Source organism: Trichosurus vulpecula, chromosome 2, assembly GCF_011100635.1.
Source record: "Trichosurus vulpecula isolate mTriVul1 chromosome 2, mTriVul1.pri, whole genome shotgun sequence".
NCBI lineage: Eukaryota > Metazoa > Chordata > Mammalia > Diprotodontia > Phalangeridae > Trichosurus > Trichosurus vulpecula.
In genome coordinates this window covers 139207166-139351344 of record NC_050574.1, presented here as the reverse complement: position 1 = coordinate 139351344, position 144179 = coordinate 139207166, and the positions used below count along the sequence as shown (strand labels likewise).

General features: G+C 37.2%; 1 protein-coding gene across 1 annotated transcript; it reads left to right on the top strand.

The window, feature by feature from the left end:
* The first annotated feature begins 44835 nt into the window (after positions 1-44835).
* CUL5 (cullin 5) lies at positions 44836-126681 on the top strand. Its single transcript, XM_036744572.1, has 19 exons — positions 44836-45354; positions 77886-77995; positions 79431-79530; positions 81632-81808; positions 86508-86649; positions 88841-88986; positions 89068-89148; positions 99313-99406; positions 101158-101288; positions 101546-101653; positions 105063-105127; positions 112462-112594; positions 113355-113486; positions 116495-116618; positions 117068-117243; positions 117358-117519; positions 119080-119198; positions 122097-122220; positions 122879-126681. The coding sequence occupies exons 1-19, from the start codon at positions 45331-45333 to the stop codon at positions 123071-123073; spliced, it is 2343 nt and encodes a 780-aa protein (XP_036600467.1). The 5' UTR covers positions 44836-45330; the 3' UTR covers positions 123074-126681.
* The last annotated feature ends 17498 nt before the right edge of the window (positions 126682-144179 follow it).

The following is a 144179-nucleotide window of genomic DNA, read 5'->3' as shown; positions in this document are numbered from 1 at the left end:
GCAGAGGGAAGCAGGGCTCCAGCCCAGGACAGCCTAGATGGTCTCTGGGTGAGGTTTATCCCACACGGAGCTAGGAGCAGAGGGGAGCCGTGGGGAGCCAAGCCCAGCCGAGCCCAGTGTGAGCTGCGTGAACCAACCAGACCAGAAGCTGGGCAGAAAGTGCCCTAGCGCCCTGAATCAGTGAGCTGTGGCAGTTACCAGACTTCTCAACCCACAAACACCAAAGACTTCGGAGAAGGTTAGTGGGAAAAGCTGCGGGAGTGGAAGGAGTTCGAGGTTGGCTACTAGCCCTGGGGGCAGCGGAGGCGGGGCAGCTACAGCTGTTGTTGCTTCCAGCCCCAGGCCCACCTGGTGGGAGGAATTAACTGGCGGATCAGAGCAGGAGTACACAGCCTGCTGAAGATCTAAGCCCAGTCTGGGTTGGGGGTTCTTGGGGAAGGAGCAGTGCTGGTGTGGCAGAGCTGGCACATTCCCCCCAAACGTGGAACATAGAACTCTTTAGTCTACAAGCAGTCATATCCTGCTGAAAAACTCAGGGGTCAAGTTAGTTGGTTGGGAATATGGCTAGGCCGAGAAAACACACCCAGATTCAGTCTCAGACTTTGGATTCTTTCTTTGGTGACAAAGAAGACCAAAACATACAGCCTGAAGAAGTCAACAAAGTGCAAGAGCCTACACCAAAAGCCTCCAAGAAAAACATGAACTGGTCCCAGGCCATGGAAGAGCTCAAAAAGGATTTGGAAAAGCAAGTTAGAGAAGTAGAGGAAAAATTGGGAAGAGAATTGAGAAGGATGCAAGAAAACCATGAAAAACAAGTCAATGACTTGCTAAAGGAGACCCAAAGAAATACTGAAAAATACACTGAAGAAAACAACACCTTAAAAAATAGACTAACTCAAATGGCAAAAGAGCTCCAAAAAGCCAATGAGGAGAACAATACCTTGAAAGGCAGAATTAGCCAAATGGAAAAGGAGGTCCAAAAGACCACTGAAGAAAATACTACTTTAAAAATTAGATTAGAGCAAGTGGAAGCTAGTGACTTGATGAGAAATCAAGATGTTATAAAACAGAACCAAAGGAATGAAAAAATGGAAGACAATGTGAAATATCTCATTGGAAAAACCACTGACCTGGAAAATAGATCCAGGAGAGATCATTTAAAAATTATTGGACCACCTGAAAGCCATGATCAAAAAAAGAGCCTAGATATCATCTTTCAAGAAATTATCAAGGAGAACTGCCCTGATATTCTAGAGCCACAGGGCAAAATAGAAATTGAAAGAATCCATCGATTGCCTCCTCAAATAGATCCCAAAAAGAAAGTAATATGGAACTGTGCCCCAGAAGTTACCAAGCTGTGACCCATTGATGCCACGGATAATAATAAAAGCTACCATTATATAGCACTTTAAGGTCTGCAGACTGTTCTACATAAACTATCTCATTTGATCTTCACAACAACAATGGGAGGTAGATGCGATTATTTTCTTCATTTTATAAATAAGGAAACTGAGGCAGATAGAGGTTGTGACTTGTCCTGGATCATACAACGAGTGTCTGAGGTGGATTTTAACCCAGAACCTCTTGACTATAAGTGAAATATTCCCAGTGCTACGAACTATTAGTGGGTGTGAGTGAACATAGAAAATAATGAAACACTGAATAAAAGTTTATATTAAGTATATAATTTAGTCCATTGATAATTCTTCCTGAGATCTCATTTTTTAAAAAATTGCAAAGTGAAATTTTATATGATCAGTAATCAAAATACCTTATATTTGTTTATAATTGAAGCATTTTCAAGGGCCTTTTATAGCCATTATGTAATTTGTGAGTTACCTATGTTATTATTTAATTTATTTGGAAACAAACAAAAATGGGCATACCATAGAGACTGGAAACTTGAAAGTCCAGTAGAGCATATTAGGGTTTTTAGGAGAGAAATTCTTTAGGTTCACCTTAGTTAAGAATGCCAATGATTATGAAGACAACTGAACCAAAAAAAGTTACACACACACACATATGCATATGTATACATATACCTCCAGTCTATTTTCTGTTCATACATCTTTCAGATGTCAACAGATCTAGAGCAGGAATTATTTTTAGATAGATATAGATATGTAAGTATGTATACACATATATTCACATGTATGTCTATTATGACCAAAGATTTTCTTCAGAAACTCATATATGCATATATGGTATTATACTCAGTGACAAAAGTAATACAAATAACAGCAGATATTTGATTCCAAGAATAAATTTTAAAAAAAAGTTAAAAGGGAAAAACAAATCTCACTACCTCCGGACAGCTACCGAAAAAGTATTAGCATGGGATTCCACCACAAACTCTTGTTATTTGAAGTCAAGAAGGATATAACAGAAGTCAGAGTCATTAAAAAAGATCTACTAATAGTTTTCATTAAGTAAAGCATTTGTGAACTAAAAAAGGTTTGATTAAAATGGACAGAGTTGCAATTAGCGAAATGAGTTTTTCATTAGTGTTGCAACCAAGATGTGGTCTATGGAAAAATACCCACCTAAATTCAGACTATGATCAGCCTGAGGTTTTTAGCGCCACCCCCCAATAAAAGTAAAGAATCAAGCATGTATTAAGCACAGACTATGTGCCAGACACCATGCTAAATATTTTATAAATATCTCATTTTTCCTCACAACCACCCTGGGAGGTAGGTGCTATTATTATCCCCATGATACAGTTGAGGAAACTGAGGCAGACAGAGGTTAAGTGATTTCTCTAGGGTCACACAGCTGGTTAATGTCTGAGACTGGATTTGAACTCACATCTTGTAGGCCCAGCACTTGATCCACTGTACCACCTAACTGCCTCACATGAGCTAGGAGGCTAGTAAGTCTATCTTTCCCCTGAGCAGCTGCCACATCTGAGGTTTAGATTCATTTGTAATGGTTAAAAAAAAAAACCCAACACACAGCCCTCACATACGGCCTACTGATCATGTGGTCCACTACTGAAAAATCTTAGTTTATTTCAGACTTAACCCTTTTGACTGCTTACTTGATTCATTAATTTCCTTTCCTCTCCTTGTTTTTTCCTCACTCCATTTTTGTTTTTTTTCCTTCCCCCTGTCTTCCTTCCCTGTTTCCTCTCACGTTTTCTCCAGACTAAAATCCAGTTTTATAATGAGATTGGAAAGGTAGTTCACATCGCCAAGAAGTGCCTTTATATCTTTCTCCTAAAGCCACCATCAGCTTTTGTCTTTCTGTCCCAATAACCCCTGAATTCTTCCTCTTCCTCACTAGTAAGCAGAGGAGATGCTCTTTAGCCTCTGCTTTCCCATTTCAGTTTCTTAGCCTCTAAAAGTAGAATAGGAGGGGGCAAGGTGAACCATTGATGGCCTTCCCAGCTTTCTTGCTCACATAAGTAATTGCTCTGCAGGTGCTTTCCATCTCTTATGCACAGGGTGAATTCTATGTACCTTTGATATCCATCCATCTATAATTTACCCAAGGAGATGGGTGAATAAACTGACACTAATGCTTAATTTGTTTAATGACAAAATACATATAAAATTGCCACTCGGTTAATACATTTTTGCTTTTCTGTTACTTTTTATTTACCTGTTAAATTCCCTTTTCAATGGAAAACTATAATTCTTAACCCTAAATTTGGGCATTTGATGATTTTTCAGAAAAGACTTTTTATTACAAACTACCAAACTACAAATCTGTTATTAGTACCATTAAAAGATATTTCATTTTAAGACACTTACCAATTAAAAGATCTAAAACCTCTGGATCCCATCATGCTCAATTCAATAAATAAAATTCAATTATTACAAGCAGGAAATCAGAGTCTCTGTAGTAGGTCCAAACATAAGTTATATGAGTATACTAACAAGGATCTGTATTCTAATTAATGTGGGAACTCTCTGTCCAATCATGCGTATCACAGCTCACTATGCCTTCTCATCCTGTGCAACTTCTATTCCATGCCCTTCTGGACATGGGCCCTTCTTCCTTGACAAAAGGCCCACACAAAATGCAATGTTCTTCCTTGAGATCAGAAGTTCCTAACCTTCTTTTGTATCATGAACCCCTTTGGTAATGAGGTGAAACCTCCAGATGCCTGCTCAGAATAATGTTTTTAAATGCTACCCCCAAATATATAGGCTCACAAAGGAAACTAATTATATACAAATACAGTTATCAAAATATATATTTTTAAAAGAGCTCACAGGCTCCATGTTAAGAACCCACTGCACTAAATCTCTTGATATCAGTAGGATGTATGACCAGAAAATAGGCTAGTCATGCAGTAAGAGCATGGGACAACTGATGGACCCGTCACTGCTCAATTGTCATTGATGAAATACAGTTGCCTCGAATAATAAAATAAAATGAAGTAAAAATACAATATATGTAATAGCCTTATCATAGTAACTGCTGGTTTTGTATAGCTGGTTTAATCATACCCTAGCCTGATAGATAGTACGCACACAATAAAAGTTTGTTGAATGAATAAATATGCTTAATGTTTATGATAATATTTAAGTTCTCTTATAAAAGTTGAAAGTCAAACTAAATTTCTATTATTCTACTGATAAAATCTAGAGCATCTTAATATACTACTGCCTATTTTTCTAAATTTTCGAATTTGAAATAATTTTACAATAAAATGGCTTAATTAGATAATTTATTCACTTATTTGGCTGCATATGAGGCCTCCAAATAATAGCTCAAATCAAAAGTTCTATTGCAAATGTCCAACAGCTGCTACTTTTCATTTCTTCTACTTGGTGCCAATTAGATGAGGTTAAAACGATCTGCTAATAGTGTCAGAGAAATGAATAATTATTTGCATAATTATTCAAGAGAAAATAAATTAGTAATCACAAATGCAGTTGTTAGGATAGAGGGAGTTCAAGGAGTAAAAATGTAAATATAAAAGGGCCAGGATGCAATTCTCTATCCAAATATAACTGGACCTGCTTAATTACAGTGTCCAGGGCAGAGAGAAAAACTTTAATTTCAAATTTAACCGGACAAGATATAGAGCTCAAACTAGTTAGACCAAAAACCCAAAACAGCTGGATTTAGGTGACAAAATCAATTCAGTGTTTTAATTGTGTCCCTCATTTCAATGTTGTTGCCCTATTTTTTAAAATAGTACAGTATTCAAGAAAATGAAGATAGAAAACTAAAAAACACTTTGAAATAGGAAAAAGATTCTAGATGTGTTTTCCTGTCTAACTCTAGCTGACATGTTGCCTGCAAGAGTTGTGGTTGTACAGGTAGTTTAGGTTATAACTTCTTTGTTTGGAAGGAATGTGTGGAAGAAGCTTTAAAAGAAGATAACAATTTTTTTTTAAATAGGCCCATAAATCTTTAAAAACACTCTACGTTCTGTCCAAACTGTTACTAATCCCATCATGCCCAATCCTGCATCCAAGCGTTCACAGAAGTAAAATGCATGGTCCTGTCGCAGGCTGGTCCCCTGTTAATTTAGGTTCAGTATTAGAATGAAATGAGAAACACTTATATGTCATTCAACAGTTATAACAAAGAGAGGCTCACTTAACTACAGCATTTTGCTTGAGTAGATGCTATTCCCCGAACCTTCAAATGAAAATGCATCTAGTTAGCAGAATAAGCCTTAGGACAGCTGTCAAGTCTGCAGACCCTCTTCTTTTCCATGTAGGTGAGCTTTTTTATGTCCTTAGGTGACCAGGAAGCCACATCAACATAGCCAGAAGTCACCAGAAAGCCAAGTCAAAGGAGCCAAGGCTTGAGCCCTAGCCAACATAGTCCTAGGGACAACTTCATAGTGACTCTAACCCATATAGGTCACTTCCATGACTAGAGTATTCCCTTGTTTCATCTCTGCCTATTGAAATATTTATCCTTGCTTGCAGAAATTTATGGCATTATAAACTAATTAGAGACTAAAATTGTAACTGAAATGTAATAGCTTTACTGTAAACTTCCAAATTATGATTTAAAGGTTTTTGTAAATGAGAAGATTCTGGGAAGATGGCAGAATAAGGCAGGAAATTACCTGGCTCTCCCAAATTCCCCCAAACAATTTAAAGTAATGCCTCAAAGTGAACTTTAGCACAGCAGAAGTAATTAAAAATTGGGGTAAAGTAGTCATCCAGCCAAAGGCAACTTAGAAGGACATTAATGCAAATACTGCTAAATCAACCAACAAGCCCTGGGGGTAGCTGTGTGGCAGCAGCCTCAGCTTCAAGAACTTTCACCCCATGAACAGTGTGGGAGTCTGCTGACTGATCAGAGGAATATTGCAAGGCCTTCTGCTGGCACTGGATACACGGCCCAGGTGAACTGACCAGACTTGGTCCCAGGCAGTTGCTAAGGGTAAGGAAGAGCAAGAACACTCTGATGAGTGTGGTGGCAAAGGTGCAGGGGCCCTGCTGGCTGTGGTCATGTGCAGGAGAGTGGGTATCTCTGGTTTTTATTCCAGGGCAGCCAGGGGAAGGACATCAGGGTGTAAAGCCATTTGCTGTAACAGCATTGCTAGTTGCCCTTGTCGAGGCTCAGAGGTAGAGAGGAGTACCTGAGGTTAGGCCTCCAGACAGAGTTCAGAAAATAAAAGCATAAAAAACCTATAGCTTGAGACATTATCCCAACATACCTCGGGACTAGAGCCCAACTCTAACACAAAGTTAACAGCCAGGAAATAATCTGCTTAAAAAAATGAGCAAGCAAAAGAGAAAGAACTCAACCATAGATAACTACTAAGGTGATAGAGACAATCTAGGTTCAAACTCAGAAGAAAATAGTGAAGTCAAAACAGCTACTTCTACTCCAAAGAAAAATGTAAAATGGTCACAAGTTCTTGGAAAAGTTTTAAAAGGTTTTTAAAAATCAAATAAGAGAGGTTGAGGAAAAATTAGGGGAAAAAAGAGTAATGCAAGAAAATCAAGAAAATTATGAAAAGAAAGTCAACCAATTAGAAAAAGAGATCTGAAAATTTATGGAAGAAAATAATGCTTTAAAAATTAGAATTGGGTAAGTATTATAGATGTGATGGTCAGTGAGCAAATTTCATCCCATCTCAAATATCAAATCAAATAATTTCATTTGGCAAACCTTTCCATTTCAGGACTTACTTGTTATAAACTTTTTATAATTGTTTTTTCCTATATTTTATGTCTCTGAATTTCCCCTGTGCTGCTATTGTAGTTAGTTCTCCTCATTAGTAAGGTTTTTCATTCACTCTACAACATTTCTGACATAGGAACTCAGGGTCCTTCAGTAATTGACACCAATGTAGACTCCCTGCCTCCCCCCTCCAGAAAAATAGGGAAAGAAGGACCCAGGAAGCGTTCTCAGGAAAGTTTACATGTGTTGGCCAAGGTAACTCAACATAGAGAATTGGGATTGAAATTCAGGTCCCCGACTTCAAACCCAAGGCTCTTTCTATCATATGCCTCATACATAGTCCCTTACCCTGATGAAACTTGTCTCAGTTCTTAGAGAGCTACCAAGTCTCCTTGAGCTTCTGAAAGAAGCCCAACACTTCTGTCATCTATGAGGTTGGGGGTAGCCCAAAGGGCAGCCTTGCTTCCATAGGTGAGACATGACAATGGCCACCTTAGCTCCATTCATACAAGCCTGGAAACAACTCACATTAATTTAGGAATCCAGGGAGATGGGAAAGAATTTTAGGCAGTCCATATCCCATCAGTGATCTGGGAAAGTGAAGCCAGCTGCTTCCTGAGTTTCAAATTTACTTCTGCCAACTTCAGACATGGCCAGTTTCTCAGAGCTGTGAGCCAGCTTCCTGATAACATTGCTCTGGAATCTCCGGAGGCCTTTTCTGGGGATCTTGCAGTACAGCAAGCAGCTCTGGGCCAGTTGGCCACCCCAAGTGTGTTTGGTCAGGGTTGGACAATGCCAGTGATTAGGTTCTCAGGGCGCTGGGGGCAAGAGATTGGGATCTGACTTGGGATCCCAGGGAGCATAAAGAAAAGGTTGGGTCAAGTTAGAAATCTGAGGTTCATTGGAGGAAAGAAACCCAAGGGGTCAGGATGCCAGTTGCAGTCAGGCAGTTTCATTATGGGTGCCTACAAGGCCCAGATGGGACCCAATAGGATCCCACTTCCTCTTCCTCCCATCCAGTTAGAGTATGAGTTCTTTTGAGTGCAGGGAATCCCAGCCTTGACACAGTGATTGGCACATGGCAAATGCTTAACAAATGCTTTTACATGAAAAAAAATTAGAATTGGGCAAGAGCAAGATAATGACTTTATGAGTCACTAAAAATAGTAAGACAAAATCAAAAGAATGAAAAAGTAGAAGAGAATATGAAACATCTCACTAGAAAAATAACTGACCTGGAAAAATATCAAGGACAGACAATATAAGAATTGTGGGACTACCTGAAAGTTATGATAAAAAAAGAGACTAGACACTATCCTTCAAGAAATCTTTAAGGAAAATTAACGCAAAGTTTTAGAATTGGAGGGTAAAATAGAAATGGAAAAAAAATCTACCTGATGGCCAAGAATCAGAAATTGAGGGGATGACCATCAATTGGGAAATGGCTGAACAAGTTGTGATATATGAATGTAATGGAATACTATTGTTCCATAAGAAATGGTGAGCAGGCAGACAACAGAAAAACCTGGAAAGACTTACATGAACTGGTACTGAGTGAAGTGAGCAGAACCAGGAGAACATTGTGCACAGTAACCACAACAGTGTGACCTGACTAACTTTGATAGACTTAGCTCTTCTCAGCAATGCAATGATATAAGACAATTCCAAAAGATTCATAATGGAAAATGCTATCCACATCCAGAAAAAGAACTATGGCGTCAATGCAGATCAAAGCATACTATTTGCTCTCTCCTTTTTCTTTGTTTCTTCTTTCTCATGGTTCCTCCCATTGGTTCTAATTCTTCTTTACAACATGACTAATGTGAAAATGTGTTTAATATGAATGTATATGTAGAGCCTATATCAGATTGCATGTTGCCTTGGGGAGGGGGGAGGGAAGGGAAGGGAGAAAATTTAAAACCCAAAATCTTGTGGAAGTGAATGGTGAAAACTAAAAATAAATAAATTTTTAAAAAAAGAAAGGAAAAAATCCACCTGAAAGAGATCACAAGATGGAAACTCACAGAAACATTATAGCTAAGTTTGAGTGCTCCCAGGTTAAAGAGAAAATACCATAAGCAACTAAAAACAAATAATTTAAATACTATAGCACTACAGTCAGGATAATGCAAGATTTAGCAGCTTCTACATTAAAAGACCAAAGGGCATGGAACAGGGTATTTCAAAGAACAAAGGAGCTGGATTTACAATCAAGAATAACTTAACCAGAAAAACTGGGTGTAATACCTATGGGGAAAAAGGAATTTTTAATGAATTAAATGACTTTAAACTATCTGTGAGGAAAAGACCAGAACTGAGTAGAAAATCTGACCTACAAGAATCAGGAGAGACATAAGAAGGTAAACATGAGAGACCAATGATAAGGGATTCAACAGAGTCAGACTGTTTACTCTTATATGGGAAAATGTTATTTGTAATGCTTTAGAATGTTATCATTACTAGGGTAGTTTGAAAGAGCATATATAGATAGAAGGCTTAGGGTTGAGTTGAGCATGCTGGGTTGATCCTAAAAAATAAAATTGGGCATGGAAAGGTCAAATGGAGTAATTGTCTCATCCAAACAAGGTGTGAATGGAAGAACTGTTACAGTGGAGGGCAGGAGGAGGTGGAGGACTGGTAGTGCTAGAACCTTATTCTCATTAAAAGTGAGTTAAAGAAGGAATAACATATACATTTAGAAAGGCATTCTCAACTTAGAAAGTATTCTCAACTTACAGAGAATGGGAGGTCAAGGGGAGAGGATAAGAGAAGGACTCTTGGAAGGCTGTGCAAATTAAGAAATACGAGGGCAAGGGGATAAGGGAGAGACTCATAGAAGGGTGGATAGATTAAGGAATAGGAGGGCAAAGGGAGAGAATAAAGGAAGGATTCTTAGAAGTAGTGTTGATGAGGGAGATGGTCGTTAGAAGTAAATTAGCAGTCTGAGGAGTGATGGGGTAAAAGGAGAGAGAGAGAAGAATAAAGAAGTGAGGAAAAATAGGATAGAGGGAAATACACAACTAGTAATTATAACTGAATGTGAACAAGACGAACTTACCCATAAAATGGAAATGGAGAGCTGAATGGACTAAAAACCATAATTCAACAATATGCTGTTTACAAGAAACATTTAAAATGTTATACAGTAATAGCAGTATTGTTTGAAGAATAGCTGTGAAGGACTACATTATTCTGAGTATTATAAATACTCAAATCAACTACAAAGGACCTATGAAGGAAGATCCTATCTACCTCCAGAGAAAGAGCTAAAAAAATAGAAGTATGTGTAGATATATATTTGTGTCTAATGGTAGACATGCAAAAAAGTAGCAATTAATTGATATTGTGTAAGGAGAGATTCAATGGAATATTAAACTAGAATATGATTTTTTAAAAAAGATGAGATTGACTTAAGAAAAGTAATGAAGATAAAATGAAATATTGAATCTGAGTGTAATAAGAAAGGTGCAGTTTTGAAGTTTGTAGGGCTTCAATCAAAGGCCACTGGAAAAGAAACAATTTGCAAAAGAGAAGGTTTAAACAACTTGAGATCAGAGGAGAATGGGTGGAACCTTAAAAAAAGTATGATCCCTTTTTTATAGACAGTGTTGATAAAGGGTTTGAAAGTAAAGGGTTAGGTTAAAATGGTTGAAGGAGAAAGTGACAAATGTTGGAGGAAATATGGAAAAATTAGTACATTAAGTCACTGTTGGTAAAACTGAACCAGTCCAACCATTTTGGAGAGCAATCTGGAATTTTGCCCAAAGAGTTATTAAACTGCTTATACCCTTTGACTCCGTAATACCACTACTAAGTCTATTTCCAAAAATGATTAGGGAAAAAGAAAAAGAACCTATGTGTTCTAAAATATTTGTAGCAGCAAAGAACTGGAAATTTTAGGGATGTCCATTAATTGGAGAATGGCTGAACAAGCTGTGGTATATGATTGTGATAGAACACAAAATGATTAGCTCATTGATTTTAGAAAAACATGGATACACTTGCACAAAATAAAGAAGAGTGAATGAGCAGAACCAAGAGAACACCGTATACAGTAACAGCAATACTGTTTTGAGAACAACTTTGAGCAACTAAGTTATGTTGAGTATTATAAATAACCAAATTAACTACAAAGGATCTATGAAGGAGAATGCTATCTGCATAAAGAGAAAGAACTGAAAAATGGAAGTATATATAGAATGATTTTACTGCATGCACACACACACACACCATGCATATATTTCTGTTTAATGGTAACCATTCCTAAGGGGTGGAGAGGGAGGGAAGAAAAAATGTAAAAAACATTACATAACTTTACTATAGATTTAAAAGGACTAGCAAGTTGTGCATAATAGAACTGCAGTTTCATGTTCAATCAAGTTTTTTATTCTACTATGTTATGGAAATGCTTGTTTTATTTCATAAATTAAAAATAAAATTTTTAAAAAGAAAATAAAGGATTTGGAGTTGGAAAGAGGTTTGAGATTTTTTATTTCATTGAGCTAAGAAAGATATGAGAAACTTTTTGGAGAAGTGCCTGATAATTTCAGATAGACAGTATTCCATCAAATTATAACATTTACCAAATGGAAACTACAGAAATAAATTTATAGCCTGTGATTATTTGAGTATAGCATACTAAAATTCTGCCTTTGAAGGACCTTTAGAAGGGATGTCTGTGTAGCCTCATAGGCTCCAAAACAGAGGGATGGGAATATGAGACTGCTGCCATAAATCTTTTAAAGTGAGCTAACTAAAAGCAGTGAGTGCTATAATTCGAGGTGCTGGCAATTAATGTCCTTTAGGAAAATTGAGATTTTGATTAATGCCATTTGTGATTGCATGTCCAGATTTGATTGGCTGAAATTTATCTTGAAACTAAATTATAACATGGTCTCATTCAGAGTTGCATTCTTCTATTAGGATAATTGTGGTACATGAGAACTTAATGCTCTTGCCATTTGGCATTAAGGTGATATGTTTGGAAACTGTATGGATAAGGAAGACCTGAGTTCAAATCCAATCTCAAATGCTTATTAGCTCTGTGACCCTGAGTAAGTTACTTCACCTCTGTTTGCCTCAGTTTCCTCATCTATAAAATGCAGATAATAATAGCACTTATCTCCCTGGGTTGTTATGAGAGGATCAAATGACATAATAATTATAAAATGCTTAGTGCATATTAAGTAGTGTATAAATGTTAACTATTATTGATTGCTTCAATACTCATTTTTTGAATGCAGTGAGTATAGCATACCAAATTGATGGATGGATAAGATAATTTTTTGTATCAGAGAATTTGGAAACATATTCAACTAAATTGGTGTTATTTACATATAGCTGAAAAGTTCTGTTATGTTTTTTAAGATCCATAATATTGTTTATGTTATTTTTCTCAAATTTTTTAATTTTTCTTGAATTGTGATTTTTTGGGGGAATAATTGTATAAAAATACTGTAAGTTTAAAAAATGATATCCAGAGACTGATACAACTACATCATTAGAAGATTAACTTTTTTAAAAATCTGGATGAGATTAGATTATGAAGTGAAGTGTTAACACATGTAGCTGCAAAGTTTAAAACTATCAAGTTATTTAATTGGGTATATTTACCTTAAAATTGATAAAGTTTTGGGGGAACTTTCTATTTGGGAAGAGTCATAAAATATTATCAGTCTTGTTGACAGATGTTGTGAAGTTCTAGTTCTAATTGGCTTGCTGAGAAGCTAAGATCTCTTCCATCACAAACACTCACAGATGAAATAAGGGAGTTTATAAGTTTCTGTTAAAAAGAGTGATTTTTATCTGGTAGATTATATGCCCATTGCTTATGAAAATTGTGAAATTGTGCCTGGAATTGTATGTATTGAAGTTACATCTTTGAGCCAACTTGATATCAACAAACCTTAGGTTTAAAGATTTTACTTTTTCCTTAAGGGTTAATGGGCTATATGGATATTTGTTCATCTGGAGGCTTACAGCAAGCAGTCAGCATTTTTTAAAAAATTCTGAGCAAACTATCATATATTCATTGTATGTGTGAAACTCCAGAATATGATTATTTGTAATTCCTAGTGGTTGACTTCTGTCTTAGGATAGATTTAAACTAGAAAGGATGAATAAGATAAGGCTTTATATGTGCTTATTGTTAACTGTTATTGTAACAACATGAAGAAAAAATAATAATAATCTAGACTAATGCTGTGATTGCTCAACCTCACTATTTGAGGTGAAATGCCCTAGGACTGTAATTTGATACTGTTTTGAGTTTTGATTTCAGGTATGATTGTCTGAATTTTATCAAGTCAATAATCCACTATTCAAGGGAAATGCCATGTATTTCCCAAATGGAATATGGTCTGAGAATTGCCATAGGTGGATGCCTGTGCCTGGGAAAGTTGAATAGTTTCCTCTTGCCTTTCCTTTCTGAAACAGGAAAATTTCCTACCTGGCTAATACTGAGCCTGGATATGATATTTTGTGAATAATGTGGAACTTTGCTATATAATTGGCTGTTACGAAATAAAGGTTAAGCATGACTCTTACTTGGAATCAAACAGAGATAAGGGAGTTCCCCCTGTTATGCTTATGCCAGGTCAGTCTGTGCCTTCGAAGGGACAGACTTGATATTATTATAACCATGTTCCTCCTTTTTCTTTACACAGCAAATTTCTATAACCCAGGCAGGTGAGATGAACCTTGTTTTGCAATACTAAAACATCTCTGAGTTACTATAATAGGATCCAAGAATGAAAGAGCTTACTGTTTCTGATCCGAATCTGTGGTCATCTTCCTATCCTAAGCAACTAGGTAAATGAATTCTTAGGTTTGCCATCTATCCCTTTGTTAATGATTATGCATTTGTGTAGCATCAAGTCTGCACAATAGTATGATCCCTTTTCTAGATGCTTCAATGACATCAAATATATATGAACATACATATGTATATGTTCATCTCATCAAAGAGGGGATAAAAGGATAAAGACACAAAAGTTTTGAATTTTAATGGAGTAGTAAATGTCACTTTGAAAAAACGACAAGATTAAGACTGTTTTCTCTAAGAACTAGGATATGACTATATCTATCTATCATTGGTTTCCAAATGTTTCTAATGAAACATATAGGCTTTGAGAATGTTTTAGTAATACATTCTCAAAATTGGATTAAGGATTTTATACATAAAATTGTGTTAGTAACTGTGTAAAGAAAACTTTAAATTGTGGGTTTTTTCCTGTTTTAAAGTCTTTGTCTGATAATATTAATTTTTTTCTTTTTGTACTAGTTTTATTATTTCTTTGGTTTAGGAGCTTGTTGTTCTGTTGTATCCAACTTTCCATGACTCTATTTGGTGTTTTGTTGGCAAAGATAGTGGAATGATTTGCCATTTCCTTATCCAGCTCATTTTACAGATGAGGAGACTGAGGCAGAGGGTTAAGTGACTTGCCCAAGGTCACATAGCCAGTAAGTGTCTGAGGTTGGATTTGAACTCAGGTCTTCCTGATTCCAGCCCCTACACTTTATCCCCTGAGCAATCTAGCTGCCTACATGACAATATAAGAGACAGGAGGGCTCGTTTCACAAGTCAGGCCCTCATAAATCCTATTTAAGTGTCTTCTTTCAGCCTAGAGATGACATTGTCCATGTCAAGTACAGGATTCAGGTAAAGGTAGAAAGAGCAAGTTTTATGTAAAAATTTAAAGTCTCTGAACTTTCAGGTGACTTATAGGTTCCTAAATTGATATTCTTATAGATCTGATGTTAATAGGATTAGCTTTATTGGGTTTGAACTCAGTTTTACCATATAAATTAGTTCCTGGAAAACCATATTTAGGAGGTTGTGTTGAGTCTGTCTGAATTATGTTAAATCCTTATCGCTAGCAGCTTTTACCAGAATTAACTAGGGAAGCTCTGCAAAGAACTTGAAACCAGGGAAGCGGATCTACTTGGCAAAGCAGCCTCCAGAGAATGAGGTCTTTCCAGAATTTGCAAGGGAAGATGTTTCCAGGGATCAGACAGCTACAGCTAATACCAAAGATGAAATATGCTGATTAAATGGACATTGGGAGTGGGTTACCAGGAATAAGGAGGCTTTATATTATTTAATATTGATGATTATTGTGATAATATTGTGTTGATGTTTCCTGGTGTTTATGTTTGCTTGCAAGAGAGGTATGCCCAAATTCCTTTTATTCATTGTTCGGGATTTGGGGCCATCCCTCCTGCAACTTTTCCTTAATAAAAAATCTGTCTACTTTTAATATTAACCTCATCTGACCAAAACCTGACTTATGAAATAATAATGTTAACTTTTTGGCATTCTTCAGGAAGAAGCCAAAGGGAAGTCTGAACTTCCCAAAGTGATTTAATTATTCCCCTAGCAGTGAAAGGGAGAATTTCCCTGATACTAACTTTTCTTGGTTACTTTAATGATATGTAAATATCCCTTCTCAATCAGTCCATTGTGAACTCTATAAATGTAGTTTAATCTGTAACTTTAGTTTACCTACAGTCTGTTTAACCAGGAGATGTATGAGATTATGACACTGCTTAACTAAATTTGTCCAACTTTTATGACATTGAAGGAAGCGGGGGATTATGATGTTTTTGTGATACGCTTGGCTATATATGTTCTCTGATGTTGCTTTCAATGCCTGGGAAATCTGCTTGAATTGTGTGGTGCACTTGTTTCCTGATGTAAGTCTAAGTCTCCTGACTCATAGCCCGTAGAGCTTACTCAAACTGATTCCTATGACCATAAGATTTAGGTAGAAGTTTGCCATCAATCTGGTCCTACCCTTCCTTAAAGGAATTCTATTAAGCTTCAGACAAGATAGGTGGTGAGGAGGATGCCAGTGACTCAGGGTTTTTTTTTTTTTGATGAATTTACTTTGAGACCTTAATCTAACTCTCTGTTTATGAGAATGTTGGGCTTTCCCCAAAAGAGTGGACTTGTAGGAAAATATTTTATTATCAATTATTTATCAATAATGTTTGAACCTAGCTTTATGTAGCTAGAAATTGTCTAACCCAAAACTTACTGTAGAGGCCAACCAACCTCAGAGATACTTTAGGAAAGCTGGATAGTTTCCAGGAATGCTTAGATCCCACCCAAGTCTTGTTTTAGGTTCACCCAAAACTTGTGTTTGGCATTGCCTAAAATATATTGAATGTTTATACTTAACCTATATATATGTGTATATATATATATATATGTGTATATATATATATATATATGCAGTTCGTGTGCTGATGTCCTTGTTTGAACTCCATATAATGTAAACTTCACAGAAACTCAACAAGGAAGCCACCACCTTTCCTGGTTCTCTCCTCTGCCAAATGATACAATAAAATTCTTTCTAAAACTTTTTCAGGTTTCAGGATTTGTTCTTGACCAACAATGGCAGAGTATCAGGAAGCAGTTCAGCAAGCTCCCCTCTTCTCCCCAACCCAAACTCCTTCACACAGATCTAGAAAATTCACTAGACTGAATCCTGATGAAGAAATCCAAGAAAAAGTCACAAAAAGTGACTATTTCAGCCCAGGTTAGTATAAGGAGACAGAGAGGTCCAAGGACACCAGGAATGGGGGCTGGCCAAGAGTAGCCATGCAGAGTATAGTAATGATTAGGGAAAGGCTGTGCACAAGTGTAGCCAGAATGGACTTTGTTTTCTTTGAATGACTCAGCTCGCCTCGTTGAGCTTCCCTGGACGCTGGGGCTTGCTCTTCCGGGACAGGACCAGAGCTTCCTGTGTGATGAGTCGTGGCGCTGGCTGAGGGGAGGTGTGTTAACGTGGTCTACGCTGGGGGAGGGGCCAAGTCAAGAACCAATCGGCCCTGGTCGTTCAGGTGGCGCTTGATGATGTCAAAAACTCTATAAGAGGGGAGAGGACAGCTTGAAGATCCTCCTTTCCTTTTCCGGTTGGAGCCAGAGACACCTACAGCCGAAGCTGAGCTGCCGGTAGCAGAGCTGACTAGAGGCTAGTGGGTAATCTTCTTACCATAGAGGGGAAGCATGTATACGATTTTGCCTTATGCCTTATACCATCTCGCTTCTCTGTGGCCTTTTGGTTACCCTTGTAAGGCAGACTTATTGGGCCTGGAAGCTTTTGATGAAAATATCAAAATGGGGACGCTGGTTTGTGGGCTTGTTATTGTGGAGTGTAAATACATGCTTTAGTTCTCCTGCCTTCTGCCTAGAGAATTCCTTATATCCTGCGGTTCCAGACCTTTTAGGCACATATGAGATTCTCTTTGAAATCATAAATTCTGCCTTCCTAATATAACAAGGGCAAGATGAGATCCCATACCCATACCAAGACTCCATGGTGTGAACAGGTGCCATATGGCAGCTTTATTTCCCACTACCAATTCCACATCACAAAGCCAGGGCAGATTGAGTATGGAACCTGTGCTCAGAAGTATTGTTCTGGGGTAAGGAGCAGTTCCAGAACTAAGATTGTGTACACAGCAAGAAGCAAACAGCAGCAGTCTGAAGTCCAGTCTGAAGCCTATACCTCTGTCATTCTGAATCATCAGAGCTCCCCAGCTAACTGCCAGGGGCTGAGTCTTGTAGCAATCTATGGCAGCTCAGAGCCAAACTCGGGTCAGGAGCTTGCAGAGCTCAGACTAGAAGTGCAGTGGCCAGACTCTATCCTGTATCAGACTACTTATGGAGTAGTAAAAGCTTTCAGGTTCCAGGTATAGGATCCCAGAATAACACAACACTCAATACACCAAAAAGACAGCAACAAGACTAGGCCAGACCTTCCCTTCAGAAGTGCATAGGGCCCAGCCATAAGATCAAGTCCAAGGTCAAGAAGCAGCATGGAAGAATGAACAAATAAAAATAATCCCACCATTAAAAACTATTAGAATGACAAGAATGTGTAAGACACAAATACAGAAGAACACAACAGCTCCAAAACGTCTAGCAAAGCATCAGAGTAAAACAACTTGGGCACAAATTCAACTATAATTCCTAAAAGAGGTGAAGCAAGAGTAAAATAAAAATTTTTTTTAACCAATGAAATGAGAGTGTTAGATGAAAACCCTCAGGAAAAAAATATCCAGAGCATCCAGGTGAAAGAAAAAATACTATAAGCAATCAGAAAGGAAGAACTCAAGTACCAATGAGCCACAGTCAGGATCACACATGATTTAGCAGCTTCCATCACAAAGGAACAGAGAGCTTGGAATATGATATTCAGAAGGTAAAGGATATAGGCTTACAGCCAAGAATAACTTATTCAGCGAAACAGTATAATCCTGTGAGGGGAAAAATGGATCTGTAGTGAAATAGAGTACTTCCAAGCATTCCTGATAAAAAGACCAGAAATATGTAAAAACTTTGAAGGACAAACACAAGAGTAAAGAGAAACATAAAAAGGTAAACATAAACAATGATAAAGGACTAAACCAGGAAAAACTGCTTACATTCAAGTATAAGAAGATGATATATGTACTCCCTTTGAACTCTGTCTTTATCAGGGATCATAGGGAGAGTTTCATTAGACAAAACCAGGCAATGGTTTTGTTATGAAGGTTAGGGAAAACTATCTCACATAATCTGGGTGTGCAAGTAGAAGTCTATACAAACAAGGAGAAGATGAGGGGAGGGGAAGTGACTGACACTTGAACCTCACCCTCATCTGAACTGGTGAAAGGAAGAAAGAATACAAGGACATACACATAGTTAAGTACAGAAATACATTTCATTCAACAGAAAATAAGAAAAAGGGGAGGAGAAGGGGAATTAGAAGAAGAGTAAATTAAGGGAGAGCTTAGTCCTAAGCAAAACAAACTCTAAAGATGTACAAAAATATTTGTAGCTTTTTTAGGTGACAAAGAATGGGAATCTGGATACTTGTCAACAAAGGAACTGATGAACAAGCTACTGTATATAAATTAAGGTGATGGAATACTATTATGCTGTAAGAAATAATGAAGAGGATGGTTTCAGAGAAAACTCATGAACTGATGCAGAGTGAAGTGAGCAGAACTAGAAGAACAATTTATACAATGATGATATTATAAAGTCAAACAACTTTGAAAGACATAGAAACTGATCAGCAAAATGTCCAACTAATGATGAAACCTGCTACCCACTTCCTGATAGAGGTGACAGACTTGAGATGCAAAATGAGGCGCTTTTTTTGACATGGTCAATGTAGAAATTTGTTTTGCTTGACCATACATGTTTACAATAGGGCTTTTATTTTTATTTTGTTCTCAATTGGGAGGGGGAAGTTATAGTGGGAGGGATTAAAAGTAATTTTGAATTTTTGAAAAAAAATTATTTAAAAAAATAAAAGTAGAACTGATACTGTCTGTAGGAAGCAGAGAAGAAGCTAATGATAGGAATACACTGAAAATTAGAAAGAGAGAATGACTGTGGGGGAAATCTGGAGGGGAGGGGAGGGGATGAAATCATGGGTATATGCAGAAGGGGTGACGTTGAGGAGAAGGGTTACTTCTTTTTTGTTAGAGACTGGAGGAAAGCAGGAGAGAATAGAAGATGATAGTGGGGGGTTTTGGGTGGAAGAGAAGGGTAGAAGAGGAACCTCACAGTGAATGGAAATATACCACAATGACAACACTGCTTCTATTTCTTGAGTGATCTTCACTCAAATATTCTCCATAATACTTCTCTCTGATCCCTGTGTCTCCTTAAATGAAAATATTTTATATAAACAGACATATGTAAACATTTATCTATTTGGAGGCAGCTAGATGGCTCAGTGGATAGAGCAGTGGGTCCAGAGACAGGGAGACCAGCATTCAAATGTGACCTTAGACATTCACTAGCTGTGTGACCCTGGGCAAGTAACTTAACCTCTGTTTGCCTAATCCATGAGAGAAAGAAATGGCAAACTACTCCAGTATCTTTACCAAGAAAACCCCATATGGGATCACAGTCAAATATGACTGAGCAACTGAACAACAACAAAAAAACTTTGAAGGACAAAGGACATTTTCTATCTATAATGATACTTTCCCATTCTTTTTACCTATCCTATTCCTTTTGATTAAAGTATTTCCTTCCAGTCATATAATGCTGATAGGATCATATTTTCCTCCATGCATTAGGACTTCTAATTTAATACTTTATTTTTTCCCAATTACATGTAGAAACAATTTTCACATTCACTTAAAAAATTTTTGAGTTGCAAATTCTCTCTCCTTCCCTTCCCTACCCGCTCCCTGAGAAGGCAAGCAACTTGATATAGACCATACATACATGTGCTGTCATACAAAAACTATTTCTATATTAGTCATGTTATTAAAGAAAACATAGACCAAAAACAAAAAGAAAAACAATAAAAATGAAGTTTTAAAAAGTATATTTTGATCTGCATTCAAGTTCATCACTTCATTCTCTGGAGGTGGATAGCATTTTTCATCATACATCCTTTGGAATTGTCTTAGATCAATGTATTGCTGAAATAGTTAAGTCACTCACAGTTGATCACTATGCAGTACTGTTGTTACTGTGTACAGTGTTCTGGTTCTGTTCACTTCGCTTCACATCAGTTCATGTAAATCTTTCAAGGATTTTCTGAGAGTATCCTGTTCAACATTTCTTACATAACAATAGTATTAAATAGTATTCTATCACAAACATATACCACAACTTGTTCAGCCATTCTGGGTATCCCCTCAATGCCCAATTCTTTGCCACCACAAAAATAGCTGCTATAAATGTTTTTGTACATAGAGGTGCTGCAACAATTCACCTAGCAGTTGCTGTGGGGGTGAAAAACCAACAAAAGCCCAACAACAAGAATGCTGCAAGCCCAAGTTCCTTTGATCTGCTTTACTAAGGAAAACAACATTAAGGGGTTAACAATCTTACTTTAATCTAACATACAAATATCATTCACTCAGCTCAAGGGGAAAAGCCAGCACCCTGAGCTTCAGAGTAGATATAAACAGAACAAATAAACACAAATCAACAGACAGATTTCTGTCTGACAAAATCACAATATACAGTTACCAGAGAAGCATCAACATCAAAGCCAGGGAGCTAATAACAATGGCTGGCCTGCTGGGACTCAGAGCTCCAAAAGAGAAAGCCAGCCTCTGAGTTTATATATCTTGTTCAGGGTCAAAGGTGAGTCACACATGGGACTCACCTACGTGATCTAAAATCGTCACAAAAATGTGACTTACACGTGGTCTAAAAGCCTCTGATGTCTAAAAACATGTCACTCAAACCGATGTAAACTAGGCTTTCCCTTGAGGCAAAGAGGTCATCAAGGACTCCTAATTTAATCAAGGAAACAAAGGCCAAACTCTTCAAGGGCATTTGGTTGAATAAGTGCTAAGAGCCCATCTTGATTCCCAATACAAGAGGTCCTTTTCTTTTTCTTTTTTTAATCTCTTTGGGATACAGAACTAGTCACGGTATTGCTGGGTCAAAGGGTATGCATGGTTTTATAGCCCTTTGGGCATAGTTCCAAATGGTTCTCCAGAATAGGTGAATCAATTCATAACTCTGCCACCAGGGCATTAGGGTCTCAATTTTCCCACATCCCCTCTAACATTTGTCATTTTCCTTTCCTGTCAGACTAGCCAATCTGATACATATGGGATGGTACCTCAGAGTTCTTTTAATTTGCATTTCTATAAGCAATAGTGATTTAGAATATTTTTCCATATAGCTTTTATTGCTTCCTCTGAAAACTGTCTGTTCATATCCTTTGACCATTTATCAATTGGGGAATGACTTGTATTCTTACAAATTTGACTCAGTTCTTTATGTATTTGAGAAATGAAGCCTTTATCAAAAAAGCCTGATGTAATTTTTTTCAGTTATGATTACTGTATTTCCTTCCATTCTATTTTCCCCATTTATCCTACTGTTTCTCTCCTGTCACCCTGTCCATCCTCAAAAGTGTTTTGTTTCTGACTACCACTTCTCCCAATCTATCAGCCTATCAATCTATCTCCCAATCTACCCCTCCCCTCTATCACTCCACCCCCCTTGTCTTATTCCCTTCCCCTCCTACTTTCCTGTAGGGCAAGATAAATTTCTATATCCAACTGGATGTGTATGTTATTCCCTCTTTGAGCTAGTTCTGATGAGAGTAAGGTTCAAGCACTGCCCCCCACTTCCCCTCCACTGTGAAAGCTCTTTTCATCTCTTTTATATGAGATAATTTACCCCATTCTACCTTTCTCTTCCCCTTTCTCTCAGTGCATCCCTCCTTCTCACCCCTTAACTTTATTTTTTTGGATATTCCATCATACTCATCCCTGTTTCTTACCCCTCAATTTTATTTCTTTAAATATCATCCCATCATAGTCAGCTCACATCCATGCCCTCTGTCTATGGATACTCCTTCTAATTTCCTAATAATGATAAAGTTCTTGGGAGTTACAAGTATCATCTTCCTATGTAGGAATATAAACAGTTTAACCTTATTGAATCCCTTACCATTTCTCTTTCCTGCTTACCTTTTTATGCTTCTCTTGTGTCTTGGAAACAAGAAAGTCAGATTTTCTATTCAGCTCTGGTCTTTCCATCAGGAATGCTTAAAAGTCCTCTATTTCACTATTTTTTCCCTGAAAGATTGTACTCAGTTTTGCTGGGCAGGTGATTCTTGGTTGTAATCTTAGCTCCTTTGCCCTCCAGAATATCATATTCCAAACACTCCAACACTTTAATGTAGAGGCTGTTAGATCTTGTGTTTTCCTGACTGTGGCTTTATGATATTTGAATTGTTTCTTTCTGGCTGCTTGCAATATTTTCTCCTTGACTTTGGAACTCTAGAATTTGGCTATAATATTCCTAGGAGTTTTCATTGTGGGATCCCTTTCAGGAGGTGTTTGGTGGATTCTTTAAATTTCTATTTTACTCTCTGTTTCTTGACTATCAGGGCATTAAAATATGATGTCCAGGCTCCTTTTTTATCATGGCTTTCAGGTAGTCCAATAACTTAAATTATTTCTCCTCAATCTGCTTTCCAGGTCTGTTGGTTCTCCAATGAGACATTTCACATTTTCTTCTATTTTTTTCTTTCTTTTGATTTTGTTTTATCATTTCTTAAAGCTTCTTGAAGTCTCATGGAGTCATTAGCTTCCACTTGCCCAATTCTAATTTTTAAGGAATTATTTTCTTCACTGAGCTTTTGTACCAACTTTCCCATGTGTCCAATTCTGCTTTTTAAAGAGTTGTTCTCTTCAGTGAATTTTTGTATGTCTTTTTCCATTTGGCCAATTCTACTTTTAAAGTTATTATTTTCTTCAGTTTTTTTGTGCCTCCTTTACCAAGCTGTTGACTCTTTTTTCATGATTTTCTTGTACCACTGTAATTTCTTTCCCCAATTCTTCCTCTCATTTGATTTTTAAAATCCTTCTTGAGCTCTTCCATGAATTATTTTTGGGCTTGAGACCAATTCACACATTTTTCTTTGAGGTTTTAAGTGTAATTGTTGTTTTCTTCTGAGTTTGTTTTGATCTTCTCTGTCACCATAGTAACTTTCTATGGTAAGGTTCTTTGTTTTGCTTGTTGTTTGTTCATTTTTTCTTGATTTTAAACTTTATGTTAAAAGTTGGGTTTTGCTCCTAGGGTGAAGATGGCATTCTCCTGAGTTCCAGGGTTTTTGTGTAGCTATTTTCAGAGCTAGTTCTGAAGACCTGTCAGTCTTCCATTTTCCCAAGGTGTTGTGATCTAAGGAGAGGTGTGTTTACTTCTCTCCTGGCCTGTGCTTTGGTCTGTGAATAACCACAAGCACTCTTTTCTGCCCTGGAACTGTGACTAGGGTCTCTGCTATCCTGCAACCACAAGCTCTGTGTGCTGGTGCTCATCCTCACCCTTTACTGAGACCCAGAACTACAACCCATATCTGCATATGGGCAGTACAAGAGTCCTGCACCTAGTGCTGGCAAAGGGACCCCTGTGATCTCCTTCTGATCAGAAATCTGACCCCCTTACTATGTGATGAGAGCTCCAGAAGCTGCTGCTGCCAAGTCAGTTGCCACTGAGGCCTGCTGCTGGCTTACCTGGGTGTTGCCTATGCTGCACTGAGTTCTACTCTTAACCTAGCAAGACAGACTTTTCCTGCCGATCTTCTAAGTTGTCTTGGGCTGGAATATTGTTTCACCCCATCCTTTTGTGGGTTCTACCACTCCAGAATTCATTTTGAGGTATTATTTTATAGTTGTTTAGAGGGGAATTTGGGAGAGCTCAGGTGAGTCTTTGCCTTTTCTCTGCCATCTTGGCTCTGTCCCCCTACATTAGGATTTCTAGTTCAACCTGTTTGCTAGCCATTATTTACTCATCTGGGGATAGACATTTAAATCCTTAGGCTTTATTGCTATCTCTTTTCCTGGAAACTGTCTTCTATGAATATCTATCACCATTCTTTCTCCTATATTATACCTACTCTCTATGGAATGTAACTTGCTAATTATATGTAGGTGGTATGCTTCTTCCCCTTCCTTTTTGATCAAAGAATTCTTGCTTAGATTTTCTAGGCCTTAGTTGGGTATACTCTACATCTAGTTAGCCTCCTATAATTCCTTATTTTCGTCTGTGGCTCAGAAATCCAAATCCTTCCTTAGATATCATCTTTATATCTGGCTACTTATTTCTCAAATCTTTGTTTCTTTTGTGAATCCTTCAACTTTGGTCAGCAACAATGATGAAAACACCTCTGTAACTCTATGGACTTTAGTTTCTTGCCCAAGACTTCTTAATCTTTAGCAATAAACAATTTAGCCAAGTGAGGAAGCATGTTATATGTACAACTCATTGTACAGTAAATTTTCAGAAATAAGGAGCTAGAGTGGCACACCTAACCCTAATTGCCAGACTTATACACTTGTGCCTATTACACATGCCAAACTAGATATCCAATAAACATCTTTTTGTTGTTGTTGAGGCAATCAGGATTAAGTGACTTGCCCAGGATCACACAGCTAGTAAGTATCAAGCATCTGAGGCTGGATTTGAACTCAGGTTCTCCTGACTCCAGGGATGGTGCTCTATCTATTGTGCCACCTAGCTGCTCCTCCAAGACATGTTAAATTCGACATGTCCAAAACTGAATTTATTATGTTTCTCCCAAACGTTTCCCTCCTTTCAAACTAGCCTATTACTGTCAAAAATACCACCATCTTCCCAGTCAGTCTGGGACCATATCATCCTCAACTCCTCACTCTCGCTCTCACATCCCCTCACCTGAATCCAATCTGTTGCCACGTCCTTTAAATTTTATCTTTGTTAAATCTCTCATATATGCCCCCTTCTCTCTTCTAACACTGCTACCTCCCTATTTCAGGCCCTTTTCACCTCATGCATGGAATACTGCAATGGCCTGCTGGTTGGTCACAGAGTTAGATGGGACTGAAACAACTCAACATTAATGAACAGTTTTCCAGGGCTCTGTGACTCTAAAAAAATTCACTACTGGAGTAATAAACATCCTTAAAAAAACTCTGTTTGAATTTATACTATAATATCAATACTGTAAAACCAAGTAATTCTGGAAGACTCAAGAACTCCATGATTAATTACCATGATCAATCACAAGTCCAGAGACCAATGGTGAAGAATGCTACCCTTCTCCTGACAGAAGTAATGGATGACTGTGAAGAATGAAATACAGATTTTTGGATGTAATTTGAGAATTTGTTTTCTCTGATTACACTTACCCCCTTATGAGAGTTTTACTCTTCTTTTCTTCCCCCTCCCCAACGGGGGAGGGATGGTGGGAGGAGATGGAGAAGAAAAAATTAAATGCTTGGTGACTGAAAAGAAAACTTTTTTAATATAAAAAGATACATGAAGTTTGAAGAAACAAAATCCAGAGGAACTCCTAGACACACAGATTAATAAGCACTAAAGGAATTCCTGCTACCCATATATGTTTAAAGTTCCAAATGTTGGAGACAGTAATGGTGAAGACAAGTGTAAGTACCTCCCAATTCTTATGTCTTCCTGAGGTGGACAAGCATCTTTATTCTTGGACTTCTCTCTCAAATTTCCTCATTAACTATGTTCTTTAATACATAGCACTCACTAATGTGAAAAGTAAAGAATAAGCTGACAAAATGGATCAAAATGTTTAATGTTTACTAATGGTGCCAGTGTCTCAAACAATAAACAAACCTGTTTTATTTCTCTTAGTGGAAAAAAAAAACTCTGTGTTTGGGCCAGCTATCCCTTCAATCTATTATATCTCTTCTCTTATTCAGAACTAAACTTGGAAAAAGTTTCATATCTTTATTTTCTTACCTTTTACTTCTCCGCCCTTGAAATTCAGCTTCTGGCCACATTACTCTCCTTCAATGTTGTTTTCAAAATGACCAGCAGCATTTCTAATCACCAGTGGTCATTTCTCAATCTTCATTCTCCTTGACCACTTTGCCACTTTAAACGCCTCTTGCCCCTGGCATATTCTTTCCTTCCTTGGCTTCTGTAATATCACTTTCTGCCTGACCACTCTTTTTCAGTCTCTTATTAATTCATCCATCTGCCATTCCATAAGCATGGATATACCACAACATCCTCAGTCCTCTATTCTTCTCTCTCTTAACTTCCTCTTTGCTCTCATCAAATATAATAGGTTCAATTACTATCTCTATAATGATGATCTCCAAGTCTATCCAGCCATAGTCAACCTCATATTCCAGCCCTACATCATCAATTGACTACATTTATACCCTCCCATCTACTTAGCTGGGCATTACCTTAAACATAGGTCTTTATCTTTTCTTGCCTGGACTATCATAACAGAGTCCTAATTAATATTCCTATTCATTTCCCCCTTCTTCATTCTATTCCCATAAAGCTGACAAAATAATCTTCCTAAGATATCAATATGCCCAGGTTACTCCAAAACTTTTAGTGATCCTTTTTGCCTTTAAAACAAAATATAATATTCTCAACCTACTAGTCAAGTTATTAAAGGCTTACGAAGTGCCAAGCACACACTTAAGAGCTGAGGGCACAAATAAAGGCAAAAAAACCCAAACCCAAATAAACAAACTAACTAAAAAGCCCAATCCCTGCCCCTTCACATTCTAATGGGGGAGACAACATCTGGGTTGATATTTGGAGCCCTCCACAATCTGGCTCCAATATTTCATACTACTCACCTCATATATTCTATATTCCAACCAAATCGACCAACTAACTATCCTCTAATTTCAGCATCTCTGCGCGTGACTACCTGGAGTATATACTCAAATCAGGCAGCCTTGAACTGAGGGACTACAATGCTTATAAAGGCAAAAACCACAGTTACACAATTCGAGAGGGTCGCTAGCAGAAGCAATGACTTACAGAAGCAAAGATCAGCCATTGGTTAGATTCATAGCTCAGGGCTAATTTGGGAATATGGCACAAGGATACAGGGGTGCAACCATCCTGTGACACAGGGTTGTCAGCTTCCTAGAATGGGTGGCCCTCTTAGGTTGTGATCAGTTTCCTATAACTGGGTGGAGGGTATGGGGTAGAATTTCCCAGAAAGTACCCCCTACTTGATCAGCTATGGTCTGAGCAGGGCTATTTGGTAACAGGGGGGTTTCTTCTTAAGATAAACTTATGCCCTACCCTGTAACTGATCCTTGCACATAATGCTGATGTAGAGAGAATATACAGAATGCTGAATCAGGAGAAAAGAGGGGGTCAGGGGACTAGCCTTGGGCAATCTATCCAGAATTATGCCTTAAGCTGTTTCAAGCCATTACAGAGTGTGGACAGAGACAAAGACAAGAATATAAAGGGGATTAACGGTGGGCTCTAAACTTGGGTGTAACACTTCATCTCTGTGAATTTCCAAAGGCTCAGTAAATTTTTCACAGAGGGAGAAAGAGCAGAAGTTGTAAGATACACCACTGGAAATAAGACTGCCCAGATTGTCTCTAGGACAGAGAAGACAATGGAAGATGTTATGGGCTGAATGTGCGCATAAAACCCATAAAACTTAGACTTTTGAGGGAGGAGAAAAAGGGGAGCAGCAGGTGTGACTGGGGACCAGATGGAGGCCACAGTAAAGACACTGTGACTATACCTAGCCAAAAGATGCAGCAGCATATGCACAGCTTTCAAGCCTAGGGCAGGGACAATGACCTCAGGAAAGATGCAAAGGGAAAAAGTGCTGCCAAGTCTGCCAGCTGCTGTGAATCCCAGGGGCCTTGTGAACTGAATTTGAGAAAGCAGAAGCTCTCCTCACCCAATCCTTTCCATGAATTTTGGCACGTCAGGATTGCCTTCTTCGTCACTAGAAAATCTGGGACAGAAACAGGAGGGATAGGAGGTAGTTGGAAACAAATGTCCTTATGTGGAATGTTTGGTCTATTTTCCTTTTTATTTTATTCTATGTATGATAAAATGTAACTATAGACTACTAAATCTCTATATCTATGAACGCATTGAGAAGAAGCCTGAAGGAGTGAAATCTACTATGGATACATGATTTCGTATTTTAATATTATGAGCAATGTTCCATTCTATTTGTTGTTTAGTTATTGTCCAATTCTTCTACACCCTAGATTAAATCCAGACCTGGACAATAAAGGAGTTAATCCAAACTATATTAGCACCACAGCCACTTGGGCTTGTTGAGTGGAGAAAGCAGGCTAGACATTTTCAGGATGAGCATCCTCTGATGGCCAGCAGGAATGGCCAAAGGACTATTGGGAACGGGCTATCTCCACATGCATAAAGGAGTGACTTTTAAGACCTGGGCTGATCAGGCTAAATTAGTGCAACACCTGCTGGCAAATTCAGGTATTGAACCTAAGTAATCAAATTCAATTCCTCTGCAGCATAACTAACACAATGGCAAATAGTCTTTCTGTAGTTTTAAGGAAGGTAGAAAGCACTTGAACCACACAATCAAAGGGCTCCATGTTGGGGGCAAGTGTCACACAGATTTTTGTTCAGTTGAACTGGTGATGAATCTCTTAGAACTTAGAGAGGCTTATCTTCTGAATGCATACATAGTCACTGGATCTTTGCCAGAAGCATGCTTCTTACCAGGAGTTTGTTTCTTTCCTGGCAAGCCTAAGAGTAAGAAATTAGCGGAGTAAAAGGGCATCAGTAGATTTTAATAGATCTTAAAGACTAGAAAGCAGTACTTCAGAAGATCCATTGTGGCTATTCTCTATCTAGAGTTTTTTGTGTCATTAAAAAATTATTCTGAGTAAAGGTAGGGACTCTCCTGAGCTCTCCCAAATTCACTTCCAAACAACTTTAAAATAACACCTCAAAATGAATTCTGATGTGGTAGAACCAAAAAAAGGAGGGGGTGAAACAACTTTCTAGAACAAGACAACTTTGAAGGTTAACAGGAAAGGTCTGTCTCACTAGGATGAGAGTGGAGAACAGTTCAGTACAGGCTGCACCCAGGCAAGCCAGCAGTAGGCCTAGGCAGGGATGGAGAAACCTGTGGCCTCAAGGCCACATGTGGCCCTCTAGGTCCTCAAGTGTGGCCCTTTGGCTGAATCCAAACTTCACAAACAAATCTCTTTAATAAAAGGATTTGCTCTGTTAAACTTGGACTCGGTCAAAAGGCCTCCCCAAGGACCTAGAAGGTCACATGTGGCCTCAAGACCACAAGTTCCCCACCCCTGGCCTAGGGGGTAAATGAATTGGCAGTGGCAGTTTATGGAGCTCTGAGACCAGAGATGGTAAGGGGGTCAGACAGGTCAGAAAGAGATTACAGGGGATCCCTTTGCTGGCACTGGGTGCAGGACTCTGTTGCAATGGCCATATGTGGATCCAGGTCACAGTTCTAGGTTTCAATCCCAGAACAAGGAAGAGCACTTGCACACCAGAACTTGTGGCTGAAGGGTAGCAAGGACATTGGTCACAGTTAATGGGTGGAAGAGTACCTGTGATCACTCACAGACCAGAACAATGGCCAGGAGAGTAGTAAACACATCTCTCTTTAGATCATACCACCTTGGAAAAACTGAAAACTTAAAAGACTCCAAGAACTAGCTTTGAAAACAGCAGCACAAAAAACTTAAGCTTCGGACAGTGCCCCCTCTGCCGTGAGAGTGTGACCTGTAAGCTACCTTGAGAACATGTAAATAGCAAAAGAAACTTTAACTATCTTATGGGAAAGCTTACATGAGAACAAAGGCAATCCCTGGCACTATCCTTCTTTGTTCTCCTTCTATAAATTACCTGACCTGGCCTAAAGGGGGTGCATGGATCCATCACTTTATCCTACTGTCACCACAGGGCCCAGTCTTGTGAATAAATTCCCTTTAAAAACCTAATTAACCCAATAAATCAACACACATAACCCATGCTGGTATGGTTTCCTTGTTTCTTCAGCATCTAAATACCTTTCCAATAGAATGGGACTGTACCTTTGTACAGTTTGTGGCCTTAGAACATAAAGTTAAAAGTAAAGAAACAGGCTGGAAAAATGAGCAAACAACAACAAAAAGCTTGACCATAGAGAGTTACTATGGTGACAGGGAAGATCAAAATACAAACAAAGAAGACAACAAAGTCAAAACAACTACATTGAAAGCCTCAGAAATGTATGAATTGGTCTCAGGCCCAAAAATAATTCCTGGAAAGCTCAAAAAGCACTTTAAATATTGAATGAGAGGCAGAGGAAAAATTGGGGAAACAAATGAGAGTGATACAAGAAAATCATGAAAAAAAGTCAACAGCTTGGTAAAGGAGGCAGAAAAAAATACCACAGAAAATAACACCTTGAAAAAACCAGAATAGGCTAAATGGTAAAAGGCATAAAAATCCACTGAAGAGAAGAACTCCTTAAAAAATAGAATTGGCCAAATGGAAAAGGATGAAAAAAAATTCACTGAAGGAAGCAACTCCTTAAAAAGCAGAATTGAACACATGGAAAAGTTGATACAAAAGCTTGCTGAAGAAAATAATTCCTTAAAATTTAGAATTCAGCAAGTAAAAGCTAATGACTCCATGAGACTTCAAGAAACAATAAAACAAAATAAAAAGAATGAAAAAATAGAAGAAAATTCAAATAACTCATTGGGAAAACAACTGACCTGGAAAACAGATTGAGGAGAGATAATTTAAGAATTATTGGACTAGTTATATGAAAAAATACTCTAAATCATTATTGATCAGAGAAATGAAAATTAAAACAACTTTGAGGTATCATCTCACACCCATCAGATTGACTAAAATGATAGAAAGAAAAAAATGACAAATGGTGGAGAGAATGAAGAAAAATTGGGACAATGTTATCGGAACTATTTTTGGAGAGCAATCTGGTATTATACCTCAAGAGTTGTAAAACTGTATACCCTTTGATCTAGCAATACTACTATTAGGTCTTTTTCACACACACACCCACACACACACACACACACATTTATAGCAACTCTATTTCTGGTGACAAAAAACTGGAAATTGAGGGGATATCCATCAACTAATGAATGGCTAAACAATTTGTGTTATATGATTGTGATGGAATACTACTATATGTTGTAAGAAATGATAAGCAGGAAGATGGCAGCTGGAAAGCAGGGACTTGCTTAAACTCTCCCCCAAATCCCTCCAAATACCTGTAAAAAATGGCTCTGAACAAATTCTAGAGCTGTGGAACCCACAAAATAGCAGAGGGAAACAGGGCTCCAGCCCAGGACAGCCTGGATGGTCACTGGGAAGGGTCCATGGATATGGAGCTGGGAGCAGAACAGAGCACAGCCCAGCATGGGCCACACCAGGACCAGCCAGACTGGGAGTCAGGCAGAACAGGCCCTAGCACCCTGAATCAGTGAGCTGTGGCAGTTACCAGACTTCTCAACCCACAAACACCAAAGACAACAGAGCAGATTAGAGGAAAAGCTGCTGGATTGGAGTGACAGGAGTGCATGGTTGGCCCCGGCCCCAGGGCGGCAGTGATGGTGCAGCTCTGTGGCTGCTTCCAGAGCTCCAGCTGCCATTGCTTCTGGCCCCTGGCTGACCTGTGGGAGGAATTAAGTGGCAGATCAGAGCGGGAGTGCAGAGCCTGCTTAAGATCTGAGTCCAGTCCAGGTTGGCAGTTCTTGGGGGAGGAGTGCTGGTGTGGCAGAGCTTGCTGTGTAGAAATAGCTCCAAAAACAACAGCGCAGCCCCTCAAGCTTAGGACAAAGTATTCTCTACTCTACAAGCAGTCCTACCCCCACGAAAAACTCAAGGGTCAAGTAGTTGGCTGGGAACATGAACAGGCAGCGAAAAAGGACTCAGATTCAGACTCAGACTTCAGAATCTTTTTTTCGTGACAAATATCAAAACATACAGCCAGAAGAAGTCAATAAAGTCAAAGAGCCTACATCAAAAGCCTCCAAGAAAAATATGATGTGGTCTCAGGCCATGGAAGAGTTCAAAAAGGATTTGGAAAAACCAAGTAAGAGAAGTAGAGGAAAAATTGGGAAGAGAAGTGAGAGCGATGCGAGAAAACCATGAAAAACAAGTCAATGACTTGCTAAAGGAGACCCCAAAAAATACTGAAGAAAATAACACCTTAAAAAATAGACTAACTCAAATGGCAAAAGAGCTCCAAAAAGCCAATGAGGAGAACAATGCCTTGAAAGGCAGAATTAGACAAATGGAAAAGGAGGTCCAAAAGACCACTGAAGAAAATACTACTTTAAAAATTAGACTGGAGCAAGTGGAAGCTAGTGACTTTATGAGAAATCAAGATATTATCAAACAGAACCAAAGGAATGAAAAAAATGGAAGACAATGTGAAATATCTCATTGGAAAAACCACTGACCTGGAAAATAGATCTAGGAGAGATAATTTAAAAATTACTGGACTACCTGAAAGCCAGGATCAAAAAAAGAGTCTACACAACATCTTTCAAGAAATTATCAAGGAGAACTGCCCTGATATTCTAGAGCCAGACGGTAAAATAGAAATTGAAAGAATCCACCGATTGCCTCTTGAAAAAGATCCTAAAAAGAAAACTCCTGGGAATATTGTTGCCAAATTCCAGAGTTCCCAGGTCAAGCAGCCAGAAAGAAACAATTTGAGTATTGTGGAAACACAATCAGGATAACACAAGATCTAGCAGCTTCTACATTAAGGGACAAAAGGGCTTGGAATATGATATTCTGGAGGTCAATAGAGCTAGGATTAAAACCAAGAATCACCTACCCAGCAAAACTGAGTGTCATGCTTCAAGGCAAAATATGGATTTTCAATAAAGTAGAGGACTTTCAAGCTTTCTCAGTGAAAAGACCAGAGCTGAATAGAAAATTTGACTTTCAAACACAAGAATCAAGAGAAACAGGAAAAGGTAAACAAGAAAGAGAAATCAAGGGGCAGCTAGGTGGCACAGTGAGTGGAGCACCGGCCCTGGAGTCAGGAGGACCTGAGTTCAAATCCAGCCTCAGACACTTGACACATTCACTAGCTGTGTGACCTTGGGCAAGTCACTTAACCCCAATTGCCCTGCCTTCCCCCATCCAAAAATAAAGAAAGAGAAATCATAAGGGACTTACTAAAGTGCAACTGTTTTGTTTACATTCCTACATGGAAAGATGATGCGTATAATTCATGAGACTCTTCTCAGTATTAGGGTAGTTGAAGGGAATGTACATATCTATATACAGACAGAGGGCACAGGGTGAGTTGAATATGAAGGGATGATATCTAAAAAAAATAAAATCAAATTAAGGGATGAGAGAGGATTATATTGAGAGAGGGAGAAAGGGAGAGATAGAATGGGGTAAATTATCTCACATAAAAGTGGCAAGAAAAAGCAATTCTGTTGGAAGGGAAGAGGGGGCAGGTGAGGGGGAATGAATGAATCCTGTTCTCATCTGATTTGACTTGAGGAGGGAATAACATATACACTCGATTGGGTATCTTACCCCACAGGAAAGTAGGGGGAAGGGAATAAAAAAGGGGGATGTTAGAAGGGAGGGCAGATAGGGGGAGGAGGTAATCAAAAGCAAATACTTTTGAAAAGGGACAGGGTCAAGGGAGAAAACTGAATAAAGGGGAACAGGATAGGATGGAGTGACATATAGTTAGTCTTTCACGACATGAGTATTATGAAAGTGTTTTATATAATGATACATGTGTGGCCTATGTTGAATTGCTTGCCTTCCTAGGGAGGGTGGGTGGGGAGGGAATAGGGGAGAGAATTTGGAACTCAAAGTTTTAAAAGCAGATGTTCAAAAAAAAGTTGTTTTTGCATGCAACTGGGAAATAAGATATACAGGCAATGGGGCATAGAAATCTATCTTGCCCTACAAGAAAGGGGAAAGGGGATGGTGGGTGACAGAAGGGTGGGCTAACTGGGGAATGTAGCAATCAGAATATATGCCAACTTGGAGTGGGGGGGAGGGTAGAAATGGGGAGAAAATTTGTAACTCAAAATCTTGTGGAAATCAATGCTGAAAACTTAAAATATTAAATAATAAAATACGGAATTAAAAAAAAGAAATTATAAGCAGGTTGATTTTAGAAAAACATGTAAAGACTTGCATGAAATAATGAAGAATGAACTGAGCAGAATCAAAAGAATGTTGGATACAATAACAGCAATATTGTTTGAAAAATAACTGTGAACTAAGATATTCTGAATATTAAAAATATTCAAATCAACTACAAAGGACCTATGAAGGAAAATGCTACCCACCACCAGAGAAAAAACTGACAAATAGAAGAAGTATTCATAGGATGGTTTTACATACACACATGCAAACACACATATGTATATATTATGTAAAATATGTGTGTATGTATGTATGTGTGCGTATATATATTTCTGTGTTAAATGCTGGCCTTTTCTTATGCGGGTGAGGAAGAAGAGAAGGAGAGAGCTTGGAACTTAAAAGGTAACAAAAATCAAATTTAATTTAAAAAAATTATTGGATACCTGACAGCCATAGTAAAAAATTTAAAAAAAGAGTCCAGATACCATATTTCAAGAAATTATCAAGGAAAATTGCCCTGATATGCTGGAACAAGAGGATAAAATAGAAAATTGAAGTAATCTACTGATCATCTTCTGAAAGAAGTGACTGAAATGAAAACTCCCAGGAATATTATAGCCAAATTCCAGAGTTCCAAAGTCAAGGAGAAAATATTGCAAGCAGCCAGAAAGAAACAATTCAAATTTCATAAAGCCACAGTCAGGATAACACAAGATCTAGCAGCTTCTACATTAAAGTGTTGGAGGGTTTGGAATATGATATTCTGGAGGGCAAAGGACCTAAGATTACAACCAAGAATCACCTGCCCAGCAAAACTGAGTACAATCTTTCAGGGAAAAAAATAGATAGTGAAATAGAGGACTTTTAAGTATTCCTGATGAAAAGACCAGAGTTGAATAGAAAATCTGATTTTCTTGTTTCCAAGATGCAAGAGAAGCATAAAAAGGTAAGCAGGAAAAAGAAATGATAGGGGATTCAATAAGGTTAAAGTATTTACATTCCTACATAGGAAGATGATACTTATGACTCCTAAGATCTTTATCATTATTAGGGCAGTTAGAAAGAGTATCCATAGACAGAGGGCATGGGTATGAGCTATGATGGGATGATATCTAAAAAAATAAAATTGAGGGGTGAGAAACAGGGATGACTATGATGGAATATCCAAAAAGAAAAATAAAAGGGAAAGAGGGATTCACTGAGAGAAGGTAGAAGGGAGAGGTAACATGGGATAAATTATCTCATAAAAAGGTGTCAAAGCTTTCCACAGTGGAGGACAAGATGGTGGTGCGGGGGAATAATGACAGATAACACTCTAACCTTACTCTCATCAGAGCTGGCTCAAAGAAGGAATAACATATACACTCAAAAAGGTATAAAAATTTATCTTACCCCACAGAGAAGCAGGAGGGGAAGGGGATAAGAGACTATGGAAGGGTAGGACTGATAGAAGGGAAGGCAAATTGGGGGAGGTGTGATCAGACGCCAAACACTTTTGTGGAGGGACAGGATGAAAGAGAGAGAGAAGGATAAACAGGAGAAAAAAATAAGATGGAGGGAAATGCACAGTAATCATAACTGTCAAAAAATTTTATAGCAAATTTATCTGATAAAGGCCTCATTTCTCAAATATATACAGAGCTGAATCAAATTTATAAGAATCTCCAATTGATAAATGGTCAAAGATGTGAACAGGCAGTTTTCAGATGAAGAAATCAAAGCTCTCTATATGAAAAAAAATCATATGAAAAAAAATCACTATTGACTACAGAAATGGAAATTAAAACAACTCTGAGGTACCACCCCACATCTATCAGATTGGCTAATATGACAGAAAAGGAAAATGACAAATATTGGAAAGGATGTAGGAAAATTGGGACAGTAAAGTACTCTTGGTAAAGGTATGAACTGATCCAACCCTTCTGGAGAGCAATTTGAAATTTTGCCCAAAAGGCTATAAAATTGTGTCAGATCCCTTGATCCAGCAATACCACTACTAGATCTGTATCCCAAAGGAATATTTTAAAAAAGGAAAAGGACTTATATGTACAAAAACTATTCATAGAAGTTCTTTTTGTGGCGGCAAAGAACTGGACATTAAGGGGATGCCCATCAATTGGGGAATAGCTGAACAAGTTGTGGTATATGATTGTGATGGAATACTGCTATGCTATAAGCAATGACAAGTAGGATGCTTTTAGAAAAACCTGGAAAGACTTACATGAACTGATACAAAATGAAGTGAACAGAATCAAAAGAACATTGTACACAGTAACAGCAATATTGCACGATGATCAACTGGGAAAGACTTAGCTATTCTCAGCAATACAATGATCTAAGACAATTCTGAAGGATATGTGATGAAAAATACTATCTACTTCCATAGAAAGAATTGATGGAGTCTAAATGCATATCAGAGCATATTTTTAAAAATTTTATTTTTCTTGTTTTCTTTTGGTCTGTTTTTTTCTTCACGACATAATATGGAAATATATTTTGCATGACAGCATATGTATAATCTACATCAAATAGCTTGACTTCTCAATGAGGGGGAGAAGAGATAAGTAGAGAGAGAATCTGGGCCTCCAAATTTCAGAAAACAAATGTTAAAAATTGTTATTAAGTGTAATTGAAAAAAATATTTTTAAAAATTAAAATTTTTTAATATTTTATTTTGTCCCAATTACACGTAAAAACAATTTTAACATTCTTTTTTCAAATTTTGAGTTCTAAATTCTTTCCCTCCCATCCTTCACCCCTTCATTGAGAAAGTAAGCAATTTAACATAGGTTATACATGTTTAGTCACGCAAAACACATTTCTAGGTAAGTCATACCGTGAAAGAAAACACAGACGGAGAAAATCCCAAGAAAAATAAAGAAAATAAAAAGTATCTTTGAGCTACATTCAGGCTCTACCAGTTCTTTCTCTGGGGATGGACAGCACCTTTCATCAGAAGTCCTTCAGAATTGTCTTGAATTCACTGCATTGCTGAGAATAGCTGAGTTATTCACTCTGAGAAAGAAATCTAGCCAGTAAACCCCAAGTTAAGGAGTCAGCTTTCAGCCATCAAAATTTACCTTCCTTTGGACAGAACACTCTCAAGCAAGGGGAAGAGAAAGGAGAGGGGACGGGAGGGGAAAAGAGAGGAGGGGAAAGGAGGGAAGAGAGGGAGAGAGAGGAGGGGAGGGAAGGGAAAGGGGAGAAGAGGAGAAGATGAGTTATCCAATTTGGCAGCTTGGACTACTCACAGGTTGTATTTGTCCTTCATTCTCAAACAGGACCATGACATCAGGTAGATGACGACATGACTTGCAGTTGACTTTCATTTGAGTGAGAGAGGGCTGTGCAAGGTCAACAACCTCACTTTCTCCTCCTGAGCCACCTGTGTCTGATGAGGTTAGGGAACCATATATTGAGATTTTAGGGGGTGCTAGAAATCCCAAAACACCGAAATGCCAAGTCCCCCAGAACGAATTCAACTCAAGCCTTCTCAGCCAAAGAAAAACAAAGTTTATTAAAGATTTGCCATAATGAGCAGACTCTTAGAGAGCCTGAGCATTTGTGATGCTAATGCCAGTGGGCCAGACTGAATCTAAGCTGAGCTAGATTGAATCTGAGCACCTTCATGGAGGCAAGATGAGACTTATATACAGAAAGATTGTAGGAGGGATCTAGGGGTGCTCAAGTAGTCTGGGGTGATGGGAGGAGGGGTCCAGGGAGAATCTTGAGAAGTCTAAGCAGGATCTTGATGGGACTAGGGTGACTAGAGGTAAGCCTCCAAGAACCAAAAGAATGGGATTTTGATGGGATCAAAGGTGGGAAGCAACTGAGGGCAATCCAGAGGTAATAGACAATGCAGGGCTAGGCTAGTTTAAGGGTAACTGAGACTTGGGCCTAGTGATAATGGAAGGCTTATGGCCTCAGGGGAAGGCCAGATCAAGTGGGAAGATTCAAGGAGAATTCAAGGGAGCACCCAGAGTCTAAACCCCATCTGGATCCAGATAGTCATCAGGATGACTGGAGATGACCCTGGATGCAATGGGAGACCCTGGCCCTTTTAAGCTAAGATCTTTTTAGGTTCTCACTTTGAGTGAGGTAATACCCATTCAGTGAATAGGCCTCTTTAAGAAATGAGTCAAGGGATGACCCTTTAATAAAAAAAAAAGAAAGCAAACTGGGAGGGGAAGACCCTCAGGGTTGCTGGCCAAAAAAGAACCTGAGAAGACCTTGGCTTAAAAGGGCCAGGGTCTCCCATTGCATCCCAGGCCATCTCCAGTCATCCTGATGAATATCTGGCCACTGGACCCAGAAGGCTCAGGAGGAGAAAGTGAGGCTGGTGACCTTGCACAGCCCTCCCTCACTCACATCAAAGTCAACTGCAAGTCATGTCACCATCTCCCTGATGCCTTGGTCCTCTTCAAGAATGAAGGACAAACACAACCTGTGAGTAGTCCAAGCTGCCAAGCTGGATAACTCATTCTTTCCTCTTCCCTTACCTGAGGGTGTTCTGCCCAAAGGAAGGTAAATTTTGATGGCTAAAAGCTGCCTCATTAACTTAGGGGTTTACTGGCTAGATTTCTTTCTCAAAGACCAAGCCTTAAACCCAATTCACTCTGGAGTTCATAGGTTGGACAACAATAGGTCCCTGCCCTCAGAGTGAAGGTAAACAGTAACTATTTCTCTTTTGGCCAAGAATCTTGAGGGTCTTCCTCTCCCAGTTTGAATTTTTTTTTATTAAAGGGGCCATCCTTTGACTCACTTCTTAAAGAGGCCTATTCACTGAATGGGTGTTACCTCACTCAAAGTGAGAACCTGAAAGGACCTCAGTCTGAAAGGGCCAGGGTCTCCCACTGCATCCTGGGCCATGGTCCTCTTCGAAAAAGAAGGACAAACACAAGTTATTCACAGTAGATCATTATACAATATTGCTGTTACCGTGTACAATGTTTTCCTGGTTCTGCTTATTTCACTTTGCATCAGTTCATGTAAGTCTTTCAAGATTAAGAAAAAAATATTCTTAAATTCTTAAATTAGTCTATTTGCTGCTATCTCCATGAATAAGGAGGCATATCCTCTATATTGCTTCCAAGGATCAAAGAATGAATAAGAATTTTTTAATTCAGGCACTGAGCACTACAAATATATGTAAAATTAATATGTGCCCATGTAAGAAATGGGGGGTGGAAGAGTTTTGTTTCCACAGAGTTGAAAGTAAACCTCTTCCTCCCCCTTCCCCCTCAGCTTTAGCTGAAACCAGGCGTCTGGTGGGTCAGGTGAAAGGTTAGATGCATGCTTAAATGAGCCATTTGAGGAGAGCATGACATAGGCAGTCAGGGGTTTTCATCTGGCCAATGAAGAGCCTGGCGGGAGATTTGATGTTGGGGTCAATAAAAGGACTGACGTCCATCTGAGTCCTTTGTACTTTCTCTTATACTCTGTTCAGGGAATGTATCTATTTGTCCAGGAGGAATAAATGTAAACTATAATTAAAACGTTCCTGGCTTCCCAAAGACTATAGTTTATTCCTAGACAATGTATTTCAAACACCTATACACTAGGTATGTCCACATGGGCTGTCTAAATGCCACTCAAAGGAGGGTGGTATGGATGGAAACCTCTGGAATCTGCCCCCATCCTCTTCAAGACAGAATGCTGTTTTGGCTTTCAGGGAAGCTGGAGAAGGTCTATGGCTGGGCACTTGCTTCATTCCTGCCTATGTACAAGAGGGGTTTTTACCTGGAATTATATCTATCTGGGCTCCTGAAATATTGCTAGTTTAGGAGGTATGATTCTGGTTCAGAACAAAAGCTAATTCCTTGGTCAATAGTTTTTAGTTCAAATTCACCAGCTTAGCCCCTTTTCAACAAAAACTGGTTATACAAAGTTGAGTTATTTCAGTTGAGTCCACCTCTGCAAAACATCATCACAAATATCCAATATTAAGTAAACCCATTTATCCAAGCAAAACAGCAAACAGAATTTGGAGAAGTTCTATAGAATATACCAAAAAATATACAAAAATGGATGTGCTTTTTGCTGGGAAACAAGAAAGAGGCCCTAATCTCACCCAAGGGGAAATTTTCTCTTTGAAGTGGCAAACTGAACATGAGGGATATGTTGAGAAACACTGACTATGCCCCTGTAGAGGGGGAGAAGAAACCCAGGGATGCAGGGATCCCAAACCAAAGTTCCCAGGGCAAGGCTGCCTGGAATGAATTGGTGGACCCAAGCATTCTTTAAGTCAAGGAGGCAAAAATTTATTATGCTTTTCAGCGGGCAAGAGTTCTTAGGGAATCTGCAACCATAGAGGGGTACAAGGGGTGTTTTTATAAAGGGTTAAAAGGGAAAACATGTCAGTTTGGTGTTTTGGGAGGTGGGATTAGGGAGTGGTTAAGGCGTGGTTAGTTCTTAAAGGAACATACCCATTTAGCATCTACTGTGCAGGAGTCTTCTAGGAAATAGCCCACAGGGTGTTACTAGGGGCGTGGTCTTTACTGTGAACCTGTCATTAAGTTCACTATCAGTTGGGGCTAAAGGAGAATAGTTTCTCATCTAGTGTTTTGTTAGACAAAATATTATGTCTGGGATACATGTAAGAAAGGTCAGTGAATAGTAAATATGGTTATGACTCAGTGTACAGTCAATTATCAGCATCCAGAAATCAATCTATAATTGGGCATAGCTGCTTACTGAGGAAGAAGCAGAGATAAGTTGGGTCATGCTGCCCTTTAACTAGAGAGAGACAGCCTGGGACAGAATATGTTTTGAGAACTAGATGTGTTTATGAGAACTGGATGTGTTTTGGAATTGGGGTTCAGGCACAGGCACCCAAGCAGAGGCTGTTAGAATTTAGAGTCCAAGCACAATCACCTCATCGCCCCCAAAATATATTGTCTCCTTTTTCATTTCAGTCTATCACTTGTAGTGTGCTTCATCACCATCCTCTAGAATTCAGGTTGGTCATTGTATTGATCAGAGCTCTCAAGTCTTTCTTTCTTTTCCCTCTACAGTAGTTCACTGGGTGATCTTATCAGTTTCCAAGGATTCGATTATCTTCTGTATGCTGATGAACCTCAGATCTATTTATCTATCCTAAAGCTCCCTGCTAATGTCTAATCTTGTGTCTCCACTGCATTTCACATTTAAAAATGGATGTCCAACACACATCTTAAACTCAACATGTCCAAAACTGAATTAATTATCTTTTCCCCTAAACTTTCTCCCCTTCTAAATTTCCCTTTTATTGTTGAAGGACAGTATTCCCCATTATTGGGAAGACAGTATCCTCCCAGTGCCCTTTCCTCCTTAATTATTCACCACCTCTTATCATCCATATCCAATCTGCCGCTGGGCTTGTAGATTTCACCTTCATCTTTTCTTTGGAATCTTTTCTCCTCTGATATTGCCACTAGCCTAATGCAGGCCTTCACCTTATCACTCCTGGACCACTGCAATAGTCTGATGGTGGGTCTGCCTGCTTCAAGTTTCTCCCCATTACAATCCATCCTCCATTCAGCTACCAAAGTAATTTTCCTACAGTGCCAGTTCAACCACATTACCCCCATACTCAATAAATTCCAGTAGGTCTCTGTCACGTTCATGATCAAATACAAAATCTTGTTTAGTATTCAAAGCCCTTCACAAACGCAGCCCTCTCCTACCTTTATAATCTTCTTACACCCCACTCCCTGATACATATTCTTTGATCCAGTGACACTGACCTCCTGAGAACTGTTCTAAAAACAAGACACTCCATCTTTGGCCTAAGGGCTTTCTCTCTGGCTGTCCCTGTGCCTGATCTCTCCTCCACTCTATCTACTGACATCCCTGGCTTCCTTCAAGTTCCAGCTAAAACCCCATGTTCTACAGGAAGCCTTTACCAAGCCCTCTTTATTCTAGTGCCTTACCTCATTATTTCCTTTTTATTCTGTATGTAGCTTATAGGCATTGTCAAACAGAACTGTGAATGCCACCCAGAGTAGACTGGTCTCTAACCTGGGAATGGCTGGAGCTGAACAGAGAAGCTAGAGGCAGGTGTGGCAGGATAAAAAGTAATGGTATAATTTATTTCAGAGTTAGGAAAACTACTTGCATGCAAGGAAGGACCCCACACCCACCAAGAAGGAGGGCTTAAGATGCTGGGGTACAGGCAATGCTTAAATATGTAGGTGGGCCAAACTATGACATAATCATTCTTAGGTCTTGAGTAGCTGTTCCCATGGCAGCCTCATGTGTGGACAACGCAGGTGTTCCTGGGTCCTGTGGGAACAGTCTCCAAGTTGACTGCCTCACAGTGGGGTACAGTACCTGGTTTGGTTCACTTAGCTCTTACAAGGAACAGGGATTGTGAGCAAGTCAAGCAAAGTGATGGATGGTTGGATCTCAAGGCCCTGGGAAATAGGGAGCAGTGAACACCTGGTGCTAGTCAAAGCAATACACTTTGCTAGAAGGTGAGATCATCCAGAGTGCAAAGGATTGTTCAGGGCACGATGGAGTACAGGATCTGGGAGCCCCCTTGAACTCTCCTTGAATCTTCCCACTAGATGAGGTGTTTGCCTGAGGCCATAAGCCTTTCATTATTGCTAGGCTCAAATCTCTAGGCTAGGTTACTCTTAATCTAGCTTAGCCCTCCATTGTCTGGCTAGTTTCCACCGTAGATCCTATCCAAGTGTCTATGCCCAAATCTGTTACCCTTAAACTAGCCTAGTCCTACATTGTCTGTTATCATCAGGTAGCCTTCAACTACTTCCCACCCTTAATCCCATTCTCTTGATTCCTGGAGTCTGACCACCTCAGTCCCATCAAGCTCCTCCTTAGACTCCTCCTCAAGACCCTCCCTAAACCCTTCCTCCCATCACCAGGACCACTCTACATCCTTCCCACAATCTTTGTATATATAAGTTTCATCTTGCCTCCATGAAGGTGCTCAGATTCCATTGACCTCAGATTGAATTTGACCTGCTTGTGAAAACAAGCATCACAAATGGTGAGATTTCTAAAGACAACCCAGTATGGCAAATCTGTAATAAACTTTGTTTTTCTCTTCGGCTGTGAGAAAGCTTGAGTGGAATTCATTTGAGCAGGACCCTGTGTGTTGGTATTTTGGGGTCTTAAACACCCCTAAATACACGGTTCCCTCACCTCATCAGGCACAGCCTGCTTGCTGGGCCTTATTTAGCTCTGGGAAACAGGGTACCAACAAAATATTAATATGGACAGCTAGGTGACCGTGGACAAAGTTCAGGGTCTGGAGTCAGGAAGACCCATCTTCCTGAGTTCAAATGTGGCCTCAGACACTTACTGTATAACCCTGGGCAAGTCAATTAACCCTGTTTGCCTCAATTTCCTCATCCGTAAAATGAGCTGGAGAAGGAAATGGCAAATCTTTGCCAAGAAAATCCCAGATGGGGTCACAAAGAAATCAGACACTGAACAATAACAAAACATATTTAATAATAATAGCTAATATTTATATAGTGCCTACTATGTGCCAGGCACTGTGCTTTACACATATCTCATTTTGTCCTCACAACAAGCTTTGTTGTTTCACCCCGCCTCTCCCCATTAGATTGTAAGCTCCTCCAGGGCAAGGATTTGTCTTGGGGAGGGTCAGAGGTAAAAATGAAAGCAGTGAGTGTGGGCACCTTTTTTAGGAGTTTTGAGACAGCGCCCTTACACAGTGGTCTGAGATTAGCGTCTAATTAGGATTTTTTTTTAAGAATGAAAGAAGATTTGGCATATTTACGAGTAGTTTGGAGGGACGGCGTGGGAGGTGCGGGGGGCCCCGGACAGGGAATGAAGATTAGAGGTGACCAAAGCTCCTTGGGGACTGTTTCATTCTTGTATTCCCCAGTGCCTGTCACGTAATAGGAGCTTAATAATTGGAAACCTATCTCAGACAGTGAATGTCTGTGTGACCCTGCCCAAGTCATTTAACTTACCTCAGTTTCTTCATCCCACTCACAAGGTAGTTGTGGGGAATTAGTGAGATAATATATGTAAGGTCCTTTGCAATTCTCAAAACGCCACATAAATGCTATTACTGTTAATAAATACTTGTCGACTGATCGATGGGGGTCTGGAGCAAGAAGACGCATGTCTCCCTATCAGAGAATGAAGGCAAGGAGTGCAGAATGGGGAGAATTCTGAAAAGCGCGGTACAATTTTTTATCTTTTGCGGTTTTCCTCCACCCGCGCCACTGGTTTTTTTTTTTTTGTTGGTTTTTTTTTTAATGTTCTCTAGGGGCGGTGCAAGGAGGCCTCTGCCCCTTTAAGGTCACCACCAGGAGACTGCTGACCTCGGCGCCTCCCCGCCCCTTCCTCCTCCTCGGGTTCCCAGCTTTACCCGGGGCGCGCAGAGGCCCGGGCCCTCCCCAGCTCCAGGGCCACGTGACTCGGCCCCAGCCTCAGAACCTCGGCCGCGGGGCTCCCTGTATTCCCGAGATTGGCTGCGGGCGCGACCATGACGGACTGAGCTGAAGGGATTGCGGCGGCTCGTCCCGGCTCTGCTCTCGTCGCCTCTTCCCCCTCCCCGGCTCTTCTATCTTCGCCGTGCAGACAGTGTCTCCGGGTCTTCGCCTGGCTTTGCATGAACTCATCCCTTGCGGGGGAGCCCCCCGTCAGCATGTAAAAGGGAGGGGGGCGAACGAGCCAGTCCCCGGGCCCTGGACTGAGTGCGCCCCAAGCCCACTCCCCCTTCCTTCCCCTTCCTTTCCCTTCCCCCATCGGACTGCGCTGGGCCCTGCCGGGCGGGCTGGCGGGAGAGGCCGCGGCTAAGCCGGCGAGCTCTCGGAAATCTCGCGCAGTCCCGCGAGAGGATAAGTTGAGGGAACATGGCGACGTCTAATCTGTTAAAGGTAAGAACCCCACTGCTGCCATCCCTCTCCGCCTCTCCGGGCTCTGCCACAGGCCCACGCCTATGAAGTAGCACGCCTGTATCCGGGGGCGGATGCTGTGCCGGGTCAGATGATAGGGCCGGTAGTGACAGCGGAGATTGAGGGGACGTTGTCCCTGGGCGCTGGGGGAAGAGGGGCCTTGCTTCCCCCCGCCCTCTTCCCCCCCCCCCCACCAGTTGCGGTGTGTCGGTGTCTCCGTGTGTGTAGCCGGCGGGGTCGTGGGGAGCCTTGAGATCACTCAGTGGGATACTCATTTCGGGGACGTGGGGTACACTTCCTTTTTAGAGGTTCCCCTACGCCCCCAGCTCTCAAGGATCTAAGGCGTAGAAGAGAAAAATCCGAGGAACACCTGGGCTGCAAGATGCTGATCATCCCATTAACCTCACCTCTTTTCCCCTCCTTCCCTCCAAGCCAGACGAGGTTTGTAGGACCCCTCCCCCCCCCATTAGTTTGCAGAACCCTCCACCCCAATTCCCTCCTGTTCTCTGCTCCTGTCTCTCAGCTTCTTTAAGGGCTTGAGCTCTTGCTATAACACAATAACAAGATATTAGAGGATTTTAAAAAATCTTTTTTCTAAAGAAAGCAGTTTTGTGCAAGAAGCAAACTGTTTTAGGTTTATTGGGTGTGTGACAGGAATAATGTTGGGGGTATGGCTCCATAAGCAGGCTAAGAGGGGGTGCAAATGAAGTGAAAGAATCATTGGATCTCCATATTATTTTACAGTAATATTCACATCGGAAACTTTTTGCCTATATGGATTCAAAGGGTTTTAAACCTGTAAGGGACCCATCAATATAATCCTGTCATTTTACCGATGAGGAAACAGGCTTATATATAAAGAAGTGGCTTGCCTAAGGTCACGTAGTCAGTTTGAACAGTAATAGGAGCTAACTCTTAATTCTGGGGGCCTTTCCTTTTTTACTACCTTGTATTTCTGATTATTTCCGAATGATTCACATTTTTCCTAGTTTTATCCTTTCACTTTGGACTAGTCACTTATGGCCACTTCCCATGTCATAAATCACTTTTCTCTTATCAAATCATAGTACCAGTTAAATTTTGTCTATATTTGGTTACTTAAACATAATTTGATGTTTGAAGTCAAGACTGATTTGAGCATGGGTGATGGTTTGGGTACCATTTTCCACGTTATGCAAACAATTTAAACTAGTGCTTATACATATATATATAGTGTGTTTGTGTGTGTGTGTGTTCAAAAGGCAGTTTTTCTTGAGGGGGGAAAGGGATGCTGATTAGTATTAGCAGATTTCTTTTTTGGTGTCAGTTCAGGCTCTTTTTAGTTTGAAAGCTGTTTATCTGCTGAGATTCTTTTCTACTTTTCACCTCCTTACTACTTAAGGCTTATCTTTTAACTTTGTTATGTGTGTTGTTTTTTTCTGTCTGGAGAAGGGGATTAAGTGATCAGTAGGGAATTTGTGCAGAGTTCATCTAGTGCATTCGACATTTATTAAGCACTTACTGTGGCCTGGGCCCTGTGCTAGGTCCTAGGGGAAATTCCAAGCTTAAAATGGTCAGTAGTCTCCTTAGAGCAGGTGTTCCTAATCTTTTTTGTGTTATCTATCCCTTTTGGCCTATAGATCCTTTCTCAGAATAATGTTTTTAAATGCATAAAATAAAACACATAGGATTACAAAGGAAAACAAATTATGTTGGAATAAAGTTAACATTAAAAAAATAATGTTCATGGACCCCAGCTTAAAAGACCCTAGAGACCTATTAGAATCTAGAGTGGTAAAAGATATAAAAACAGAAAACTACAATGCACATTCTTAGATAATGTGGGATTTGGGTTTTGTTGGGTTTTTTTTTTTTTTTTGTATCTAGGATATCATCAATGAATACAGTTCAGTAAGTCATTGCAATTTGTGATCTAAGAGACTTCCCTGGGACACTAAAGTTAGGGAAGTTGTTCATGATCAGCCAACCAACTAAGACATATCAAAGGCAGGACTTAGAATTAGCTCTTCCTTTAGCCTTCTCCCACTACTTAACTGTCTCTCTAGATGTATGCATTAGAGAATTGCAAAACAAATTGTTCTGTGAGGTCTGAGAGGGGGAACAAAGGAGGCATCTTGGAGGAACATTGACATTTGAATTGGACTTTAAAAGAGGGAAGGAATTCAACAGATAAAGAGGGAAGGGGAAGCTATTCCAAGCATAGCAAATCTTAAGCTAAAGGGCCCAAAGCTAGGGAGCCTTAATTGGGTGAATTCAGTTGGCAAAGAACAGTCCAATTTGACTCCAGGGCAGTAAGGTGAGTTTACGTTTTGTATATGTATGAATTATATATATGTATATATTTTGTATATGTATATTTTTGACCCCAGGGCATTAGGGTGGTTTATTAGATATAGTGCTGGACTCCTCTCTCACATACTTACTAGCAGTGTGACCCTGGGCACTTAAGTCCCTTTAACTCTCAGCCTCAGTTTTCTCATATGTAAAATGAGGACGATAATGATATTTTTTTTACCTCCCAGGGTTGTCGTGAGAATCAAATGAGATAATATATGTAAAGCACTTGACAAACTTTAAAGTGACATATGAACATCATTATTTTAAGACAGAGCCTTTAGTGACAGGCAAAGGAGTTTTAATTTTACCAAGTAGGCAACAGATAGGTAGCCACTGAAGATTTTTGAACAAAGTAGTGAATTGACTAGATCTAAACACGGGAACATTATGACAATGGTATGCAAAATAAGTTAGAGGAGGAAAAACGTGGAGGGTCTTTTCAGTTGGCACTGAATGCCTTTTGTGTGTTGAATCTGTTCAGGGAAAATACAAAAAAAGTAGATGGGTACTCTCTACCTTTGAAAATAACATAATAGATTCTCTTTGTATGCTTAGATTGGAAATACCTGCTGTATTGTATCCCCTGAGATCATTCTAGGGATGTCTTGTGCTCTCAGCTATAGCAGTAAAGTGAAGTGACTTTGCCAAAATTCAGAGTTATGGTTCCAGTTTGGGGAATGCATATACATGTATATATGTATGTATATATGTTTTAATTTTCAAAGAATTATAGTGCCCCCCCAAAAATATTCTCTTACTTGTAATTAAGAACCCTGCCTATCAGAAACATTTCAGAAAATAAGACTATAGAAGCAATGTTGAAGAAAATTCATATTTTCATTTTTAATGTGCTGTGGGTTTTTCTGATACTTATGGTGAGGGAAAATGAGATTTATTGCCCCCCTTTTGGTATAGCCTGTAAGTACTAGGAAGTTAAAGTAGTCAGATAATGCTAGTGTAACTGAACTGAATTTTTCCATCTCTAATTGAATTAAATTGTTGTGTATTTTGTAGTGCTATAGTTCAGTATAATAACATAGTTATTTTAACAATTTTTTTAAACATGGTGCTGCAGAGACTTATTTACTATTTTCTATTTTTTGGTATTCATTTTAAAAGATTGATTAAAATAAATTTATATTTTTTACATGTGTGTATATATATGTGCATGTGTGTGTGTGTGTGTATATATGTACACACATACATATACACACAGAGAGTGATCTTTCTGTCTTTTCCTGAGGCTGATAAAAATGTGTTTTATGAATATTTAGTGTTCAAAGAGCAGCCAGCTGCTTATTAATAGTGCTTTAACTTTAAAGATGTACCGATCTTGAATAATAATAGAACTAAAAATATGCTGAATTTATGCATCTCCCACCCCACCAATTTTGAAAAGAAAATTTTAATTTTTCCTCTCTAATTTACCTTTCTCCAGCATACTTTTTTCCCCCTGCCTGGAGGGAATCAAAGGGGCCTGCAAAGGCTATGGTGCTTGAATCATTAAGCACTTAGTCTTTGCTAGATATTGCTAGGCAGTAGGAATACAAAATAGAAAAATGAATTGGTCCTTGCCGGTAAGTTCTAAATAGTCCTTTTTAAAATCTCATATAGCATTGATTTAGAGGTGAAAGGCACCCTTTAGTTCAATCTGTCTATTTTACAGATGAGAAAAATAGTTGGTGCTTAAAGATTTAAAAGTACTTTCTTCATAACAACCCTTTAGAGATTGGTAATGTTATGTATTATCTCCATTTTTATAGTTAAAAAAAAAAAGTTTTGTTCACAGTCAGATAATTATTAAGTGGCAGAGTTAGGCCTAAGTTAAGTCTACTGTTTTTCACTATGCCAGGATCATAGAATTGCAGAACTTGAGTTGATATGCACTTCATATAATTTTTTCCCTTTTTTTTTGGTATGGCTGATGTGGAAATATGTTTTGCATGATTTTACATGTATAATTGCTATATCATTGCTTACCTTTACAGTGGGTGGGGGAGGGGGTGAAGGGGAGAATTTGAAACTCAAAATTTAAAAAGAAAATAGAGGAAAAATAAAATAAAAGTAAAAAAAAAAGAAATGTACTTCAGCAGTGATCTTGTTCAACCCTTACCCCCCAAAAATCTCCTTCACAGAATACTGAGTAAGTGTCATCTGGTCTGTTGCTGAAGACCTCCAAGGATGGGGAACATATGCCACATCTCTGGCCAATCCTTTCTACTTTTGCATAGCTACAGTTATTAAGAAATTTTTCCTGACTTGAAGACTAATTTTACCTCTTTGAAACTTCCTACCATTACCATTGTTTCTGGCTTTGCAGTCAGAACAAGCATAATCCATCTTTCACAGTACAATTTTTCACATATTTGAAAACAGCTATAGTATTCGCCCTGAGTCTTCTTCAAGATAAAAATTACTATTTCCTTCAACTTATGCTTGTATGGCATAGACTTAAGACTCTTCCCCATCCTGGTTGCTTTTTGGACACACTTCCAACTTATCAATGTCCTTCTGAAACTGGCACCTAAGAACTGAATTCAAGGCTACAGACTTGACATTTTATAAACTCAAGTTTATGTTATAATTTAAGAGGGATGTAACTGGAAATAGAAATATGTAGTTAAAGGAACTTGGAGTTATGGGTAGAAGCCACTGAGAGGTAAAATTCAGGTTCTTGTGAGGACTGCAACAATTTGAGCTAAGTGTAAATCATATGGAGGGATCCATATTTGACTTCATGTTGCACTAGGTAACTTGAGATTCAACTCTTGAGTTGCTATGATTTCTGTTATTGAAATCCATATTAGATGAGCAAATAATAAAAGTACCTAGCATTTCCAAATGAGTTTAAGCCCCCAAACTAGAAAAGTTATACCTTAAAGTGCTGAATATACTTAGAGCTGTGTTCACTGAGCCTATTAGGAACATTTGAGGAATTGTGGAGAACAGACATTTGTAGGGAGACTAGAGGTGTAGGGAAATGTTCACCTTTTAAAACAAGGAAAATCTAGATTGCCAAAATCACATGATATAAATTGTGCAGAATGCAGAATTATGTAATTGCCGAAGAAATTAGAGATATTTCAGGTAAATTTAATCTTTCGAAGTTAATGCTTTGTTGGAAGGTACCAACAATCTTCAATTTACCCTCCTTTCCAACTTTTATGTCTTTGGTAACTCTCTTCTAGCTCTTCTTTATTTTTTAATTATTGACACAGTATATGTGTTGTTAATCTGACAAAGTCTCACATCTTTTTTTTAATAATTTATGTTATAAATGATGTCTCAGACCACTTTTTGAGCATGTCATCATTGGTGATGCACAGTGTGTATCATAGCTGCCATGTCTTTACATTTGGGATATCTACAGTTTAATTTTTGAGATTGTGGTGTTCCATGTTGAGTAACCATGTAGCATCATTGGCATAATTAAAACAATGGACATTTGTGTCAGAGTTCATTGAAAAGTGCTACACGATTTCCCAAATTCTAACCAGCCCACTTTCCCTCTCCTTTTTACTTCCTGGGCTGAATTCATTGGTCTGTTTATAGATTTCATACACAGTATACATACTATCCTGTTTGTCTAATTTTTTTAATCCTTAGAAAACCTCAAAGGATTGTATTCACAGCAAGAGAAGAAACTGGTTAAAAGCACTAAGTAGTAGTAGTGGAAGGGGAATGTGTACTGTACTTTATCTGCCATCTTATTCCAGTCTCTTCTACTGGAGGAGGTTGCCTCAGAAACTATGGCAACTTTACTTCCATAATGATGCATGATAAAAGAAGAGTTTGAGCTCTCCTTTGGAACCCCAAGGAAATCAGAATAGCTCTAAGCAAGCTGAGATTAGTGCCCAGGATTACTGGTCTTGTTGTGTTTGTCCTTTGTTTTCGAAGAGGACCATGACATCAGAGAGAAGATGACACAATTTGCACTTGATTTTGATTTGAGTCAGGGAGGGCTGTGCAAGGTCACCAGCCTCATTTTCTCCTCCCAAGCCATCTGGGTCCAGTGGCCAAATACTCATCAGGATGACTGGAGATGAGCCAGGATGCAATGGGAGACCCTGGCCTTTTTAGGTTCTCACTTTGAGTGAGGTAACACCCATTCAGTGAGTAGGCCTCTTTAAGAAGTGAGTCAAGGGATGGCCCCTTTAATTTAAAAAAAAAAAATCAGGCTGGGAGGGGAAGACCCTCAGGGTTGCTGGCCAAGAGAGAAACAGTTATGATTTGCATTCTGAGCCAGGAGGGCCCAAAATATAGCCATTGAGTGGTGTTTGGGCAGTGACCTGTGAAAGAAAGTGAGAAAGAGAAAGAAAGAAAAAAGACAGGAAAAAAAAGAGGAAAGAAAGAAAGAGGGAGGGAAGGCAGGAAGGAATCTAACCAGTAAACCCCAAGTTAACTGGGCAGCTTACACCAATCAAAATTTTACCTTCCTTTGGAGAGGAGAGGAAGAGGTCAAAGACCAGCTGAGTTACCCAACTGGTTGGATCCATGAATTCAGGCAGCTCAGACTACTCACGGGTGGTATTTGTCTTTCATCCTTGAAGAGCATGACATCAGGGAGACAATGACATGACTTGAGTTGACTTTGATTTGAGTGAGGGAGGGCTGTGCAAGGTTACCAGCCTCACTTTCTCCTCCAGAGCCATCTGGGGCCAGTGGCCTGATATTCATCAGGATGACTGGACATGGCCCATGATGCAATGGGAGATTCTGGCCCTTTTAGGCTAAGGCCTTTTCAAGTTCTCACTTTGAGTGAGGTAACGCCCATTCAGTGAATAGTCAACTGGTCTTAGAACTGAAAGGAAAGACCAGGTGGTCTTGGTTTTTTGAAGTCAAAGCCAAAGTCAGGCTGGTGTTTGAGTTTGAAGCTGGATCATGCTGTGGTAATAATGATGATAATAGTAATAATAACTAGCATTTATATAGTGCTTACTGCTACTAAGCATTGTGCTAAGTGCTTTACAATCTCATTCGATCCACACAACAACCCTGGGAGGTAGGTGCTGTTATCTTTACAGTTAAGAAAATTGAGGCATACAGAGGTTAAGTAATTTGCCCAGAGTCACACATCTATCTAGTAAGTGTCTGGGCAGATTTGAACTCAGGTCTGCTTGACCTGTGCTCCTTTCATTGTTCTATCTAGTTAAGACTCAGCTAGCTATGTGTAAAGAGAGGTATTTAAAATTGGAATAAAAATTTATGCACAGAAGATTATTGAGAGCCACAGTTTAAGATTCAGACATCAGAGTTCCTTCTGTTTTGGGGGTAGCGGTAGAGGATAGACATTTTGAACTAAACAAGAATTTCGTTGCTCTACTTGAGCTATAGGAGCCCCAGAATTCCTTTCAACTGGGAGCTTTCTTCTGCCACTGTCCTCTTTTGGAGTCATTAATGCTCTTAAATTTTTCCTTTTCAGTCTGTTTTCCAAGTCAGTTGTTTCTGTTGTGAGTATATTTTCTTTCCTTTTTTTTCCCCAGTTTTTTTATTTTGTTTTAATATTTCTTGGCTTTCATTTGGTCCATTCCAATTTTCAGGGAGTTTGTTGCTTGGGCAAAGTTTTGTGCCTGTTGTGCTAAACTATCAATTCTCTTTCGAATTCTTTCATTCATGGTTCTCATTTCTTTTCTGCATTTTTTTTTCTCTAGTGCTCTCACTGAGCCACACTGATGCTTCTGGACTTGCTTTTCTCTCTGTACGCAACTTTGGGCTGTCAGTTACTTGTTACTTGGAATGCCACCCTTGGGTGCTCAAGTTCCCTCGCCTCGTTATGCTCCAGATCTGCACTGCTTCTTGTCACCAGCCATCATGGCTCCCCTCCATGATCAGTTCTCAGGGGAGGTTCCTAGACCCCATTTCTCTCATAAGAGTTCCTTCGTCTCAAGTTTACATCCCATATCAGGGTCTGCTGAAGCCCTTAGTGGTATTTCTTGCATTCTACCTGTAGGTTGGAGCTACAGGATTTCACAACCTAACCTCAGCAGGAGGAAATGCTTTCTTGGCACTAAATATGGTTTCCTCTAGAAACATTGTTTCACTTGGTAGTTTGGTTTTATTGTATTATTAGTACAATCTGATACTTCTAGTATACATTGTAGATTGGCCTGAAAAACCTAATTGCTACTTATAACATTGTTTTTCTGGAAAATTCAATCTACAAACTTTTATTAAGTATCCATTTAAGCAAGGCAATATATAAGTCAAGAACAACGATAATAGATCAATAAGATCCTTCCCTGCCTGACCCTCAGTAAGTTTAAGTAGTAAAAGGAGTTATGTATTTTAGCCAAATTAGACTATATGCCTTGTGAATTCGACATTGCATCTCCACTATAACCACCCTCCCCATTCCTTGAATGAATTCCCTCCTCATGTCTTCCTGTCAGAATCTTTTTCTTTAAAAACATCATTCAGGTGTCATCTTCTTTTCCATACGTGTATTGTATTCCCTCAGTAGAATGTTAGCTTGCTTTGTGAGGCAAGAACTGTCTTTGTTTCTCCAATGGCAAGTGTATACTAGGTGCTTATAAAATGTGTTTTGGACTTGCTGACAGTTGTGTGTGTGATTCAGAAAGCATTGTGCCTACCATGTTCAAGCACTGTGCTAGGCTTCAGTGATGTGCTGACGAAAATGAAACAGTTCCTCCCCTCAAGGGGCTTACATGCTACTGGGGGGAACCAACATGTACGGCATAGCAAGTACAAAATAATTTGGTGAGTGAAGGGCACCCATAACGGAAGCAAACTGGCATTTGTTAAGTTCCTTCTATATGCCAGGAACTGTTTTAAGTGCTTTACAAGTATTATCTCATTTGATCTTCACCTTAACCCTTGGGAGGTAGGTTATCCTATTTAGGGTATTGTCCCTATTTTGCAGTTGAGGAAACAGAGGCCAACAGGGTTAAGTATTTGCTGAGGGTCACACAGCTAGTAAGTGGGTCACATTTGAATTTGAGTTTCCTTTGCTCCAGACCCATCACTCTTTCCACTGCACCACTTTAGCTGCCTCTAACAAACAGAACTTGAGAACCATAAAGGAATCTGAAGCAGAAGTGCATTCCATGCATGGGAGGCGGTTTGTACAAAGACATGAAGACTGGAGATACAGTGTTGTGTATAGAGGGTCAGTAAGTAGGCCAGTTTGACTAGAAATTAAAATCCATGAAGAGAAGTTGGATAATTCCAACTTACTTCTCATAATGGTTGTACTAATTCACTATAGTAATTCCAGAAAGGAAGATTGGAGCCAAGGTTTTAAACTATAGTAGTTTGTTGAAAAGGTTGGATAGAGAAGAGAAGCAGTTGTGAACATGTGGAGAATTTTGGAGGACTCAAGGGGAAGGACACTAGCCTCCTATAATCTCTGTGTTAAAAATCACTAACCCCTGAAAGTACAACAGGTTCAACTTTGGGGGTTTTTCTCCAATAATAACCTCTATGACTCTCATCTCCATTCAGATGTTCCCCTGGGAACACCTAATTCTGACTGTCTCCCAGAGGATTTTCAATTCATCTGCTAATAATTGGGTTAACTAGACATTAACTGTAAAAGACATTTATTTAAGATAGGCACACAAAAGGATTTCTTTTGGAACTCTTACCAAAGCAATTAGGAAAACCTCTTTTGGTGCTTTCCACTTTCCTCCTATATCAGACTAAGCTTGATTCAGGTTGGTCCTAGTAGTTAAAGTCAGATATTGAAATGAAGTAAGTTATTCAGTAGTTAACAAAATGTTTTGCTTTGCCATTGTATAGTAAAAATACTCACCTAGGATATAAGCCTTTCACTGGAGGCCCCACTCATTTTCATATGCAGCTGAATAATGCAGTGAATATTGTTGAAGTACAAAGACCTTAGATCTTTCTCTAAACCTTAAAATGCTATATAAATGCGTTATTTATTCATGTGGATATTCATCTGGTCCACAAATCTGGGTGTAGTGTCTCAGGACTTCTGTCCTTTAAAGGGCCCTCACTCCACTTGGAATCTGTGATTGCCTTGGTGGCTTGAGTCTTATCTCCCCTGAGCCAATCAAGTCGTGGGCACAGTTTCCTTGCCTTTTAGGAAAAGAATGAGTCTGACTTACTATAGAGATGGGGAGACACAAAGAGACCCTGTTGAATGTTGATCATTTCACACCTCCCTGTAGGTTTGACCTACAGCTATTACAATTCATAGTGCCAGTTGGTAAATTGTTGACCTTGAGTGTGTGGAGGGACTGGATTCATGAGCCCTCTAATGGTACAGGTTTGGGGTCTAAATTGCAAGTGCACAGGTTCAGAGCCTCCATGTGTTTGTCCAGTCCAGAAACTCATGCTCAACACTTCCTGTGATTCTGAGTCTCCTGACTGCCCTTGGTCACACTTCAGATTTGAAGATCCCCTTATGCAGTTGTCATAGCTGTTCCTTCAGTATCATTAAATTCAGTTTAACAAATATTTGTGGTGCTGTTGTGTTGTTGTGTTTGTCCTTTGTTTTCAAAGAGGACCATGGCATCAGGGAAATGATGACTTGACTTGCAAGTGACTTCGATTTGAGTGAGGGAGGGCTGTGCTAGGTCACTAGTCTCACTTTCTCCTCCAGAGCCATCTGGATCCAGTGACCAGATATTCATCAGGATGACTGGAGATGACCCAGGATGCAGTGGGAGACCCTGGCCCTTTTAGGCTAAGGCCTTTTCATGTACTCACTTAGAGTGAGGCAATGCCCATTCAGTGAATAGGCCTCTTTAAGAAGTGAGTCAAGGGATGGCCCCTTTAATTAGTAAAATAAATAAATAAATAAATAAAACTGGGAGGGGAAGACCATCAGGGTTGTTGGCCAAAAGAGAAACAGTTATCATTGACATTCACTCTGAGACTGGAGGGCCCAAAATACAGCCATTAAGTGGAGCTTGGGCAGGGACCTATTGTGGTTCAATCTATGATCTTCAGAGTGAACTGGGTTTAAGGTTTTGTGAAGGAAGAAAGAACAGAAGGAAGAGAGAGAGAAAGATAGATAGATCGATCAATAGATCTAGCCAGTAAACCCCAAGTTAAGTGGGCAGCTTCTGGCCATCAAAATGTACCTTCCTTTGGAGAGGAGGAGAGAACAAGCTGAGTTCCCCAACTAGCTAAGGATTGAGGATCTGAATTCTAGCTAAATGGAGAGCAGGGAGTATCATTAACATTTGGAAAAAAAAATTATACCACTTTTATACCCAAATGCATCTTTGCTTCTCAGAGAACATTATAACAAAATTAACCAGTATATCAAAATTCACCATTATTTGCAAAGTTCCTCATTCTTGGTTCTTTCCCCTTTCAAAGAAAGGAGTGGATTGCATTTTTACATCTCTTCTTTGGATCCAAGCTTGGTCGTTATAATCTCACAGCATTCAGTTTATTTACATTGTTGTTTTCATTGTGTAAATGTTTTCCTGGTTTCATTTATTTCACTTTGTATCAGTTCATATATCTTCCCATGGTTTCTCTGTAATCGTCACAGCAGTCATTTCTTACAGTACAACAACATTCTATTCATGCACTGCAATTTATTTAGCTATTTCCCCAAATAGGTGAACATTTACTTTGTTTCCAGTTGTTTTTTTTACTGTCACAAAAAAGTACTTCCATAAATATTGTGTTATGAGGCCTTTTTATCATTAGCCTTCTTGGGGGTATATGACTAATGGTGCCACCTCTGTGAAAGGTCTTGGGCATTTTAATTATTACTTTACTAGGCTGATTCTAACTTACTTCTCATATTGGTTGTACCAATTCAGTTTCACCAGTGTGTTAGTGTGCAATTCCATTGAGGGCTCTTTGTTCCTATCCGCTTACTCACTGGGAAATTTTTTTGATTTTGTGTATTTGTACCAGTTTTCTTTATATTTTGCACATCAAACCTTTATCAGAGATGCTTGGTGTAGATTTTTTTCCCAATTAAAACTTTTGTTGATGCCCTATTTTAGTACAGTCTTTTATGCTTTCTATTCTTATGATTATGAATTCTTCCCTAACAATATTTGTGAAAGGGACTTCCATCATTTCTACTGTTTTGTTTTTTTTTTTAAATGATATGACTTTATGTTTACATCAAGCATCTATTTGGAGTTTATTTTGGTATATAAGGTAGAATACTAAACTTACTTTCTGCCAGACTGCTTGTTTGCTTCTAAGTCTTGCTTATCTGCTCTGTTCTACTGACCAGCTTTTCAATTTTTTTTGTCCAGTACCAAGTAGTTTGGATAATTAAGCACTTTTTAATATTTTTAAATTTAATAATGCTAAAGAGCCCCTTTAGTCCTACTCTTTTTTCTTTAGATATTACCATTTTCATTAGGTGCTGCCTACCTAACCTTGGAAAGTAAATGTCTCTTGAATTGCTTAATTTTTGTTTATTATCGTCAACATGATATAATGGACAGAATGCTGGCATCAAAGCTATGAAGATCTGGATTCAAGACTCAGTTTAGACATGTAACTGTATGACTCTGGGCAGATCACTCCTCAGTGGTGTGGGAAACTCTCTGAGGACTATAGGTTGCAGAGAATTTGCTGACCTTCATTGGTATAGAGATTTTATTCACCTGGGCATTCCCTGTACTGACAGGACCAAGTTTTCTCAAATAGTTTATCTGTAAAAATGTTTTGTAGTTAAAATGTAAGTCCTGGGTGCGTCTTAGAAAGCTAACCCAGTTAGTTGTTTTATACGTTTAATAGTTTTTTTAGTAGAATTTCTTTATCATTTCCTTTTGGATTTTGTACTGTATAGAAATGCTAATTTTTTTTTTTGAGGATTAATTTTGTGACATACTTTATTGAAACTATTAACTGTTTCTTTGCATAATCACAGGGCTGTTTTAAGTAAACTAACATCATTTGCAAAAAGGAATCATTTTGTCTCCTCTTTGGTGATGTGTACTCCTTAACTTCTTTCTCTTGTTTTATTTCTGGGAACTGGAAATGTCTGTAGTGGATGTGATCAAGTTGTAACACAAACAAGGAATTGCAAAAGAGACATAAGGGATTTTGCTTTTGGAAAATAAAAACAAAAAAGATGGTCAGAATAGATGAGCCAAGGGATAACCATTTGACAAACCTATGTGCTCCAGAATGTTACCTTCATTTGTATGGACCCCTGTGACAGACTTACAGGAAGACATGGACAAAAGTTGCACAGGATGCATTTTAATTTACCTAGCTGAAATCATGAATGCATCAGAATTTACGAAGTCGAAGAGAAAACCTGAATTAATAAGGTCACAGATCCATTCTCAAATTGATGTCATGTTGTTATAGCTAGTATTTATAGTGCTGGGTTGAATAGTGGTAGGCAGAGGGGGACCTTTGTTATATTGTTGTACTTAATAGAAGCACTTCCTTCATGTTTCTTCCATTGTAAATAATGCTGATTCTTAGTTCTGTGTACGTTTTGTAATTTTGATCACATTAAAAAAGGTATCTTCATGACATGCTTTTTGGGACTTTTAACATGAATGAGTCCAGTATTTTGTCAGATGATATTTTTTTTGCATCTACTGATGTAATTATGTGGTTTTTGTTGTTTGATTAATTATAATTATTTTGCCAGTGCTGAACTATTTTTATGTCCCTCTTATAAGTCCAACAGGGTTGTAGTAGGTGACTTTTGTCTATATTGCTGTAGTTTCTTTAAGGCTTTATTTAACTTTTTTTTTGCATTGACATTTATTAGCAAAATTCATTTTAGTTACCATTCTCATCTTCATTTCAATTGGCAGCATTACTTTGAGGGAAAAAATTTCCTAATTCATCCTAGTTAAAAATTATAAAATATTGAACAAAATTTTAATGTTTTATACTTCTATGAGTTTTATATTTAGATTTCTCAGCATGTTTTTAATTGTTCTGTGGCCTCAATGTACTTTTCTTCCTTAAAAATTCTTAAAGTTGATCATTCTTTTTACATCATCTTTATTTTCAAATTTTCCCAGAGTCATCCCTTGTAATAAAATTTTTAGAAGAGAGAGGGAAAAAACAGTCCAGCAAAAGAAACCAACCCATCAAAGGAGCCTGACAACATATTAAATGTATACGTATGTTTCCCTACCTTTGCCAAAAAAAAGAGGGCAGAGGAGCCAAGCTTGGTCGTTATAATTGTTGTAGTCATCATTTATATTATTTTCCTGGTTCTGCTTTTACTTCACTTTGCATCAGTAACTATATACATTTTAATAATGAAAAGCAACTTCAGTTTACTAAAGTTCTTTTTTGTATAAGATAAAAAAATCTAGAATGTTTCTGATCCTATTTCAGGTTCACCATTAGGTCAGGTATATACATGGATCTCAATTAAGATCTGGAATCAAAATCCATCCCTTGAACTTAATATGTTTTTCCTTTAGAATAACAAGGTCACTGATGATTTTACCACTGGGCTCTCTCTGATTTCCAGTGGTAGTGAATTCTGCAACCAAAGACTTTTGACTGAGACCAGGTTACCACTAATTCCAGCCAGGTTAGTATGAGCAGTCTTTTGATCTTAGTTGAGCTTATAGGGGCTAATCTAGAGTGCAGTGTAAACATTTAAAGTTAGATTTTTCTGACCTATGCTTTGAAAGCCAAAGCAAATTAATATTAAATCTATAGTTTAATTATAGTGTTTCTTTTGAATGTTCTACCAAAGGCTTCCTCTAATGCCTCATTTTAGTGTTAAGATGATTCCAGGTTCTCTAAGACCATACTGGGAGAGTGAAACATTGCATTAAAAAATGCATGTTATATATATATTTAAACATATTTATTATATGTGTAGGTAAACTTATGTGCTGATACATATTTATGATAAGTATGTACAAATTATGTATTTATAGATAGAGAAAACTTATGTGTATGTAAATACTTTATAAGTATATAAGTATATCCCATCAAACTGGAAGAAGTTTATTCTCTTGATGATAAGGCTGATATCCGAGGGCCAGCGTAACTAGCTAAACTGGGCATTGAGTGCAAATACTACTGTATTGATACTAGGTTTAATCAATCAGTAAGAATAAATTGAGCATGGACGATGGATAAAGCCCTGTACCAGGTGTGGTGGGGCCATGACAGTTTTTCTCAACTGTGGCTTCCTTTCCCAGAGTCCTAGTCTGATGCATGGAGAGTCAAATAGGATCATAAGTTTAGAGCTGGAAGAGACCTTGGAAGCTATTGAGTCTAACCTTCTCAGTTTATAATTGTGGCACTGAGTGGTGTAATGACTTACCAGAGTCTTACAGCCAATAAGTGTCTGAGTCAGGTGCTTGAAAAGCTGCATGTGTAAGCTCAGCGATAAATTATATATCTCTTTTCAAGGACTATTCTAACTTAAGGGCAGAAAGGATCGTCAATGTAACTTCAGCCATAATACGATAAATATTTTTGGCCATAGCAGCTCAGGAATTCTACTGGCTAATTGTTTCAATTTGTTTCAGGGTTGAGAGTATAGTTGTTGTCCTTTGTTCTCAAAAAGGACCAAAATGGCATCACTATGCTAGAATCAAGTTTCAATATGTCCGACTGTGGCTGATCAGACCAATACAAACTTGGAATGCTCTACCACACGTCAGACACAAATAGTCCATGTGAAGATTTGGGTTGGATACTCTAAATTTGTGCATCCTGCGTTTCCTTTGAGCTATTTCAGTTCTGCTTTGCTCATAGAGCACAGCACCTTCTGTGATGTGGGCACACCATACTGAGCAGTCCTGTGCCAGTGTCTCCTGTGTCACACAATCAATTCTAGTGTTCTTGAGAGTGTCCTTGTATTGCTTCTTCTGACCACCATGTGAACACTTGCCTTGTGTGAGTTCTCCATAAAATAGTGTTTTTGGCAAGGATATGTTTTGCATTTGAATAATGTGGCCAGCCCATCAGAGTTAAGCTCTCTGAAGCAGAGTTTGAAGACTTGGCAGTTTAGTTCCAGTGAGGACCTCAGTGTCTGGTACCTTATCCTGCCAGGTGATCTTCAGAATCTTCCTAAGACAATTCAGATGAAAGTAATTCAGTTTCCTGGCATGGTGCTGGTATACTGTCCAGGTTTCACAGGCATACAACAATGAGGTCAGCACCACAGCTCTGTAGACCTTCAGTTTGGCAATCAGTCTAATACCTCTTCTCTCCCATACTTTCCTTTGGAGCTTCCCAAACACTGAGCTAGCTCAGGCAATGTGTGCATCCACCTCATTATCAATGTGCACATCCTTGGAAAGTACACTACCAAGGTAAATAAACTTATTAACAGCATTCAAAATTTCTCCACTTGCTGTAACCAATGGTTCCACATATAGATGGTGTGGTGGTGGCTGGTGGAGCACCTGTGTTTTCTTGGTGTTAATTGTTAGGCCAAAATTAGCACAAGCTGCAGAGAATTGATCCATACTTTTGTTGCGTCTCAGTTTCAGAGGCTATATTGCTTCCTCCACTTTAGTCTTGACTTGTAGCCTTTTCAAATTGAAGAATTTACCATCAGTGCAGTAGCTGACCTTGATGTCATGTTCATCCTCGTTGAAAGCATTTAACAACATGGCTGAAAACATCTTGCTAAAAAGCATGGGAGCAAGCACACAGCCTTGTTTCATTCCATTGGTGACTGGGAAGTCCATTATCTAGAACCAAGGCAAGCAGCGTTGGTGAACTTCTCCAAGGGCAACCAAATTTTGACATAATTTTCCATAAGCCCTCACAACTAACAGTATCAAAGGCCTTGGTCAGATCTGTAAACATTGTGTACCCATCTCTATTTTGCTCCTGGCATTTCTCCTGGAATTGTCAGGCAGCAAACACTGTATCAACTGTTTCTCAGCCCTTTCTGAAGCCACACTGGCTCTCAGGTAGATGACCATCTTCCAAGTGAAGGATCTGCATTTCTTTTACCTTTATAGAGATGGACAATGGAGGCATCTTTGAACTCCTGGGGGATAACCTCCTCTTGCCATATAATCTGGAAAATTTCAGTCAGCTTTTATATGAGCAATGGACCCCCTACCTTGTAAAACTCAGCTGGAATAGAATCAGCACCAGGTGCTTTGCCACATCAAAGGAGCCTAATGGCATTCAAAACCTCTTCTTCAGTTGGAGCTTCATCTAGGGAGGGATTGACTTCAACCTGATACATACGGTCAGTGACTTCAGCATTGATTGATGATGGTCTGTTGAGAACACTATGGAATTATTCAGCCCATCTCTCTAGGATCATGTCCTTATCACTAATCAGTGTATACGCAATAATAAAAGCATGAGTCCTTGAAGTATAGTTTAGATAATTAGTTATTTTTAGTGGTGAAAGCATATAACTTTCTTCCTGACCCACTGTCTTGTTCTTTACCTATCTAGATGTACTTATCTCTTTGCTTATTCTTATGACATCCTAATAATATTTCAGACTTGCAGGACACAAAAGTCATGTATAGTCTTAACTCCTACCTAAATAGTGGTGGGAAACTTATTACTACCTCCCAGGGCAAACAACAGTTATTAGGAAGTTTTACCTGATATTGATGCAAAATCTGTGTCTCCCAAAGTTCCATTACACAGATTGCTCCCATGAGTGCAATATACCCTCCTTTTACCTCTGCTTCTTAGAATATCTAGATTTTTTTGAAGCTCAGCTCAGGTGCCATCTTCTACTTGAGACCTTTCCTGGTCACCTCCTCCCCAGCTCCCCCCAAAAAAATAGATCATAGATTTAGGGATGGGAGAAACTTTTGAAGTCGGTCTAGTCCAAAGGCATCCAATACACAGCCCATGGGCTGCATGTGTCCCATGACACTTCCGAGTGTGCCCCAATCAAATTAAAATATAATTGGGACATATTTCAGAAAATAAATAAAAATAGAGAATATGACATTGTAAAACTGAAAATTGATTTTAATTCTTTTTTTAAGACTTAAGCTGGAATGGATTTAATACTCTCCTACACTTGTAAGTCCAAACTCCTTACCTTTGTAACTCAGTTCTTCACCAGTGTTCCAAACTTGCCAAAGGCCAAGCTTTTGTCTGGTAATTATCTCCACTTAGGATTCAATTCTTTTGTGAAATGAATCTTAACTCTTGTCTACCTTTGTTTTTGTTCCTCCTTTTTAAGAGGACCAAAGTTTTCCCAGGTGGTGACTTGCTCATGAATTGGGTTCAACTGAGGCAGAGTTGCATAGTTGTCAACCCCAGTCTCTCTTTCAGAGTCATTGAAGTTCAGTGGCAAGGCAAAAATCAAGACGACTGGTGATGGCCCAAGATTCAGTGGATCACCATGGCATCTTCAGTGTCTGACCAAGCTCTAAGCCTTCCACAGCACCTGCTTCAGTCACCTTCAGCAGTTGAAACAAATTGTTCTCATTGACCCATTCTGCTGGGGAAAATCTTCATATGCTTGGGGTAGACATCCCCCTAACTCACTGACAGATTTGAGGCCTGTCAGTTACCTTCAATGTCCATCTGCTCAGACAGTTTACCAGAGTGTGGATGCTGCACATGCGATAGCTTGTTGGAGCCTCAGGTGAGAGTTGGGTGAAAGTAGACATCAAAAGTGGATAAGCAGCCCTGAGAAGGGTTCAGTAAACCCTCACACCATAGATACTAGTCCTCCCTGAATATCCCATACACTCAGTCTACCTTTGTAACCTCACCCACTACCCACTTAACTCAAATTCAGGTTGATTCAATCAAAGCCTTTGCATACTACTCCCCTCTCCCAAGGAGGAAATAATGAGGAGGAGCTGAGGTGATTCAACCTACCTTCTCATTAAGATGTCTGCCAATCAGAATTGTCATGATGTGATGTCAGGCCAATCAGAAGACAACACAGGGCTGAAGATTTTGCTCTGTCATCTTGCTAATTGTTAAAAGACCCCATCAGATTTTCACTTCCCAGAGCCAAGATGGCAGAGTAAGCAGGAAATCGCCCTAACTCTCACATATTCACCTCCAAAAAAACCATAAAATAGCACTCCAAAATGAATCCTGGAAAAGCAGAACCAGCAAAAGGCTGAAAAAATGTTTTAGCCCAAGAAACTTAGAAGGTCAGCAAGAAAGATCTCTCACTCAGGCAAAAGGGGAACACAGTCCAGGACAGGAAGCATTCCAGCAAGCCAGCAAGAAGCCCCACCTCAGCAAACCAGCAGATGATCCTGAGCCCCAGTGTGGCAGAGAAGGCAAACACCAATACAAGGACTCCCCCTCCCCCCACACGTGCCTCAGCCTAGCCAGGGGAACCACCAAATGTTTCAGTGTAGCCCCTAGCAAACAGGTAGATGCCTGTGGAGGACCCCATAGGTGCCTAAGGAAACAGGCAGATCCCAGTGCTGGGGCTCCTCCCCTCCTCCCCCCGCCACACACACATGCACACATAACCCAGCATAGCCCAGCAAACAAGCAGCCACCGGCACCAGGACTGCCATGTGCTTCAGTGCAGCCCTGGCCATATAAGCAAATGCCAGTGCAGGCATACCATGGGCCTCAGCACATGCCAGACACCAGCACTGGGGACCTCGACTCAGCACCAGGTTATCTGCCAGACCCCTATGGCCTCCAGTCAACCCCCACTCTCCACCCTTAGCACAGTACCAGACTGAGGGCACCCCAGGGACCTCAGGGCAATAACAGTGCAACACCAGGCAAACAGCTAGGGCCTGCAGACCCTGGCAAAGAAGATTACTCCACCCCAGGAGCAGAGTGTAAATTTAAAAATAAGGGAAAAGGCCAGAAAAGATGAGCAAAAAAAAAAAAGAATCTGACAATAGAAAGTTATTATGGTGACAGGGAAGATCAAAATACAAACTCAGAAGAGGACAACAATGTCAAAACACCTATGGGCAAAACCCTAGAGAAAAACAGGAAGTATCCTAAAGCCCAGAAAGAACTCATGGAAGAGCTCAAAAAAGACCTTAAAAATAAATTTAGAAAAGAAATGAGAATGATGAAAGAGAATTACAAAAAAGGATCATCAGCTTGGAAAAAGAAAACAACTCCTTAAAAAGTAGAATTGACCAAGTGGAAAAGGAGATACAAAAATCCACTGAAGAAAACAACTTCTTAAAAGGTACAATTGGCCAAATGGAAAAGAAGGTACGAAAACTCACTGAGGAAAACAACTCTTTAAAAATTAGATTTGGGTAAGTGGAAGCTAATGACTATGAGACATCAAGAATCAATCAAACAAAATCAAAAAAATGAAAAAAAATAAAAGATAATATAAAAAACCTCATTGGAAAAACAACTAACCTGGAAAATAGTTCCAGGAGACAGAATGTCAGAATCATTGGGCTGTGTGAAAGCCATAATCCAAAGGAGAGCCTGGACAGCATCTATCAAGAAATTATCAGGAAGTATACCAGAGGGCAAATAAGCATTGAAAGAATCCATCAATCACCTCAGGAAAGAGATCCCAAAATAAAAACTCCAAGGAATATTATAGCCAAATTACAGAACTATCAGGTCAGGGGAAAAATGCTGCAAATGGCCAGAAAGAAACAATTAAAATATCAGGGAGTTGCGATCAGGATTACACAGGACTTAGCAGCTACAACATTAAAGGACTGGAGGGTCGTGGAACATGATATACCAGAAGACAAAGGAGCTAAGTCTATAATCAAGAATCACCCACCTGGCAAAATTAAGCATAATTCTTCAAGGGAAAAAAATGGTCATTCAATGAAATAGAAGGATATCAGGCTTTCATAAGAAGACCAGATTGGACAAAGAATTTGATCTCTAGTATCAAGAGCCAAAAGAAGCCTAAAAAGGGAAAGAAAACATAAGGGATTCAGTAGAGCTGAACTGTTTACATCCTACATGGGAAGATGATACTTGTAATTCTTAAAAATTCTAACACATGACACATGGATGCAGTGGAATATTACTATGATGTAAGAAACAATGAAAAATGATGAGTACAGAGAAGAATAGAAAGAATTGAGTCAAGCGATACAAAGTGCAGTAAGCAGAACCAGGACAAGAGCATACGCAGTGACTACAACAATGTAAATGAAAAGAATAAAACATAACTGAGCGCTTTAAAATTATAATGGCCAAACTTAGCTCTAAAGGAGGGAGAGGTATAAAAAGACACTTCTCCTCTCTTGAAGGTTCCATGGCTGTGGAATGCTACATATGATGTCACTTTTTTTTATTGATTAGTTTTGTGAAATTTTTTTTAAAAATTTTTATTCTAAGGGATGACTCCCCAGGAGGAAAAAGGATAGGTGGAAAGTGTAGGTGATATAAAAACAAAAGGTAATAAAAAGAAATTAAGTGTACTTGGGGAGGAAAAGACCACGCCAACATAGAGGTTTGACAAATAGGAATGAGTCCCAAGATCTCAAATAGGATAGTCCCAAGATCTTTGAGAGCAAATTTCATAAAGTTCAGGGTGTATACCCTGAATGTTAAAGAAATTGTCCCAAGAGGTGTGGGAAGCATTCACATACACAAAATTCTGGTGATGTAAATGCACTTCCAGTGAGGAAGAAAAAGGGAAGCTGTGGATGTGGATGGAAAAGGAACTCATCAGCCAATTTAGTTATAAATAAGACGATTTTAGAAGATGGAAACTAGAGCAGGTAGTAGAGAATGAATTCAAGAATAGCATAGATCTGTAAGCATAATGTCACAATTCTTAAGGAGAACCCAGAAGGAGCAGAACAACAAAGGGCCTTTTAAAGGTTTGTTGGGGTATAGAACTTAACTGCCCTCAGTGGATATGACTGGTGAGCAGCTTGTAGAATAATCTTTGAAAAATCATAGCAAACAGGTGAGGTAATAGCATATATCTCATTTTTTCACCCATCCCCAAAATAGGAGAGAAGGTGGATCCTTCAAAATATGAGCCATGATCTTGAGTTTTGTTAGTGCAAATAGTCTAATGGAGTGTTTAAAGGATAGTTTATAAATATCTAGAAAGTGACACAGTGATCACTAGGAGCCAACATGGGTTCACACCAAACACCATTTCCTTTTTTGGCAGGAGAATGTCATAGATATAATCAACTTGAATTTCAGCAAGACCTTAAGTAAAATCTTTCTTGATGTCTTTGTGGACAAGATGAAGAGACATAGTCTAAATTTTAGTACAGGTAGGTAGATTCAGAACTTATTAAATGACTGAGTAGATAAAATATATTTCCTTGAGAGCAGGGATTGTTTGTTTTTGTGACTGATGTCTAATGCAGTGCCTGATAACAATAGTAGGTACTTAAGAAATGCTTGTTGATTGATTGGATCCAATATGTAGTGATTAATGGATAAATATCAGCTTTGAGGGAGATTTCAATAATCAACATTTTGCTCTGTGACTTGAATTAAGACATAGATATCAAGAGGGGATAAGAGAAGGGGGGAATCATAGAAAGAAGGGCAGATTGAGATAGGGAGTAGTCAGAGGGAAACACTTGAGGAGAAATGGTGAAAAGAGAATAGAATCAACAGGGGTGGGAAAGATAGAATTGAGGGAAATAGAGTTAGCAGTAGCAACTGAAAAAAATTTTGAAGCAAGTCTCTCTGATTAAGGCTTTATTTCTTAAACATATAGAGAACTGAATTAAATTTATAAAAATAAGAGCCATTCCCCAATTCATAAATGGACAAAAGATACTCGGTTTTCAGATGAAGTAATCAGAGCTATCTATAGCCATATGAAAAAATACTCTAACTCACTATTGATTGGAGAAATGCAAATTGGAACATACCTCATACCTGTTAGATTGGCATTAATAAGACAGAAAAGGTAAATGACAAATGTTGGAGGGGCTGTGGGAAAAATGAGACAGTAATACATTGTTGGTGGATTCAACCATTCTGCAGAACAGTTTGAAATTATGCCTAAAAGGTCAATGACTTAGCAATACCACTACTAATTTTGTATCCCCAGAGAGATAAAAACAAAAAACGAAAGGACCTATATGTACAAAAATATTTGTAGCAACTCTTTTCTGCGGGCAAAGAATTAGAAATTGAGGGGATGCCTATCAATTGGGGAATGGCTGAACAAATGGTGGTATGTGATTATGAATACTATTATACTATAAGAAATGATGAACAGAGTACTCTCAGAAAAATCTGGAAAGACTTACATGAGCTAATGCAAAATGAAATGTACTGTGTATGCAGAGTAATAACAATATTGTAAAATGATCAACTGTGAATGACTTAGCTATTCTCAGCAATACAGTGATCCAAGACAACTCTGGGCAAAAATGTTTTCCATTCCCAGAGAAAGAACTGATGGTGTCTGAATACAGATTGAAGCATACTTTTTTAAAATTTTTCTTGATGCTTTTTTTTGTCTGTGTTTTCTTTCACAATATGACTATTATGGAAATGTATTGCATGACTGTTACATGTATAACATGTAAGGGAGGAAGGGAGAGAATTTGGAACCCAAAGTTTTAAAAACTGGGGAAAAATAAAATATTAAACATAAAAAAGAAAAAAAGTTGTCTTGCTTATCAAATTTATGAATGATACAAGTAATGGGAAAATAGATAAATGATGGCATCCAAAACAGTTCAGTGGGCTACGTGACAGGTTTGGGTTGGCATGGCCTGCACTGGACTGCCACTCCACTCTCACCCTATTGCGATAGACCTTTTCTGCTGATACTTTTCTGAGTATTTGTGGGCTGGAAAATTGTTTTACCCTATCCTTTTGTGGGTTCTGCTGCTCCAGAATTTGTTTTAAGGCATTATTTGAAAGTCTTTGGAGGGGTTTTGAGGAGAGCTCAGGCAAGTTCCTGCCTTTTCTCCACCATTTTGGCTCCACCCCCTCCCCATCTTTATTCTTACTAACTTCAAATTCAGCGTTCCTTTATTATGAATGTGTTGTTCAGTCATTTTTCACTTGTGTGACTCTTGGTGATCCCATGTGGGGTTTTCTTGGTAAAGATACAGGAGTGGTTTGCCGTTTTCTTCTCTAGCTCATTTTATAGATGAGGAAACTGAGATAAACAAGGTTAAGTGATTTGCCCAGGTTCACACAGCTAGTAAGTGTGTGAGGCCAGATTTGAACTCAGGAAGTGGACTCCAAATGCTGTACTCTATCCACTTGTTATCAGTAAGGCAGTAATAACAATGTAGATGATAATTGTCAAAATGCCTATTAGTTCTGTATCACAAAGTATACGAGACTCTTCATGTAGAAGGCAGAAGTAAACCATTTATTCAGACACCAGAGAACCATATCCCACAAGCCATTTATCCAGTCTATCAGAGCAGTAAAGCATTCAATACATAATATCACAACACGGAGCCTCACCATCCCAAAACCTCTCCGACCCCCTCCTGAGGTCCTCCCTAAAACAAACTCAGAGTAAAGCTAAGTCAGTATCACGATGGCTATTAGCAGCTATAACTGCTTGCTCTCTCCCTCTCCCTCCCTACCCCGCTCTGCATTTCCTGTGACATAACTTCCTTTTCCTGTCAGGAAGTTCCTCCCACCACTTGTGACTTAGGCTTCCTATGAGGACATATGGCCTATTAATGGGTGGGAAAGATCCTCAAATCTAAATTGCTACTAGACCACTGCACCACCTAGCTGCCCAATTACAAATGTAGACAACAGATATTATGAGAAGGGTCCATAGGCTTCACCAGATTGCCAGAGTTCCATGACAGTGGATCAGTGGACAGAGTCTAGTAAGATTAATTTAAAGAGGAAAAATGTAAAATCCTATACTTGAAGGTTACTGCTAAGCCTAACAGTGTCTTTAAATATTTGAAGGTGACTTGGTCTTGGGATAGAGCATAAGTAGGAGGGCAGAATTAGGAGCAGTGGATTAGGAGTTCCATTGAAAATCCTAGCTCTGTATGAGAAAAACAAAAAACTTCCTGTTAGAATGTAAGTGTGATGGGGGTAAGTGCCACCTCTTACAAACTTTGATCTTTTACATCAACTAACTGTGCATAATAGAATAGTGTACATCATGATGTGGTGAGTTCTGGAGTTTTTTTAAACCAGTGCTAGATGATCACTTGGGGACATTATAGAACATCATCTCTTCAGTTGTGTTTAGGCTGGAGCTCTTAGAGTATTTGATTCTGTTATGTTGTCAAGAAATCTCTGCTTATATGCGGAAGGAGTTAGTGGTTGACTTCAGAGGCAAGGTTTGTTTACTATAAATGAGCAGTTGTGGGGAAATGATTTTACTGTAAGAAGGAGACTGGAAAAAAAAAGAGTAGCTTAATTTTTAATATCTTGCTACAGATGTGCATACCTAGAGATTTAAGCTGTAATTTTAAAGTAATACTAATATCTTTTGGGGGTAAGCTCTAGGAGTTTCTTCTGGTGCTATTTACATTTCTTCAAGATTTTCTTGTTTTTACGTTTTTATCAAGGATGTACTGCAACATTCTTTTGAGCCCAGATTAGAAGTAAAATAATTGAATGATCCAAGTGAAAGAAAATAGGGAGCACAAAAATAAATAGAAAATAGACAATTCAGTTACACTAAAGTTAAATAACTAAATATGTGAGTTTGAGAAGCTGGAAAGAGGCAGGGCTTTAGAGACTCGAGAATTGCTTGTCCTGCTGAAGTAAAGTGAATGAATAAGGGACTAACTATATCAGAAAATGGAACAACTCTGCACAGCTAAACTTTACCCTTTCTATAAATGAAAATATGGCCTAAACTATGGGATTGATTCACAAACTTGGGATGAATTATTTTGTTTTGTAAGCTTTAATGTGTGAAGGGGAAAAACGATTTGTTGAACTGAATAAGAAATGTGTCATTCATTGCATATAAGTACATTAGTATTAGAAATAACATGAGACCCAGCCTGCCTTCAAAGATGGGGGTGGGGTCAGGGGATGGAGACAAGAATTTTATGATTTGCAAATAGGTTGTTTTTTAAATAGTTCCTTAAATTGGAAATTAGAAATCCATTCATAGAACCATTATTGTAAATGGTAGGTATACAACATAGCCCATAGAATTCTGTTTAACTCATGTAGCCAAAATACCATATACATGTAATTTGAAAGTGGAAAAATTGTTATAAAACTACTAATTAAGCAGAAGAGAAACTTACTGAATAAGTTTTATTCATTTTGATTGCTGAAGTTTAAGGAAAAACTTTAATTAGAGGATGATGACAAGGTCAGTAGAGACTTTCAAAAATTTTGAAGGAAATTTTGGAAACTTTTTAGTAGTTGGTGATATTGCTTCTTTTTTGTGCCTAATTTCCCTTAAATGTATGTCTTTCCTTTTCTATGACATAATTTTTTTTTACCCTTTGTTCTTATATATCAGGATCATAGGCTTACTAGCAATAATTATGGTTGAGAATTTTTTGAGCATATTACTAGGGTGAAAAGAGAGGGAAATTTTTTTTAAGTCTTACTAAGTTGGGGTTTAAAGGGAGTTAAATACAGCATATGTGCATTTGAGAAAGATTGCCTTTGTTGAAATTGGCAATTTAGTAGTAACTGAACTTTGAAATGGTAAAGAAGGAAAATGGGGGAGGATTCATATGTTCACAGTCATTTCAGGGAACGAGAGAGAATGGTTGGTAAAAGATTGGGGGTCATAATTTGGTAATCAGTCAGCTGTCATTTATTAAGTTTATGTTATGTACCAGGCACTGTGCTAGATGCAAGGGATACAAGTAATCCCTGTTCTCAAGGAGCTTCCCTTGAACTAAGAAGACAAAATATAGACATCAGTAAGTACAAGATCTCTACAGAGTTAATAAAGGGTAAATTGGGGCAGAGCAGAGAGATGATAAAAGGTTTCATGCAGGAGGTGGCATATAAGGTTGAGCTTTGAAGAAAGATTCTACCAGGCAGGAAATGAGGAATGAGTATGTGGGGGGGGACGGGACAGGGAAAGGATGTATGTACACACTGGTGCCAAGGCATGGAGCTGGGTGATGGAATATCATGTACAGGATGTACATGGAAAAAAAGAGCAAATGTGCTAGTTTGTGTGTATTGTAGAGTAATAAATACACATAAAGTAGAAGAGTAATGGCAATAAACCTGGGAAAAATAGGTTGGAACCTGATTTTGAAGGGCATTAAATACTAATCAGAGGAGTTTGTTTTTTTATCCTAGAAGCCAAAGACAGCAGTGGAGGTTTTTGATCAGTGACATGGTAGATCTGTGTTTTAGGAAAATTATTTTGGCAGCTGTGTGAAGGATGCATTAGAGAAAAGAAAAATGAGGCAGAAAAACCAAATAATCCAGGTGAGAGATCATAAAGACCGTAATTTGGGTAGTTTTATGAGTGGAGAAAAGGGAACAGATACAAGAGATATCTATGTAGGAAGAGTTAAGAAAACTTGACAACTGATTAGATATTTAGGGTAATGGAGAATATGGAAATGAGCATGAATCCTAGGTTGTAAAACATGGCCAGTAGGCATTTGGTGAGATAGGACCGAAGCTCAGGAGAGAGACTGGACCTTGGATATATCCACATAAAATAGTTGGATCCGTGGGTATTCATGAGATCACAGAGAGGACTGCTTGTTTGCTTTCTAGAATCATAAAAGTCATAAAAATAAAGAAGCAAGATGAAACAAGCCATAATTATATACCTAACATTAGAAAAATTTGAGTGACAAACATCTGAAGTATCTATACATTTAAGGAGGCAATCTCAATTAAAATGGATAGATATTGGCTTATATTTCAGCTTGTTATTCAGTTATGTCTGATTCTTCATGACCCCGTGGACTGTATTGTCATGGAGTTTTGCCAAAAAAACCTCAAATGAGCTCATGAAGAGTGGAGACAATTAAAAATAACTGAACAGCAACAATTTAATGTTATACACTTAGCTTTTACAGAGGGGCAAAACAGTTACCATTCATTTGAACATTTCCATGGTTTTCACAAAACCGTAATTGTTACCCAGTACTCTTTAATATAATGACTATTATTTTTTCCTCCTTGAATTCAATGCCAAAAAGAAGTTTGCCTCTACCGGTGAATCGGTAGGCGTTCTTTTGTTAGGCAGGAGTTAGCGTAGAACTCAATGATTGGTTTCCTCTTTTTGTCTCATCTACTGGAAAACTCTGTACTAAATTTAGTGTACTGCCCCAGTAATTAACTAATCTCTTTATACTTTGGCTTCTTTTATGAGTTTTGATTCCATTGTTAGATTTACTTGTCTTGGTGTGTAACTTTAAATCCTTTGTTGGGCTTTGTGGATTATGCCTGTAATCCTTGCTACTGGGATTAGCTAAGGCTGATGGATCAGTAGAGTTTGGGAGGTCTGAGCTACAGTAGGGCTAAAACCAGTTAAGTATCTGTACTATAATATAGCGAGCCTGTAGGAGCAGGGGTCCACCAGACTTGTAGGAGGACTGAAAAATCTAGCAGGTTGAAGTTTTCATGCAGATCATCATTAGGATTAGGCCCTTGAGTGTCTGATACACTCCCAGACAGTGTGAGATACTGAATTTCAGTATCAAATCAAATCAAATTTTTTTTTTGGAAGTAGGTGAGGTATGAGTCATAAATAAATTAGTAAATACATAGTACCATGTTGGGCCACCAGGTATCTACATTTTGAAATTTAAGAAAAACACAAGTTTGTGTGAGCCTCTTAAGTTATCTTATTTAATAGCCCTAAATAACCTGACATTTTTTTTTTTTTAATTTTGGAGGAGGGAGGGCAGGGCGATTGGGTTTAAGTGAGTTGCCCAGGGTCACACAGCTAGTAAGTGTGTCAGGTGTCTGAGGTCGGATTTGAACTCAGGTCCTCCTGACTCTAGGGCTGGTGCTCTACTCACTGCACCACCAAGCTGCCCCCTGACATTATTTTAAGTCACAAGAATATGTCTTCTTGTTACCATCATTAGTAAAAGGCAAGAAATAGATGGTGTAATGTCTTTATTTTTTATTGGTAAATTTCATTTTGATGTAACATGGGTTTCCCAGCAAAAATTATCCTCCCCCCAACTCAGGGCATCAAATAGTTGAGAAAAATCACCAGGAAACATTGAGTGCCACTGTTAGTGCTTTACAGTGTTTGTAGTTAACAGTAGGGAAGAATGTGTTTTTAACCTTGGATGGTATGGTACCAGCATGATTATATTTGACCTATGTTTACTATGTTTTAGTCATTTATATTGGGTTTTTGGCCCTATCCTGCACTCTTTGTCATTTCATCCAAGTCTTGCTGTGGTTCTTTGAATTCTTATATTTGATATTTTTATTATATAAATTGTTGCTGTTCAGTTATTTTCAGTTATGTCCAACTCTTGATGACCTCATTCGAGGTTTTCTTGGCAAAGATACTGGAGTGGTTTGCTGTTTCCTTTTCTAGCTCATTTTACAGATGAGGAAACTGAGGCAAATAGGGTTAAGTGACTTGCTGAGGGTCACACAGCTAGTGAGTGTCTGAGGCCAGATTTAAATGATATTACCTTTTTATTAAAAAGGTACTATCCAGTGCCTTTTTGAAAGAGTTAAAATTGGTGTTTTTTCCATTATCTATTCATCTGGTCTGTTTCCAATCGGCAAAATGGCAGTTTGTCCCTTAATTGAAATTTCGAAGATAAATTGAGTAGTATGGAAGACTACAATTAGATAAGTTCTTTTATTTCAGCTCCATGTAGTATATAACATATATTCCAAAGATTTCCTTGTTGCTGATACCTCTTGTCAGTCACATTGACTACTTGTCTAGATCTTTGGTATTTGTCATTGTCTTTTCATTCCTTTGTATTTGGTGTGATCCTGAACACTCTTCTGGTTTCTCATATCCAGTTAAACCTTCTGACTTTATAGTGCTTCCTAAGCTGATACATGTTATTCAGTCCATCAACAAGCATTTATTAAGCATCTTCAGTGTGCCATGTACTGCCATGGTATTGGAATACAAAGGAAAATATGAAAGTCCTTGCCCTAGTGGAGCCAACGTACCGCCCTATAAAATACATTACCTGGAAACACTTGAACAAAAATGAAGATTAGCCCATTTTTTAGGTTTAGCAATACAATTTCAGATATTGTATAATAGGGGCACCACTATGTTTTTTCCTTTTAAAAATGTTATTCATGACATTGCAGTTATAGGGTTAGGTTTTTTTTGTTTGTTTTCTGTCAGCAAAGGAAGCCCTAGAATCTTGCTGTTAAAAACATTCATTGTAAAGGATCCCCCTCATTCCAGAGTTGAAAGATGCTGTAGGGTAAATACTCAATAACATCATACACAAAACATGAAGTTAGCTTAACAAAAAAAGAAATCACTGTTTACTGATGTTGGAGTAATTTTTTAATTTAGTTATCTATATATAGTCAGACCATAAAGTTTAAAGAAAAAAATTTTTAAAAATACCAAATTAGAATAAAAATAAGACATGGTATGCAGTGAAAATAATGTCAGGTCGTTAATGCCAAAAAGTGCTAATGATAAAAGAATAATCAATGCTAACTATCAGTATTTCTTAAGGAGGAAATTTAAATTAGTTGTAGCAACTGAGAAACCAAAACAGCAGTAAATACTTTTATCTCCTTGACAAGTGCAGAGATAGAAAAGTTGAGGGCACTAAATGCCTATTTATGATGTTAAATTCATTTGTTATGTCTTAAAGAGGATGACATCAGAAAATTAAAAGCAGTTTTTGATTTTTTTTAGTCATATCTGACCTCTTGTAACCCCCTCTTGGCAAAGATGCTAGAATGGTTTGCCATTTCTTTGTACAGCTCATTTTACAGATGAGGAAACTGAGGCAAACAAGGTTAAGTGACTGGCCCAGAGTCCCATAGCTAATAGATTTGAACTGAGGTCTTCCTGACTTCCGGCCTGGCACTCTAGCCACTGAGCTATCTAATAAAATTATAAGAAATGATGGAGAGAGTAACATTTATAAGAGATTTGGCGTGAGACCCAAATAAGCTATATCATTCCCAGAGCAATTAAGAGTGAAACTGGAAGGATTGTAAACAGACCAAAAGAACATGGAAAAGATCTATCAAGAGGATTATAGTGAATTCTCAAAAATAGTGGAGCTACCACATTTTTCCTTAAGATTAGTCAGCATGGCTTCAGACACTTGTGTGACTCTGGACAAATTACTTAGCCCTCAGCTCTTCATTTGCAAAATGAGCTGGAGAAGTGGCAAACCAACCACTCCAGTATCTTTGCCAAGAAAACACCAAATGGGGTCATGAAGAGTCAGACATGACTAAAAAAACGACTGAACAACAATACATGTGAAGTAAACATGACACACACACAAAAGATTAGTTAACAACTATTAAGTATTTATCTGTTAAGCAAGGTATAAAACACATAATAGATGTGTGCTTGCCAACATTATTTGCAAGTGACATGGAAGATATTTACACTGATTGTAGTTGGAGGAGGGATAACCTATAGATGTTGGGGTCCTCTACATGTCCTACTTACAACTCACATTGGGCTAATTTGATGAAGCCCTGGAGTATTGAAAGCCTACTAAATGAGAACTATAATATCTCAAAGGAGATTGGACTAGCTATCCATTCAGGAAAAACCAAATGAACGAATAATGCCTATTGTCCAGACTATGATACGCAGTTAGGTGGTCAGCCCACCCATCAGGTACATGAACGTTGGACAGACACACTGCAGTTTCAGAGGAATAATTGAATAGGAGAACAGACTGAATTTCACTTAGGAAGTTGAGGTTATTTAAAACAAAAACTCTTGGCTTCTCTTCCAAAGGAAGCTTTACCACTAATACTGTGGAATTGTGGGGTGTTATAGAAGTCTGGACTGGACTGGGAGTCAGCAAACTGGGTTCTAGTCTCAGCTCTGCCACTAAGTTGTGTGATCTTGGGTCAGTCACTTAACACTAGGACCTTAGTTTCCTTATCTGTGAAATGTAGGTTCGTTAAGAAAGGTTTCTAAAGACCTGGAGGTCTCAAAACCTCTAACGTTCAATAATTTTAGCAGAACTTTATGTTTATTAATACATGCTGTTTGCTATTCCACAAAATTGCTGAGAAAAGCATTAGTGAAGAAAAACAAGATGAGGAAATGAAATACCAAAGTAACCATGGCTCTTTGATGCATGGTAAAATAGAATGAATTTGTACTCCTTTATGGAAAATGGGTGACCTTAAATTTGGAATCTCAACTTTCTAGCTAATTATTAAAAGACAAAAATAGTAGATGATTTTAATTGACTTAATGTAATTTTAATTTAAGGGGATTTAAATTAAACTACTTTTCATTTCTTTTTAAGAATAAAGGCTCCCTTCAGTTTGAAGACAAATGGGATTTTATGCGTCCTATTGTTCTGAAGCTTTTACGCCAGGAATCTGTCACAAAACAGCAGTGGTTTGATTTGTTTTCGTAAGTAACCTTTTCATCATAATTTTGGGGCAACATAATAGGAAATGCTGTTATAAGCAGATTTTTTGATTTTTTTTTTTGATGAATCAAAAATAAATATGCCTTTTAAACTGGCACATTTAGATGTAAAATAAAGTTAGTGATAGACTTTGTCACTATCATTTACTTTATTGAGATTTTTCAGGCTTTTTTCTTAGTTACCTTGAAAGAACGACATAACTCTCTTAGTTACATGCATTGCTTTTGAGCCTTTTGCTGTTTTGCATATTGAGACAAGTGATAATACTGGATATAGTACTGGACTTAGAATCAAAAAGACCTGATTTCAAATCCCACATCTGACACTAACTGGGTAAATCACTTAATATCAATGTGCCTCAAGCAGCAACTTAAGATTTATTTACCAAGTCATGTTTGGTAGAGGCAATTCCTTCTGTGAAAGAAATCTCATAATCATGGCTATCATGCTTATAATTATATCCTATGAGAATTAAAGCAGAAGAGCCAGCAGTTAAATTGATTTTCCATTTTACATCATCTGATCCCAGTTCTGCTACTAACCAGTTGGTGACCTTGGACAAGTCACTCAGCTTCCCTAGATATTAGTCCTCTAAGTAAGATAAGGGGACTGAACTCTATAGCCTTTATTATCGCTAAAAATTTTGTGATTATATAATGTTTGTGCATACACATCTCTTTTCTTGTGTGCCAGTTGTTTTAAGTCAAGGAGAAAATAAAATCAAATGAGATTATATTTTAAAGCACTTTCCAAACCCTAAAAGCACTATAATTGTTGTGTTTGTTGTAAGAAAAGAACTTCAGCCCGTGGTGTGATACGACCATCAAAATTATGCTAGCTTTTGTAACTAAAATTAGACCTCATTTTTAATCAGTGTTTCAGCCACTGATTGAGACAGGAATTGCTTCTTCATCTGTTGGTCAAAACCTCACGAAGTTCATGATCTGTGAGTTCAGAAGTTTGCCATTTAAAATGAGCCTTAAGCATACTTTTTTGTAATATGATTAATTATCCCTTATGTATCCTTTTTGTAAATTTGACTTTCTGTCAGGATTTTTTTTTTGGTTGCTACTGATTTTTTAAATAAGAGTAAACACTTCTAATATAAAATAAATACCTTAGGAATGTGTAAATAGTAAATACCTGAAGTAATGTGAAACTGATTAAGTTGTGTGTGATGGAGCTTGACTAGCGTTTGAATGAGAGACTAGGTTCTGTAGGAAACATTGATGTGTATTATTTTATTATTAAGAGTATTAAAACATGTATAGATTGGTATCTCTTAGGAACTTCTTTCTAAAGCTGTGTAGTGTGTGCACACATGTGTGTGTGTGTGTGTCTGTGTGTCTGTGTCTGTGTGTGTCTTACATATAAGAATTGTGGCCTTAAAGATGACTTGCCTTCATTATTTTCTAGGGATGTCCATGCAGTTTGTTTGTGGGATGATAAAGGCCCAGCAAAAATCCACCAGGCTTTGAAAGAAGATATACTTGATTTTATTAAACAAGCACAGGCAGTGAGTCTTTGAAAGTTAATTTAAAAACCTTTTTATGATATGACTGCTTTTTGAAATTAATATTTTGCTTACAGTGAAGACTGATTTGTGGAATGTAATGTATCTTGTTTGTTAGATTATTTGAGCATTCAGTGGGTCTTTAAATTTTTATACCTAAAATAGTTTTCCTTTTGTGTTTATTCCTGCTTTGCTAATTTAGTATTAAACTGTGTGCCCCGACAAGATTATCATTTTTGTGCTATATTCAGTAGCTACAGGTATGTTGATTATGGGCCCTCTTATGAGACTTCCACCCATAGATATCAGATTTTTTTTTGTCTATCCCAGAGTCCTTAACCCATTGGGAAATGCTTAAGTTGCCTTCCATTCTTGCTAAGTCTAATGTTCAAGTGTTGTAGCCCAGTAAAGCTTACCTGTAATTAAAACTTTTACCAGAAAGCCAACTTTCAGTTACTTAGGAGCTTATCCATTTAGCTCAATTCAGCAAATATTTATGGTACTGACTATCTATCTAGTTTTTTTATTCTTCCTCACTGTTGCTTACCTTTTATCTATTTCATTCTTCATCAGTCCTCTAGAAGGTAACAGAGAAAAGCCAATGAGTTGAAACCCCAATCAGCCAGATCATTTGCTTACTGGAAGCTCTTGTAAATTGATTGGTAGGAGAAGATTGATGCTATTGACTAAAATTGCTTTTTGGATTATCAGGAATTTTAAGTTATCCTTGCCTTTTTTTTGTTGTTGTTAATTAAGAGACCGCTGAATTTTAGCTTTTCTGACACGGATGTTATTAATTCCAAAGAAACAAAAAAGAGGTAAAGGACAATATTCTTGCACTGTATCCAAGGATATCAGATTCTAATGATTTATTCAAAAATTTCTGAATCTGAAGAAATTAAGGAGTCCTGAATTTTTTCACTGTCGTACGGGGCCAAAGTACTGCTCTGAGAACAGTGTATTGATAATAGACCTATGTATAAATGTGTATTTTTATACTTCTGAAAACTATTAGTACTTAAGCTTTCTGAAAATAAACATTGAAGCAAAATATTAATATCTCAATAGTGTCAGTTATCATACCACTTAAACACTGTTTTTATATCAATCTGAAAGATCCACAAGATTTTACTTTCTGTATTATGAAGTTTGGAAGCCATAGAAAACTGGAGTTTCTGATCTTTTAACGAAATTTTATATGTCACTAATTTGCCATTGCTAGTAATAATTCAAATAATTCGAACTGACTGAATTAGCTCCTTAGCAGTTTTATATCTCTGCGTATCAGTGTTTTTGTTAATACACATAATCTTTATTCTGGGTTAAGATAATTTTTCCCTTGCAATTAAGGGACTTAAAGTATCAAAGGTGAGCATTGATAAGTCTTGTATTATATATTGTATGGCAGTTAATATCTTGGTTAGGAATGATAATATTGTATGTAGACTTTCTTTAGAATATGTTGTTATATTGTTAACACAATTTAATCAGAAGCTTTGTTTCTATATACATTGTATAAGTGCAATTTGAAATTTTATAGAAAAGCATTCATGGGGTTTCTTTTTGTTTTTTAATTTTAAATTTGTGGCTTCTGATGAAATTGAATTGTGCCTCTAAAAGTAAAGGGGTTCATTTGTTAATGCATAAAAATAAATTGAAAATATAATTTACTGTATTTTTAACAATTGATAAATATCTATGCTGAACACTAGATGTAAAATCCCGATAATGAAATAATTATAGTCTCTAATACAGTCAAGTGTTGAGAGTTCATTTTGATATTCTTCAGCTTAGGGTGTGTGGTGTCCCACAGGGTCAAATCGAGGACACAGTCTAATGTATTTGACTCAGAATTTAAAAGCTAGAATGATATATAGATATATACATATAAAATAGAATTTAAATGCTAGAAAGATATATCTTAGATAGATGGATAGATACAACCTTTGAAAGAGGGTACTTTTTTAAACCTTTAGTATAGCTACTTAGGAGATTTACACTAATTTAATTGAAAATACCAAATTAACCTTATATTTTAAAGTCATTTTGTTCTCTTAGCGTTGGCTGTATGTGTTGTTTTTAACTGGGATCTTTTTTCTTTCAGAGAGTACTGAGCCATCAGGATGATACAGCACTACTAAAAGCATACATTGTAGAGTGGAGAAAATTCTTTACTCAGTGTGATATCTTACCTAAACCATTCTGTCAGCTAGAGATTACATTAATGGGCAAACAGGGCAGCAACAAAAAATCGAATGTGGAAGACAGTATTGTTAGAAAGGTAGGTAAAGTTGCCTCACTGTCCTTCCATATGCTTCTTCCCCTTCAAATTCATATTCTTTCCTCAATCCTTGTTGATTCTTAACCTAGTAACAAAATTTAGCTTCAACATTTTTTTCTTGTTATCTGTTACAACTTTGGCCAATTCATACAATTTTAATTTGTTTCCTTTAGGCATCACTACCTACCTCTCTCTCCTGTTTCCCTTTCTTCTTTTTTCCTTTCTGCAGGTATTATTGTTCCATTTCATTATTTCATTGCTGCTGTTTTATTTTTGCATTGCTTTCTGTAATCTGACTGCTTTCCCTCCTTCATATACTCCTTTTTTCCACTGTATTTAATTCTGCTCTAATCCTTTTTCTTTGTTTAGTCATGCTTCAGTTGTTTTCACCCTTCAGCTTTCATTGACCTGACATTACTTTTCTGAGTCATGTCACTATTTATAGATTCAGCTTCTACTATATTGTTTTGCACTAAAGATGTTAAGTGTGTGTTTTGTCTCCTTAACTAAATTTTAAATTCTTTTAGGGGCAAGGAGCTGTGCAAGCAGTTTTTCTTATTTGTATATAGTGCTTACCACCTTATGGTGAAAAGAAAGTGTATAAGGCTGAGAATGAAGAGACTTGGTCTTCATTCCTTGTTTTACAATTATATATATGGCCTTACTTGAGTCATATTAACATCTCTGCGTCTGTTTCCTCATCTGTCAAATATTATCATATCCCAACTTACTGGGTAAAATGAGAAATAGATTTGATGGCACATTGAAAAGTTAGTACAGTAGAAATGTAAGATATCATCTGTCTTTATAGTTATAAATATTGAATGAATTCACTCTCCCTCTCTTCTCATCTTCCTTTTTTGGGGGGAGAGGGCAGGGCAGTTGGGGTTAAGTGACTTGCCCAAGGTCACACAGCTAGTACATGTGTCAAGTGTCTGAGGCCAGATTTGAACTCAGGTCCTCCTGACTCCAGGGCCAGTGCTCTACTCATTGTGCCTCCTAGCTGCCCCTTCATCTTCCTTTTATATCTACATTTGTCCAGTGTGTCATTTAAACCTTCTGTTTTCAGTTTTAGTCATTTATGTTAACCTTACTTTATACCTGTTTAGTTTCAGTGACTGCTACTTTGTGAAGTTCTACAGTATATTCTTGGTTTTAAAACTCATTGACCTTTTCTATCAGTCAATTGATTATAAATCAATAAACATTTATTAAGTGCCTGCTATGTACCAGGCACTAGGAATACAAAAGAGATAAAAAGCAGATAAAAAAGAGGCAAAAGACAATTCTGCCTTCAGGGAATTTACGCTCTAATGGTGTAGACAACATGCAAACAAATATATAAAGAGAAAGTATGTACTATGTCCAGGATAAGTAGGAAATAATTTCTCTATCATAATTCCACTCAGCTTCTGAAACTAGGGTAGGATTTCTGGGAGTGCCACAGAGAATGGTATATGTTGGCCTTTAACCAGCTTTCTAACAGTAGTGATGCACAGTGGACCATATGTGAATAATATAAGCTTTATGGATCTTACCACTCCCTGAATCCTTCCTTCATTTTCTCAGTTCTTGCCTTAACATCTACAGTAGCGACAAAGGATACTAGAGCAATGAATATTCAGACAGCTCTTTAATGGTTAGCCAACCTAAAAGGTGAACTCTGAACTTGACAGAATTAAGGTTGTGGGAAAGTTGTAGAATAAAAAAATTGAGCTCTGTTTCTTTCCTGAATTTATCTCTAATTTGCATTTCTATGGTAATGCCCTACCCTCCTTGTGATTTCTTTAGTATTTCTGCTTCACTTTTTTCTGTGGATTGTAGGCATCTCCTAGTACTTTAACAATGAGCAGCTGACTATATAAATATACATACATACATATATACATATATATATATACATATATGTATATATATATAAACATTTGTGTTTTTAGATGCTTTTGAGCTATAGTCTATATTCTCTTGATAAATGTGTGTATGTGTATGTGATCTAATTGGGTTAACAGTGAAGTTGGATTCTGTTTCTGAGTTCTCATTCAATCATGCCTTCTTATTTAAATATACACACATTCTCTTTTACTTATTTCTGTATGATAGAACAAAGTATTTAGATAGCATTGAATGAGCAGCATAGTTAAATATCACAAGCTAGAAATAGAGGATGACACTATTTTTAATGGGAGGTCTAAACAGAGGAACCTTATAACTGTGAAGGTATGTATGTCATTGCTTGCCTTATGGTAACTGGGAAAAGGGGGCAGAAAAATCACCTTCACTATGTCTCTGTAGAAGCAGTTACTTGACCTCACAGCTGAGTTTTCCTCCCTGCCTATTCTTCAGGGACCTTTGGCACAAGCAGTTAGAATTTGACCTATCCCCAGTTCTCTAGCTTGCATTTATATATTGCTCCTTAGGAAAAAAAAAATTTATGCAATGGATAATCTTACAGCCTCATGCAATGGTGAGTGTGCCTATTGAGATTTAATTTATCCATGAATCACTTAGCACTGGAGTTGTGGGAAGAAAACACAGTAAAACTTTATTTCAATTAAAATTCAGGCGACAGAATATAGAGCTTAGAAATCCAAGATACTATAGTGATTTATAACTGATATCTAAAGAAGATCTCAGAATGGAAGAACTTTGTTTTCACAAATAAAAAATTTGTCATCAATTTAGCCTCAGATTCATTTGCTTATAGGACTAGGATTATTAATCTCTTGATCAATTTATGTGGTGCTTTATACATTTCAAAGTGCTTTCACATTTATCTCATTTAGTTATCAGGCCTACCTTATGAGGAATGTTAAGGCAACTATGTGACAGTAACCTCATTTTTTATGTGAGGAAACTGAGATAGAAATAGGCAAAGTGATTTATCAAGGCACAAAACTAGTTAATGACATAACTGGGACTGGGACATAGGTCTCTTACTTCATAGTGCTATGCTTTTTGTCAGTAGTGTTGTTGGCAGAAAGTTTTTTTTTTCCATTGTCAACATTCACTTCCATAAGATTTTGAGTTCTAAATTTTCTTCTCCTCCCTCCCCAAGATGGCATGCAACATGATATAGGATCTACTTATACATTCATATTAAACATATTTTCACAATTAATCATGATGTAAAAAAGAATTAGAACTAATGGAAGGAACCACAAGAAAGAAGGAACAAAACAACAAAAGAAGAGGAGAGCAAATAGTATTCCATATGCATTCTGACTCCAGAGTTCTTTCTCTGGATGTGGATAGCATTCTCCATCGTGAGTCTTTTGGAGTTGTCTTAGATCCTTGCATTGCTGAGAAGAGCTAAGTCTGTCAAAGTCAATCATCATACAATGTGGCTGTTACTATGTACAATATTCTCCTGGTTCTACTTGTTTCACTTAGCATCAGTTCATACAAGTCTTTCCAGGTTTTTCTGAAGTCTGCCTGCTCATCATTTCTTATAGCATAATAGTATTCCACTACATTCATATACCACAACTTGTTCAGCCATTCCCCAATTGATAGACATCACCTCAATTTCCAGTTCTTGGCCACCACAAAAAGAGCTGCTAAAAATATTTTTGTACATGTAGGTCCTTTTCCCGTTTTTATGATCTCTTTGGGATACAGGCCTAGAAGTGGTATTGCTAGGTCAAAGGGTATTACAGTTTTGTAGCCCTTTGGGCATAGTTCCAAATTGGCAGAAAGTTATTAAAAATTCCTTAATTTTAGTACTCTAACTTTTAAAAGAGTGAATAGTTTTGCCCTTTTAAGGCAGAAATAATCTTATATTAAAAGAAAAACAACTGACTTTTTAAAAACTTTCTTTTTCAATTAACAAACCTTTATTTTTCCCTCTCTTCTCTCTGTACCCAAATTACCAAAAAAAAAAAAAAAAAAAACAACCCAACTCTCATAACGAATATGCATGGTCAAGGAAAATAAATTCCTGCCTTGGCCATGTTAAAAAAAATGTGTGTTTTTCTTGTTTTTATTTGCTTTTTTACTAGAAAGGACGAGGATGCTTAAGTTGTGACTGTTGGTAGAAAAAGGACTGATATTTTACAAAACTTAAAGAGCAGAATACTTTTTTAAGGTATTCAAATGTAAAATGTTGGTTTTTAAGGCATAATTGGCAAACTATTAGTGAGAATCAACATTTAACATAAAGAATTTGCTTAAAATATATTAGATTCTTTAGTAAACATTAGTAACATTCTAATACCTATTTAGATTATTTTGATTTATGGAAATCCATATTTGATCCTGAAAGCATTAGAAAATAAGAAAAATATTTTAAGGATTTCTTTGTACTAAAACATTCCTTTAAATTACCTGATTGTGGGATTTTTGTTCTGTCTTTTTCCATTGAATTATATCTGTCTTCCTCATAGCAATTTTTTTTAAACAGGAAAGTGATATTCTTGTATGTTTTGAGGGGCTTATTAGCATGGTATTATTTTTTTTAAAAGATAATAACATATATAATTGAGCAGTTGACTAACAAGATTAGGTAAGATTTTAGAAAACCATCACTTTCTGACTTGAAACATAAAATTTGATGTTTTAGCATTCAAATGGACGAAGGCTGAAAGATTGATAAATAGATAATTTATTTTTTTATTTTTGTAGTCTTCACCCTTATTCCTTATATATTCTGTAATTTTTTCTAAATTTACACTTACTTGATTTTGTTTTCTTTTTTATATAGCTCATGCTTGATACATGGAATGAGTCAATCTTCTCAAATATAAAGAATAGACTCCAGGACAGTGCAATGAAGCTAGTCCATGCAGAGAGATTAGGAGAAGCTTTTGATTCTCAACTGGTGATTGGAGTGAGAGAATCCTATGGTATGTTTTTAATTTCATGATATTAGTTACCTTTTCTTTTTGGAAACTGATGTATTTTGTAGGGCAGAACTTACTGTCATTGAGCATAATATATGTAACTTTGGTGTTAGATCAGATGTTCTTTACATGGATTCTCTTAACTATATACATATATCTGTGCATATATATACATATATATATTCTTGGATAATTATATTTCAGTATAATTGGTTTCCTTTATATTCCTATGTATTTTTTAAAAATTCATTTAAAAATGTTATTCTGAGAAGAGGCCGAAAGGCATCATGAATCTGTCAAAAAAGTCCATGACACACAAAAGCTAAGAACTTAAGTGTTGGATAAATGAATGAAAAAGCATTTATTATATTAAGCATTTACTATGTGCTGAGCACTAGAGAGAAAAATACTGTTCCTGCTTTTAAGGTGTTTACATTCAAATGGTGAAGACAAAACACATAGGAGATTTCAGCTGCAGGTGAGATGAAAATAACTCTTAGGTTACAGCAGCAAAGCAGGTGTTATTATATCTTCTTTAAGATATCTTATATCTTATATCTGTCTTTTACACAGACAAAATCACATGTATTTCTGATGAACAATTTGACAGGGCCAAAGACTTTTCTAGCAAGAACTTTATTTTCTGACTCTTTAATGGCAGTGATTGCTGTGGAGGCAGGGGCTGCAGCACCTTCAGAAAGTTTCCAGGTCACATAGACACAGAGGGTGCTTAGGTCTTCGGGGACTACGCTGAAAGAAGAACTAGTGGTCTGGTGTTTGCTGCAACTCCCAGCCTCTTTGGCCTATTGGCAGCAAATGATTATTGGTTGGTGGTGGTGATAGTGGTGAAGAAGGTGGTTTCAACACCCTTTTAGAAAAAGAGCTTACCATTTGTTTACTCCATTTGATACTTTCTCCTTAGTACTTAAGCTATAAATTTCTTAATAGATGTGCCAAATAGATCAATTTAAATAAGGGCAGTCATCTAATAAGTAACTTTTGCATCTATGTTTAAGTTTGGGAAATGTGCTAATTCCTTTTATGTTCCTACAATTCAGAACCAACAGCCAATATTAATTTTCTTATCTCTGACAATCTCTTAGGCAGCCAAGCTTGAGACTTTGACTGTTTAACTTCATCTTTGAATCTTCCCTTTTGCTTGGCCCTCACATTCAGTTAATTATCACACTCTTTTGATACCCACTTTCTAGTCCCACTGTTACAATCCTAACTCAAACTTCTTTTCTTTCATTCCTAGACTATTGGAATAGCTTCCTTACCCAGTTCCCTCTCCTGAGTAAACGTACCCATGTATACCAATACCATATTTTTCTTTTTAAAACAATGCTTTTTTGTGTGTCACTTTCTATTCAAATCCTTTGATAATTCTTCATTCTCAAGTTCAGCTTTTATAGCCTAGTATTTAAGACTTTACATAGTATGGCTCGAGTGTGACATAGGGGAAAGATTATGGGCTGTGGAGTTAGATGTCCACAGTTCAAATCCTGCCTCTGACATTTACTACTTTTGTGACCTTGGTGAAGTCACATAATTTTACCGGGCCTTAGTTCCCTCATGTGTAAAAAGAAAGGACTGGACCAGATGGCCTCCAGTGTTCCTTCCATCTTTAGATATATAGTCCTAAATCCCATATTTCTACCTATATATAATGTGGAAAACTTAAATCCCAGAACTTCCCATAAGGACTCTATCCTTATTATGTGTAACCTGTTCTTTTGCAGTTCTGTGTTTCTGCTTATATTTTCCCAACTGTTTATTCCCCCTACCCCTAGAACATTTTCTCCCTTTCCTTAGCTATCCAATGTCATGAGGGTCGAGTTCCATAACCACCTACTACATAACATTTACCTCAAACACCATAACTGGAAATGATCTCTTGTCTCCTCCAAACTACTAGAATACTTTATTGTCTGTAGCACATATCTGCCACTTATTTATCATCTTATATTATCTTTTTATGCATTTGTGTCTCTTCCTAACTAAATTATATGCTATAGATAGACACAGAATTTTTATTCTTCTTTACACTGTATGTCTAGAGTCTCTGTGTGTAGCACTTAAAATCTTGTGGCCTTAGTTTTGAAGTACATATTTTTTATTATTTAACTAAATATTTATATATGAATTGTATCATAACTGGAATGAATTTTTTTCTGGTTTTTTTTTTCTTCAGTTAATCTCTGTTCAAATCCTGAAGATAAGCTTCAAATTTACCGAGACAATTTTGAAAAGGCATACTTGGATTCGACAGAAAGATTTTATAGAACACAGGCCCCTTCTTATTTACAACAAAATGGTGTACAGAACTATATGAAATATGTAAGTCAGAACTTACTACATAAGATATTATTACTATGCTATTACTCTTCTTAAAATGATTGTCATTTTGCTTTCGGACAGGCAGATGCTAAATTAAAAGAAGAAGAAAAAAGAGCACTTCGGTATTTAGAAACAAGGCGAGAATGTAACTCTGTAGAAGCAGTAAGTACTTTTTGCAAATCAATATGTTATAAAATTGGTTGATCAGTTACTTTGTATTGCGTTTTATAGAATCTTGTTTAGAGTTTAGTCTTTAACGTGACATTCATGTCCCCCAGACTAGCCACTTCACCATATTAAAATTTATCCCTTAATGCAGATTCTAGTGGTTATTACCTGTCAATACCTAGGACATTGTTCTTCTTTCCTCAGCAAGTTTGTCCTAGCTTGACAGTTTTTCTCCCCATCTCAGCTCCTGCTCTCATGCTATTATACTTCAGCATACACATTGATGCTCCATCCATTACCCTGACTTCTCAGTACCTTAATCTACTCAGTTCCCATGACCTACTTCTCCTTTCAAATTCAGCTACACACAGGGATGTTCATACCCTTAATCTTGTCCTTTCCCTTAAAAGTTTCACTTCTATGTTGATGAATTCCAAAATTCCTTTATTTGGTCACAATATTTTATCATTACATTTTTCTCTTTGCCTTACAATCCTTGTCTCTGTTCTTTGCCCTCACTGTGACCTTCAGTCCTTCTGGCCCTAGTTTTTTTTCCCAGGCTGTTACCCTTGTTTTGCTACACTTTCCTCTATTCCTGTACCCCTTTGTAAATCAGTTCAACTCTACACTGTCTTCTACAATCCAATCCTTTTCAATTTTCTTCTATCATTTATGCCTTGCCAAATTCTAACCTTATACCCTCCTCCTTCACTCCTATTTGCCGAATGGAGCTGTAGAAAAATCATGAAACTGACTGTGTTTGCTGGCCTTCACTGCAGTCATTTTACACCTCCCTAATGAATTCTCTATTGTATTCACCACAGCAACTATTCTAAACCTTTTCATCCATCCTCAAGACTTCTATGGTGTCCTCTCCTCCATATCTTCTCACTTTGTACTTCATTGAAAAAATTGAAGCCATTCGACAAGAACTTTCTCTTCTTCTCCCTTCATCTTAGAGGTATCGTAGATACCTTCACCCACTCTCCTCTACCCTGTCTTACATGAAAAAGTAGCCCTTCTCCTCACCAAAACAATTCCTTCTGCGTGCACCTTTAATTTTATGCCTTCCTGTCTTCTCCAGCAAATTGTCTCCTTTCTCATTCTCTTTCTTACTTTGATTTTCAGTCTCTCTATCTTCTGGTTGTTTCCCTGCTGCATACAAACATGCCCATATTTTCCCCATCCTTAAAAATCCTTCACCTGATACAACTGATATCTCTCTTCCCCTTTATGGTCAAATTCCTTGAGTTAAGGAGTCTACACCAAGTACTCCCATTTCCGCTCCACTCACTTGCTTATAGACTCTGCAATCTGGATTCTGACCTCATCATTCAACTGAAACTCTCCCGCCCTCTCCAGAGTTGCCAGTGATTTCTTAACTGCCTCATTTTCCTCAGTCTTCATGCTCATCCTTCTTGATCTCTCAATAGCCTTCAATATTATCAGTTACTCTTTTCTTCTGGATACTCTCTCCTCTTTAGTTTCTCATGACACTGCCTTCTGCCTTTGTCCTGACTCTCATACTACTTGTATGATTGCTTCTTCTTAGCCTTCTTTGCAACCAGATCATGCCCAATTACTATGGGTATCTACCAGGTTTCTGTCCTTGTTCCCCTTCCATTTTCCCTGTGTACTTATCTCACTTGGTGATCTCAACATATTCCTCCAAATCTTCCCTTCTTCCTAACTTTTGTATTACTGTCAAAAATACTGTCATCCTTCTAATCATCAAGACATACAATTTTAGTGTTATTCTCAATTCTGTACTTTCACTCCACATATTCAGTCTATCATCAAATCTCATAGCTTCTACTTTCATAGCATCTCTCATCTACTTCCCCTTCTCACCTCTGATACTGTCATCCCCTTAGTTCAGGCGTTTATTACTTCACACCTAGAATCTTGCATCAGCCTGATGATTGGTTTCCTTGTGTCAAGTCTTACTACAGTCTCCCCTCTACTCAACTGCCAAAATAATTTTCCTAAAGTGCAGGTCTGACTGTCTCACCCTGTCCCCCTATCCTCCGCCCCTCACTTTGTTAAACTCCAGTGGCTCCCTCTTAACCTCCAGGATTAAATATAAAATTTTTTATTTGACATTTAAAACCCTTCACAACCTTTCTAGGCTTCTTACATTTCATTCCCCTACAATATGAAACTTCTTGCTATTCTTTGCACGTGACATTCCATCTCTCAATTCCATGCCTGTGGAATGGCTGTCTCCCATTTCTGGAGTGCTGCCTTTTCCTGCATCTGGTTTTCTTCAAGACCAAGTTCGTATCCTACCTTCTACAGGAAGCCTTTGCTCTGAGATTACCTTCAGTTTACACTGTATATATTTTCTGGGTATAGGGTTGTTTGTATGTTGTCTCCCCCATTAGACAATGAATTCCATGGTTTTGCCTTTCTTTTATCTGCAGTGCTTAGCACTGTGCTTGGAATATAATAAGTGCTTGTTGACTGACTGAAGAAATTATTTCCGTTTCACATTTAATTTCTGAAGCTATCACAGAAAAGATAAAATTATATTTTAAGAATATAAAATATAATTACAACTAGTTCTTAATTGTGATTTAAAAAAACCTTTTAGAATAGTTGGGAAGTCACTTCATTTTGAAATCGGATCCAGCCTTTATTAAAATTGAATTATTCTGTTTCATGATTCAGGACATGAACTCCTGCGATTTTTTGTTTGTGTTTTCATTTGGTTTAGATTTGGAATAACTTCAAAATGGTCAGGTTAATGGAGGGAAACTTTGTGTTTGCTTTCTAGTCTGGTTCAGATTGGTTCATTTCCTTGTTCTCACAAGAAGATTGATCAATATGGGAAGCTAGGTGTTAGGGTATGAAGACTTCATTGCTATTTCTACATAGGACAAATCAAGTCAACAAGTCAACATAGGAGAATCAAGGCAACTATCTTTTTAGACCTTATAATAACTGTAAGAAATTGTTTTTTATATCTATATATCTTTATCTGTTTCTACACACATATATGTTAAGAGGTATTGGTGATAAAATAATGACTAAACTACTTATAATCAAAATCATTTCATTTTTTGTTCATCTGTTTCATATTATGGTTACTCCCATTTAAGAAAATAATGATTATTCAAAGGTGATGACTATGCCAGATTATCCTTTCTGAGTGCTTTCTTTCAGCTCTGGAGAACCAACTTAAGGCTGCTTGAGCTAAACACTTCCCTAGAATTTTGAGAGAGCTCCTATAGTCTGCTTGAACAGAGAAGGTAGTTTTCCGTGTCTCTGTTTCAGTCCTTTCAACCTTTGAAGTTCTCAGATCTAGTTTCAATTTCATACTTAAAATGTTAACAAATCTCAGTAATTTGTTTCTATTTATCAAATTTTAACTGTAGACAGGTTGGATTTTTTCCGTCTTCTTTCCAGAGTTGTTTTTCTTGCTGTTGTATAAATTGTTTTCCTTATTCTGCTCACTTCACTGCATCACTTTATTCATGTCTTCCCAGTTTTCTCTGAAAGAATTCATTTCATTATTTTAATATTCTTCCTTTCCAAGCCTTAATTTTTTTTAATTCTTTCCTCATACATGGTAGGCCAAATTTAGATTCTTTATCCTATTCAATTAGTTTTTTTCTCCTCCAGTTACTTTTTCTCCTTATTCCTTTTGGACATCAATACCGCTTTCCTTTACTAAAAACAATTACCTAATACTTGGTTAAAGATCAAAAGGAGAAATTTATACTATTTTTAGGGCTTGCCAGTTTTTATCCATGGTTGTTGTATAGGAAGTCTAATTTTTCTCCTTTTTAAGTTAAAGGTTAGTAACATTATATGTGTACCATATCCCCCAAAATACGTAAGCAGTAGCAGCCATTTTAATTTGGCAAATATTTATTAGGCACGTTGTTGAGTCCATTTAGTTGTGTTCAACTCTTTGAGACCTTGAGGCCCATAGCATACAAGGCCCTTCTGTCCTCTACTGTCTCCCTAATTCTGTCCAGGCTCACGTTTGTTCCTTCCATGACACTATCTGTCCTTCTTATCCTCTGCTGTCCCCTTTTCCTTTTGTCTTCAGTCTTTCCGAACATCAGAGTCTTTTCAAGTGAGTCCTGTCTCCACATTATGTGGCCAGAGTATTTAAGCTTCAGCTTCAGTATTTGTCCTTCTGATGAATGGAATTAATTTCTCTAAGTATTGATTGATTTGATCTCTTTGCTGTCCAAGAAACTCTCAAGACTTCTACTTCTTTGGAGATCTTCAAGGACAATTTGGATAACTACTTGCCTAATATGATAAAACAGAGGTTTCTTTTGACTATAAATTGGACTGCATGACCATGAAGGGTCCCTTCTGGCTATCAAATTTTATAATTCTGTGACACAATCCTTGCCTTCAAGGAGTTTACAATCTACTAAGAATATAAGACAAGTAGAAAAATAACCATGGCAAAATGAGATAAGTGTATAGGAAAGGTCAAATAGAGAGGAGAGGCATGAAAAATTCAAGGAAAAGAGTAGATTACCTTTGGCTGGAGGGATCAGGAAAGGCCTCAAGGAAAAGATTGTATTGAGCTGTGCTTCGATGGATTTTAGCGGAGATGTAGAGGGAGTTCATTCCAGGTAAAAGAGATGAATTGCCCAAATGCACAGAGATAGACAAGAGTGCAGGGTAAAATCAAGGAATAGCTATAATCCATTTTGACTAGACTATACTGTACATGAAATATGTCTACAAAGGTAAGTTAGAGCTATATCATGGAAGTCCTTGAATAAAAAGGACTTTAATAAAAAGATAATATTGAGGGCAGCTAGGTGGCGCAGTGATTAGAGCACTGGTCCTGGAATCAGAAGGATCAGCCTCAAACACTTGACGCACTTACTAGCTGTGTGACCTTGGGCAAGTCACTTAACCCCAATTGCCCTGCCTTCCCCCCTCTTAAAAAAAGTTAATATTGTATTACATAGATGGTGGGAAGCCACTGAAAGGTTTTTGTGAGCAGGAAATGATGCAATCAAATTTTTACATTAGGAAGATTACTCAGATTTCCCAAAAGATTTTTCCTTGAATAGAGCCCATGATTGTAGGGCCTTTATAACATAGGAAGAAAGCCATAATTCCTATTAGGAACATAGGTTGAATTAAAGAGACTTGCCCAACTCAAAATTAATTCTCTAGATATAACTCTTGGTAAAACTTGGCATGCTTATAAAGATGCCCAGAGTGAAGATGAAGATCTGGTGATGTAGATGTCCTATCGTCTGATAAAAATACAAATTCCTTGAAGATAAGGGAAAGGTTTTTTTGTCTTTGTAGCACTAGCCTGGCACATGGTAGATGCATAACAAATACTTGTTTTTATTGAACAGAGGTATTGTTTTAAGTCTAATATATATAGTATTTCTAAGTTAGTATTGCACAGTCTTGTGTCTACCACATTACCCTGTATGAAAGGGGATACAGGAAATGCCAGTAGTTAACTATTGGTTTTCTTGTAGTGTTGAATAGTATTTTAAGGCAATGACTCAGTTTTACCCAGTGGTTCTAACTTTCGCAAGTGCAGAATTAGAAAGTGTTCTGAGATCCCTGATTAGAGATAGCTTGAGGCAGATGAATCAGAAATAGTTGTCATCTGTTTTTTTCCAGTCTTGATAAAACTAAGATATTAAGCATCAAGCTCTATAGCATGAAACATGGGGTTTCAAGAATTGAAAATTCCCAATGTGAACAGAAGTTGTAGTGAAATTGGGTTCCCTGCAAATTCAATTCAATCATATTTTTTCTTTTCTTTTTTCTCGTCTTTTCTTTTGTTGGTTTCTTTTTTCAGTCCCTTCTGGTTTTTTGCCAGATATTTTCTGATATCTGTTTCTACCTACCCTTGTCACAACAAGAAACAGTTAATCAAAACTCAACAAACCCAACAACTACATCTGACTATATTCTGTACCCATAGTACCCCACCACTGTACTGAGAGAAGGGGGGTATGTTTCTTCATCTATCCTTTGAAACCAGTATTGTTCAGCTAGCTTTTCATGTGTATACTGGTCTACTAGTTGTGCTTTATTTGTTTTTATTGATACAAGTCTTCTTCTGTTTCTTTGAATTCTTCTTACTGCTTGTTTGGTTTTTTTAACCTGACCTGTGATTTCTTTGGGATATTAAGCTCTTGGTGAGGAACTTCCTTTACAAATGCAAATTGACACCCATTTGGCAATTTATATTCTTAGAGAATTTCCTGGGGGCAGTCTTTAAAAAATACTGATACACTTACCACAGAAAAAGATAAAACTATTTGAAGAAGATGATGAAGATGAGGAATGTGAAAAAAAAGATCCCATCGGTGAAGAAATCTGTTAGTGCTATAGCAAAAAATGCATAGAAATCAAGCCAGAATTGAAAAGATTCAAAGCATCTACACCAGAATCAAAAGGTCAGGACTATTTGAAAAAGCAGAAAGGGGGAGCCATTAGATGGTGCAGTGAGTAGAGCACCAGGCCTGGTTTCAGGAGGACCTGAGTTCAAATACAGCCTCAGACACTTGATATACACACTAGCTGTGTGACCTTGGGCAAGTGACTTAACCCTAACTGTTTTGCATTCACCCCTCCAAAAACAGACCAAAAAGAAAAAGACTCTCAAGAAACCCAAAGGGCACACTTCCATAGAGGATATTTAAGTAGAAATTCAGGCCAGCTTTGAAAAGGGTAATTCCCTCCAAAAGTGGAAAGCAGTTTCATCACTCATGTAAAGAACTGCTTCTGGATGTCTGATCAGGAGTCTATTCAAGATCTCAGACTGTAGAGAAAATATCAAATAAGTTTGAACAGTTTATTAAAGTTTTCCATCTTATTTCTGTAGCAGTTGTTATCTGGCTATCCTTTTTATAATGCAGTGAGAACTTACTCCGCTGTTTCTGATAAATGTCATCCAGATTACTTTGCCAAGAATGTGTTGTCCAAAATGCCTGTTTAGTTTTCCAAGGTGTAATTCTACCCTTTGCTTCTTTTAAATATGTATGAAATGTTATGATAGGAATAGTAGTAGTAGTGGTCAGATAAAAGGATATGGTGGGGAGACACAGTATACATATTAAATAAATTCAGTATTTCAGTTAAGGAAAAAAAATGGTCACTGAGTAGGTTGGGGAAATAAAAAGTGGCAGAATTCGAGCCTAGGTCTTCCTAACTGAAGCCAGCCTATCTCCTCTGCCATGTTTCTTCTATTTTGATGTTTGTTTTGTACAATAACACTCCAATGCAGCATACTCCAATACTATGCCATGGTTTGTTCAGCCATTTACTATTTGACGGGCACTCACTTTCTAGTTTTTTTTTTAACTACCACAAAAAGTGCTGTGAGGAATATTTTAATATAGGAATCATAAAATAGTAATGCTTGGTAGACCTTTAGAGATTACATACTGAGAAACTTGATCCTAGCCAACATGAGCTTCTTCAAATTAGTTACTCTTTTCTCCAAAATTACTTCTCCAAATCTTAGTTTCTCCATTATTTTTGGCAGTCCTTTTCTCCTTCTTATCTGAGAAGTTGCTATCACTTTTTCTTTACAAAAGCTAGAATAAAAAGGAATAAGGAATGAAGCTTTTGCCCTCTTTGATCAAACAGATTTCTTGAAGGTTCTCTGTAACAACCTAATCACCTTATCCAGTGATCTTTTCTGAAACTTTTTTTTTTACCTTTTCTATAGCATTTTACACTGATCAGCCTTTTCTTACTGATGCTCCCTGCTTCTTGAACTTACGTGCCACTAGATTTTCTTGTTGCTCTCACGTTGTTCAGCTTCTAGGTAATGCAGTAGATAGAACATTCAATTTGTAGTCAAGAAAACCTAAGTTCAGATTCTGCCTTAAACACTTTCTAGCTATGTGATCCAGGGCAAGCCACTTAACCTCTACTTGCCTCACTTTTCTTGTTTGTAAAATAGGATAATAGCACCTGTCTTCTAAGATCTTTGTGAAAATCAAATTAAATGGTATTTTTAAGTGCTTTGAAAACCTTAAAGCTCTGTATAAGTGCTATTAACTATTATCTTTTCACTGGTTGTTTCCATGTCTTAAATGTAGATGTTGCCTAGAGTTTTGTCTTTGATCTGATTTTCTCTTTCCACTATTTTCGTTAGCCATTTTCTCTGCTCTCACGCTTTCATGACTTCTGTGTGCATTTCCAAATAGATATCGCTATCCTTAACTCTTTTCTCAGGTGAATTCCACTTGTAGATTTTTCTAAATAGCAGCAAAATATTTCTACCTGTGTTTCTTTGACACTTTACACTCAATGTGTGCAAAACTGAATTCATCTTTGAAAGAACTCTGGTCAACACAATGAAAGACTCTGATTCCAGGGTATCTGTGATGAAGAATGTTACATACCACCTGACAGGTGACAAACAACATACAGAATAAGGCATGGATCTTTGGACTTATTCAATGTGGGAATTTGTTTTGCTTGAGTATACCTACTTAGGTTTATCTTTTATCATGGAGTTGAAAGGAGAAAAAAATAAATGTTTGTCAATTGGGAACAAACCTGAATTCATCTTCCATAAATCAAGTGCAACCTTAGATATCTCAGTTTTAATTAATTGCACCATCATTTCCTCCATTCCTTCAGAATTGAAACATTGCAGTTCCTTCCTTATCTTAACCCCCACATCCATTTAGTAGGCAGTTCTCTCCATTTTACTTTCACAGCGTTTCTCTTATCTCTTTGGTCCTTTCTATTGTTACTGCCGCCAACTTAAGAGTCTTAGATGACTAGAAATAGTATAAGCTTCTTACAGATGAAATAAGAAACTTAATTTGAATTTCTAAGGTGAACTTCATGACCAAACCAATTTGCATCATGAAGAATCTCATAAATCCGTTCTGTGTTAGGCATTGCTAATACAAAGATAAAATGAAAAAAGTTCTTGCCTTAACTGATGGGATGCATCATGTAAACACATAGGTATATACACACTAATTTAAAGAACAGGAAAATACAAGAATTGGAATCAGGAAAGGCTTTCCTTAACAAGTAGCACACGAGCTGTATCTTGAATGAAACTATGAATTCTAGGTGGAGGTTGGAAGGGAGTGTATTCCAGACATGGACACAGATCATGTAGAATGGGGGGGAAATGTATATGGGAGACAGAAAGAAAACTAGGTTGGCAGGAATGTACAGTATATGAAAGGGAGTAATACACATTAGTTTAGAAAAGGTAGGCTGGAGCCAAATTGTGAAAGACTAATGCCAGCACAGCAGTTTATAATTCATTCTAGGGAGAGTAGAGAGCCAGTGCAAGTTATTCAGCAGGGGAGTGTTATGTTTACACTTTTGCTTTAGGAAGGTTATTATATCTGCATTTGAGAAGTCATATGTAGTTGGTCTCTTTCTGATTCCATCCATTCTATAATAATGTGATTCATCTTAGTTCAGACCCTTATTCTTTGCAAATGCCATATATCCTCTTCCACCCCATACCCTTTTAATCTATTCTACATGTTACTATCAATTAAGCCTTCTAGAGTACAGCTCAATAAAGAAAGCAGAACAAGAGTGTGATATGTAAAATGACAACAGTAATGTAAAAGATAATGCAAAAAAAATTGGTCAAACTATGAATTGTAATAAACAGTCTTTATCCTCAAGAACTGTTAAGAAAACAGTTTTCTCAGTAGAGATTGACCAAAAGTCCTTGAACCATATACATCTTAGCCACTTTCAGTAGTAGTACATAGGATAATTGTCTTATCCTATGATCAAAGACTGTCATTACTCGGGTTCTTAAGAAGAAGATCCTTTATCTCTTCTGTGTTTTAAGGGGTTGCTAATCAATCATCAAACATTTATTAGACATTTATTGTATACCAAGCCCTGTGCTAGGTACTGGGAATGCAAAGACAAAATCGAAACAATCCTTGCCCATGACATCCTTAAATTCTTTTGGAGGAAGCAACATGAACATAAAATAAACAAGGTAAATTTATGGGAAGGGGGAACCACATGATGAATTAGTATTAAAAATATATTTTGGAGATCCTATATTACAGGTAGGTAACCTCTGTTTTGAGCACATAAGTTTTTAACATTGTGGACAAACTAGTTTTAGTTTCTAAATTGAAACGTATGAGCTAAAAATCTTGAAATGAGTTAATTTAATTTCTAATGTTTCAGCTCATGGAATGCTGTGTAAATGCCCTAGTGACATCTTTTAAAGAGACAATTTTAGCAGAGTGCCAAGGCATGATAAAACGAAATGAAACTGAAAGTAAGTAAAATAAATAGTACATAACTTTGGTATCAAAAACAACTGTTTAGTATTCGATAGCCTTCAGTTATATCACTCTTAGTATTTAGATAAAGTACAAGTTAATGTGTTCTGTGCTTGAAGATTAGACCAGTGAAATACAAAGTTTTTTGTGAAATTTTTTTTTCTATTTGAAATATTATTAAATTGATGTCACTTTAGTAGCCTTTTAATTACTATTTGGAATATCTGATAAAGTTATTAGCCCATTTTAAAAGGTTGTTTTGCATTAAACATGGCCACTACAATTAAAAAAAGATTTTTTTATGCTTGGCTTACAGGATTCATCTTGTTGCTTTATAATCAGACCTTATGTATTTTAATAGTCCATTTTGTTTTAATTGAAGACCACTTCTGCAGAAAATGATACAAAAATGCATATACATATTCACAGCTGGTATGACATGGTTTCAAGAGCATTAAATTGTGCTCTAAATTTATAAATTTTTACTTTATAACTTTATGGGCTTAGACAACTAACAATGCTCTTATGGCTTCGTTGATTTTGCTGTCAATGAACATATTTGAGTATTATAAAAGATTTTTTTTATCCATGTGGATATTCTCTATACAAATATAAATCACAACTTTTCCAAACTTTGGTCAGTTTCTCTGTGCTAATAGATTTGAAATTATAAAACAAATTATGAGAGGTGGAGGCTAGTGTTAATTTTTTTCAGGATGGGAAAAGGGACTGAATCCAGTGTTGATTGATACATCATCTTCAACTTCTGGTCTTAAAGAATAAACTACAGCACTGAGAAGTTAAATGACATGCCCTAGGTCACTAAATGTGTCAGAAGTTGGGCTTGAACTGGAGTCTTCTGACTTCAAGGTCAGCTTTCTGTCCAGGAGGCCATGCTTACTTTCCTAAGCTGTGATGTTATTACTATATGATCTAATTTTCCAAAGGCATTTATTTACAATAAGGCCCTCTTTTCAAAACTATGGTTTTCATTATTAAAAGAAATAGTTTATATTATTTTCAAGAATACTTATATAAAACAGGATCTACCCAGAACTTATCATTTGCTGTCATCAAGGGATGTTTGAAGTTCAGTAGCTTAATATCATGCAGTGGAACCCCACTAGAAGCTATTAGACATGGAACAAGTGGAACAGTACTTGAGCACCATCCAAAGAGGAGTAGTGAAATTTATTAAGAAAAACTATATTATTAAAAAGGACTATACTATAAGGTTACGTATAAGCAGAAGGTGCTCCCAAAGTAAGAACCCAGAGAAAAGGATTATAGGGTGATACTCTTTTTCTTTTTTTTAATCTTTGAAACTTTTTGATAGGGGAGGGAATGTTAAAAATCATTGCATTTCTTCTCTGTAATGTAGAATAATTAACTATTGTTAGACTTGAAAGAAATTGGGATTACATGATTTTCATTCTTAATTGCTGGCTATACCTTTCACTTATTCACTTTACTAATCTTCAACATAAATTCGAATAACTTTTAGTTCCAAGAAAGAGATTAGGTTATTCAGATGTCAGTTCAGTATGTGATCACTTTTGAGGTATGAATTTTTTTCTTCGTTTTTATAATTGTTGGGAATGAACTGGGAAATTAAATCAGAACAGGTCCTGTCTACTGTAATAATTCCCAAACTCTTTATTTATGAGAGAAAATTTCAGGTAAGTTGATTTTTATTTTCTGGTAGGTGAGATGATTTTACTGGCATTTTTTTTTTTTGTCTTTTCAGAGTTACATTTAATGTTTTCATTGATGGACAAAGTTCCTAATGGAATAGAGCCAATGTTGAAAGATTTAGAGGAACACATAGTGAGTGCTGGCTTAGCAGATATGGTAGCAGCTGCTGAAACTATTACTACTGTAAGTTTTTTTCTGAAAAATATATCAGAAATAAATGCATGTCAAGATGAGAAAATAAAATGGCAAATACTTGACAATGTAATTGAAATAACATTTACAATGTAGTATCACATCAAGAAAATATTCTTACTGTTTTAGATATACAGTAATTCTATTTATGATATTTTCTGAGCACATTTGTGTAAGTTACATATTTGAATCAATTTCACCAATATAGCATTTTGCTTAACTTTTTTCCAAATGTGTTGTACTTGTAGGATTCTGAAAAATATGTTGAACAGTTGCTTACACTATTTAATAGATTTAGTAAACTTGTCAAAGAAGCATTTCAAGATGATCCACGATTTCTTACTGCAAGAGATAAGGTATGTGACCTTCACTGGGTTTTTGTTTTTTTTTACTAAAAATGTCACCATCACAGTTTACTTTCAGTCAAAAAATTTCCTTCATTAGACAATTAAAATCGTCAAATAAATGAGTGGTCTTATATAGCTAACTCATTTATCTTTACCATTGGAGGAGAGTGCCATTTATAATATAAGCATTGTTTATTTTTAGTTTTGTAATACATTTTGTTACCTGTATTTGATTATGTGTGTCTGTTATTTGGAAAGCCATTTGGTTCAAGAAAAAGGAGGTGTCTGTATCTTATTCTTCTGCTCAGAACTCCACCCTGCTTTACATACTGTTCTAAAGAGAATTAAAATCACTTCTGAGAGTAAAGCAAAATACTTTTCTAAATTGATTTATCCTCTTTGTAGGTCACATTCAGTGAACAAAATATTTATCAAATACTTACTATATAGCACATGTATTAACTAAGTTCTAGGTAGTAAAGAGGCATGTAAAGCATAATCCTTTCCCCAGAGGAGCTTCTAGTATAGATGAGGAAATGAGATATGGGAGAGAGAATTGCTTTTAAGAGGAACTCCTACAGGTTACAGGCCATATGAAGGAGTGAAAAATACACAGAGATAGTGAATAGTATTAATAAAGGGTTTTATCATCTACCTCTTTTTAGTTCTTCCAACAAAACAGTAGAATAATTTTTATAGAAAGCTAAAATATGAATGTACCATCTATGGAAAGAAGCTCTAAATACTTTAATTAAGTGATAACTTAATATTATACTAGTATTGGTGTCATTTTCTTCTTCTTCCATTCTCTTCCCTTCACTTCATCTCTAAATACTGTACTATGTAAAATGCATTCCTCTTATTTTGACTTAGCTCATATCAGGCCTCCATCTCAGTGCCCACTTTACTACTCTTGAGGGAACAACCACCTTATTGATGACAATGAAAGGTTTGGTACTTGTCTACTAAAGCCCATCCCTTTAATTCTTTACCTCATTTAGCCACATTTTTAAACTGCACCTATAAAGAGAAGTTAAAACTAGTTAGACCACTGCCTCGTCATTCAATTATATTTGAATGATAGGTGTAGGTCCTAGCAGAGCCTAGCACAATCAGAGTAATCTAGAACTTGCTTTAACATACTTGCATTCAAGTTTTGAATACCCTAATATAAATTAGTGCCATGAGTGTAGGATTTTGGATTTCTATTAATTTTCTGGAGTGATATAATGTGGAAAATTGTATGCTTCTGTCTTTGCTTTGACCTGTAAAATTCCATTCTGCCAATTTGATTAAAGTCCTTTTTGCCTTCATCTTCTTTGAGCATTTTGTTGCGGTTAGCTAAGCTACCCTTTCTCGAGTTCCTTTCTTTCCTTAGCTTCTGTGACTCTGTACTCTAATGTTTTTACTATTTTTTTAACCAACTCATTTTCTTTCTTAGCTTCTTTTCCTCTTTCCACTCCTTACAAATGGGTAGAGTTCTGTCCTTGCTCTCTTTTTCTACATTTTCTCCTTTGCTTGTACCAACCTTTCTTGTTTCATTTTCCCAGTTGCCTAAGTGTCTTACTGGTACTTCAAATTCACAGATTCAGAAATGAAGTCATCTCTTTGCCTAATTTTTATTTCCTGCAATGGTACTACCATCCTCCCAATCTCCTAGGATTTTAATTTTTGGAACCATTTTTCAGTGTCCTGTGTTTCTAATCCCACTCAACTAATTAGTACCCAGGTCATAACTGTTTCTGATTGTGCAGTCTCTTGCACATTTCTCCCCTTCTTTCCATTCCTACTACTACCACCCTAGTTTAGAAATTCATCTCTCTTCATTATACTAGTTTATTGTTCTTTTAACCACTTCACTGGTCTTTCTGCCTCCAAGATGTCTTCTTTGAGTCCATCCTTCCAGCCTTAGATCGTATTTTCCTTCATATATTCCATGTTCTAACTAAGCTGGATTTATTTTCTCCTTCCCATTCTTGTCCTGCCTTCTCCCATTTCATTATTTTTATTTATACTATCATCTCTGCCTAGAAGGCATTGCCATTTATGACCATGCTAGCTTGAATGTGGCCTATTCTGTTGATTCTCAGAAGCACAGTCAGATTGGGTCTAGTTGGAAATTTGGTGCATTGCCTGGGAAAATTAGTAATAGAGTCCTAGAAAGGCAGTAAACTATAGGGGAAAGAGTGCCTTGCACAAACTAGGTATTTAATGCATTTGTTAAGTTGAGAGAGCACTGAGTGTCGAATCACACCACCTGAGTTTGAATGCCTTCTTGTCTTACTCCCTATTTGTATATCTCTGGGCAAATCAGTTAATTTTTCTGGGACTTAAGCCAACTTAGCTTAAATATTTCCTATTTGAAAATTGCTTTTGAAATATGAGAAAACATGCTACAATTTTTCCTTTACCTTGGTCACTAACTTTATACCACTTTTCTTTAATAACCATAAGCTGTGCCATTTTTCTGTTCCCAGGGTATGTTACCGAATTGTCGAATCAAACTTAAGTGACCCTTAAGCACCTGGCCTTGCAACTGTCTATTTTTTTCCCCTTCAGATATTCTCATTCTGTTATGATGGGCGTCCTGATTACCTCCATATATTATGTTCTTTTCCTTCCTTTTATTGACATAAATAGCATTCACAGTACTGGGGCAGCTTTGCATAATCTGTCTCGCAAATTGACTAGTTTTTATGATAAAAACTTAGAGCAGTATGACTTGCCAACCAGAAAAATGGTCTTTATTCCATGACAGTTCCCTGTCTCTGAACTCTATGATCCTATGATCACTGTCATTTGAAGTTTTTCCTTCAAAGCCCAGTTGAGGTGCCATCTCTTCTGTTTAGCCTTTTCTGACCCCCTCGGCTATAGAAAGTCTTTCCTTCTTCATATTTCTCATAGCATTTTAATTGGACCCCTCCTTTGTGCTTTTCACACTCTTCCTTATGTTGGACAGCAAGGTGGTTTGGAACTTGGAGTCGGGAAGACCTGAATTCAAATCCAACCTCAAAGACATACTAGCTGTAGGATACTGGACAAGTCACATAATTTCTCTGTGTTTGAGTCTTCTCATCTATAAAAAATAATAGCATTCACCTCCCTGGGTTTTGAGGACCAAATGAGTTAACATATGTAAATCATTTTTAAACCTTAAAGTGCTATAGAAATGCAAACCATTATTTTAAATGATGGTGATGATGATGTAGTAATTGTAGTCTTTCCTTGGTTATTAGATTATAAGCGCCTTAACGTCTGTGTAATACTCATTTTTGTATGTCCCTGGCACCTGACACAGTGCCTTATACATAATAAACACTTAGTAAATGCTTATTGAATGCTAACAGAAAATTCCTGATTTCATATGTGTATTTTAAATGCTAAAAAGTTTTGACATCTCATTTTAAATTATTTCTAGGCATACAAAGCAGTTGTGAATGATGCTACAATTTTTAAACTTGAATTACCATTAAAGCAGAAAGGGTAAGGAAATATTCATTTTTAAATGAAAAAAATGGTCAAATTTGTTTTTTGAAACTTAACCATATTTTAGATGTTCAGAGCATCATACTAACCCTCATTATATTTGTTTTGTGTAGCTTACCTAGAAATACGCTACATTAGCTTATTTAAAATCTGTTCATTATCTTTTTTATTTTTTTTTCATTTTTTAGATGAGGGGAAAGTACTTGTTTGTTGAACTTTCCCTTTAGATTATCTCTTCTCCCAAGAAAAAAATTATTAGAATAAACAAGAGAAATTGTTGTTAAGTTTTTGGACGTTGTTTCTTTGCTGCATTTGTTCCTTATGTGTGTCCACATGTGAAAACAAAACTGTTCACAAATGTCATCCCATCTGCAAATCAACAAACTGAATCTGTGCAATCTCTAACTTAAGTAAAAGTGTATTCGCATTTTTAAGGATTTCTCATTTCGGTGTCAATGAGCAATTAAATTAATAAAATGCTTTTTTAATTCAGGGAAAATATTTACATGACTTGATATTTTAAAATTTTTACTTGCAAAATAAAACCAAACCCTGAATTCCTCTTTCTCTGAGCTTAAGCAAGTCCAGTCTATTTATTTGCAGGTGGAAGACCTCAACATTGAGGCCATAAAAAATGGAGCACTTTTCACATGTAAGATGAAGTTAGTACAGATATTTTATTAAGCTTATGATACAGAGATAATTGGGTTTTTTTTTTCTTTATACTTCAACTTTCAACTCCTCCCTTCCCTTCCCCCAAGAAATCAGGAAATAATTTATATAGTAGGGTATTATGGTTTTTTTTAATATCACATATATTTTCCATTATCTGATTCTACATATATGGTAAACCTCAGTGACTTGGCTTAATTGTTTTGAGGGAAGGCCAGCATGAATAAGTGAAGTCAATATTACAGAAATTTTAAAAATGTGGTAAGCTTTGTACTTAACTTCTGATTCTACACTTAGACAAACTCCCTTGGGTCTGCCTTAATGCACAGAAGATAATGCAGGTTAAGGCCAAGCTTTCCCTTCTAGGTCACCTTCCATCTACCCTGTATACTATATGCACTTGTTTATTTACATGGGACTGTTTTTGCCATTCTTTGTATCCTTAGCACTTAATTTACAGCCTGGCACATAGTAAGTACTTAAAAAGTGCTGATTGATAGATGGATTCCAGATCTTCAGTAGCTATACAAATACAACGTCTGAGGGAGTGCTGCTATTCCTAATTCTTGGGCTCTGGGTCCTGAGTTGTCCCAACCAGAATTTGAGGTGCAGTGGTGGGTAGCCTAGGTGGTTTGACCCTCCTGGCATGTGCCACCCTTCTCATCTCTCCCTTATTTGCATTACTGCTTCAGTCAGGCTAGTTTAGATGTGATAAATTTATGGATTACAGTATTTTTTCCACTTCCTTTCTTTGTCCTTTAAATAGCTATCACAATATCAAATATCTCTGATTATGTTAACTCTTTAAATGAAGGAACATATTTATTTTAACTCTTTATAACAAATTAATTGCATAATTCCATGCATCAGTTTTTGACATTTTTGTTATTGCTAGCTTTGGGGCTTAAATGTGGTTGAGTTCTAGCTAGGAGTTCCATAAGGCTACTAGTAGGTATTTAACTGACAGTCTTGCGATTGTCACAACTACAGACCATCTTTCAATAATGGGCCAATCAACTACAAAAACTTCAGAGATTGGAGCCTCGGGGGAATTGGGGGAACTTCCTTTACCTCTGAAATAGGATATGGAATAAAAGAAAAATAATGGAGGAAAACAGCTGCCATCATCTCTTTTTTTTTCTCTTAAAATCAAGATTTAGCTAAAGAATTACACTGTGGACCTTTGTTTAGAGTGGATCTAAGGGTGTGTGCAGCGTGCTACTGCTGCAGTACTTTGCCTGGGCTTGCTTTCCTTGATTTAAACATTAGGAAGCTGTGATTGTAACTTGGGGGAAAAATTAGTTTTGTAGGATGGCCATCCATGTGTTTTCTGGAGGTATTTTTCATTTAGCAAATTTTTAGAAATATGTTAAAGCATTCTGAAATATACAAAGATGCAAAAGACACTGTTCTTATTCTTAAGAAGGCTTATGCCCCAGTAGGAGAAAATGAAGGGGTTGTACCATATGGTCTCTGAGATGCTTTTCAGCTCTAAAATCCTATATTCCTAAGACACATACACAAAAAAGTACATTAGAAGGTAGTAGATAATAAGTGCCATGTTAATGATACAAACAGAGTGGTAAAAGACACAGGAATCCTGCAGTGGGTGAGAGGTTAGAGGATACAGTCTCATTATTTTCTCCTAGATACTTTCTCATCTCTAGGTTTTCATGACATTGCAGTAGTCCCTTGAGCCTGCCACCTCAACTACCCTGTTGCATTTGCTCCACATATCCAGTCTGTTGCTGTCTTGTTTCTGTCTTCACAACATCACTCTTAATCATCCCCCTGTTTCCACTCACATAACCAGCATCCTAATTTGAACTATCATCATAGCACACCTAGACTTTCGTAATAGCCTTCTAACCAGGCTCCCTACAACAAGTCTCTCCAGTTCATCCTCTGCTCAGTTGCCAAAGTGATATATCTAAATTGTAGGTCTAACCTTGTTATAATATTGCCAAGTGAAGTCTATGGCCTTCAAACACTATTAACTTTGTAGAGATGCCCAGGAAGGTAAGAAATGAGAAAAAGCCGTTGAATTTGCCAATTTAAAAATTTTTTTTAAATTTATTTTTAGTTTTCAACATTCATTTCCACAAGATTTTAAGTTACAAATTTTCTACAAACCCTCCCCCCACCACCCCAAGATGGCATATATTTTGCTTGCCCCTTTCCCCAGTCTGCCCTTCCTTCTATCACCCCACTCCCCACCTTGTTCCCTTTGCCCTTACTTTCTTGTAGGACAGGATGGATTTCTATACCCCATTGCCTGTATATCTTATTTCCCAGTTGCATGAAAAAACAGGTTTTTTTAACATTTGTTTTTAAAACTTTGATTTCCAAATTCTCTCCCTTCCTCCCTCCCCACCCACTGTCCTTGAGAAGGCAAGCAATTCAATATAGGTTATACATGTATCATTATGCAAAAAACTTCCATAATAGTCATGTTGTAAAAGACTAACTATATTTCCCTCCATCCTGTCCTGACCCCCTTTATTCAGTTTTCTCCTTTGACCCTGTCCCTTTTCAAAATTGTTTGCTTTTGACTACCTCCTCCCCCAATCTGCCCTCGCTTCTATCATCCCCCCCCTCTTATCCCTGTCCCCCCTACTTTCCTGTAGGGTAAGATACCCAATTGAGTGTGTATATGTACATATTCCCTTCAACTACCCTAATACTGAGAAAGGTCTCATGAGGTACGAATATCATCTTTTCATGTAGGAATGTAAACAAAATAGTTCAACATCAAGTCCCTTATGATTTCTCTTTCCTGTTTACGTTTTCATGCTTCTCTTGATTCTTATATTTGAAAGTCAGATTTTCTGTTCAGCTCTGGTTTTTTCATCAAGAATGCTTGAAAGTCCTCTATTTCATTGAAAGTCCATATTTTGCCCTGAAATATTATACTCAGTTTTGCTGGAAAGGTGATTCTTGGGTTTTTTTTAATTTATTTTTTATTTTTAGTTTACAACACTCAGTTCCACAAGTTTTGGGGTTCCAAATTTTCTCTCTCTCTCCCACTCCTCCCCCCAACCCACCAAGAGTGCATGTAATCCATTGTAGGTTCTACATATACCTTCACATTGAACTTATTTACATAATAGTCTAGTTGTAATGAAGAATTATAATCAATGGGATGAATCATGAGAAAGGAGAAATGAAACCGAAAAAAAGGAAAAAAAGAGAGAGAGAGCAAATAGTTTGCCGCAATCTGCATTCAGACTCCATAATTATTTCTCTGGATGTGCATACCTTTTTCCATTGTGAACTTTTGGAGCTGTCTTTGAACTTTGCATTGATGAAAGGAGTCAAGTCTATCAAAGTTAGCCCTTACAGATACTGTGTGTCTGTAATTGTGTATAATGATCTCCTGGTTCTGCTCCCCTCACTCAGCATCAGTTCATATAAGTCTTTCCAGGTTTTTCTGAAGTCTGCCTGCTCATCATTTCTTATAGCACAATAGTGTTCCATCCCCAATTGATGGGCTTCCCCTTGATTTCCAATTCTTTGCCACCACAAAAAGAGCTGCTATAATTATTTTGTACATATGGGTTCCTTTCCCACTTTTATGATCTCTTTGGGATATAGCCCTAGAAGTGGTATTGCTGGGTCAAAGGGTATGCACATTTTTATAGCCCTTTGGGCGTAGTTCCAAATTGCTCTCCAGAATGGCTGGATCAGTTCATAACTCTACCAATGATGTAATAATGTTTCAGTTTTCCCACATCCTCTCCAGCATTTATCATTTTCCTGTTTTGTCACGTTAGCCAATCTGACAGGAGAGATGTGTTACCTCTTAAAAAAGAGTTTTTTTATTTGCATTTCTCTAATCAATAGTGATTTAAAGCATTTTTTCATGTGCCTATAGATAGGTGATTCTTGGTTTTAATCCTAGCCCCTTTGACCTCCGGAATATCATATTCCAATCCCTTTGATCCCTTAATGTAGAAGCTGCTAGATCTTGTGTTATCCTGACTGTGTTTCTACAGTACTCAAATTGTTTTCTTTCTGGCTGCTTGCAATATTTTCTCCTTTACCTGGGAACTCTGGATTTTGGCTACAGTATTCCTAGGAGTTTTCTTTTTGGGATCTTTTTCAAAAGGCGATTGGTGGATTTTTTCAATTTCTATGTGACTCTCTGGTTCTAGAATATCAGGACAGTTTTCCTTGATAATTTCTTGAAAGATGATATCTAGACTCTTTCTGATCCTGGCTTTCAGGTAATCCAGTAATTTTTAAATAATCTCTCCTGGATCTATTCTCCAGGTAATTGTCTTTTCCAATAAGATATTTCATATTGTCTTCCATTTTTTCATTCTTTTGGTTCTATTTTATAATTTCTTGATTTCTCATAAAGTCCCTAGCTTCCAGTTGCTCCATTCTAATTTTTAAGGTAGTATTTTCTTCAGTGGTCTTTTGGACCTCCTTTTCCATTTGACTAATTCTGCCTTTTAAGGCATTCTCATTGGCTTTTTGCAGCTCTTTTGCCATTTGGTCTAGTCTATTTTTAAGCTTTATTTTCTTCAGTATTTTTTGGGGGGGCTGTTTAACAAGTTTAACAAGTTTTAGGGAGGGTTTAACAAGCTGTTGACTCATTTTTCATGATTTTCTTGCATCACTCTCATTTCTCTTCCCAGTTTTTCCTCTACTTCTCTTACTTGCTTTCCAAATCTTTTTGAGCTCTTCCATGGCCTGAGACCAATTAATATTTTTCTTGAAGGCTTTTAATGTAGGATTTTTGACTTTGTTGACTTCTTCTGGCTGTATGTTTTGATCTTCTTTGTCACCAAAGTAAGATTCTATAGTCTGAATCCTTTTACACTTCTAGCTCATTTTCCCAGCCAATTACTTGATTTTTGAGCTCTTTGTCAGGGTATGGCTGTTTTCAGAGCTACTTCTATTCTGAGGTGGTCTGATGCTCCTCTCCCAGCCTGTACTCTGGTCTGTGAGTGCAAGCACTCCTTTCTGCTGTGTAACTACCAGGATGACTCCACAAGCTCTGCCACCCCAGTGCTCCTCCTCCCCCCAGGACAGCCAACTAGGACTGTGACCCAGATCCAAGCAGGGCAAAGCAAGAGAAAAACCTGCCTCAGTGCCATCAAAGTGATCCCTGCACTCCTGCTCTGATCAGCTGCTTGATTCCCCCCACTGTCTGGGCCTGGAGCTCTGGAAGCAGCTGCAGCTACCTCTGCTGCCTGGGAGCCGGACCATGCCCTTCTCTCACCTGGGTCCAACAGCTTTCCCACTGACCTGCTCCATTGTCTTTGGCCTTTGTGAGTTGAGAAGTCTGGAAACTGCCACGGCTGCCAGTGATTCAGTGCTTTAGGCCTGCTCTGCCCGGTCTACTGCGGCCTGGTCTGTCCTGGTGGGGCCTGTGCTGGGCTGGGCTGTGCTCTGCTCCCAGCACAGCGCGGTAGACCCTTCCCAGAGACCATCCAGGCCATCTTGGGCTGGAGACTTGTTTCACTCTTTCATTTCGTGGGTTCTGTAGCTCCAGAATTTGTTTAGAGTCATTTTTTAACAGGTGTTTTGAGGGATTTGGGGGAGATCTCAAGCGAGTTGCTGTTTTCATGTTGCCATCTTGGCTCTGCCCCCCAAGAAATTATTATTTTAGTATTAAGGAGACTTATACACTAGAGAAAACCACTACATTACTTGGAGTTTGGTTGTTTTGACAGCAAACAAAAGCAGAGTGGCCTTCTAGCTGCTTACCTTGTTGACAAAGGGCATTTTAACATAGGGCATTGTGCTATTCATTTAATGTATACTGGCTCTTTTTGCACCTGGCTTGTAATCAAGCAGCAGTAGAAGAGATGTCAAAGATTGTACAGGATTATATTACAAGAGGCTTGCTTGGTGCAAGACATATTAGTACATCTATTATCTTCTCTGGGCAGGGGGAGGGAGTAGGAGGGAGAGAATTTGGAATTCAGAATGCAAAAAGAAAAGAATATCCAAAATAAATAATAAATTGAAATGTTTTTTAAAATGCTTATTAAATTGAATTGCATGCAAATTATATAGAGAATAATTAATATGGGACTCAAAAGAGAGAGATGACTTAGGCTGGGCCAACTGAAGAAGAATTTACAAAGGAGATAGGCTTTGAACTGATCTCGAAGGCTGGGTAAGATTTAAAGTAGTAAAAATTGAGATGTTGGCGATCCAGGCATGTCAACAGAAGTGAGAACACAGCATCAAAAGTATGCTAGGGCCAATAAATTTGACTGAAGTTGAGGATTCACATAGAAAGTAGTTGGAGGTAAGAGAGATACCTGTTTGTGGAGGATGTGGAGTACAAAACTTTGTAATTTAGACTTGATCTTTCAGGAAATTGAGAATTAATGGACTTTTTTTATCAAGAAGTTACATGATAAAAGCTATATTTTAAGAAGATAGGTAGAGTAGTAATACACAGAATGGTTTAGAGGTGGTAAAGACTAGAGCTTAGGAGACTGTTGGAATGATTTGGGCATAATGTGTGATAGGAATCTGAACTTGGATAATGGCATTTGGGTGTAGAAAAAAGGAATGGGTACTTCCTAGGGAGGAGTTGTACAACATAAGAACTTAGTGTGTAAAAGACTGGTTGCCGGAAGTATATTCAGAAATGGTAAATGCAGTTTAATGGATTGCCTGTGTTTTACTTTTAGGGTTGGATTAAAAACACAACCTGAATCAAAATGCCCTGAACTTCTTGCCAATTACTGTGACATGTTGCTAAGAAAAACACCACTAAGCAAAAAACTAACCTCTGAAGAAATTGAAGCCAAACTTAAGGAAGTGGTATGTGAATTTTTTTATATTGTGATCATTTATTTAAATGTCCTTGTTTTGATTTTGGTTTTTCTCTGATAACATCCATAAAGATTTTAAGTGTAATTAATATAAGATCTTTAGTGTCAATGTAAGGTTATCAGTTTTTCACTTGAAGCAATTTTACCCAAAGGCAACTTTGAGAATGCACATCACCATGTTGCTTTCTTCTTATTTTACTTTTGTAAAACTTCTTTGTAAAGAATAAGATGGAGCCCAGGTGCTGGGGAGCACATTCTGACTGAATTTCATAAGATCCCCAAATGATCAGCCAAAGAGCTGTACAAAAAGAGCTGCTCTATCAGCCTCATCATTGTAGCTACCAGAATTAAACAGAAAGAGAAAAAAGAATAGAAACAGGAAAGAAAATAGGAGCGAAAACTGTCATAAAGGCACCGTAGAGACAGGTAGGAAGACAGGAAAAAAGGAAAATGGAGAGAAGTGAGGGCGAGCTGTTCTTCTTCAGCTGAAAAATTAATCAGTTGTCTTGAGAATTCTAAGAGTCTTCTTTTTACGTAAGGAATGCAATAGGGTAGTTTGTCTCCATCCCAAAATAACTTGGCCAACATTTTAAACAAAAAACCAGGAGTCCTACCAGGATTAATTACCCTTTGAAATAAACTACTTACATAGAAGGGGTCTTCTCCTACTGCATGGTTGTATATGTGGGGTGAGACAGGGGTCAGCACCTAAGCAGGCAAGAAACTAAATGGTTTTGTTTCCCATGCAGCTCTTGGTACTTAAGTATGTACAAAACAAAGATGTTTTTATGAGATATCACAAAGCTCACTTAACACGGCGTCTAATATTGGATATTTCTGCTGACAGCGAAATTGAAGAGAATATGGTAGAATGGCTAAGAGTAAGTAACTCTAATGTTTTTATATGATTTTTCAGTTCCTTATTTCTCAATTTAGAATATGATAGGCACTTTATAGAGTGTTTTTAGAAGTTGGTAGATTTGATTAATTTTCTAAACCTTATGAGCTGCCTTCTTTGGGGAAGGGGCAAGAAAGAGATTTTATAAAATTCCAGACCTATAAATTAATAAATTAATTGGCTTTTAAAAAATAGCTTTTATGAATCTGTAAAGTTGCCTTTATAATTATTGACATTTAAATGATGCTTTCAGTAATCTAAAAGAAAAAAATAACCTCTCTTTCCTCTGCTTTGTTTCTTTTATTTCACCCCACCCAGCTAGAAGGTTAGTGCTGATAGTTGTTTGTGCCTTCCCCTTAAAAGTTACCTTCACTTTCAAAGTTACCTTTTCTCCTCTGAATTTTTCTTATATACATTGGTGCACATATGTTGTTTGCACTACAATATAAGCTCCTTGAAGGCAAATGTTTTTTTTGCTTCTCTCTCTCTCTTTTTTTTTTTTTTTTGCTTTTTTCTAATCCTTCAGATATCACAGGCATTGACACATAGTATTCAGCTTAAATAAATGCTTGTTGATTAATTGATTCATTGGATGACTTCATACAGAGAGCCTACTGCAGGATCCCTTGATGCTTTGTGAGGGAGTTTTTAGTTTTAAAGAATTCTGAGTGCTTAGAGTTGTAAGTGTCCTTAGAGGTTATCAAGTTCAATTCTCTTAGTTTACAGATGAAAAAACTGAGACCTAGAGAGGTCAGGCTGTTTCTCCAAGGTCAGATAAGTAATATAAATGGCATAGCTAAATTCATGGCATTGCTGAGATTTGAACTCAAGTTTCTGATTCCAAGTTCCTGGTCTTCTAATTCTACAATGAACAATATCTGTGATATTAAGAGAATAAAATGGAAAAATCGTTATGAACTAATATAGCATAAAGTAATCAGAAGCCAAAGAACAGTATAGGTGATTATTACAACAATGAAAATTGAGCATCAATCTCTAAAAGGAAGTTAAAACATTGAATAATTTTTTTTAAATGGTGAAGGTTCTAGAAAACAAAAAATGAAAGATATCTCCTCCCAATGAAGAGATTACTAGGAGAGAATTGTTTTATGTATTGCTAGATGTGGTCATTGTATTTCATTGTTTTTGGTTAATTGGCTTTCTTTATCACAAGAGAATATTCATTCATTTTTGAGAACCTTTCTATTCCTCTTTGGTGGAGACTTTGAAATGACTCTATGTGTTGTTTTCTCCTACTAGAATGTTAGCTCCTGTAATAACAATTTAGATTTGAAGATCTTTCCTACCCATTAATAGGCCATGTGACCTGCTTATGTTACAGGAAGCATAAGTCACATGTGGTGGGAGGAGCATGCTGAGAGGAAAAGGAAAGTAGGAAAGTGTGTCACAGGAAATGCTTAGAGAGAGCAATTAGAGCTGAAGGAAAGAGCAGACATGTAGTGGCTGTGAATGTGTTTGTGGGAAGGCCCCAGCAGTAGGGAGGATGGTTTTGAGATGGTGAGGCTCCATGCTGTGATACTGTGTTTTAAGTTCCTTGCTGTTAGGATAAAGTGGGCTTACCGGTTTTGGGAGTTGGTTGCTGCTTGGATTGGGCTGTACTTGTTGGTTATGGAATTTGGTCCTCTGGTTCCTGAATAAATGTTTTACTCCTTCTACCTTCTATGTGGAGAGTCTCTCATATTTTGCAATAGAGAAGGCATTTTCACAATTATCATAGGTGGTGTATTTATTGCCTTGCTAATACAGCTCCTTAAGAACAGAACTGTCTTGCTTTTCTCTTTGTATCTCTAGTGCTTGCACAATGCTTTGCACATAGTAAGCACTTAAACTTTTAAAATTCATTCATTCATGACTGATGTAAGGACAAAAATTAAAGTTTGTTCCTCACCTCAGTTTCAATTAACATACCACTTGTTCTTTAGGAATAGAATTTAGTATGTTTAGGCACCCTAGGAAACTAGACAGAATTTTATTTTACAGAAGGCTGTTTTATAAGTATAAAACAGCTTAATTGAAATGATATAGAAAAGGTACAAGGAGCTTTGCCCTATCCTGGCAGAGGCAAACTGATTGTGCCACCCCCCCCTTCAGTATTTCATATGCCTTCTTGAGGCTTATCCACATAACCTTAACTACTGAGGGGCATGTCTGGAGTTGAAAGGGCAGATTGTCTGGAAGCTCTCAAGTCTCAAGAAGTCAAGTCAGCAAGCATTTATTAATTCCCTACTATGTGTCAGGAACTGAGTTAAGAACTGGCTATGCAAAGAAAGGCCTAACCTTAAAGAATTCACTGTCTAATGGATTTTAGAAGATTTTAGAAACATAAGAGGGAGAGAAAAACAAATTGCTTGTCTCCTCTTGCAGTGTGTAAGCAAAGTCCCTTACTGTCCTTAGAGTTAAAGTAATTAATGTACACACACACACACACACACACACACACACACACACACACGTACACACCAGTAGTTGTGAAGAATTTAGGACTCAACTTTAACAACTAAAGGTGAAGATAACTCACAGCTGTTAAAGTTCACAAAATCTAATTAGTGCTGTATATATAGAGCCATAGGAAACTTTAACTCCAAAAGGGCTTTATTGTTATAGAAGTTTAGGTAAGAAAAATTTACTTAACCAGTTTACATTTACTTAAATGTCGCTGTCTTCACTGTTTTTAAAACCATGTGAATTTGCCACAGTTTTTAATAGTGACTTTCTGAGATGTTCTTCTTCTTATGCATTGCATCTTCATAAAGCATCACTTGTAGTGCATTAAAAATGAACAAAACAATGTTGCACTTAACTTGAAGGAACATCCTAAATATTGAGCAGAATATTAACATTTTTATTTGAGTTTGGTTAATATGTTTAAAATAAAGAAAAAAAAATTACCGCCACACCCACAGAGCCAATATTCAGTTTTAGCTGTAGTTTTAATTGATATTTTATTTATTCTCTTGTCTGTATGCATAGGAAGTGGGTATGCCAGCAGATTATGTAAACAAGCTCGCTAGGATGTTCCAGGACATTAAAGTGTCAGAAGATTTGAACCAAGCTTTTAAGGAAATGCACAAGAATAATAAGTTGGCTTTACCAGGTACTATTTTATAATCTTCAGGTTTTTTAGTAGATACTTTGAAAGAAAAATTAATCTGCTATAACTTCAGTAATTTAAAAACAAACATCCAATTCAGTTCAGCACACATTTATTGAACCCTGACTTTGGATAGCTTACTTTGTGTGACAGTTCATAGAACCAAAATAAACTAAAGGAATTAAACAATATTTGAGATTCATATCTCCCTCACCTTTGAGACTGTTAGCATGGAAGACAGTTCCTGTATACTTCAACACACATCTCTTAAAGTCAGTCAGAAACAGAATATTGGACTAATGGAATTACTGATTTTACTCAGTGTGGCATTTTCTTGGTTATAGAGTCCCTTGTGTTTATCAGCAAAGTACATCTACATTCTAATTGTTATGAGCTTTCCACTTGGCTTTTACATATCATATATTTCTTATTTTAAAATATCTTGCCTATAGCTGATTCAGTGAATATTAAAATTCTGAATGCTGGTGCCTGGTCCAGAAGCTCTGAAAAAGTATTTGTTTCCCTTCCCACTGAGCTGGAAGATCTAATCCCTGAAGTAGAAGAATTCTACAAAAAAAATCACAGTGGCAGAAAATTACATTGGCACCATCTCATGTCAAATGGGATTGTAAGTATATTTTGACCTAATTTTTTATTGTAATATTTATCATCTAATACTAATTTACTGACATAAATGTGATCATTATCAATAATTTTCAGTATTGATTTTTAATGTTTACAGATAACATTTAAGAATGAAGTTGGGCAGTATGACTTAGAGGTAACAACATTTCAGCTTGCTGTACTGTTTGCTTGGAACCAAAGACCGAGAGAAAAGATCAGTTTTGAAAATCTTAAGCTAGCAACTGAGCTCCCTGATGCTGAACTTAGAAGGACTTTATGGGTATGGATTTTTCTTTATAACTTCTGAATCTGTTTATTTTTACAGATGTTTTATTTACATTAAAGATTTGGTTTCCACCTGATTTGTCAGTCACTTCGTTGAAAATAATTTGATCTCTAAGCCCCTAAGAGTCTAGAAGTTATATTTGACCAAATTTAGCAACAAAATCTGTTAGACTAGATTCTTCATGAAGTATTTTAACTAGCATATGATGTTCAATAGTCTACAAATCTCAACGTCCTGGTCCTACTTAAAATGGCTACTGGTAACCACATTTTTCTATCATTTTTCTAATCAAGGGTTTTCACATTTTTCTTTCCATTATCTTCCTATTGAGTCAGACTGCATTCTGCTTTGGTGAAAAGTTTCTATACTGAGTAGGCATAGAAGGGTTCTCTACATAAAGTCTCAGGTCCTTTGTTTTATCCATTTATGATTTTGTATAGGTTCTCACAGTCTTTCATAGCCCATATTACCTCTACAATATACACAGGGTATTTTCTAGATTAACTGAAATCATTTCAGTCCTGAGAGTATAAACATTTTTCTTTCATTCTCTTCTGAAGAACCACAGTCTCCTACTGTTCCACATGCTGGTAAATAAACTTAAGCTGAAGACAATAGTGTCTGGGCTTGGAACAACTAATATAGAACTCACAAGTGATCTGTAGTTAGTGGGGAGAGAGAAGGTGGAAGGAGCAAAACAAAACGTTTTTAATGTTTCCCCTCTCTCAGTTGGAAACCTAGCAGGCTATTTGGGAACTTAGAGGCTAGATTTCTTTTTTATGGACCATGCCTTAAACCCAGATCACTCTAGCTCTCCTTGATTGGCCGACAGTGGGTCCCAGCCTAAGCCTTGCTTGGTCATTGTTTGGATTCTGATGGCTCAGAGTGAGTGTAAATAGCAGTTGCTTCTGTTTTGGCCAGAAACCCTAAGGGTCTTCCCTTCCCATATTGATTTTACTTTTTTAACTAGGTAAAAAGAGACTATTCTTTGCTTCTTTTCTTACCTAGCCTTAATCACTGAATAAGTGTTACCTCAGTCAAACTGAAATCTGGGAAAGACCTTAGCTTAGAAAGGCTAAAGTCTCCCACTGCATCCAGGGCCAACTCCAGTAATCCTGATCTGCATCTTGCCACTAGACCCAGATGGCTCTGGAGGAGAGAGTAAAGCTGGTGACTTTGCACAGCCCTCTCTCACTTAAAAGCAGTTCACTTGCAAGTCATGACATCTCCTTCCTGATGTCATGATCTCCTTCAAGAACAAAGGACAAACACCACCACCACCTTTCCACAGCAGCATGAACAATCCTTGTAATCCCTATTTCCACCTCACCTCCTACTAGCATATATTTCCATTGTTATCACACAGGTCAGAGGATAGGTTGTGAGCTCTATTGTTGGAAGAAGTACTCCCTCTGACCCTACAAAGATCACTGCTTCATTGAAGTAGGCAGCAACTAGATGCTATCAGAATAGAGTTTAATTAGCCTGTATGAAAAAACGGAATAGTATTTTTCTGCTACTTTTTACAAACTAATGTTTTTTTCTTCTACATAGTCTCTTGTAGCTTTTCCAAAGCTCAAACGACAAGTTTTATTGTATGAACCACAAGTCATCTCACCCAAAGACTTTACAGAGGGGACCCTCTTCTCAGTGAACCAGGAGTTCAGTTTAATGTAAGATTGATGATTATTGGTCTAAAAGTAAAATCTTTCCTATGATGGTTAGTGCTTTGTTTCCAGGATAAAGCTTTATTATTTTTCTTAGAGGAAATATAAAACTAAGAATCTAACCATTTTATAATCTGGGTTCTAACATGTCCCACTCAGAATGTATCACATGACTAAGAACTTGTTTGTCTCTGGCATTATGTAATGCTGCTATTCAAGTTTAGTTCCAAAAAGTGTTGGGAGTGAAAGACATAATCCTGGTGTTTGAGCATCTGTCAGAATAAAACATACTGTGGTAATAGACTCTTCATACAGGCTGTCAATATTGTAACTTCTGTGTTACTAAAGTTTTACTTGTATTACCTTGGTCTCTAGTCTGGGGGACAATAAATCAGATAGAGGTTTATAATTTACCTATATTTTACATTTATATAAATTTTAAATTACATTCAAATGCTACTTGAAACTTATTTCTTCATTTCTATACTTTTAATCATTTTTCATGTCAATACCAACTTCATTAAATCATGTTGCCAGTTACAAATATGGCTTCCTTGTTTGGTAGTTTGGGTTTTGCATTTAATGTGGTAGAAGAGTCACCATAATCAACAGCCTTCATCTCTCTCCTGAGCTCCAGACTTGTATCTCCAACTACCTGACAGCTCTTCTTAAATGTGCCATAAGCTTCTCAAACCCATCATGTCTAACATTCAAACTCATTATCTTTCCACTTTAACCTACCCTTCCCTCTTACTTCTTCATTCCTGTTAAGGATGCTTAAGCATTCTTTCTGTCACCTAGGTTGGCAACTCATTGTCCTCCACTACTACTCCATAGCCAGTTAGTTTTCCCCTTCCCTTTACTTACACCAGTGGCTTCCTAATTGGTCTTCCTGTGTCCTTTCTGGCTCCTCTCTAATCCATTCTGTAGCTTCCAAAATAATATTCCTAAAGTGTAAGTTTGACCATGGCAGTTTCCTCTCAAAAAGCTTCAGTGGTTCCCTATTACCTTTAAGATAAAACAGAAATTCTATTTGATATTTAAAGCCCTTTGCAATTAGACTTGTCTCTTTCTAAGAGTATCACACGTGAAATTCAGGCACTTTACATTCTAGCCGAACTACAACTCACTATTCCCCATATATGATACCCTGTCTCCCAGGTCCAGGCCTTGTACAGGCTCTCCTTCATGCCTGGAATGCTGTTCTGTTCCCTGACACTTCTGGGAACATCTGTCTCCCATCAAGGAGAAGTGCCAAGAGATTTAAGAGATATTTATTGATTCCTCCAGAGGTTTGTTCATCCCTGGACCCTAGTCAGATTTTTCCTGTCTTTAACTTTAAGCATGTGGCATTTTGTCATGACCAATGCCCCTCTCTGCCCCTGGCCAGTATAACATAATATTCTGCAAAGCAGGACTGTTTGATTCTCATTCTTCTAGGTCTGTTGCCTAGCTTGCTGCCTGCCACACAGTATGTTCTGCATAAATGCTTATTGATTTGATATAACTGGTTACAAGAAAATAAAACACTGCTAGTCCAGACTTTGCCAAAATGCCTTTCTGCTTTTCATTTTTTCTGTAGCAGCGTAGTTTAAAGAACACCTAGCAATTTGTACCTTCTTTAGGAGGTTTGTGTTTATGCGTTTGTGTCAAGACTCATGCCCTCATTGGGGCAGGGACATGTCCTCTACCTAGTTTGTAACTCAGTGGCCTGTGAGATTATTTAATTTGCCCTTGGTCATACATCAGTAAGATTATACATCTGGAACAAGAAAGGATCCCAAAGGTCATATTTTCCACCTCCTCGTTTTACAGATGAGGAAAAAGGCCCAGAAAGGTTGTGTGATTTGCACACAGCTAATAGGATGATAGATCTAGAACAGGAAGGGTTTTCTTACCTAACTCCTATATTTTTGGTTCTGTGATTTGCCCAAGGTCACGAAGATAGTAAGTGGAAGACTCAGGATTCCAATTCAGTTCTTCTAACTCCAATTTCTGCTCACTTTACACTGCCTGGACTGATAGTCCCTACATATGTGAGGCAGAACTTTTAACTTTTCTTCCTGACTAGAAGGCTACTCTCTCTCCACCACATCATGCTTCCTTTCAATACTCATGGCACTTTTCAGTGTCCAGCCACGCTGCCTTAAATAGCTAATCTTGTTGATCTCAGATGTAACGAATAAAAGAGAAAATTCACCCATGATTAAAATTGATGGGCTTTGTTTTGGGTTGGATTTTGTTTTTTGGGGGGGGGGAGTAGTATCATCATTATACATTTATCTTTTTACTTTACATTTATTTGGTGACCCTTATAGTATAGTGATCATTTTAGCACAATGTCCCAGGAAGACCAGCTGTGAAACACCATGAGGTAGGAAAAAGATGGATAGGTTCAGGATCAGAGTACCTGAATTAAATCCCAGCTCTGCTCCTTACTATTTTTATAACTTTGGGCAAGTCACTTTGTGCCTCAATTTCTCCACCTGTAAAATGGGGGGATTGGACTAGATGACTTGAGGTCATTTCCAGTTCCAAATCTATAGTCCTGTCAACAATGAGCCTAAGAATGTTTGTAATATATGTCAAAAGATTTAGGTTCAAGATCTTCTTAATGAATGTGTAACCTTCAGACAAGTTGTGGTACTTCTTTGAACTTCATTTTTCTCATCTATACAATAAGGACTTTGGACTAGATGATCTTAGAGGTTCCTACCAAATCTAAATATGATTGTTAACAAGTTCTGTATTTTTACGGATTTTTAAAAATAGTTGAGTATTCCAATCACGTTATTGAATTTTCTTCCATTTAGTTGGCATTATTTGGCATTATTTGTCTTCATGAGATCTTCTGCTGTAACATAATTACTTTTTTTATCAATGTCATCTGCATGGTCTTTACAGAAAAAATGCAAAAGTTCAGAAAAGGGGTAAAATTAACTTGATTGGGCGGTTGCAACTCACCACAGAAAGAATGAGAGAAGAAGAGAATGAAGGAATAGTTCAGCTAAGAATATTAAGAACCCAGGTATGTAATGTGAACAGAAATAACTAAATTTTAAAGTAACTGTGGTAGACATTTTGTCTACTTCTTGGTTTTATAAAAAAACTTTTGCTAAGTTATTTTTCCTAAAGCCGTAAGCGTCTTCAGTAGAGGAATAAAGACCCAGACCTAAGGAGCTGAGAATGGGGAGGGTGCTGCCATAACTAGTGCTATTCCCTTTTCTGCTGTTCTGCTGAAAATCCTAATAAATTGAGGAAAGGAGTCATGATAATAGCAATGTGCTGTAAGGTTTACCATTAGCTCCTTACTTCTTGGATTCCTAATTTAAAATATATTTCTTCTGGACCTACATAGTTTTGTGGATCTGTGACTTCATGGATTTAGATCATCCCTCCACCAAGAAAGAAATTACACATATCTTCTAATTTAACAATAATATTTATGGGATTGAAGTATTCAGACTATGTTCACCCCTAGACTATGTAGGTAGAAAAATTAGGTCTCCTACATAAGCATTAGACTTGTCTTACTTATATTCTCCTAGTGATATATCATCCTAGATGGTGAAATTTATAAAAACTATTTCTTAATCCCTTTTATTTTCCTTGAGAAGATTCTGCTTTGGTTTTTCTTATGTGAAAGTACAGCCTAATACTTAACTATGCTGTCATTCTGTTTTTAGGAGGCTATCATCCAAATAATGAAAATGAGAAAGAAAATTAGTAATGCTCAACTACAGACTGAACTAGTAGAAATTTTGAAAAATATGTTCTTACCACAAAAGAAAATGATAAAAGAGCAAATTGAATGGCTTATAGAGCACAAATATATCAGAAGAGATGAGTCAGATATCAACACTTTCATATACATGGCATAATTTTGAAGACTGTGGAAGACATGGAAAACCCAGATGGAGGCGTGCTTGGGCAGACAGTTACAACAGTGTGTGCTGGAGATTAACTCATTTGGATTTTTATTACATAAATATCAAAATTCCTGCCTTACCTTACAGAAAGGACTATGTTTTGCCAATTCATCAACTAGCATGATGGCACTCCCTTCATGTTGCACACTTTTAACAGCATGCTGTTTTGTGGGGAAACTTGCATTCATGAAGAGCCCATTGTGAGCTTTCTAAAGTTGATTTCATTTATACCCACCAGGAGGATTACAGGTTTTTAGGAGTGGAGGTGGGGGAGGTACTGGGGAAGGGTATTCTTTTTTTTTTTCCTTTACTTTTTTATTTAAAAAATAAACAGTACTTGCACAAGGAATGACTTCAAATATTCATGCACTGAAGACCTGCTGTTATTTTTGTTTTTTAAATACAAGTAGGACTAGAAACAGCACTTTCAGTTACTTGTGATCAGCAGACTAATGTACTGTCGACCTTTGGTGAGCTATTTTGTATAACATTGGGAGAGACACACATCACAGTTGAAAAGATATGTTTTTGTTACAGTATCAACTTGTTGGCTCAAATAGTGCTTCACTATGTGGTAACTGGAGTATAATGATTCACAGGTGATGTAAAATATTTCCATCCTTTAAATCTTGGCTTCCTTTAAGAAGGAGATCAGCCTCTTCATTGTTTACTGTAAAGTGGCATGGATATTTTTGTCTATTTGGCCAAGCAGTTTAACAAAACATTTTGAAGAAGTGAATGAAATAGTTGCTTCATTTGTTTAAAAAAATATTGTTACACAGTTACTTTACAGGGCCTGCAGTAGTAAGATGAATATTTGTTAAATGTGTTTGGTGGTACAGTTGATATTTGTGATCCAAATATCTGCTACATACAATTAATATTTATGTTTCAGATATCTGATAAGTGCATTAAAAACAATACAAAAAACCTCCTACTTGGAATGTGACACATTTACATGATTTTTCTCATTTTTATACTTGTAACATTTTTTTTTTTTTTACAGCTCAGAATACCTGTTGGGGGGAGGAAGGGAGATAAGCTACTTTTTTTTGAAGACCTGTAAATCAGCTTGAGGTGGGAGATATGAGAAGCAGCATTATCATCATAGGATGATACAAAGAAGCAGAATTGATACAACCATAGTATGAGCAGCAAATTTGCCAAATGTTTAGGCTTATATATGAAACATAACATTTTTTAAGATGTTCAAATGGCAGCAATTACCTTGGGTTTTGGTTTTGTTTTTTTTTTCTGTCAGTAAATCCAAAGTAGTGACTTCATGGTTGCTGGTACCCTGGTGCCCAGAGTAATAGAGTTCTTGGGACTTGGGGACATGAGTAATAATTTAAAAAGAAAAAGGGAAAAAATATTCCCCATTGGGAAAGAAAAGCTCAAGTTGGATTTGTATTCATTGTGGTGCAAGTTTCAATTTTTCTTGCAAATAATTATTTTATATACTGTGTGATATAAACTATCAGACGTTTTCTGAAAAAATATGATTTTGATGAAGAAAGTAGGAAATGAAATGCTGCAGCACTGAAAGAAGTACAGTATTATATAGTTAGCAGCATGCATTCAAGAGCATTTTATAGACGAAATTCCCAACCCCCAAAAAATGTTGTTGGAGGTAGCTGCTATTAAGGAAAGAAAGCAAATAAAAACTTAGATTAAAGTCTTGCTGTTTATAGTCTTAGGCCTGTTTTGAAGCTCATAGGAAATTGGAATTTTTTGTTTAAAAAGTTAAAAATGTCATAGTTCACTTTTTAAGGTAGTTTGGAAGTGTCAAAAATGTTACCCCAGAAATGTTCAGAATTGAACTAAAATTAATGCATATTATTTTCTAGCTACATTAAGGCTAACAATGGATGAAATTTGGAAAAATAAAATTTGTAATAATAACGGTGGCTTTATGTGTAACAAAGTTTTTTATATTGGCACATTTACTTGTAATACAAGAATGCCAGAATAGGAAATAATTGGGTAAAAGTGACACGCCACTTTGAAAGTTTAAGGTCTTTCTGCCATAATTGTCTTGAGCACTTTTTAAAAATTCCTAATCTTTCTGTCATTTAACTTAAGAATGAGAGCCATGTTGTGTTGACCTGTGAGGCAAGCGAAATACAAAAATGGGTAGCTCTAAGCCCATAGCAGACTTTTCTATTAAATTTTGTAAAATTTTGTTTCATAGCTAATTATGTCCTAATTATATTTTGCGCATCCAAACAGGAACAAATACTGTAGCATTGTAGTTATTGTCAATTTTTGGTATATATACAAAATTAATAACCAATAAGTTATCTAACTACTTTTCAGTGTTTGTGGAAACCATTAATTAACAAGGTGCCTATAACATTGTTCAATTTTATTTAACTATGTTTTGACTACAAATTTGCTATGTTTAAAAAAAAAAAGACAAATGACACCAGCAGCTTGCTAAAGATGCAGAATCACGTTTAGCATCCTTCATCAGGTCAGTTTCACCTATATGCACTTAAAGCTAGTGTTATCTGGGCTAGGGGAGATAATTGAAATAAAGTGTTATTTGTGAGAAGAGTATTCACAGATAAAATGAAAGACATTCTTCACTTGCAATATGGCAACAGTGCACTTTTAAAGCTTAATTTTAGCTTTGAATATTTATCTCCAAAGACCTAGCTTACACAGGTGCTGCATCTGGAAAGTTTAGATAAATGTTGCCACATACACTGCCATAGTGAATGGATGTGAGACAAAATTGACCAAATAAAAATGTGACAGATTGTAAATCACATTTCTAATGAGTTTCAGTGATAAAAATATTAGAATCTTTTTCCTTTACAATGATTTAATGAAGATCTTCATATAAATTCTCAAGTCTTCCATATTTTTCATTACACAGGTGGTTGGTCTCCTTCATTTTTGTTGACCCCTGTATCTCTTGCTTGTTTTGAGCATGAGTAAGCTGTTCCAAAGTGAACAAATGTTAGCTTTCTTGTTTTCACTTTAATATGTAAAATTCAGTAGAAATATGATCTGAATAATCAGAAAACTTTTTGCATTAGGATGTTATTTTTCCTGTAAAGTGCAAATTTTAACAATTCAATTTGGGTGAGAGATTTGTTAGTTTTACAGAAAGATTTACTAACTTAAACTGTGTTTTTTCTATTTTCATGTAAATGACTGGAATGCTATCTTGTAAATTCTTCCAAGGTCATGTTTGTGAAATAAACAGTACATGAAAGCTTTCCTGTCATATACATTATATGTAGTCTGGAGTGTTGAAAAAACTTGAGTTCCTAGGGTAATCTATCTATGTATGGTATTTACAATATTGAATGTGTGCCACTACATACTGAGATGATAATGCTGTACAATTTTGAATGGTAGCAGTTTCCGTGTGGCAGTCGGCTGAACTATTTTGATGTACTGCTTAATTTTTGAATTTTATTTTTTAAGTTGTATAATTTATTTTCTTGCAAAATAAAAAAAATGTAATACAAAAGACTTCCTTTTATCCAAGAAATTTTGGTGTCCTACTATGAAAGTTTTTGAACTTGAATAAAATCTCTTGTGCTAGGTTTGTTGTGTTGTATCTCAAATGAAGCAAAACTCACAACTATCCTGTAAGAAGGAGAAATGTTGTGGCAATGAATTTATTCATGTTATACATTTTATTTTGAAATGAAATCTAGAGGTTAGAAAATATGTTCTTAATACCATTTCTCCCTCATTCTGTAATGTGACAACAAATGGAACAGAACAGAATCTACAAACTATAAACCAGGGAGATTGACATCAGTTTCGGAGAAAATTAATAGGAGAGCTCATTAAAGAGATGGTTGGCAAATAATCTAGAAAGTAAAGCAGTTGATCCAGCATAGCTTCATCAAGAACAGGTTAAACTTCATTTCCTTTTTTGATAATATCACCAAACAAATGGATGAAGGAAATGCTGTTAATATAGTTTGCCCAGATTTTGCTGAAGCTCTTTTTAAAACTTTATACTATTCTTGTAGAAAAGATGGAGAGATCTGAATTAGACTATAATATAATCAGATGGATGCAGAATTAGTATTTGTATGGACAAATTCAAAAAGTAATTTTTTAATGATTCAAGTGTCTTTGTGGCAGGAGGAGTGTTAGACCAGGGCTACTAACATTTTTATCTGTGACTTGCATAACAGCATCAATTTGCAGATGATACAGATCTAGGAGAGATAGCTAACACACTATAATAATAAAGAGCCAGAAGGACCTTGGTAGGCTAGAGCAGGTGTGGGGAATCTGTGGCCTTCTAGGTCTGTGGGTGTGGCCTTTTGACTGAGTCCAAGTTTTAAAGAACAAATCCTTTTATTAATCAAAAGGCTGTACTTGAGGACCTAGAGGGGCCACATGTGGCCTTAAGGCTTCAGGTTCCCCTCCCCTGGGCTAGAGCATTAGGATGAACCAAATAAGATGAAATTCAATAAGGATAAATGTAAAATGTTATATTTGACTATGAAAAATCAACTTTACAAATGTCATGGAGGAATGATAGCAGTTGTTCTAAAGAAGGACCTTGGAGTTTTTTTGGATTGTCAGATCAGTAGGAATAAGCATTGTGATGTGGTAGCCTGAAAAGCTAATGTAATTTTGGACTTCATTATTGTTGTTAAGTCATGTCCAATGTGACATGACTTTGACCCCATGGACCATAGCACACCAGTACTGTCCAAGGAGTTTTCTTGGCAAAGATAACTTGAGTCATTTGCCATTTCCTTCACCAACAGATTAAGACAGGTTAAGTGACTTGCCTAGGGTCACACAGCTAGTCAGTATCTAAGGCCAAATTTGAACTGAGGCCTTTCTGACTCCAGACCCAGCGCTCTATCCACTGTACCACCTCGTTGCCCCCTTGGACTTTATTAAAAAGGGCATAATTTCCAGAGATAGGGAGGTGATTATCTCACTGTTCTCTATACTTGTCAGACCTCTTCGTGAATGTTGTATTGTTGAGTTGCCAGAGAATGGCAACCAGGATGATGGAAGACCTTTTGTCCCTGCCAAATGAGGATCACATGAAGGAACTGGTATTGGAGAAATAGAAATTTAGGGACTATGGGGTAGCTGTCTTCAAGAATTCGAAGTGTTGTCATGTGGAGAAGGAATAAGACATTCTTTTTGGTCCCACAAGGCAGAGCTGGGAGTAATGGGTGGAAATTGCAAAGAGGCAAATTTAGGTTCAATATCATGAAAAGCTTAATAACAATTAGAATTGTGCAAAAGTGAGATGGCTTACTTCAAGAGGTAGTATATTCTCCTTCCTTGAGGTCTTCAAGAAGGGGCTGGATGACCACTTGGGTATGTCATAGTGATGATTCTTTTGTGTCTGGTTGGACTAGATGGCTGCTAAAGTGCAGCCCATCCCTCAGATTCTGTGATTCTGTGAAATTAGGTATGTCCTAGCAGACGATACATATCAGTGGTAAAAATGGCTCTAACACACGTAAACATTCACTTCTTGATTTTAACAAATATCTTTGCGTATGACCTTACCCATGTTGTACGTGTATACTTGATACTTAAAAAATACTTTTCATTAAATTCTTTTTCTTAATCTTAAGTGATTAAATTCTTTATAATTAGAACTTACATTAATGATTATATGAATAAAGATGGACAGATTCTACTCCAATGAAAACTAAATTGCATCACCTATTTATAAGTTGCAGCTATACCATTGGAATTATACCGAACCTCCAGTGAATTCAGGTACATATCTTCCCAGTAGACAGACAGTGAAACAGTAACACTACTTTGGCAGTAAGTGCTGCTTAAAATCACAGATTTGAATTAACCAGTATTTTCCTCATCATTTCCCAGTGTCCCTTGAATCCAGTCACATATAGAGCTTTGGCATTTTGTCAGTGGCGAAATTCATGAAAGAATTTAACCATTTGAGAAAGTGTTTTTAAAAAGCTGTTTCACTGCAAAAGTAATGGAAAAATTTTCTTCTAACCCTGATTATGTTCTAGGTGTATACATGGTGCAGTCTGAAAGAAAGGAATAGCTAACCAAGATATATGTGATTAAAATTTTTGTAACACAATTTATAAAATAGAAAAAGGCATCAATTAAGTTTGTATTTTGAAGGTCTTTGAAAATGAGAAGATTTGACTATACAAAGGAAAAATTTATCCTTCATTAAGTATTTGGCAAAGCATTGAGGTATTGAAAAGATGAAGTGTTGTGCGGAAAAGTAAAAATTGTTTTCCTTCTAATTTGAGTATAGCTTCATCTATGGGGGATTCATGTATCAGTTGTGGCACACATGTTAAGGAAGTCTGAATTGGCCACGAATTATTCATGATCCAGAAAGCCACAGGTAGAGAAAGGGGCCACCCAAAAACTGGCCTGATGTTTGAGGGCCACTTTAACATAGACCCAGTCTCATAAATTCACTTGATCTCTGTAGCAATCTTAAAAAATCTGGAATTATCTAGGGCCCTTGGAACCACAAACCAAAACAAGTTTACCTGCCTGAGCATTTTAAGAAGACAGTTTTCTTATGTCAAGCAGAGAAATATAAGTTGTTTGTCCTATACCTATTAAAAAAAAAGACAATGAAATATCCTTTATCATTTTGCTCTGTAGAGTCCAAGTTACATAAATTCTTTTTGTGACATATTTAATTGTGTAATATTGTGTCATGTTTGAATAATACAGTGCTTTTGTTTTCTTTACTGTGGCAATGAGTTTCTGTGAAATATCTCAAAGCTCCTTGAAAAAAATGCAATTATAGTTTTGGGATGTCTTTCTGGTTTGGATTTGTTGCTGGTGTTTTTAGCCCTACCTAGGATTTCAACACTAGCAATCTCCTGTACAGATCAGCAAATTCTTCTATTTCTTCTGTCTCATAGAGAGTTGCTTGGGGCAAATGAGAAAGTTGAGTGATTTGCTCATGGTTACAACACAGCTACTGGGTGTCAGAGGCAGTACTTAAATCCAAGTTTTCTTGACTTGGAGAATATCTCTCTTGTTTAGCTGTTTAGGTCATGTCCAAAAATTCATGACTCCATTTGGGGTTTTCTTAGCAAAGATATTGGAATGGTTTGCCATTTTCTTCTCCACTCATTTGACAGATGAGGAAACTGAGGCAAAGAGGGTTAAGTGATTTGCCCAGGGTCACACAGCTAGTAAGTGTCTGAGGCTGTATTTGAACTCTGGTCTTCCTGACTCTTGGCCACTGTAGTCACTGTGCCACCTAGCTGCCCTATCTTGACATTTGAGTAAATAAATTTTGGGGCTCTGTCACCTCCTTTTCTTGTTTTAGCTTTGTACTAGGGGTGTTGGTATGAATGATGAAAAACAATAAAAGGATGAAAAGATAGAAAAGAACACAACATAAGAAAATAGCACGCTGCTTTTAGCCCTGTTGGAAACACCATTGGACTTTTTGTAGAAAGGCATGATTAGAATTGTGCAAAAACATACTTGGTTTCCCTCAACCAGGTACAATATGTTAATATTGATGTTTATCAAACTTTTCTTGAAGACACTGACACTTCTGACTTGGGTCCATTTGCATTAACTCTTAACAATAGCAAAATACTTGTCCTTAATCCCTTTCAAACTTCAAGAGTTGCTCACTTTATTCTAGTATCCTAGGATTTATATTCACTTTATATTCTTGAATAATCATGGCTTGCTAGGTGGTTGTGCTAGCTCATTTACCCTAAATTTCATGTTTTGCTATTTGTTCTGTTCTTAAGGATCTAGGCTGTCATTTAAGTTCAGAGATTTATTGGCTATCTCACCTTGAAATGACCTTAGCCTACGTTTTTAGACTTCTTCCACATTACTTTCCTTCACATACACTAAATTCCAACTAAACTAGCCTATTTGCTATTCCCTGAACTCAGCATACCACTCTTACTCCTGTGCCTTTGCATAGCCTGTCCCCTATGCATGATTGACATTCCCTTGGCAACTGATCAACAGCATGACCAGCCACAATTCCAGAGGACTTATGATAAAATATGCTACCTGTTTCCAGATAGAGGGTTAATGGATTTAATGTGCAGACTGAGACATTTGGGACAGGAGAAATTAGAACTAGACATAAAAATTCTGACATCATCTGCATGGAGCCACCTCCATGTAGTTGAGGCTAGGTAGGTGAATTGTATTGAGTTTATGGAGAGCAGAGGGCAGGCCCACATATGTGATGAAAAGCAGGGCACTGTTGACTCAAAGCCAAGGGAGAAGTAAACACTACTCAGGAGGGAATAGTCTCTATTGCATAAAGATCTAGAAGAATAAATAAGGAAGAAAAGGCCATCCAAATCTGAGGTCAGTGAGTAAAGTGGCAAGTGAAGAAAGGCAGAATGAGAGAACAGATAGTGAGGGAATGGAGGTATTAAATATAGATCGCTTTTAGATGAAGTTTGACAGTAAAAAGAGAGAAGAGTCAAGAGCTGGTTTGTTTTGGGATTATTGAGGCCCTAAGATATTTGTAGGCAATTGACAAGAAGCCAATGAAGAAGGATGGATTGAAGATGCATGGGGGTGATATGGGGGAAGTCAAGATAGCAGAGTAACAGAAAGGACAACCTAGCTCCCCCACCAAGCCTCCACAAAAAGCTAGAAAATGCACTATGCCAAATTCTGACTAGAAATCCAAGGAAAAGGCACAATGAGACTTTTTCCCCTGCCTAAGTTGGCTTAGGGAGACAGAGGTTGGCATGTAGCACTGGGAACTGAGTTTCCAGGAGCATGTTTCATGTGGAGCATTCCAATGCCATGGAAATATTGAAAGGCTGAGACTAGGCACCAGGTCAAAAAGAGATCCCACAGTATCCCTGAGTTAGGATACCAGAACAGGTGCCATCTGGAAGCTCTGTCTTCCACCACCCTGTCCTAGGTCACAGATCCAAGGTGGACTAAGGAGTGGACCTGCATCCAGGAGTGGTAGAAGGGGGGTGGTCACAGAGGTTGTGGTGTACTGGGCGCTAAGCAAACAATATCTATGGCTCTGATCCCAGGAGCAGAACAGGAATTCATTTCTAGCCTCAAGGCCAAGCTGAAGACTATGTAGAAAAAAATTAACCCTAATTCCTCCCAATGGGCTAATAAGGGCCGAGTCCAATAACAGTCTATTTAAACTTCCAACTAAGGACAAGGCAACAGACCCAAACCTGGGTCAGGAACTTACAGAACTCACATCAGTAGAGCTGTATCACTTTGGGAGCTTTGAAAGTTTTCATGTCCCCCGCCATAGCTATGAACATGGAAGAGAGATGCAAGAGACAGAAGCTCAGACCAGATATTCCTTCCAGAAGTGTTCAATGCCTAACCATAACATAAAATCTAGAAGTAGGCCAAAAGGACAGGTACACAAAACAATCCCACCAGAAAGGGTTATTCTGATGATGGGGAAGAAAAAAATTACCCTTGTAGAAAATATCTACAAGCAAAGCCTCAAAAGCATAGCTTGGACACAAATCCAAATAGAATTCCTGAAAGAGATTAACCTAGAAATTTAAAAATGCTAAAAAAAGAGATTTTAAAAACCAAATGAGAATAATAGAGGAAAATTAAGAAAAGAAATAAGAGCTATGGAAGAAAGAATTGAATAGGCAATTAACAGCTTGACACAAAAGGTATAAAACCTTACCCAAAGAACAAACTCCCTGAAAATGAGAAAGGACTGATTAGAAGCCAATGACTCTATAAGACAAGAAATATTTAAACAAAGTCAAGGGACTGGACTATCTGAGAATCATGGCCAAAAGAAACATTGGACAAAATATTTTAAAAAGTCCTAAAAGAAAACTGCCCAGATATCTTAGAATCAGAGGGCAAAGTGGAAATAGTATCTATCAGTTAGCTCCTGAAAGAAAACTCAAAATGAAAACTCCAAGGAATATTGTAGCCAATATCTGGAGCTTCCAAATTCAAGGGGGTAAAAAATATTGCAGGCAGCGAGAAAGGAAGAATTCAAGCAACAAAGAAGCACAGGATCACAGTTTAGTAGCCATCACTTTAAAGGAGCAGAAAGCTTGGAAAATTATATTCCAGAAGCCAAAACATTTAGGCTCATAACCCAGAATAATTCATCCAGCAAAACAATATAATCAATTGCAGGAGTGTGGGAGCTGTGCTGAGTGAAAATGGACTCAATGAAATGAAGAACTTCGAAACATTTCTGATGAAAAGATTGGAACCAAATATAAAATCAGATATATGTATACAGGAGTTGAGAAGCATAGAAAGGTAAAGAGATTAAACAAAGTTAAATTGTTTACATTGTTATATGGAAAGATGATACATGTATCCCCTTAGAAATCTATCATTATCAGACATCATAAAGGAAATCTAATTAGAGGGCCTGGGAGTGGTTCCGTTATCTGCTGATAATCATAAAAGAATGGAAAGGAGAGAAAGAACACACTCGGAGAGGGAAATGAGAGGAAGAATGTAGGAAATTATCTCATAAATGGGGTGTGCAAGTAGAAGTCTATACAACGAGAAGAGAATGGGGAAAAGTGGGATACACTTGAACCATTTTCATTTAAACTGATCAAAGAAGAAAAAGAGGGGCTCTGGGGGAATAAGGGGGTAGATTAAGGTATGGATTAGTAAGAAGCAAATAATGCTTAAAGAGTTGATGGGAAACAAAAGAGAAAATTTTAGGGAATAGGATAGAGAGAAATGCACAATTAACAATAAGAACTTTGTTTTATTTATTTTGGAGAGGGGGAAGGCAGGGCAACTGGGGTTAAGTGACTTGCCCAAAGTCACACAGCTAGTATGTGTGTCAAGTGTTTGAGGCTAGATTTGAACTCAGGTCCTCCTAACCCCAGGTCTGGTGCTCTACTCACTGTTTCACCCAGCTGCCTCCAACAATATGAACTTTGAATGGGATGAACTTACCCATAAAACAGAATCCAACAATGCTGTTTACAAGGAACACAATTGCAATAGAAAAAAAAGTGGGGCTGGGGCAGAATATATTATTCTTCAGTTAAAGTAAAATAAGATGAATACCAGTCATGATCTCAGACAAAGCAATAGCAAAAGTAGACCTAATTAAAAGAGAGAAACAGGGAAACTACATTTTGTTGACAATTGACAAACTACATTATTGACAATAAATTGATATCAGTACTAAACATATACACCAAATGGCATAGCATTTAAATTTTAAAGGAAAAGTTAGGTGAGTTATAGGAAGAAGTAGCAAAACTGTTATAGTGTGGGACCTCAGTTTACCTCTATCAGACCTAGATAAATCTAACCAAAAAAATAAATGAAGCACCTGAATGGAATTTTAGAAAAGTTTGACTTCTGGAGAATATTGAATGGGAATAGAAAGGAGTATAACTATTTTTCAACATACATAGCATCCTCACAAAAATTAACCATGTATTTAGGCATAAAAACCTCACAAGCAAATGCAGAAAAACAGAAATATTAAATGCATTTTTAATGGACCATAATGTAATAAAAATTATATTCAATAAAAAGCCTTTGAAGCAAAGATTTAAAAAACAATCAGCAACTAAATAACTTAATCCTAAAGAATGAGTGAGTCAAAGAACAAACCTTAGAAACAATATTTTCATTAAAGATAATGACAACAATGTGACACAATATACTGAAAATTTGGGAATTCAGCCAAAACATTACTTAGGGGAAAATCTCTCCCTTTTTTTTCTTTTTGGAGGGGAGAAGGCAGAGCAATTGGGGGTAAGTGACTTGTCCAAGATCACATAGCTAGTAAATGAGTCAAGTGTCTGAGATCAAATTTGAACTCAGGTCCTCCTGACTCCAGGGCCAGTGCTCTACTCACTGTGCCACCTAGCTGCATATATCTCTAGATGCTTTCATCATTAAAAGAGAAAAAATAGCAGATCAATAAATTAGGCATGCAACTAAAAATAGTAGAAAGCCAACAAGTTAAAAAAAAACAAACACCAAAATAGAAAACCTGATAATCAAAGGAGAGATTATCAAAATTGGAAGAAAAAAAAAACCAATGAACCAGTAAATTAGGAGCTATTTGGTTTTTTGTTGTTTTTTTTTTTTGGCAGGGACAGAATGAAATGGACCATTAGGTAATTTGATATTTTAAAAACAAAAACCAAATTACCAGTATCAAAAAATGAAAAAGGTAAATTTATAACAAATATAGAAGAAAGGTAAAAAACAATTGGAGCTATTTTAGCCACCTATATGCCAACAAAAAAAATTAAATGAAATGGTTGAATATTTACAAAAATATCAATTGTTCACATTAACGGAATAGGAAAGAATACTTAAAGAGTACTACCTTTGAAAAAGAAATTGAACAAGCTATAAATGAACTCCCAATGAAAAGAAACCCAAGACCACATGGATTTACAAATGAATTCTATTAAACATTTAAAGGACAATTCCCATACTCTATAAACTTGAAAAATGAGAGGAGTCCTGCTAAACTCCTTTTATGACACAAAAAGAATCCCAATACCTAAATTTGGGACAGCCAAAGTAGAAAACTGTTACCAATATCCCAAATGTATGTTGATCCAAAAAATGTGAATAAAATACAAGGAAAATACAACAACACTATGAAGATTACACACTATGACTAGGCTAGATTTATACCAAGAATGCAGGTCTAGTTCAATATTGGGGAAAAATAAACATAATTGACCATACTAGTTTAAAAGAAAAAAATAATATGATTTTTTTTGATCGGTGCAGAAATAGCTTTTGACAAGAAGCAGCACTCATTCTTATTAAAATACTGTAAAGATTAGGAATAAATTGAATTTGACTCAAAATGGTAAGTAGTATCTATTTAAAACCAAGAGCCAGCATCGGAGTTTTGATGCTGAGGCTTTCAACCTTTCACTGACTAACAACAGGGACCCATGCTGTGGGTGGGCTGACTTCTAGAAGGTATGTGTTACAGAAGAGATACATAATACATATTTGTTGCTACCCCTGGATCAAGTTGAAGTCAGTTCTCTGTTGGCTACTTCAGAAGAAGAAGACATGAAGGCTATCACTGGATTGATTGTGGAAGTGATCACCTCAAAATTTGACCAGGAAAGAAAATGTACAATAAATTACTAAATTTAAGATGCGTCATTTTTAATAATGGTTTATATTTTTTTGAAATGACACAAATTTCAAAAAAAAAATGTTAAAGAGTTAAAGAAAGTAAATTTCCAGAGGAGTGCTAAGTAATTTTTTTAAAAGGGGGCAGTAGGCCAAATAAGTTTGGGAACCTCTGAATTAGATAGTGCAGACTGTGTTCAAATTTAGGAAGTTAGCATTTTTTCCATAGGGTTTTTCCATAATGGACAGAAGCACTTAAGGGGATATTAAATTGTCTATGTTAATACTGCCTTAATGAGAGCATTGTTTTCACTGTTTTTTAAAAATCCCTCCTCATATTTGGTAACTATATTCCACAATTGGTCTTATTTAGTTTATTATGAATTAATATTAGAATGCTATACAAATTTAAGGAATTAATAAACGCGGCATTTATTGCCCTGGTATAGCACCTCCCCCCTACAAAAGTGAATAAATTAGAGGTGTTTCCACTAAGATTAGGTGGAATTTTTAGCTATTGCAATTCAAGAAAAAGAGGGAATGAGCATAATCAAAAAGGAAGCAAATGATCACTTTTTCCAAATGATACAATAACTTACTTAGAAATACTAGAGTCAACTAAAAATCAATTGAAACAATCAACAACTTCAGCAAAAATGTGCATAAACCCACATAAATCATCAGCATTTCTATATATTACAAACAAAATCCAGCAGAAAAGATAGAAAGAAAAATTCTATTTAAAAGAACCATAGAAAAGTAATACTTGGGAATGTACCTGCCAAGCCACACAAAGGAACTATGTGAATGCAACACTGTACACAAATAAAGACATCTTAATATTGGGAAAAATATTAATTGCTCATGGGCAACCTGAGTTGTCAATATAATAAAACTGACAATACTGCCTAAGTTAATTTACTTATTTAATGCCATGCCAATCAAACTTATCAAAGGATTACTTTATGAAGCTAGAAAAATGACAAAATCCATTTGGAGGAACAACAAAAGAATATCAAGGGAATTAACGGGGTGGGGGGGGGGGAATGAAAAGAAAGAGGGCCTAGCAGTACCAGATCTCATACTATACCACAAAGTTAACAAACTATACTATGTAATCATCGAAACAATTTGGTACTAGGTAATAGAGGTGTTGATCAGTGGAACAGATTAGGTACTTGATATATAGAAGCAAAGGTCCCAGAATCCCAGATACTTGGGGAAAAACTCACTACTGGGCAAAAAATATTTGGAAAACTTGAAAGTAGTCTGGCAGAAACTAGGCATAGACCAACATCTCACACATGATGTATCATTTTTTCTCACATCTCGCAATGTCTCACATATTTGTCTGTATGGCAAAATAAGTTCCAAATGAATTGATAATTTAGCCATAAAGGGCATAAGCAAATTAGAGAAGCATAGAAGAATTACCTGTCACATCTATGGATAGAGAAAAGTTCATGACCTAAGAGGAAATAGGTTCATAGTGGGTAAACTGAACAATTTTGATTATGTAAGATTAAAAAGGTTTTGCACAAAAAAACCTAAATATCTGTAATTATAAGAGAAACATAAAATGGGTGTGTGTGTATCTTTACAGCAAATTTCTCTGTTAAAGGTCTTGTTTCTAATATATGTTGAAGACTGAATCAGATTTATAAGAACAAGAGTCATCTCCCATTGATAAGTGGTCAAAAGATATGAATAGACAGTTTTTACAGGAAGAAATCCAAGCTATCAATAGCCACTCTAAATCAATGGTGTCAAACAGAAAAGGAACTCTACCACTACATATTAACTTAGAAAACCAAAAATTAACATAATATATTTTTATTTATTTTGTTAAATATTTCCAATTACATTTCAATGGGCTTCTACAACACCACCCAAGTTCAACAACTCTGCTCTAAATCACTAGAAAAATGCACATTAAAAAAACTCTGAGGTACCACCTCACACACTTCAGATTGGTTAAGAGACAAAAAAGGAAAAAGAGAAATGTTGGAGGAGCTGTGGGAAAACATGTTTTAACACACTATTGGTAGAGCTATGAACTGGTCCATCCATTCTGTAAAGCAATTTGGAACTAAAACGAAACTAAAAAGATACTAAACTGTGCACATAACCTATGGTCTATTGAGAAGACTACTAGGTCTATACCCATAAAGAGATCAAAGAAAGAGGAAATATAGGAAATGTACGAAAATATATTTCACAGTGGCAAAGAATTGGAAACTGAGAGGATGCCTGTCAATTGTGGAATGGTTGATCAAGTTATGGGAGCTGATGATATACAAAAGACAAATTGATCAGATTGAACAAAATGCGAATTGAAAAATTTTTCCCTTCTCTCCTTCCTTTCTTTTCCTTCCATAGTCTCTCCCCCATCCCTTCTTTCCTTCTTTCTTTCCTCCTTTCCTCCCTTCTCTCTCTTTCTACCTATTTTCCTCCCTCCCTTCAAGCAAGGAGTCACTTCTATCAGGTAGGGGGCCTAACTAGCCAAGCAATAGAACAACCCACACACCTTTGGAATTATGTTTGATCATTACTATGATCAGAGTTCCCAAGTCTTTCAAAATTGTTTGTTTTTACTACATCGTTATTATGTAAATTGTGCTCCTAGTTATGTTTGTTTTACTCTGCATTATTTCATAAAGTCTTCCCAGGTTTCTCTGAAACTATCTCCTTCATCATTTCTTAAAGCACAATAGTATTCCATCCCATTATATAATGGAATTGAACTTGTTCAGCTATTCCCCGTTTCATTGGCAGCCCCCAGTTTCCAATTCTGTTTTGTTTAGGACAAATCCCTCCTTTAATCTATTCTCCCTTTAATTCTCCCTCCCTTCTCTGCTTCATTTCCTGTTTCCCTCTTGAATAAAGGGGAAATATCTCTCTCTCTCTCTCTCTCTCTCTCTCTCTCTCTCTCTCTCTCTTTCCCTCTTGCTCTCACTCTCTCACTCTCTATAATGTGTACTTTTAATCTTACCTCTCTAAAATGAAACCCTAGGACTGGATGGCCTCTAAGGTGCCTTCCAGTTTTAAGTTCTGTGAAGATGGGAAAGATTTGTTTCTGTCTTTATATCAGAAGCATTTGGCCTTCGCAATAATTTTGTTGTTGTTCAGTTATGTCTGATTCTTCATGATCCCACTTGGGCTTTTCTTGTCAAAGATACTAAAGTGGTTTGCTATTTCCTTCTCCAGCTAATTTTACAAATGAGGAACTAAGGCAAATAGGGTTAAGTGACTTGCCCAGGATCACACTGCTAGTAAGTGTGTGAGGCTGCATTTGAATTCATGTCTTGCTGACTCCAGGCCCAGCCACTGTGCCACCTAGCTGCCCGTTGACAGTAATAGGCATGCTTAATTTCTGTTTATTAAATGAAATCTGATTCACACGTGAATGTCAGAATTCACATAAATGCTTTTGGAATGGAATCGATCGATCAGGAGTCTCCTAGAGTAGTAGAAACTTGAAGTAACCTTAGGGTTACTAGAGCCTCACCTGAGCACCTAGCCTCTATGAGACTTTATGGGAACCATCTGTTCCTCTGATCCTCTACAGGATCCCTCTGTTCCCTCATCTGTGACAGAAAATTGTTAATACCAAATGTAGTATGGACTACCACAATCTCTTAATCATCCTAGCAATGTCAGAATTCCAGTAATGTCCTTCTTATATTCCTACCCGTAAGAGAATATCAAGAAGAGGATTCTGGGAAGATAGTGGAGTAGGTCAAAAAATTCCAAGCCTTCTAGATTTCCCCCACAAATGAGATAAAATAGCACCTCAGGGTGAGTATAGAGTGGTAAAAATAAGTAAGCAGAACAGTGATCCTCCTGGGACAGTTGGAGAAGATCTGAAAAAAAAAAATCCCAGGATAAGGTTTGGTCCCTGTAAAGAGTAAACACCTCTAGGCTAGTTCCTCTTAAACATCAAGAGGTGAGCCCTGAGATTATCCGGGTTGGGAGGGAGTCTTGGCCCCAACCACAGGAACTTTTACCCCCAGGACAGTGACGGGAGTTGCGTGTCTGAGCGGGGGTGACTAAGGGAACCTCTGCTGACAAGAAACACCACACCCAGCTATGCTGCAGAGACACAGCCCTGGGTGAGAAGGAACCAGCAAACACCCACCCCATGAGTGCAGAAGCAATGTGGGTACTTACTGGAGGCTAGAGGTCTTGGTTTCAGTTCCAGGTCATAGGGGAGAACAGAAGGAGAAGCTAAGGCCAGAGGCACCATCTCTCATACTCCAGGGCTCGAAGTGATTACAAAAAATAAGCTGCTACAAATTTTTAAAAATGGGCAGGTAAAGGAGAAAGAAATCAACCATAGAAAATTACTACAAGAATAGAGAAGACCAGGGTTTGTCTTCAGAGAATACTGAAGCAAAGAAACCCTCTTCAACCCCAAAGAGTAACATCAAATGGTCACCTACCCAAAAAGAATTCATAGAACTTTAAAAAGACTTTAAAAATCAAATGAGACAGATTGAGGAAAAACTAATAAGAAAAACAATTCAAGAAAAACAAGAAGATTATGAAAAGAAAGTCAATTAGAAAAAGAGATCTAGAATCTTAAGGAAGAAAATCACTCCTTGAAAATCAGAATTGGGCAAAGGTGTAATATCAGTTAAGGTGGGACTTTCTTACTGTTTTAAAATGATTAATTAAGTGTCTTTGAGCCTTACTAGGTGCAAAGCCCCAGGCAGAAACCCCTATCTACTAGGTGCTTAAGCCTATGTGGGCGTGAAGCCCTCAGGGTCCTAAGGGGAGTTGCTAAGACCAGAGCCAATAATAGGAGCCTAAATTCTGGTAGCTCAGATGATGTTTGATGATGACTGAAGAAGGTATAAAAAGCTAGAACAGAGCTATTTGCGAGGGCTCTCACTCTTGGAGGCATGTTGAAGTGGAGACTCTGGGCAGTTGTAGTCAAGAGCCCCCCAGCTTGTAAACCCAGATGTTTGGACTTTGTTAAACTCTAGTAACTATGCATTGAGATGTGAATCAGACAAGGTATGTCTGTTGATGTTAGTAATTTTTATTTGCTCTGAAGTTCAGGGTGCTGGCTTTTCCCCCTGAACTAAGTGAATGATATTTGTATGTTGGATTAAATTGAGATCGTTAACCCCTTAACGTTGCTTTCCTTAGTAAAGCAGATCAAAAGAATCTGTGCTGGCATCTGTCTGTGTGCTGGTTGTTGGTGGGTCTTACAACCCTTCAACAGCTGCTAGCAGATTGTTGCAAAAAAAGGAAAGCCAGCAAAGTCATAAAAGATCAAGAAATAATAAAACAAAATATAAAGAATGGAAAAATAGAAGAGAATGTAAAACATTTCACAAGAAAAATAACTGATTTGGAGAACAGATCAAGAAGAGAAGATATAAGAATAATTGGACTATCTGAAAGCTATGATCAGAAAAAGAATCTTGATACAATAATACAAGAAATAACTAAGAAAATTGTCCTGAAGCATTAGAACAAGAGGAGAAAGTAGAAATGGAAAAAATCCACTAATCACTCCCTGAAAGACATCCTATGAGGAAAACCCACAGGAATATCATAGTCAAATTCTGAAACCCCCAGCTCAAGGATAAAATATTATGAGCAACAAGAAAAAAAAAACAATTGAAATGTGGTGCCACAATTAGAATTACACAAGACCTAGCAGCAGTGACACTAAAAGACTGCAGGTCTTGGAACACTATACATCAAAGAGCAGAAGAACTGAAGTTCTGGGTGAGAATATCATACCCAGCAAAGCTAAGCATAGTCCTTAAGGGAAAAAATGGGTATTTAATGAATTGTCAGACTTTCAGGATTTAGTTTTAAAAAAAAAATCTGAACTTAATAGAAGATTTGACATACAAGATCCAAGAGAAACATAAGGTACATACCAAAGACTAATTATAAGGCACTCTAGTCTATCAGGACAGACTGTTTACCTTTTATATGAGGAAATGCAAAACGTATGTCTAAGATTGTTATTAGTAATTGGTAGTTCATAAGAAAGATTGGGGTAGGCCTAAGTATGATATGATTTAAAAAAAACATTTAGGAATAGCTAAAAAGCGTACTCATATATATCGATATGTATATATGTATGTGTGTGTATATGTATATGTGTGTGTATATACATATATATACATAACTTACATAAATGAGGTACAAGAGGAAGAACTGACACAGAGGAATTAGATGGCAGAGAAGGGTTGGTAGTTCTAGAAGCTTACTTTCATCAGGAATGGGTTCAAGAGGGAACAATACCTACATATCTAGAAGAGTATAAAAGTCTTCTAAATTTAGAAAGAAATAAAATGCTAAGGGGGTAGGGAAGAGAGAGAAGATAAGAGAGGGATCTTTAGTGTGGAGGGAGAGGGAATAGGTTAAAGGGGGGTATAGAAGAATGTTTAGATTAATGGGAATGGGAGGGATCCTTGGAGGTGGGGGATAAATTAAGTAATAGGAGAGCAAGGTAAGTGAGTAGATGTAAAATAGAGGAGGTGGGAGAATAGGAAGTAAGAGATATGCACAAACATAAAATAAAGATCAAGAGCAGAATTTGTTAGGGAAAAAGGAGCAGAGGTGTTAATCATGCTCTTGAACAAAGTTAAGACTAAAATAGATTTAATCAAAAGAGAAAAATAGGGAAACTACACCATGTGTCAGTCATATTTATATATCAGCTATATTCATCAACATTGTTTTGAACTATTTAAAATAACTAGACAGTACAAGATTGGAATGTTGCTGTGGTATAGGACATGATGATTTAGTGGACTTGGAAATATTTGGAATGACTTGGACTTATGAAGGAAGAGGTTATCCATCTTCAGAAGACAAATTAGTATGGCCTCACATAGATGCACGTGACTTTATATGTCTATATATGAGTACAGTTATATATATATCTAAGTATATGTGTGTATATGATTTACATATGTAAATTACTTATGTAAATATATGTTTATTAGAGTATATGTATGTATATATTTTGTGTGAGTGCCTATATGTGTAGTATATATGTGTGTGTATGTGTATATGTATGTATGTGTGTGTGCATCCATGCTTAATTGTAGCCTTTGTGGGGGGGAGGCGGAGGAAGGGGGGAAAAAGAACAAAGTAAAAAGTGAACAGAAGAGAACAATAGAAAACTTACAAGGAAGCAAAGACAATATGGACAGCTCTAAACACAATGCATAGTATTTATTATATAGGCTTTCTTGAAATGTAAATTTATTGTTTTATTTTGAATCCTCCCTTACATTCTGCTGTGCACATGGCAATGCTTTCTTCCCCCCTTTTCTTATTTTGTATTTAAGTTTCAATATTTAAGTTTATAATGTGTTTCTTTTTCTTTTCTCATTGTGTATTTGTTTTAGTATTTAAGTCTAAAATAAATTTTCAAAAAAAGAGAGACTATTAGGTTGAGCCTGAGCCAAACCTTAAGCCATCAACACCCTCCAATTTAAAAGATTTATTTTTGCTTTAGAGGTTGAATAAGAGATGGATGTAACTCTGGAGGTTTATAGTTATCATACTCACTATATGTGAACTTGAACCTGTCATATATTACTTTATTAGGTTCCAATAACTGCCTTATTACATCAGGATAAATTTTAAGCTGTTTCTGAGAAAGAGAAATACCAGTAGAAAGAAATGTTAAGTAAAAATCTCATGTGATTTTTAGAAGGCCTGATAAGTTTTATTTGTTAGCCAATTTATTGCAACAACTTGAGAGGATTGACAATTTTGTCCAGTCCTACTGTGATCAGTGAAACTTTGCTGTTTTAGGTGAAACCTTTTTGAGACCCTGAATATACTTTTTGAGCTTTATTCTTAGGTTTGTTTTGTCATTGGGCAAACCCTAAGTGACCACTTCAAGAAAAACACCAGCAGCAAAATGGGAATGACATCTGGAATCTAAGGCCAGTTTGATATCTATATGTCCCTGGGAATAAAGTTGGGAGGGCAATCTTGGGAA

Coding starts and splice junctions, on each gene's coding strand:
- CUL5 (XM_036744572.1), top strand. CDS start 45,331: ATGGCGACGTCTAATCTGTTAAAG. Junction 81,809..86,507: donor AAGACAGTATTGTTAGAAAG/GTAGGTAAAGTT, acceptor TTTTTTATATAG/CTCATGCTTGATACATGGAA. Junction 101,654..105,062: donor TTCTTACTGCAAGAGATAAG/GTATGTGACCTT, acceptor AATTATTTCTAG/GCATACAAAGCAGTTGTGAA.